Below are 130,245 nucleotides of genomic sequence, written 5' to 3' on the forward strand. Positions count from 1 at the left end.
CACTCTCACAACCTGGTCAATATGTGTTTCATTAATTGGACAGATAGCCAAGATGTATAAATCATTAGCCAAAACAATTTCAAAGTATTCCAATAGGCCCAACTGTCTCCCTACGCCACTAAAACTGATGTTATTTTTGTGTTAACGGCGATGTTTACAGTCATTTAATTGTAATTCACGTTTAATGAATTAACAAATTAACATTTTGATATAGGCTAAGCGTTATAAGTTCATATAAAGAAACCAGTCAATTTAAATAAATAAATTAGGCCCTAATCTATGGATTTCACATGACTGGGCATAGGCCCACCCACTGGGGAGCCAGGCCCAGCCAATCAGAATGAGTTTTCCCCCACAAAGGGGCTTTATCAAAGGCTGTCCTGGTGGCTGGTCTCAGACGATCCCACAGGTGAAGAAGTCAGATGTGGAGGTCCTGGGCTGGCGTGGTTACACGTGGTCTGCGTTTGTGAGGCCGATTGGACGTACTGCCAAATTCTCTAAAACGACGTTGGAGGTGGCTTATGGTAGATACATTTACATTCAATTATCTGGCAACAGCTCTAGTGGACATTCCTGCAGTCAGCATGCCAATTACACACTCCCTCAACTTGAGACATCTGAGGTATTTTGTTGTGTGACAAATTGGAGAGAAATATGCTTTTTGTGCGTATGGAAAATGTCTGGGATCTTTAATTTCAGCTCATGAAACATGGGACCAACACTTTACATGTTGCTCTAATATTTTTGTTCAGTACACTGTACATGTCTCTCTGCTGTGTTACAATACTGTAATGTGAAGCAGTGACAACCAGAAGGGTGAGTGTTATACGCTGTTATAACTCTAAAACACACTATTATCATGGACATAACAAATTGATACCCCCATACAAACCAATGAGACATTTTGACAAAACTGTTTTTATTCCACACTGCTTATTACATGCTTGTCTTCTTCATTGGTCCTTTTTCCATGAGCTGGTTTCCGGTAAAAGGCAGCTGTAATGAGTGATCAAGATGACACCGGATCAAAACCTGTCAGCAGCATCAATATCAACAGTGCACAAACAGCTTAATGTTGGTGTTTATCACTAATGTCTAATGTAGGAAAAAGGGCACAATTGTATTATGACTGAATAGTGTTCTGGAGCAGCTGTGATGCCCTTTTGATTGTATATTACTTGTATGATTGTATATTACTTGTATATATTAAAAGGATTAATTTGACATTGACTGACAGTTTAGTAGCCTATAATACTGAACAGTCTCTCACCCCAATGTGCTCCCAGCCCCTGATCTCTGAGTAGAGTGCGTCTCCTGGACAGGAGGTGTCCACCATTTGCCGGTGCACATGGAGGGTGAAGTTGGCCTGCAGGCGCCCGGCATCCACTGCACACTTGGCCAGGTCTTGGCGTACCAGATCCAGGGCATGGCGTGAGGGCAGAGAGGAGGAGTAGTTGCCAATGAAGGCCACGTCGTAACCATAAGAGTTCTGCCCCCTGGTGTGGGTGCCAAGGTGATGCCAGCCGCGCCCCTCATAGATGTACCTGTCAGAACCCACCACAAAGCTGAGGGGAACATACATTTAGGAGTTGGAGTGATAAAACAAATTGCATTATCTCACAACCCTGATTCCTGTTATAGCATCTTGTCATTATATATTGCTATACTGTGTAACATCATGTCAAGATTTGCTATAACATGACTTCTTCAGTAATTGTTGTTGACACAGCACACTTGTCTCCATCTATGAAGCTTAGTAGCCCAAGCCCAGCAGGGCTTGGGCAATCTCTCGACGCTTGGGGCTGATGTGGCTGGATACAACCCCCAGATCTTGCCTCTCCAGGACATGGTTGTAGTAACCCTTCAGAACCTTGCTGAGTTTACCAGGCTGTTCAGAGGGGGCCAGGGTGGCAAGATCCATGCCCAAGATGGACCCATCCATTCCCCCGTTGACGAGGGCATCGGTGGCCAGGGTGGGCACCCACGACAGCTGGAACACCCTGGGGTGGGTTACGTTGTCCCAGCAGCCATCCGGCTCCAGACGCTGAGCGGGTGGAAAGTCCTGGAGGCTAAGGAACGACAACCCTATGTTTTTTGGCCAAAGTGAGGGGAAACATGCCCAGAGGAGGGGTGCCCTCCAGCTTAGCTTTCAGACACACCTCAATGCCTAGTAGCATTGGAGCGATGGCCACTGTGGTGCCATATTGGATCAGTATGACCCCTCACTCCTCACCACGGTCCGTCACAAAAAGGTGGATGGCTGTGTCGAAGTAGCCTAAGAGAGTGGTGCTGAACACAGAGGTGTGGGTGTGGATGATGTTGTTTGAGGCCCCCAGGAAGTGCAGGATTAGTGGGTCCTCGTGTCTTGCCATCCTGCGTAGCCTCCTCATTGAGACATCTGATCTGATGCTATCATAATAATGGGAAGCTGAGACATCCATTTCACAACTCTGTCTAGGGGCCTGTCCCATTCACCAGTTCTGTCAACTATTTGGATCAAACCTGAAATTCATACATTAACGACAGCAATATGTAGAATATTTATTGAATGACATTTAATAGAACATCATCACCATCTGTGGGTCGTCTGACACAGATACATGTGGTTGTTTGTGCTCAGTGGCTTTTGGGCTCAGTTTCCTGTCTAAACCAGCTGCACTTCCTACCATGTGTGTTTCATGAGATTGTGACCATGAGTTTGAATTGGACCGGCAGTCAAGAATTCTGATCCAACACCATTGGATAGGTGAAAACAGGGTTCCACAAAACAGTTCTCTCTGATCAGTGCCAGACCAGAGAACCATTTTCAAAGTACTCTCCTTTGAGTTGTGGATTCTCTTTTGAAATGTCTCCTTATGCAACCTAAAACTGACTTAGTTAGAAGACATACTAGCAACTTCCAATAGCTTTGTCAAAGCCCCACCACTAGAACCATCATTTATCTAAACCTTTACTCAGAAACACTGGAGGGCACTATTACACCAATATAACTGAACTGTCATCAGGAGATACAATTGAACATACTGTAACACCTATTTTAAAGTCCCTGTGTTGGTTGCCTGTAGTTTAATAATGGATTTCAAAAGCACTACGTGGCCCTGCACCTGAATACATGTCTGACATGCTTTTAGGATACTGTATGTGCCCGGTCGGTCCCTCAGATCTTCTGGCACGGGTCTTTTAGTTGTTTCAAAGGTGAGAACCAAAACGTTTGGTGGGGCTGCCTTCAGCCACTATGGTCCTGGCCTTTGGAACAGCCTGCCGGAGGATCTGAGGGCCTCAGAAACTGTAGACATTTTGAAGAGCTACTTTTTAGCCGTGCTTTTGCTTAGTCCTACTATCTATTTTATCCCATTGTATTGATCTTATTTATTTTCATTTATTTTAGTGAATTAGTCTCTCATGTCCACTGTGGTTATTTTACTATTTTAATTTCTCATTTTAATATTTCTAACCTTTTATTATTTTATTTTCGCTGCACTTTGAAATGCATCATCTGTAAGAAATGTGCTATGCAAATAAAGTTGTGATTTGGTTTTGATTAGGAAAATAGCCCACAGTAGAGCCATTCAACCACAAAATTACACTAATATGCAAAGTTTCTCAAATGATTTCATACATATTTACTAGTGTGTAATGCAGTAATACTGTGACTAATGCATACTTAAGTACTTCTCAAACAGCTTAATAGTCTGGATAATGAATTAGTAAGTGTTCTTTAAAGCATTCTTCATACTATAGTGAGTTATATGAAAAACACTCATGAAAACAGTTTTGTTGTGGTTCAGATCCCCTTTATTTTTATTATTACAAAAAGGCAGTTGGAAGGAAAGGGGGAGATGGTGGAGAAATTCAGTCACCGAGGCAAAGTGTGGCCCAGAGTTGTGTGTGCTTGAGTCACTGCTCTTTGGGGAGGCTGTTGGTGCATGTGAAGAACTTCCACACACGTCGGAAGAATCGTAGAACGCCATTTTTCTTCTGCTTCTTTGTGTCACTGCGCACCACTTCCGCTGCGTTCGACACCTCGGGCACTCCGCTGCACACCTCAGGAAGGCTCTCGTTGGATGCAAAATAGGACTAAACAGACAATGCAGAGCAGTGCGAGAGTCAGAACAACACATATGTCCTTTAGCTGTTTCACAAAACATACCACAGACATCCAAAGTCAAACATTATAGTAGCTCATTTATAATATTGTCCAGTTTCACACAACCCTGATGCACCCCACTTAGAAAGACAGTTGACCTTTCATTCACGAAACAGGCTTCTTGTTCCTTACCTTTGGGAGTCTTGCAATCATATCATTGAAGTCTTTGGTCAGCTGATCTTCCCAGCCCTCCTTCAGCCACCCTTTGGATCTCACCACCTTGCTGAGGACATTTTCAGTGTCCCGAAGGTCTTCAGCAGCCTCTGTCTTTGTATCACTGGACACCTCTTCCACTGCGTTTGGTGCCTCAGGCACCTCACTGAACATCTCAGGACATTCCCTGCACACCTCAGAATCTCCACTGTACACTTCAGGCATTTCACTGCATACCTCTGGATCTCCACAGAACACCTCAGGCACTCTAATGCACACCTCAGGACGGCTCTCAGTGGATAGGAGCACCACCTTGCTTAGGCCATTTCCAGTTTTCAGAAGATTTCCAGTAGCCTCTATCTTCATTGTGTCACTGCACACCTCTTCCACTGCGTTTGACGCCTCAGGACCTCTGCTGCACACCTCAGGAAGGCTCTCGGTGGATCCGAAATAGGACTAAACAGACAGTGCAGTAATGAAACAGTAAGGAAAACACATTTGTCATTTAAAACAAAAACTAGGTCAAAGATTATAGTAGCTAATTTATAATATTGTCCAGTTTCAAACAACCCTGATACACCCCACTTACAAAGACGATTGACCTTTCATTTACAAAACAGGATTCTTGTTCCTTACCTTTGGGACTTTTGCAATCATATCATTGAAGTCTCTGGTCAGCTGATCTTCCCAGTCCTGCTTCATCCACCCTTTGGGGTTCACCACCTTGCTGAGGACTTTTCCAGTGTCCAGAAGGTCTTCAGCAGCCTCTGTCGTCTTTGTGTCATTGGACACCTCTTCCACTGCGTTTGACACCTCAGGCACTCCACTGCACACCATAGGCACTCCACTGCAACCCCCAGGCCCTCCACTGCTCACCCCAGGCACTCCACTGCACACCTCAGGACCGCTGCACAGCTCAGCCTCTCCATTGCACACCTCAGGATGGCTCTGGGTGGATAGCTGCACCGCCTTACTCAGGACATTTCCAGTGTCCAGAAGGTCGTCAGCAGCTTCTGTCGTCTTTGTGTCACTGGACACCTCTCCCACTGCATTTGACACCTCAGGCACTCCACTGCACACCTTTGGACCTCTGCTACACATCTCAGGAAGGCTCTCAGTGGATCCGAAATAGGACTAAGCAGACAATGCAGAGCAATGAAAGAGTAAGAACAAAACAGATATCTGTCCTGTTTCACAAAACATACCACAGACATCCAAAGTCAAAGATTATAGCAGCTTATTTGTATTATTGTCCCGCTTGAGACATCTCTGATACACCCAACTTCCAAAGACATTTGACCTTTCATTCACAAAACAGGCTTCTTGGTCCTTACCTTTGGTAGTTCCGTAATCATATCATAGATTGTTGGGGTTAGCTGATCTTTGCAGCTCTCCTTCAGACACCCTTTGGGCTTCACCACCTTGCTGAGGACCTTTCCATCTCCAGCAGCCCCTTTCTCCACACTGACCAGGGCCAGCAGCTCATCCTGAACGTCCACCACATCGTTATTAGGAGACTCCTCTGAAGCCTCCTCATTGGTGTTGTGAATGTCAGCAGCCCCAGCGACACTGGCCGGGCACTTGGTCTTTGGACTTTTCTCTTCAATTAGAGTTTCCTTTGAAGAGGTCTCAGAATGTCCATACAGCTCAGTGAGCTGTAAATGGACAGAGACATACAGAACTATCCTATAGCTACTTCACAAATACAACAAACCAAAGACATCCAAAGTTGACTGTAATTCCAATGTAATATTGACCAACGTTGAACACCATATTATACACAGAAATGACAAAGATGCTTGACATTCTTTTCAAAGAAACAATATTGGCATTGCAGATGGCTCTTATGTCTTACCTCAGTGGCCTGGCATGTCTCATCCTTTAGATACAAGAAGTTCAACTTCCAACACTCCTCTTTCAGAAGCTGGATGGCTCCGTTGGGCGCCGTGTCCACGATGACATCGGACATCCTTAATTCATCCTGAACTCTCTGGCAACTGACCAGGAGAACTCTCTCTGTCTCCTGTAATTCCAGGCCCCTCTTTGTATCCCAAGTCTATGTAACAACATAATATGTAATTAACAGACCGTTGATGTATCAGGTGAGACTGGACACTGGTCCATCATTGAAATGTTGGGAAAAATTACAACTGTTTCTCTCTTTGGGTACAAAAATGAGCTAGCTGATATCTTAAGTGCTTTACAGTGGGTGTACTGTTTGCTCTACATAGTCCTCACCAATTCAGCTACACAGACCTTCCTCCATCTCTTCCATGTCTCTGTCTCACGCCTTCATGTGAATATGGAAATGTATCAGACTATGTCTGTCTACACTATCTATCAAACTATTGCTGTCATCTGATATATTTTGATACATTCGGGTTATCATTTACACTTGTCTAATGATGTGATAAACTCAAGTTACCTTGAAGTATAACGTTTTGTACAATTCAAAAATAGTCTGAGAACACTGCACTCACTCCAAGAAGACTCTTTTCCCTGCCAGGAGCCAGGCCTTCATTGGTCTCAGAGGGAGGTCCAGTGGGATCCTTCCCTGGGCTTTCAGTGTACAGAATTGCCTCGAGCATTTTCTGCAATAGAGTCTTCAATTAGTTACTAAACCAGTTAGAATGTGGCAAGCAGAGAGTGATATGAATTGGTTCATGGCACAAACTAACGGCTCCTCCATGGAGAATGATGAGGCCTTTTTTGATTATTTGTTTTTGTTGCCCAAAGCTCTGCAGAAAGAGCAAGGGTTACTGAGCACAGAACCCAAGACCAGATGTCTACAGCAGTACATCTGTCTTTTTCAAATGAATGCTGGAAAAGGTTATTTTAATGGGAAGAATATACATTATACCTTACATAGAACAACAACATGCAATATAAACAATGAAAGTGCATATGAGATTAATGAGACCTTAATTATGATGAGGAAGTCATCTTAGATGATCGATAAATTGGTTGTATAGCTAACAGATTCGATATGATTCAAGTAACGTGTTTTTCGAAAATGTCGAATGCGTACAATATCGGTCCTTCTCATTAAGGGAAGACCTACTTACCTTACTGAGAACAGGAAAAAATATACGATTTTTTGATTGACTTGAATGAAGAATTCGCGTTTGCTATCGATTTACTGTAGGTTGGTTGTGATTGTGAATAAATTAAAGTCTGAGTAATACACATAGAATTTGGAATTCAAATGTATGTTATAGGACATTGTGACGAGCATGGAATTCTAATATAGATTCTATTTCTATGGTGACACGTTCCTTATTGCGCACATGGTCGTACATTTCTGAGCACATTTATTTATCCTGTTGTAACATTTGCCCCTGGCCAATCCTATTTCTCCCTAATGAATACAGATCCTGTAACATTTTTACGCTATGTCACTGGGGAAAAAAACGTAATTTATGATGGTTTATTGGCATTGGCAATTCGCATACAAAAGGGTTAGAGAAATATATAAAACATGCAATACAATATTAAAATGTGTTGGTTTAAAAATCGCTTCAAAATTGAAGACAACAGGCTATTTAAAGTAGGCTATATGGAATGAATTACAGAATCAATCAATACGATTTACAGTATGCTTAGGTATCAACATTTTTCAAAATACAAAATGGATAAGAATATTCCAAATAATGTTCAATGCTTTGAGTTAACAATCATTTGATTGAAATCGAGGATTTAGGCCTCTTAAATACATGTTTAATTAATATTAACTTACACACCTGTTATACATTTCACTCTCACAACCTGGTCAATATGTGTTTCATTAATTGGACAGATAGCCAAGATGTATAAATCATTAGCCAAAACAATTTCAAAGTATTCCAATAGGCCCAACTGTCTCCCTACGCCACTAAAACTGATGTTATTTTTGTGTTAACGGCGATGTTTACAGTAATTTATTGCTATTTACTTTTTAATGAATTAACAATTAATTTAACATTTTGATATAGGCTCAGAGGAGTGGAACCCAGACATTGAGAGGAACACATCTATACTGGATCCTCTGGTAGCCTTGGTGCCAGTAGTCATTCCTATATCACTGGGTGTCACTGTCTCTCTCTCTCGACAGATGCAGCTATACTGATCAAAAACATAAATGCAACATGCTACAACTTCAACGATGTTACCGAGATATAAGTTAATTTAAGGCAACCAGTCAATTTAAATAAATAAATTAGGCCCTAATCTATGGATTTCACATGACTGGGCATAGGCCCACCCACTGGGGAGCCAGGCCCAGCCAATCAGAATGAGGGCTTTATTACAGACAGAAATACTCCCCAATTTAATCAGCTGTCCTGGTGGCTGGTCTCAGATGATCCCACAGGTGAAGAAGTCACATGTGGAGGTCCTGGGCTGGCGCGGTTACACGTGGTCCGCAGTTGTGAGGCCGATTGGACGTACTGCCAAATTCTCTAAAACAACGTTGGAGGTGGCTTATGGTAGATACATTTACATTCAATGATCTGGCAACAGCTCTAGTGGACATTCCTGCAGTCAGCATGCCAATTACACACTCCCTCAACTTGAGACATCTGAGGTATTTTGTTGTGTGACAAAATTGCACATTTTAGAGTGGCTCTATATTCTCACCAGGACAAGGTGCACCTGTGTAATGATCATGCTGTTTAATCAGCTTCTTGAAATGGCACACCTGTCAGGTGGATGGATCTCAGCAAAGGAGAAATGCTCACTAACAGGAATGTAAATACATTTCAGCACAAAATCGGAGAGAAATATGCTTTTTGTGCGTATGGACAATGTCTGGGATCTTTAATTTCAGCTCATGAAACATGGGACCAACACTTTACATGTTGCTCTAATATTTTTGTTCAGTACACTGTACATGTCTCTCTGTTGTGTTACAATACTGTAATGTGAAGCAGTGACAACCAGAAGGGTGAGTGTTATACGCTGTTCTAACTCTAAAACACACTATTATCATGGACATAACAAATTGATACCCCCATACAAACCAATGAGACATTTTGACAAAACTGGTTTTATTCCACACTGCTTTTTACATGCTTGTCTTCTTCATTGGTCCTTTTTCCATGAGCTGGTTTCCTGTAAAAGGTTGCTGTAATGAGTGATCAAGATGACACCGGATCAAAACCTGTCAGCAGCATCAATATCAACAGTGCACAAACAGCTTAATGTTGGTGTTTATCACTAATGTCTAATGTAGGAAAAAGGGCACAATTGTATTATGACTGAATAGTGTTCTGGAGCAACTGTGATGCCTTTTTGATTGTGTATGAATTAAATGGATTAATTTGACATTGACTGACAGTTTAGTAGCCTATAATACTGAACAGTCTCTCACCCCAAAGTTCTCCCAGCCCCTGATCTCTGTGCGTCTCCTGGACAGGAGGTGTCCACCAGCTGCTGGTGCCCGTGGAGGGTGAAGTTGGCCTGCAGGCGCCCGGCATCCACAGCACACTTGGCCAGGTGTTGGCGTACCAGATCCAGGGCATGGCGTGAGGGCAGAGAGGAGCAGTAGTTGCCAATGAAGGCCACGCCGTAACCGTAAGAGTTCTGCCCCCTGGTGTGGGTGCCAAGGTGATGCCAGCCGCGCCCCTCGTAGATGTACCTGTCAGAACCCACCACAAAGCTGAGGGGAACATACATTTAGGAGTTGGAGTGATAAAACAAATTGCATTATCTCACAACCCTGATTCCTGTTATAGCATCTTGTCATTTTATATTGCACAGTTATACAGTGTAATAAATATCATGTCACGTTCTTTCAAAATTGAACCCAGAAGCAGACCAGGACAAGGAGCGTAGGAAGAAGGTGAGTATTTATTTACAAGTAAATGTGAATGGGTAGATATATCCAGGTGGCGTAGCGGGAAGCGGTGGTGAATTGATGGGAGTAAATAGGTGAATCCAATGGAGTAGCGGAATCCTCCGTCGACCAGGCGTGAATGGGGTGAATGATCCGGGTGAGTAACTGAAGGCAAAACAAACGGAGGTAAGTTCAAGGCAAGCAATACGTAAACAAAAATAACAAAACAAATACTATCCAACGGGAGTCTGATACTATGGCACAACATACTGTTCATGGCTAACGATCCGGCAGGGAATGGAAGTCAGGTCAGAGCTTTTGAAGGGGAGAGATGATGATCAGGACAGGTGTGCAGATTACTGATGGGACACAGGTGCGGGTGAACATCAATCTCCCAACAAGCTAATTCGCCCGGCAACCAGACAGGGTGCGTTCCAGGACACCTGAAACACACTCCAGGACAGACACACAGGCAAACCCAGACTCAGGAAGCGGGATTCGTGACAGTACCCCCCCTCCGACGAACGCCACCGGGCGGACTACCTGGAGCGCCAGGGTGGAGGCGGTAGAAGTCACGAAGCAGGTCGTCATCCAGGATCTGACGCCGAGGAATCCAACTCCTCTCCTCTGGACCATATCCTTCCCAATCCACTAAATACTGGTACCCTCGACCCCGCCGTCTGGAGTCCATGATGCGGCGCACCGTGTAGACAGGACCACCTCCGATCATCCGAGGAGGAGGAGGACGAGGAGGAGGGGGCAACAGAGGACTGAGGTGAACCGGCTTGAGGCAGGAGACATGAAAGGTGGGATGTACTCTAAGAGTTGCAGGCAACTTGAGTCGAACCACAACAGGATTAATGATTCTCTCCACTACAAACGGACCAATGAACTTCGGTGACAACTTTCTCGACTCAGTCCGTAAAGGAAGATCCCGTGTAGCCAACCAAACCTTATCTCCGACCGTATAAGCTGGGGCAGGAATACGGCGACGATTCGCCTGGATCTGATACCGGTCAGACACTCTAAGGAGAGCCTTCCTGGCCCGATGCCAGGTCCGGTGGCAACGACGAATGTGGGTCTGGACAGAGGGAACCGAGAGATCCCTTTCCTGAGAAGGAAACAAAGGAGGTTGGTAACCGTACAGGCATTGGAAGGGGGACATCCCAGTGGCAGATGACGGAAGGGTATTATGGGCATACTCGACCCAGGGTAATTGAGATGACCAAGAGGTAGGATCAGAGGAGACAAGACAACGCAGCGTGGACTCCATCTTCTGGTTGGCTCTCTCCGCCTGACCATTAGATTGTGGATGAAATCCAGAAGTGAGACTGACTGTAGCTCCAATGGCCAAACAGAAAGATCTCCAGACAGCAGAGGTAAACTGAGGACCACGGTCAGAAACAATGTCACTGGGCAATCCGTGGACCCTGAAAACCTCCCTAACCAAGATCTCAGACGTCTCCGTAGCCGATGGAAGCTTGGAGAGAGGGACAAAATGAGCAAACTTGCTGAATCTGTCCACAATGGTCAGAATGACCGTGTTCCCAACAGAAGGGGGCAATCCTGTGACAAAATCCAGGGCCAGATGCGACCAAGGTCGCCGAGGAATAGGTAGGGGGTGAAGAAGCCCAGAGCTGGGCCGATTGGTACTTTTGTTCTGAGCACAAACAGGACATGCGGCAACAAACCTCCGGGTATCTTCTCCCATGGCAGGCCACCAAAATCGTCTGCGCAGTAGCGACATAGTCCGAGCAACGCCAGGGTGACAAGCTATCTTGCTGGCGTGGGACCACTGAAGAACAGCAGAACGGACCGACTCAGGCACGAACAACCGACCGGGTGGACCGTTACCAGGGCCGGGCTGCGTCCGAAGGGCCGCCATCACATCCTCCTCAATCCTCATGTAACGGTTCCCACGACAACATTCTGGGGAAGAATCGTCTCAGTCTTGGCCCCACTCTCCTCCGTCTTAGAGAACATCCGGGACAGGGCGTCCGCCTTCCCGTTCTTCGACCCAGGTCGGAACGTCAGGGAAAAATTGAAGCGTCCAAAAAACAACGCCCACCTGGCCTGACGGGCGTTGAGACGTTTAGCCGATTGCACGTAAGCCAGATTCTTGTGGTCAGTCCAGACCACAAACGGTTGCTCCGCTCCCTCCAACCAGTGACGCCACTCCTCCAAGGCAAGCTTCACAGCGAGAAGCTCCCGGTTACCCACATCGTAGTTTCTTTCAGCTGGAGAAAGACGACAAGAGTAGAAAGCACAGGGATGGAGTTTACCGTCAGTGGAGCTACGCTGGGACAGGATGGCGCCCACCCCCACATCAGACGCGTCCACTTCAACAACAAACTGACGGGAAGTGTCAGGTTGAGAGAGAATCGGGGCGTTGGTGAATCGGCTCTTCAAGTCCAGAAATGCTCGGTCTGCCTCAGGAGTCCAACAGAAATTTCTGGTGCAAGACGTCAGGGCAGTTAAAGGGGCGGCCACCCGGCTGTAATCACGGATAAACCTCCGATAGAAGTTCGCAAACCCCAGAAATCTCTGGAGCTGCAATCTCGTACCGGGCTGGACCCAATCCCGAACCGCCCGAACCTTCTCTTGGTCCATCTTGATCTCTCCCCTGGATATGATGTACCCGAGAAATGACGTCGTGTGGGCGTGAAAATCACACTTCTCAGCCTTCACGAACAGACGGTTCTCCAATAACCGCTGCAGGACCTGCTTGACATGCAGAACGTGGCTAGAAAGCTCCTTCGAGAAGATGAGGATATCATCCAGGTAAACGAACACAAAAATTCCAATCATATCTCTCAGAACGTCATTTACCATACTTTGGAACACAGCCGGAGCGTTGGTCAGTCCAAACGGCATCACTTGGTACTCAAAATGTCCCATCGGAGTATTGAACCCAGTCAACCACTCGTCCCCCTCTTTGATCCGAACCAAATGATACGCATTACGTAAATCAAGCTTCGTAAAAACCGTAGCACCCTGTAAGGAATCGAAAGCCGAGCTCATCAAGGGAAGGGGATACTTGTTCTTGACCGTAATATCATTCAACCCCCGATAATCAATACACGGTCGAAGAGAGCCATCCTTCTTGCTCACAAAAAAAAATCCTGCTCCCAGAGGTGATGACGAGGGCCGAATGAGACCTGCAGCTAGAGACTCCTTGATGTAGGTCTCCAAGGCCTCACGTTCAGGTCGAGAGATACTGTATAACCGTCCCTTGGGAAAGGCAGCTCCAGGAAACAGATTAATCGCACAGTCATAAGGTCGGTGGGGAGGAAGGGACAGAGCCTTCTGTTTACTGAATACTTCACCCAACTCGTGATATGTTTCTGGAACCAGAGACAAATCAGGAGGAGCAGAGTCACTGACCTGACTGGAAACAGCAGGAGAACAGGCAGTCCTAAGGCAGTTAGCATGACACTCAATGCTCCAACTAGTTACCTTACCCGTCACCCAATCAAACGAGGGATTGTGTTCCTTCAGCCAGGGGTAACCAAGAACCAGAGGAACATGGGGCGAGGACAGAATGAGGAAGGAGATCAACTCTGAATGATTCCCCGACACCAACATCTTAACCGGTTCAGTCCTCATAGTGATCCGTGCCAGACTACTCCCGTTCAGAGTGGTTGCTTCAATGGCTTCCGGCAATTGCTCCTTGGAAAGCCCCAGCTGTTCCACCAAGTCGGCATCAATAAAGCTGCCATCGGCACCTGAATCGATAAGAGCGTTCATCTCTAATCTCTGATCCTTATTCATAAGGGTCGCAGGAAAACGGGGTCTGACAGGATCCTTGAGAGATTGAAACTGGCTCGCTAAAATTCCTCCCAAAACTAGTGAGCCGGGCAGTTTAACGGGCGCTGTGGACAAGCGGAGATGTAATGTCCCGAGCTACCACAGTAGAAACAGCTGTTGGTCTTACGTCTACGTTGGCGCTCCTCCTTAGTTAGCCCGTGTCGCCCCACTTGCATTGGTTCAGAATCTGGTGGCAAGACCCCTCCACTAATACCGTGTGGGGAATAACGATCAATACTTTCTGGTTCACTTCCTGAACCGAATGGTAACCGAGTGGCTGATTGATTGGATGGGCCCCACTGCTTCTCCCTCCTTCTCTCTCTGACTCTATTATCTACCCGAATAGATAAAGTGACCAAGCTGTCTAGGTCACTAGGCTCTGGATAAGATATCAGCTCGTCCTTAAGTTCCTCCGACAACCCCTTGTAAAAAACCGCTTGTAGTGACTCCTCATTCCAACCACTCTCCACCGCCAATGTCCTGAACTCGATCATAAAATCTGCCACACTGCGAGCTCCTTGGCGAAGAGAGAACAAACGTTTAGCTGCGTCCTTACCTCGGACTGGATGATCAAAAAGCTTTCTCATCTCTCCCGTGAACTCCTGATATGAAGCCGTGCAGGTTCCCTGTCGTTCCCAAATGGCTGAAGCCCATTCCAGAGCTCTTCCACGCAGCAGTTCAATAACAAAGGCTATCCTAGCCTTGTCCGTGGCGTAAGAATGGGGCTGCAGATCAAACACTAACCCACACTGCATAAGAAACGAACGGCATCTTCCCAAATCCCCTTCATATTTATCAGGCGTCGGTACCTTGGGTTCACGGAAGGAAACCGCTCCAGACCCGGCAGGTGAGATGGGTGAAACAGGTGGTGAATGAATCGCCGGCAAACTGAGCTGATCCTGGATTTGTGTCAAGCTAGCAGATAAGTTCTGGATTGAACTCGCTATCTCCTGTAGCGCCGTATTGTGTTGTCCCAATGTCTTCCCCTGCTGGGTAATGGCATGGCAAACGGAGTCCAGGTCCGCTGGGTTCATCCTTGGCCGGATCGTTCTGTCACGTTCTTTCAAAATTGAACCCAGAAGCAGACCAGGACAAGGAGCGTAGGAAGAAGGTGAGTATTTATTTACAAGTAAATGTGAATGGGTAGATATATCCAGGTGGCGTAGCGGGCAGCGGTGGTGAATTGATGGGAGTAAATAGGTGAATCCAATGGAGTAGCGGAATCCTCCGTCGACCAGGCGTGAATGGGGTGAATGATCCGGGTGAGTAACTGAAGGCAAAACAAACGGAGGTAAGTTCAAGGCAAGCAATACGTAAACAAAAATAACAAAACAAATACTATCCAACGGGAGTCTGATACTATGGCACAACATACTGTTCATGGCTAACGATCCGGCAGGGAATGGAAGTCAGGTCAGAGCTTTTGAAGGGGAGAGATGATGATCAGGACAGGTGTGCAGATTACTGATGGGACACAGGTGCGGGTGAACATCAATCTCCCAACAAGCTAATTCGCCCGGCAACCAGACAGGGTGCGTTCCAGGACACCTGAAACACACTCCAGGACAGACACACAGGCAAACCCAGACTCAGGAAGCGGGATTCGTGACATATCATGTCAAGATTTGCTATAATATGACTGCTTCAGTAATTGTAGGCTGACACAGCACACTTGTCTCCATTTATGAAGCTTAGTATAAAGGGTTTGTTAATATCTGCGAATGGATGAGGGGGTTTAAAGGTCACCTATATCCGATGTCGGTCCAGCCGCGATCTTCTTGGTGGAAGCGCTGCATGGCCCTCATGCTCCTGGAGCACTGCCAGAAGGAGTGACAGGTCCTGTCTGGCTCGAAGGTGTGGTGGATATACAGGAAGGGGAGAGGCAGGGCAAGAGGGAAGGGAGACCCTTGGTAAGGTGCCGCCACTGACACCGTGGGATGATGGGAGGGCAGTCTGGAGAAGAGAGGTTGAACCAGAGTAGAACAGGTTCAATTACTCTTCATATTTACAGACCAATTTTCTGTAGACTTCAAATGAATGGCCACCTCCCGGGTGGCGCAGTGGTCTAGGGCACTGCATCGCAGTGCTAACTGCGCCACCAGAGTCTCTGGGTTTACGCCCAGGCTCTGTCGCAGCCGGCCGCAACCGGGAGGTCCGTGGGGCGACGCACAATTGGCATAGCGTCGTCCGGGTTAGGGAGGGTTTGGCCGGTAGGGATATCCTTGTCTCAGTATGTAAATGTAATAAAATGTAATAAAATGTATGCACTCTACTGTAAGTCGCTCTGGATAAGAGCGTCTGCTAAATGACTAAAATGTAAATGTAAAAATGTATCACCTACAATTTCATAATTACAGGGGTAAATTATTCTCTCACCCTGAGACTCACCCCAGTATCTGTGGACAAATTCCAGAATTCCGTTTCTCAATGCTTTTTCCACCCCTGTATCCTTGGCTATCCACTGAGCGTCCTCCAGCCTCCACACCAGGTATAGGGTCTCCATCACCTGCCTCTGATTGTCCAAGGTGCCCAGCAGGGCTTGGGAAATCTCTCGACGCTTGGGGCCGATGTGGCTGGATACAACCCCAAGGTCTTGCCCCTCCAGGACATGGTTGTAGTAACCTTTCAGCACCCCGCTGAGTTTACCAGGCTGTTCAGAGGGGGCCAGGGTGGCAAGATCCATGCTCAAGATGGACCCATCCATTCCCCCGTTGACGAGGGCATCGGTGGCCAGGGTGGGCATCCGCGACATCTGGAACACTCTGGGGTGGGTCACGTTGTCCAATCAGCCGTCTGGCTCCAGACGCTGAGCGATTGGAAAGTCCTGGAGGCTAAGGAATGACAACCCTAGGTTTTTGGCTAAGGTGAGGGGAAACATGCCCAGAGGAGGGGTGCCCTCCAGCTTAGCTTTCAGACCCACCTCAATGCCTAGAAGCATGGGAGCGATGGCCACTGTGGTGCCATCTTGGGTCAGAACGACCCCTCTCTCCTCACCATGGTCCGTCTCAAAATGGTGGATGGCTTTGTCGAATATGCCAAAGAGAGTGGTGCTGAACACAGAGGTGTGGGTGTGGATGATGTTGTTGGAGGCCCCCTGGAAGTGCAGGGTGAGTGGGTCCTCGTGTCTTGCCGTCCTGCGTAGCCTCCTCATTGAGACATCTGATCTGATGCTATGATAATAATGGGAAGCTGAGACATCCATTTTACAACTCTGTCTAGAGGCCTGTCCCATTCACCAGTTCTATCAACTATTCGGATCAAACTTGAAATTGATACATTAGCGACAGCCATATGTAGAATATTTATTGAATGACATTTAATAGAACATCATCACCATCTGTGGGTCGTCTGACCCAGATACATGTGGTTGTTTGTGCTCAGTGGCTTTTGGGCTCAGTTTCCTGTCTAAACCAGCTGCACTTCCTACCATGTGTGTTTCATGAGATTGTGACTGTGCGTTTGAATTGGACCGGCAGCCAAGAATTCTGATCCAACACCATTGGATAGGTGAAAACAGGGTTCCACAAAGCAGTTCTCTCTGATCAGTGCCATACCAGAGAACCATTTTCAAAGTACTCTCCTTTGAGTTGTGGATTCTCTTTTGAAATGTCTCCTTATGCAACCTAAAACTGACTTAGTTAGAAGACATACTAGCAACTTCTAATAGCTTTGTCAATACCCCACCACTAGAACCATCATTTATCTAAACCTTTACTCAGAAACACTGGAGGGCACTATTACACCAATATAACTGAACTGTCATCAGGAGATACAATTGAACATACTCTACACCTATTTTAAAGTCCCTGTGTTGGTTGCCTGTAGTTTAATAATTGATTTTAAAAGCACTACGTGGCCCTGCACCTGAATACATGTCTGACATGTTTTTAAGATACTGTATGTGCCCGGTCGGTCCCTCAGATCCTCTGGCACGGGTCTTTTAGTTGTTTCAAAGGTGAGAACCAAAACGTTTGGTGGGGCTGCCTTCAGCCACTATGTTCCTGGCCTTTGGAACAGCCTGCCGGAGGATCTGAGGCCCTCAGAAGCTGTAGACATTTTGAAGAGCTACTTTTTAGCCGTGCTTTTGTTTAGTCCTACTATCTATTTTATCCCATTGTATTGATCTTATTTATTTTCATTTATTTTAGTGAATTAGTCTCTCATGTCCACTGTGGTTGTTTTACTATTTTTTTTATTCTAACCTTTTATTATTTTATTTTCTATGCACTTTGAAATGCATCATCTGTAAGAAATGTGCTATGCAAATAAAGTTGTGATTTGGTTTTGATGAGGAAAATAGCCCACAGTAGAGCCATTCAACCACAAACTTACATTAATATGCAAAGTGTCTCAAATGATTTCATACATATTTACTAGTGTGTAATACAGTAATACTGTGATTAATGCATACTTAAGTACTTCTCAAACAGCTTAATAGTCTGGATAATTAATTAGTAAGTGTTCTTTAAAGCATTCTTCATACTATAGTGAGTTATATGAAAAACACTAATGAAAACAGTTTTTTTGTTGTGGTTCAGATCCCCTTTATTTGTATTATTAAAAATAGGCAGTTGGAAGGAAAGGGGGAGATGGTGGAGAAAGTTTGGCCCAGAGTTGTGTGTGCTTGAGTCACTCCTCTTTGGGGAGGCTGTTGGAGCATGTGAAGAACTTCCACACACGTCGGAAGAATCGTAGAACGGCATTTTTCTTCTGCTTCTTTGTGTCACTGCGCACCACTTTCGCTGCGTTCGACACCTCGGGCACTCCGCTGCACACCTCAGGAAGGCTCTCGTTGGATGCAAAATAGGACTAAACAGACAATGCAGAGCAGTGCGAGAGTCAGAACAACACATATGTCCTTTAGCTGTTTCACAAAACATACCACAGACATCCAAAGTCAAAGATTATAGTAGCTCATTTATAATATTGTCCAGTTTCAGACAACCCTGATGCACCCCACTTAGAAAGACAGTTGACCATTAATTTACAAAACAGGCTTCTTGTTCCTCACCTTTGGGAGTCTTGCAATCATATCATTGAAGTCTTTGGTCAGCTGATCTTCCCAGCCCTCCTTCAGCCACCCTTTGGATCTTACCACCTTGCTGAGGACATTTTCAGTGTCCCGAAGGTCTTCAGCAGCCTCTGTCTTTGTATCACTGGACACCTCTTCCACTGTGTTTGGTGCCTCAGGCACCTCACTGAACATCTCAGGACATTCCCTGCACACCTCAGAATCTCCACTGCATACCTCTGGACCTCCACTGAACACCTCAGGCACTCTAATGCACACCTCAGGACGGCTCTCAGTGGATAGGAGCACCACCTTGCTTAGGCCATTTCCAGTTTTCAGAAGATTTCCAGTAGCCTCTATCTTCATTGTGTCACTGCACACCTCTTCCACTGCGTTTGACGCCTCGGGACCTCTGCTGCACACCTCAGGAAGGCTCTCGGTGGATCCGAAATAGGACTAAACAGACAGTGCAGTAATGAAACAGTAAGGAAAACACATTTGTCATTTAAAACAAAAACTAGGTCAAAGATTATAGTAGCTAATTTATAATATTGTCCAGTTTCAGACAACCCTGATACACCCCACTTACAAAGACGATTGACCTTTCATTTACAAAACAGGATTCTTGTTCCTTACCTTTGGGACTTTTGCAATCATATCATTGAAGTCTCTGGTCAGCTGATCTTCCCAGTCCTGCTTCATCCACCCTTTGGGGTTCACCACCTTGCTGAGGACTTTTCCAGTGTCCAGAAGGTCTTCAGCAGCCTCTGTCGTCTTTGTGTCATTGGACACCTCTTCCACTGCGTTTGACACCTCAGGCACTCCACTGCACACCATAGGCACTCCACTGCAACCCCCAGGCCCTCCACTGCTCACCCCAGGCACTCCACTGCACACCTCAGGACCGCTGCACAGCTCAGCCTCTCCATTGCACACCTCAGGATGGCTCTGGGTGGATAGCTGCACCGCCTTACTCAGGACATTTCCAGTGTCCAGAAGGTCGTCAGCAGCTTCTGTCGTCTTTGTGTCACTGGACATCTCTCCCACTGCATTTGACACCTCAGGCACTCCACTGCACACCTTTGGACCTCTGCTACACATCTCAGGAAGGCTCTCAGTGGATCCGAAATAGGACTAAGCAAACAATGCAGAGCAATGAAAGAGTAAGAACAAAACAGATATCTGTCCTGTTTCATAAAACATACCACAGACATCCAAAGTCAAAGATTATAGCAGCTTATTTGTATTATTGTCCCGCTTGAGACATCTCTGATACACCCAACTTCCAAAGACATTTGACCTTTCATTCACAAAACAGGCTTCTTGGTCCTTACCTTTGGTAGTTCCGTAATCATATCATAGATTTTTGGGGTTAGCTGATCTTTGCAGCTCTCCTTCAGACACCCTTTGGGCTTCACCACCTTGCTGAGGACCTTTCCATCTCCAGCAGCCCCTTTCTCCACACTGACCAGGGCCAGCAGCTCATCCTGAACGTCCACCACATCGTTATTAGGAGACTCCTCTGAAGCCTCCTCATTGGTGTTGTGAATGTCAGCAGCCCCAGCGACACTGGCCGGGCACTTGGTCTTTGGACTTTTCTCTTCAATTAGAGTTTCCTTTGAAGAGGTCTCAGAATGTCCATACAGCTCAGTGAGCTGTAAATGGACAGAGACATACAGAACTATCCTATAGCTACTTCACAAATACAACAAACCAAAGACATCCAAAGTTGACTGTAATTCCAATGTAATATTGACCAACGTTGAACACCATATTATACACAGAAATGACAAAGATGCTTGACATTCTTTTCAAAGAAACAATATTGGCATTGCAGATGGCTCTTATGTCTTACCTCAGTGGCCTGGCATGTCTCATCCTTTAGATGCAAGAAGTTCAACTTCCAACACTCCTCTTTCAGAAGCTGGATGGCTCCGTTGGGCGCCGTGTCCACGATGACATCGGACATCCTTAATTCATCCTGAACTCTCTGGCAACTGACCAGGAGAACTCTCTCTGTCTCCTGTAATTCCATGCCCCTCTTTGTATCCCAAGTCTATGTAACAACATAATATGTAATTAACAGACCGTTGATGTATCAGGTGAGACTGGACACTGGTCCATCATTGAAATGTTGGGAAAAATTACAACTGTTTCTCTCTTTGGGTACAAAAATGAGCTAGCTGATATCTTAAGTGCTTTACAGTGGGTGTACTGTTTGCTCTACATAGTCCTCACCAATTCAGCTACACAGACCTTCCTCCATCTCTTCCATGTCTCTGTCTCACGCCTTCATGTGAATATGGAAATGTATCAGACTATGTCTGTCTACACTATCTATCAAACTATTGCTGTCATCTGATATATTTTGATACATTCGGGTTATCATTTACACTTGTCTAATGATGTGATAAACTCAAGTTACCTTGAAGTATAACGTTTTGTACAATTCAAAAATAGTCTGAGAACACTGCACTCACTCCAAGAAGACTCTTTTCCCTGCCAGGAGCCAGGCCTTCATTGGTCTCAGAGGGAGGTCCAGTGGGATCCTTCCCTGGGCTTTCAGTGTACAGAATTGCCTCTTGAGCATTTTCTGCAATAGAGTCTTCAATTAGTTACTAAACCAGTTAGAATGTGGCAAGCAGAGAGTTATATGAATTGGTTCATGGCACAAACTAACGGCTCCTCCATGGAGAATGATGAGGCCTTTTTTGATTATTTGTTTTTGTTGCCCAAAGCTCTGCAGAAAGAGCAAGGGTTACTGAGCACAGAACCCAAGACCAGATGTCTACAGCAGTACATCTGTCTTTTTCAAATGAATGCTGGAAAACGTTATCTAAATGGGAAGAATATACATTATACCTTACATAGAACAACAACATGCAATATAAACAATGAAAGTGCAGATGAGATTAATGAGACCTTAATTATGATGAGGAAGTCATCTTAGATGATCGATAAATTGGTTGTATAGCTAACAGATTCGATATGATCCAAAGTAACGTGTTTTTCGAAAATGTCGAATGCGTGCAATATCGGTCCTTTTCATTATCGGAAGACCTACTTACCTTACTGAGAACAGGAAAAAATATACGATTTTTTGATTGACTTGAATGAAGAATTCGCGTTTGCTATCGATTTACTGTAGGTTGGTTGTGATTGTGAATAAATTAACCTCTGAGTAATACACATAGAATTTGGAATTCAAATGTATGTTATTGGACATTGTGACGAGCATGGAATTCTAATATAGATTCTATTTCTATGGTGACACGTTCCTTATTGCGCACAGCGTCGTACATTTCTGAGCACATTTATTTATCCTGTTGTATCATTTGCCCCTGGCCAATCCTATTTCTTCCTAATGAATACAGATCCTGTAACATTTTTACTCGATGTCACTGGAAAAAAACGTCAATTATGATGTTTTATTGGCATTGGCAATTCGCATACAAAAGGGTTAGAGAAATATATAAAACATGCAATACAGTATTAAAATGTGTTGGTTTAAAAATCGCTTCAAAATTGAAGACAACAGGCTATTTAAAGTAGGCTATATGGAATGAATTACAGAATCAATCAATACGATTTACAGTATGCTTAGGTATCAAGTGGTTAGTGGTGGATATTTAACATTATACTGTACTTTTAATACATTGAAAGTGTATGAAAATAGAAAAATCAGTGTTGATTGAACAAATATGCCATGATTGTTAATCCATGCTGATGAAGCAAATAAATATGACAACATTTTTCAAAATACAAAATGGATAAGAATATTCCAAATAATGTTCAATGCTTTGAGTTAACAATCATTTGATTGAAATCGAGGATTTAGGCCTCTTAAATACATGTTTAATTAATATTAACTTACACACCTGTTATACATTTCACTCTCACAACCTGGTCAATATGTGTTTCATTAATTGGACAGATAGCCAAGATGTATAAATCATTAGCCAAAACAATTTCAAAGTATTCCAATAGGCCCAACTGTCTCCCTACGCCACTAAAACTGATGTTATTTTTGTGTTAACGGCGATGTTTACAGTAATTTATTGCTATTTACTTTTTAATGAATTAACAATTAATTTAACATTTTGATATAGACCCAGTCATTGAGAGGAACACATCTATACTGAATCCTCTGGTAGCCTTGGTGCCAGTAGTCATTCCTATGCCACTGGGTGTCACTGTCTCTCTCTCTCTCGACAGATGCAGATATACTGATCAAAAACATAAATGCAACATGCTACAACTTCAACGATTTTACTGAGTTATAAGTTCATATAAGGAAACCAGTCAATTTAAATAAATAAATTAGGCCCTAATCTATGGATTTCACATGACTGGGCATAGGCCCACCCACTGGGGAGCCAGGCCCAGCCAATCAGAATGAGTTTTTCCCCACAAAGGGGCTTTATCAAAGGCTGTCCTGGTGGCTGGTCTCAGACGATCCCACAGGTGAAGAAGTCAGATGTGGAGGTCCTGGGCTGGCGTGGTTACACGTGGTCTGCGTTTGTGAGGCCGATTGGACACACTGCCAAATTCTCTAAAACGACGTTGGAGGTGGCTTATGGTAGATACATTTACATTCAATTATCTGGCAACAGCAGTGGACATTCCTGCAGTCAGTATGCCAATTACACACTCCCTCAACTTGAGACATCTGAGGTATTTTGTTGTGTGACAAAATTGCACATTTAAGAGTGGCTCTTTATTGTCCCCAGGACAAGGTGCACCGGTGTAATGATCATGCTGTTTAATCAGCTTCTTGAAATGCCACACCTGTCAGGTGGATAGATTATCTCGGCAAAGGAGAAATGCTCACTAACAGGAATGTAAATACATTTCAGCACAAAATTGGAGAGAAATATGCTTTTTGTGCATATGGAAAATGTCTGGGATCTTTCATTTCAGCTCATGAAACATGGGACCAACACTTTACATGTTGCTCTAATATTTTTGTTCAGTACACTGTACATGTCTCTCTGTTGTGTTACAATACTGTAATGTGAAGCAGTGACAGCCAGAAGGGTGAGTGTTATACGCTGTTATAACTCTAAAACACACTATTATCATGGACATAACAAATTGATACCCCCATACAAACCAATGAGACATTTTGACCAAACTGGTTTTATTCCACACTGCTTTTTACATGCTTGTCTTCTTCATTGGTCCTTTTTCCATGAGCTGGTTTCCTGTAAAAGGTTGCTGTAATGAGTGATCAAGATGACACCGAATCAAAACCTGTCAGCAGCATCAATATCAACAGTGCACAAACAGCTTAATGTTGGTGTTTATCACTAATGTCTAATGTAGGAAAAAGGGCACAATTGTATTATGACTGAATAGTGTTCTGGAGCAACTGTGATGCCTTTTTGATTGTGTATGTATTAAATGGATTAATTTGACATTGACTGACAGTTTAGTAGCCTATAATACTGAACAGTCTCTCACCCCAAAGTGTTCCCAGCCCCTGATCTCTGAGCAGAGTGCGTCTCCTGGACAGGAGGTGTCCACCATTTGCCGGTGCACGTGGAGGGTGAAGTTGGCCTGCAGGCGCCTGGCATCCACAGCACACTTGGCCAGGTGTTGGCGTACCAGATCCAGGACATGGCGTGAGGGCAGAGAGGAGGAGTAGTTGCCAATGAAGACCACGCCGTAACCGTAAGAGTTCTGCCCCCTGGTGTGGGTGCCAAGGTGATGCCAGCCGCGCCCCTCGTAGATGTACCCATCAGAACCCACCACAAAGCTGAGGGGAACATACATTTAGGAGTTGGAGTGACAAAACAAATTGCATTATCTCACAACCCTGATTCCTGTTATAGCATCTTGTCATTATATATTGCTATACTGTGTAACATCATGTCAAGATTTGCTATAATATGACTGCTTCAGTAATTGTAGGCTGACACAGCACACTTGTCTCCATTTATGAAGCTTAGTATAAAGGGTTTGTTAATATCTGCGAATGGATGAGGGGGTCAAAGGTCACCTATATCCGATGTCGGTCCAGCCGCGGTCTTCTTGGTGGAAGCTCTGCATGGCCCTCATGCTCCTGGAGCACTGCCAGAAGGAGTGACAGGTCCTGTCTGGCTCGAAGGTGTGGTGGATATACAGGAAGGGGAGAGGCAGGGCAAAAGGGAAGGGAAACCCTCGGTAGGCTGCCGCCCCCCACTGACACCGTGGGATGATGGGAGGGCAGTCTGGAGAAGAAAGGTTGAACCAGAGTAGAACAGGTTCAATTACTCTTCATATTTACAGACCAATTTTCTGTAGACTTCAAATGAATGGCCATTTATCACCTACAATTTCATAATTATAGGGGTAAATGATTCCCTCTCTCCCACCCTGAGATTCACCCCAGTATCTGTGGACAAATTCCAGCATTCCGTCTCTAACTGCTTTTTCCACCCCTGTATCTTTGGCTATCCACCGAGTGTCCTCCAGCCTCCACACCAGGTATAGGGTCTCCATCACCTGCCTCTGGGTGTTAGAAGACATACTAGCAACTTCCAATAGCTTTGTCAAAGCCCCACCACTAGAACCATCATTTATCTAAACCTTTACTCAGAAACACTGGAGGGCACTATTACACCAATATAACTGAACTGTCATCAGGAGATACAATTGAACATACTGTAACACCTATTTTAGTCCCTGTGTTGGTTGCCTGTAGTTTAATAATTGATTTTAAAAGCACTACGTGGCCCTGCACCTGAATACATGTCTGACATGTTTTTAAGATACTGTATGTGCCCGGTCGGTCCCTCAGATCCTCTGGCACGGGTCTTTTAGTTGTTCCAAAGGTGAGAACCAAAACGTTTGGTGGGGCTGCCTTCAGCCACTATGTTCCTGGCCTTTGGAACAGCCTGACGGAGGATCTGAGGGCCTCAGAAACTGTAGACATTTTGAAGAGCTACTTTTTAGCCGTGCTTTTGCTTAGTCCTACTATCTATTTTATCCCATTGTATTGATCTTATTTATTTTCATTTATTTTAGTGCATTAGTCTCTCATGTCCACTGTGGTTGTTTTACTATTTTAATTTCTCATTTTAATATTTCTAACCTTTTATTATTTTATTTTCGCTGCACTTTGAAATGCATCATCTGTAAGAAATGTGCTATGCAAATAAAGTTGTGATTTGGTTTTGATGAGGAAAATAGCCCACAGTAGAGCCATTCCACCACAAACTTACACTAATATGCAAAGTGTCTCAAATGATTTCGTGCATATTTACTAGTGTGTAATGCAGTAATACTTTGATTAATGCATACTTAAGTACTTCTCAAACAGCTTAATAGTCTGGATAATTAATTAGTAAGTGTTCTTTTAAAGCATTCTTCATACTATAGTGAGTTATATGAAAAACACTCATGGAAACAGTTGTGGTTCAGATCCCCTTTATTTTTATTATTACAAATAGGCAGTTGGAAGGAAAGGGGGAGATGGTGGAGAAATTCAGTCGCCGAGGCAAAGTGTGGCCCAGAGTTGTGTGTGCTTGAGTCACTCCTCTTTGGGGAGGCTGTTGGTGCATGTGAAGAACTTCCACACACGTCGGAAGAATCGTAGAACGCCATTTTTCATCTGCTTCTTTGTGTCACTGTGCACCACTTCCGCTGCGTTCGACACCTCGGACACTCCGCTGCACACCTCAGGAAGGCTCTCGTTGGATGCAAAATAGGACTGAACAGACAATGCAGAGCAGTGCGAGAGTAAGAACAACACATATGTCCTTTAGCTGTTTCACAAAACATACCACAGACATCCAAAGTCAAAGATTATAGTAGCTCATTTATAATATTGTCCAGTTTCAGACAACCCTGATGCACCCCACTTAGAAAGACAGTTGACCTTTCATTCACGAAACAGGCTTCTTGTTCCTCACCTTTGGGAGTCTTGCAATCATATCATTGAAGTCTTTGGTCAGCTGATCTTCCCAGCCCTCCTTCAGCCACCCTTTGGATCTCACCACCTTGCTGAGGACATTTTCAGTGTCCCGAAGGTCTTCAGCAGCCTCTGTCTTTGTATCACTGGACACCTCTTCCACTGCGTTTGACACCTCAGGCACTCCACTGCACACCATAGGCACTCCACTGCAACCCCCAGGCCCTCCGCTGCTCACCCCAGGCACTCCACTGCACACCTCAGGACCGCTGCATAGCTCAGCCTCTCCATTGCACACCTCAGGATGGCTCTGGGTGGATAGCTGCACCACCTTACTCAGGAAATTTCCAGTGTCCAGAAGGTCGTCAGCAGCTTCTGTCGTATTTGTGTCACTGGACACCTCTCCCACTGCATTTGACACCTCAGGCACTCCACTGCACACCTTTGGACCTCTGCTACACATCTCAGGAAGGCTCTCAGTGGATCCGAAATAGGACTAAGCAGACAATGCAGAGCAATGAAAGAGTAAGAACAAAACAGATATCTGTCCTGTTTCACAAGATATACCACAGACATCCAAAGTCAAAGATTATAGCAGCTTATTTGTATTATTGTCCCGTTTGAGACATCTCTGATACACCCAACTTCCAAAGACATTTGACCTTTCATTCACGAAACAGGCTTCTTGGTCCTTACCTTTGGTAGTTCCGTAATCATATCATAGATTTTTGGGGTTAGCTGATCTTTGCAGCTCTCCTTCAGACACCCTTTGGGCTTCACCACCTTGCTGAGGACCTTTCCATCTCCAGCAGCCTCTTTCTCCACACTGACCAGGGCCAGCAGCTCATCCTGAACGTCCACCACATCGTTATTCGGAGACTCCTCTGAAGCCTCCTCATTGGTGTTGTGAATGTCAGCAGCCCCAGCGACACTGGCCGGGCACTTGGTCTTTGGACTTTTCTCTTCAATTAGAGTTTCCTTTGAAGAGGTCTCAGAATGTCCATACAGCTCAGTGAGTTGTAAATGGAGAGAGACATACATAACTATCCTATAGCTACTTCACAAATACAACAAACCAAAGACATCCAAAGTTGACTGTAATTCCAATGTAATATTGACCAACGTTGAACACCATATTATACACAGAAATGACAAAGATGCTTGACATTCTATTCAAAGAAACAATATTGGCATTGCAGATGGCTCTTATGTCTTACCTCAGTGGCCTGGCATGTCTCATCCTTTAGGTGCAAGAAGTTCAACTTCCAACACTCCTCTTTCAGAAGCTGGATGGCTCCGTTGGGCGCCGTGTCCACGATGACATCGGACATCCTTAATTCATCCTGAACTGTCTGGCAACTGACCAGGAGAACTCTCTCTGTCTCCTGTAATTCCAGGCCCCTCTTTGTATCCCAAGTCTATGTAACAACATAATATGTAATTAACAGACCGTTGATGTATCAGGTGAGACTGGACACTGGTCCATCATTGAAATGTTGGAAAAAATTACAACTGTTTCTCTCTTTGAGTACAAAAATGAGCTAGCTGATATCTTAAGTGCTTTACAGTGGGTGTACTGTTTGCTCTACATAGTCCTCACCAATTCAGCTACACAGATCTTCCTCCATCTCTTCCATGTCTCTGTCTCACGCCTTCATGTGAATATGGAAATGTATCAGACTATGTCTGTCTACACTATCTATCAAACTTTTGCTGTCATCTGATATATTTTGATACATTCGGGTTATCATTTACACTTGTCTAATGATGTGATAAACTCAAGTTACCTTGAAGTATAACGTTTTGTACAATTCAAAAATAGTCTGAGAACACTGCACTCACTCCAAGAAGACTCTTTTCCCTGCCAGGAGCCAGGCCTTCATTGGTCTCAGAGGGAGGTCCAGTGGGATCCTTCCCTGGGCTTTCAGTGTACAGAATTGCCTCTTGAGCATTTTCTGCAATAGAGTCTTCAATTAGTTACTAAACCAGTTAGAATGTGGCAAGCAGAGAGTGATATGAATTGGTTCATGGCACAAACTAACGGCTCCTCCATGGAGAATGATGAGGCCTTTTTTGATTATTTGTTTTTGTTGCCCAAAGCTCTGCAGAAAGAGCAAGGGTTACTGAGCACAGAACCCAAGACCAGATGTCTACAGCAGTACATCTGTCTTTTTCAAATTAATGCTGGAAAAAGTTATCTAAATGGGAAGAATATACATTATACCTTACATAGAACAACAACATGCAATATAAACAATGAAAGTGCAGATGAGATTATTGAGACCTTAATTATGATGAGGAAGTCATCTTAGATGATCGATAAATTGGTTGTATAGCTAACAGATTCGATATGATTCAAGTAACGTGTTTTTCGAAAATGTCGAATGCGTACAATATCGGTCCTTCTCATTATGGGAAGACCTACTTACCTTACTGAGAACAGGAAAAAATATACGATTTTTTGATTGACTTGAATGAAGAATTCGCGTTTGCTATCGATTTACTGTAGGTTGGTTGTGATTGTGAATAAATTAACCTCTGAGTAATACACATAGAATTTGGAATTCAAATGTATGTTATTGGACATTGTGACGAGCATGGAATTCTAATATAGATTCTATTTCTATGGTGACACGTTCCTTATTGCGCACAGCGTCGTACATTTCTGAGCACATTTATTTATCCTGTTGTATCATTTGCCCTGGCCAATCCTATTTCTTCCTAATGAATACAGATCCTGTAACATTTTTACTCGATGTCACTGGAAAAAACGTAATTTATGATGGTTTATTGGCATTGGCAATTCGCATACAAAAGGGTTAGAGAAATATATAAAACATGCAATACAATATTAAAATGTGTTGGTTTAAAAATCGCTTCAACATTGAAGACAACAGGCTAGTTAAAGTAGGCTATATGGAATGAATTACAGAATCAATCAATACGATTTACAGTATGCTTAGGTATCAAGTGGTTGGTGGTGGATATTTAACATTATACTGTACTTTTAATACATTGAAAGTGTATGAAAATAGCAAAATCAGTGTTGATTGAACAAATATGTCATGATTGTTAATCCATGCTGATGAAGCAAATAAATATGACAAAACTTTACAAAATACAAAATGGATAAGAATATTTGGATGATTCAGAATCCATTGAAGAGCTTGAACGATTCATTGCCGAGAGATACTTACGAACTCAAAGAAACATGTCGCTGGTTTCGGAGGATTCAAGCATTGTTAAGGACAACCAACCCAATCAACAAAACAAACCAAAACCAAGTTGGCCAATAGGTATCAACGATGGAACCAAACCATCCCCTAGTAAGAGGGCGCGCGTGTGGCGAGTGGGGAGAGGTTTACTGATATGGATGTTGACTTGTTAAAATCCATCAATGAAAGGCTTGCCAAACTTGATATATTGGAAAAATTACGAGAGGACATGAATGTATTATGTGCTAGTCTAGAATTCAGCCAACGTCAGATTGATGATCTAAGGAAAGAGAACACGGCGCTGAAAGGTACTGTAGACTGTATTCATGGCAAGGTGGAGGTGGTGCAAAGGGAGAACAAACAACTTAAAGAAACCTTGCTTGATGTACAGTGTCGATCAATGCGGGACAATCTAATGTTTTCAGGGATACCGGAGAATGACAACAGCAGAGGCTGTGAGGACACAGTCCGAGACTTTATGTCAACTCAACTAAAACTGCCCACTGATGTTGTGCGTAATGTCACTTTCTCTAGAGTCCATAGAATAGGTAATGCCTCTGGAAATAGGCCATGGGCTATCTTTGCATGTTTTGACAAATTTAAGCAAAAGGAAATGACGAAGAACATCGGCAGAGAACTCAGAAACACTGATTTTGGAATGAATGATCACTTTCCCACCGAGATCAATGAAAGGAGAGAAAAAAAAATCCCATGACCGAAACGCATTTACATGCGTCTGTAAATGATGGGCAAATGAACATTCTTGGATATAGTCTACTGAGAAGGGATAGGAATAGGAATAGTGGGGGTGTAGCACTGTACATTCAGAATCATATACCTTTTAAGAGGAGGGATGACCTTAATGTATGTCATGTAGAAGCACTATGGGCTCAAGTACATCTGATTCACCAGGCAGCCATATTGGTGGGATGTGTGTATAGACCTCCTAGCTCTGAGGTGTCCAATTTGGATGACTTATGTACTGGGTTTGACCAGGCCACAGATAGCAACAGAGATGTATTTATCTTGGGTGATTTTAATATAAATTGGAAGGATCACAATAATTTGAATAGAACAAAATTGATGAGATATGCCGAGAACTGTGGTTTGAAACAAATGGTTAATGATACTCAATTAAGTTGGGTCATTGTTCAGACACATGCATTGACCTGATTTTCTGTAATATACCATTGCAATGCTTAAAAGCCAGAGCAATGCCAGTGGGCTGGACAGACCATAATATTGTGATCATAACCATGAACACTAAGGTTCCAAAGAATGAAGGGATGAACTAAATCACGCTACAGAATGTTTTATTGATTTGCTCACTGAGGTAATGAACCATCATGCCCCTATAAGAAAGAGTACAGTTGGTGCTCGTCCATCTCCATGGATTGATGATGAACTGGGTGAGGCTTTTTCTCAAAGAAATATGGCAAAAGTCTTAGCAGCCAAGTCAAATTTAGAAATTGATGAACAGAATTATAGAACATTATGTAATTATGCAGTTAAATCGAATCGAAAGAAAAAAAAGTTATTTTACAACAATGATTTAATTGATTCTAAAAATGATTCTAAAAAGGTATGGAACAAAGTTAAGGGCTTACTTGGTACATCTATCTCATCATGCCCATCTAGTGTGGAGGTTGACGGGAAAATAATAAGAAAACCAGTTCATATTGGCAATCCTTTTACAGATTTTTTTTACAAAGATAATGTATTTACTGAGCAACAATGTAAACATACATTCTTCCAAACAAGCTATTGTCCAATGGATTGATGATCATAATATGAGCAACAAGACCTGCTCTTTTAGTCTGCAAACGGTGTCAGTGAAGGAGGTGTTAACTTGTTTGGGATAGGGGGCAGCATTTTCACGTTTGGATGAAAAGCGTGCCCAGAGTAAACTGCCTGTTACTCAGTCCCAGTTGCTAATTTTTTGTTTGAATGATGTCTGTGAGTATAACAGAACTCATATGGCAGGTGAAAACCTGAGGAAAATCCAACCAGGAAGTGGGAAATCTGAGGTTTGTAGTTTTTCAACTCTTGGCCTATCGAATACACAGTGTCTATGGGGTCATATTGCACTTCCTAAGGCTTCCACTAGATGTCAACAGTCTTTAGAACCTTGTTTGATGCTTCTACTGTGAAGTGGGGGCGAATGAGAGGGGATTGAGTAAGGTCTCTCCCAGAGTGCCATGAGTTGACCATGCGTTTTCACGTGAGAGTTAGCTTGAGTTCCATTGCATTTCTGAAGACAAAGGAATTCTCCGGTTGGAAAATTATTGAAGATTTATGTTAAAAACATCCTAAAGATTGATTCTATACTTCGTTTGACATGTTTCTACGGACTGTAATGGAACTTTTTGACTTTTCGTCTGCTCCTAGTGATCGCGCGTCATGAATTTGGAATACTGGGCTAAATGCGCAAACAAAAGGAGGTATTTGGACATAAAGATTAACTTTATCGAACAAATCAAACATTTATTGTGGAACTGGGATTCCTGGGAGTGCATTCTGGTGAAGATCATCAAAGGTAAGTGAATATTTATAATGCTATTTCTGACTTCTGTTGACTCCAACATGGCGGATATCTGTTTGGCTTGATTTGTTGTCTGAGCGCCGTACTCAGATTATTGCATGGTTTGCTTTTCCGTAAATTAACTTAGCATACCAGAAACCTTCAATATTGAGGCAGACCACGGGGTTTGGTCAAGACGTTTACCCAGATCAGACACGGACAGAGAAGGATTAGCTCAGATTCAAGGGTGTTTATTTAAATAATAGATCAAAAAGAAAAGGATAGGTCTCCCCCATGAGACCCTCTCCGGGATGCCGTCTTTGGGGTTCCGGATCTGGCTGTATCCTGTCGGGCACAAAACTGAACTCCGTCTTGTTACCTCTGCAACCGTCAACTATATATATTACATTGGTACCCCAGGTAATCTTAGGTTTTATTACATACAGTCGGGAGGAACTACTGGATATAAGAGCAACATCATCTCACCATCATTTCCGACCAGGAATACGACTTTCCCGAAGCGGATCCTGTGTTTTGCCCACCACCCGGGACAATTGATCGGATCCCAGCCGGTGAACCAATACAACGACGCCGTAAAAGGGGCAGACGAAGCGGTCTTCTGGTCAGGCTCCTGGAGACGTGCACATCGTGCACCGCTCCCGAGCATACTACTCGCCAATGTCCAGTCTCTTGACAACAAGGTTGATGAAATCCGAGCAAGGGTAGCATTCCAGAGAGACATCAGAGACTGTAACGTTCTTTGCTTCACGGAAACATGGCTCACTCGAGACACGCTATCGGAGTCGGTACAGCCAGCTGGTTTCTTCACGCATCGCGCGGACTGAAACAAACATCTTTCTGGTAAGAAGAGGGGCGGGGGGGGGGGGGGGGGGGTATGCCTTATGATTAACGAGACGTGGTGTGATCATAACAACATACAGGAACTCAAGTCCTTCTGTTCAACTGACTTAGAATTCCTCACAATCAAATGTCGACCGCATTATCTACCAAGAGAATTCTCTTAGATTATAATCACAGCCGCATATATTGCCCCCCAAGCAGACACATCGATGGCCCTGAACGAAATGTATTTGACTCTATGTAAACTGGAAACCACATATCCTGAGGCTGCATTCATTGTAGCTGGGGATTTTAACAAGGCTAATCTGAAAACAAGACTCCCTAAATTCTATCAGCATATCGATTGTGCTACCAGGGCTGGTAAAACCCTGGATCATTGACACGGAAGACAACCACCCACAACAAACAGTGTGAAAACACCTACCTTAATATGACTCTCAATCAGAGGAAATGAAAACCACCTGCCTCTAATTGAGAGCCATATTAGGTCACCCTTAAACAAACATAGAAACAGAAAACATAGACTGCCCACCCAAACTCACGCCCTGACCAATTAAACACATACTAAACAACAGAAAACAGGTCAGGAACGTGACAATTTGACTCTATGTAAACTGGAAACCACATATCCTGAGGCTGCATTCATTGTAGCTGGGGATTTTAACAAGGCTAATCTGAAAACAAGACTCCCTAAATTCTATCAGCATATCGATTGTGCTACCAGGGCTGGTAAAACCCTGGATCATTGTTATTCTAACTTCCGCTACGCTTTTAAGGCCCTCCCCGCCCTCCTTTCGGAAAAGCTGACCACGACTCCATTTTGTTGCTTCCAGCATATAGACAGAAACTAAAACAGGAAGCTCCCGCTCTCAGGTCTGTTCAACGCTGGTCCGACCAATCTGATTCGACGCTTCAAGATTGCTTCGATCACGTGGATTGGGATATGTTCCGCATTGCGTCAAACAACAACATTGACGAATACGCTGATTCGGTGAGCGAGTTCATTAGCAAGTGCATTGGCAATGTCGTACCCACAGCAACTATTAAAACATTCCCCAACCAGAAACCGTGGATTGATGGCAGCATTCGTGCGAAACTGAAAGCGCGAACCACTGCTTTTAACCAGGGCAAGGTGACCGGAAACATGACCGAATAGAAAAAGTGTAGCTATTCCCTCCAAGGCAATCAAACAAGCTAAGTGTCAGTATAGAGACAAAGTAGAGTCGCAATTCATCGGCTCAGACACGAGGTATGTGGTAGGGTCTACAGTCAATCACGGATTACAAAAAGAAAACCAGCCCCGTCGCAGAACAGGATGTCTTGCTCCCAGACAGACTAAACAACTTCTTTGCTCGCTTTGAGGACAATACAGTGCCACTGACACGGCCCGCTACCAAAACCTGCGGACTCTCCTTCCCTGCAGCCGACGTGAGTAAAACATTTAAACGTGTTAACCCTCACAAGGCTGCAGGCCCAGACGGCATCGCCAGCCGCATCCTCAGAGCATGCGCAGACCAGCTGGCTGGTGTGTTTACGGACATATTCAATCAATCCCAGTCTGCTGTTCCCACATGCTTCAAGAGGGCCACCATTGTTCCTGTTCCCAAGAAAGCTAAGGTAACTGAGCTAAACGACTACCGCCCCGTAGCACTCACTTCCGTCACCATGAAGTGCTTTGAGAGACTAGTCAAGGACCACATCACCTCCACCCTACCTGACACCCTAGACCCACTCCAATTTGCTTACCGCCCCAATAGGTCCACAGACGATGCAATCACAACCACACTGCACACTGCCCTAACCCATCTGGGCAAGAGGAATACCTATGTGAGAATGCTGTTCATCGACTACAGCTCAGCATTTACATTTACATTTACATTTAAGTCATTTAGCAGACGCTCTTATCCAGAGCGACTTACAAATTGGTGCATTCACCTTATGATATCCAGTGGAACAACCACTTTACAATAGTGCATCTAAATCTTTTAAGGGGGGGGGGGGTTAGAAGGAGTACTTTATCCTATCCTAGGTATTCCTTAAAGAGGTGGGGTTTCAGGTGTCTCCGGAAGGTGGTGATTGACTCCGCTGACCTGGCGTCGTGAGGGAGTTTGTTCCACCATTGGGGTGCCAGAGCAGCGAACAGTTTTGACTGGGCTGAGCGGAAACTGTACTTCCTCAGAGGTAGGGAGGCGAGCAGGCCAGAGGTGGATGAACGCAGTGCCCTTGTTTGGGTGTAGGGCCTGATCAGAGCCTGATGGTACGGAGGTGCCGTTCCCCTCACAGCTCCGTAGGCAAGCACTATGGTCTTGTAGCGGATGCGAGCTTCAACTGGAAGCCAGTGGAGAGAGCGGAGGAGCGGGGTGACGTGAGAGAACTTGGGAAGGTTGAACACCAGACGGGCTGCGGCGTTCTGGATGAGTTGTAGGGGTTTAATGGCACAGGCAGGGAGCCCAGCCAACAGCGAGTTGCAGTAATCCAGACGGGAGATGACAAGTGCCTGGATTAGGACCTGCGCCGCTTCCTGTCTGAGGCAGGGTCGTACTCTGCGAATGTTGTAGAGCATGAACCTACAGGAACAGGCCACCGCCTTGATGTTAGTTGAGAACGACAGGGTGTTGTCCAGGATCACGCCAAGGTTCTTAGCGCTCTGGGAGGAGGACACAATGGAGTTGTCAACCGTGATGGCGAGATCATGGAACGGGCAGTCCTTCCCCGGGAGGAAGAGCAGCTCCGTCTTGCCGAGGTTCAGCTTGAGGTGGTGATCCGTCATCCACACTGATATGTCTGCCAGACATGCAGAGATGCGATTCGCCACCTGGTTATCAGAAGGGGGAAAGGAGAAGATTAATTGTGTGTCGTCTGCATAGCAATGATAGGAGAGACCATGTGAGGATATGACAGAGCCAAGTGACTTGGTGTATAGCGAGAATAGGAGAGGGCCTAGAACAGAGCCCTGGGGGACACCAGTGGTGAGAGCACGTGGTGCGGAGACAGATTCTCGCCACGCCACCTGGTAGGAGCGACCTGTCAGGTAGGACGCAATCCAAGCGTGGGCCGCGCCGGAGATGCCCAACTCGGAGAGGGTGGAGAGGAGGATCTGATGGTTTACAGTATCAAAGGCAGCCGATAGGTCTAGAAGGATGAGAGCAGAGGAGAGAGAGTTAGCTTTAGCAGTGCGGAGCGCCTCCGTGACACAGAGAAGAGCAGTCTCAGTTGAATGACTAGTCTTGAAACCTGACTGATTTGGATCAAGAAGGTCATTCTGAGAGAGATAGCAGGAGAGCTGGCCAAGGACGGCACGTTCAAGAGTTTTGGAGAGAAAAGAAAGAAGGGATACTGGTCTGTAGTTGTTGACATCGGAGGGATCGAGTGTAGGTTTTTTCAGAAGGGGTGCAACTCTCGCTCTCTTGAAGACGGAAGGGACGTAGCCAGCGGTCAAGGATGAGTTGATGAGCGAGGTGAGGTAAGGGAGAAGGTCTCCGGAAATGGTCTGGAGAAGAGAGGAGGGGATAGGGTCAAGCGGGCAGGTTGTTGGGCGGCCGGCCGTCACAAGACGCGAGATTTCATCTGGGGAGAGAGGGGAGAAAGAGGTCAAAGCACAGGGTAGGGCAGTGTGAGCAGAACCAGCGGTGTCGTTTGACTTAGCAAACGAGGATCGGATGTCGTCGACCTTCTTTTCAAAATGGTTGACGAAGTCATCCGCAGAGAGGGAGGAGGGGGGGGGAGGGGGAGGAGGATTCAGGAGGGAGGAGAAGGTGGCAAAGAGCTTCCTAGGGTTAGAGGCAGATGCTTGGAATTTAGAGTGGTAGAAAGTGGCTTTAGCAGCAGAGACAGAAGAGGAAAATGTAGAGAAGAGGGAGTGAAAGGATGCCAGGTCCGCAGGGAGGCGAGTTCTCCTCCATTTCCGCTCGGCTGCCCGGAGCCCTGTTCATTTAACACCATAGTACCCTCCAAACTCGTCATCAAGCTCGAGACCCTGGGTCTCGACCCCGCCATGTGCAACTGGGTACTGGACTTCCTGCGGGCCGCCCCCAGGTGGTGAGGGTAGGTAACAACATCTCCACCCCGCTGATCCTCAACACTGGGGCCCCACAAGGGTGCGTTCTGAGCCATCTCCTGTAATCCCTGTTCACCCACGACTGCGTCGTCTGCAATCATCAAGTTTGCAGACGACACTACAGTGGTAGGCTTGATTACCAACAACGACGAGACGGCCTACAGGGAGGAGGTGAGGGCCCTCGGAGTGTGGTGTCAGGAAAATAACCTCACACTCAACGTCAACAAATCAAAGGAGATGATCGTGGAATTCAGGAAACAGCAGAGGGAGCACCCCCCTATCCACACCGATGGGACAGTAGTGGAGAGGGTAGAAAGTTTTAAGTTCCTCGGCGTACACATCACAGACAAACTGAATTGGTCCACCCACACAGACAGCGTGGTGAAGAAGGCGCAGCAGCGCCTCTTCAACCTCAGGAGGCTGAAGAAATTTGGCTTGTCACCAAAAGCACTCACAAACTTTTACAGATGCACAATCGAGAGCATCCTGTCGGACTGTATCACCGCCTGGTACGGCAACTGCTCTGCCCACAACAGTAAGGCTCTCCAGAGGGTAGTGAGGTCTGCACAACGCATCACCGGGGGCAAACTACCTGCCCTCCAGGACACCTACACCACCCGATGTCACAGGAAGGCCATAAAGATCATCAAGGACAACAACCACCCGAGCCACTGCCTATTCACCCCGCTATCATCCAGAAGGCGAGGTCAGTACAGGTGCATCAAAGCAGGGACCGAGAGACTGTTAAACAGCCACCACTAACATTGAGTGGCTGCTGCCATACATGTAAAAAATGTATCACTAGCCACTTTAAACAATGCCACTTAATATAATGTCTACATACCCTACATTACGCATATCATATGTATATACTGTACTCTATACCATCTGCTGCATCTTGCCATCTTTATGTAATACATGTATCACTAGCCACTTTAAACAATGGCACTTAATATAATGTTTACATACCCTACATTACTCATCTCATATGTATATACTGTACTTGATACCATCTACTGCATCTTGCCTATGCCGTTCTGTACCATCACTCATTTATATATCTTTATGTACATATTCTTCATCCCTTTACACTTGTGTGTATAAGGTAGCTGTTGTGAAATTGTTAGGTTAGATTGCTCGTTGGTTACTAATGCATTGTCAGAACTAGAAGCACAAGCATTTTGCTACCCTCGCATTAACATCTGCTAACCATGTGTATGTGACAAATACATTTCATTTGATTTGATATAACACGGGAATCCTTTCTTCCCCCTCCCTTCCTGTATACTGCCCTTCTGGCAGCTTTATGGGCCTCGCACAGCTGGTGAGCAATCCGCCCTTGATTACTCACCAGCTCCCAATCAGCCCCCAATTAGTCCTGGCTGGAGAGCCCGTCGAGACCTGGCACGTCCAGCAGATGGAGCCATCGCTTCGTGATGTATACTCCATCTGTTACCAGGCCTCGAGGAGTCTACCCATGGTGGTTGACTTGCTGTACGCCACAATATATACATTTAAACATTATTTTAAAACCGATTAAATATAATACATAGAAATGTTGTGGGACTATAGTAGATGAAGAATCAGTATTTTTTAGATTGAGTATTTATTGGGTCATTATGTTAGTATATAATGTATGTTTGTATTATATGTAAAAATGTGTTTGTATTATAAATTGTATTTTAATGTTTAAGGACTCTTGGAAGATTAGTCCAAATGGGGACTAAAAGAGATCCAAATAAAATAAAATTAATATTAATTTACACACCTGTTAAACATTTCACTCTCACAACCTGGTCAATATGTGTTTCATGAATTGGACAGATAGCCAAGATGTATAAATCATTAGCCAAAACAATTTAAAAGTCTTCCAATAGGCCCAACTGTCTCCCTACGCCACTAAAACTGATGTTATTTTTGTGTTAATGGCGATGTTTACAGTCATTTAATTGTAATTCACGTTTAATGAATTAACAAATTAACATTTTGATATAGGCTAAGCGTTATAAGTTCATATAAAGAAACCAGTCAATTTAAATAAATAAATTAGGCCCTAATCTATGGATTTCACATGACTGGGCATAGGCCCACCCACTGGGGAGCCAGGCCCAGCCAATCAGAATGAGTTTCCCCCACAAAGGGGCTTTATCAAAGGCTGTCCTGGTGGCTGGTCTCAGACGATCCCACAGGTGAAGAAGTCAGATGTGGAGGTCCTGGGCTGGCGTGGTTACACGTGGTCTGCGTTTGTGAGGCCGATTGGACGTACTGCCAAATTCTCTAAAACGACGTTGGAGGTGGCTTATAGTAGATACATTTACATTCAATTATCTGGCAACAGCTCTAGTGGACATTCCTGCAGTCAGCATGCCAATTACACACTCCCTCAACTTGAGACATCTGAGGTATTTTGTTGTGTGACAAAATTGCACATTTAAGAGTGTCTCTTTTATTGTCCCCAGGACAAGGTGCACCAGTGTAATGATCATGCTGTTTAATCAGCTTCTTGAAATGCCACACCTGTCAGGTGGATAGATTATCTCGGCAAAGGAGAAATGCTCACTAACAGGAATGTAAATACATTTCAGCACAAAATTGGAGAGAAATATGCTTTTTGTGCGTATGGAAAATGTCTGGGATCTTTAATTTCAGCTCATGAAACATGGGACCAACACTTTACATGTTGCTCTAATATTTTTGTTCAGTACACTGTACATGTCTCTCTGTTGTGTTACAATACTGTAATGTGAAGCAGTGACAACCAGAAGGGTGAGTGTTATACGCTGTTATAACTCTAAAACACACTATTATCATGGACATAACAAATTGATACCCCCATACAAACCAATGAGACATTTTGACAAAACTGGTTTTATTCCTCACTGCTTTTTACATGCTTGTCTTCTTCATTGGTCCTTTTTCCATGAGCTGGTTTCCTGTAAAAGGTTGCTGTAATGAGTGATCAAGATGACACCGGATCAAAACCTGTCAGCAGCATCAATATCAACAGTGCACAAACAGCTTAATGTTGGTGTTTATCACTAATGTCTAATGTAGGAAAAAGGGCACAATTGTATTATGACTGAATAGTGTTTTATTTGACAGTAGAGTAGCCAAAAATACTGAACAGTCTCTCACCTTAAAGTGCTCCCAGCCCCTGATCTCTGAGTAGAGTGCGTCTCCTGGACAGGAGGTGTCCACCAGCTGCCGGTGCCCGTGGAGGGTGAAGTTGGCCTGCAGGCGCCCGGCATCCACAGCACACTTGGCCAGGTGTTGGCGTACCAGATCCAGGGCATGGCGTGAGGGCAGAGAGGAGGAGTAGTTGCCAATGAAGGCCACGCCGTAACCATAAGAGTTCTGCCCCCTGGTGTGGGTGCCAAGGTGATGCCAGCCGCGCCCCTCGTAGATGTACCCGTCAGAACCAACCACAAAGCTGAGGGGAACATACATTTAGGAGTTGGAGTGATAAAACAAGTTGCATTATCTCACAACCCTGATTCCTGTTATAGCATCTTGTCATTTTATATTGCACAGTTATACAGTGTAATAAATATCATGTCAAGATTTGTTATAATATGACTGCTTCAGTAATTGTAGGCTGACACAGCACACTTGTCTCCATTTATGAAGCTTAGTATAAAGGGTTTGTTAATATCTGCGAATGGATGAGGGGGTCAAAGGTCACCTATATCCGATGTCGGCCCAGCCGCGGTCTTCTTGGTGGAAGTGCTGCATGGCCCTCATGCTCCTGGAGCACTGCCGGAAGGAGTGACAGGGCCTGTTTGGCTCGTAGGTGTGGTGGATATACAGGAAGGGGAGGGGCAGGGCAAGAGGGAAGGGAGACCCTCGGTAGGGTGCCGCTCCCCACTGACACCGTGGGATGATGGGAGGGCAGTCTGGAGAGGAGAAGTTGAACCAGAGTAGAACAGGTTTAGTTAATCTTCATATTTGCAGACTTCAAATTAATAGCCTTTAATGACCTACAATGTCATAACTACAGGGGTAAATTATTCCCTCTCCCCCACCCTGAGACTCACCCCAGTATCTGTGGACAAATTCCAGCATTCCGTCTCTCACTGCTTTTTCCACCCCTGTATCCTTGGCTATCCACTGAGTGTTCTCCAGCCTCCATACCAGGTATAGGGTCTCCATCACCTGCCTCTGGGTGTCCAAGGTGCCCAGCAGGGCTTGGGCAATCTCTCTGCGCTTGGGGCTGATGTGGCTGGATACAACCCCCAGATCTTGCCCCTCCAAGACATGGTTGTAGTAACCCTTCAGAACCTTGCTGAGTTTACCAGGCTGTTCAGAGGGGGCCAGGGTGGCAAGATCCATGCCCAAAATGGACCCATCCATTCCCCCGTTGACGAGGGCATCGGTGGCCAGGGTGGGCACCCGCGACAGCTTGAACACCCTGGGGTGGGTCACGTTGTCCCAGCAGCCGTCCGGCCCCAGACGCTGAGCAGGTGGAAAGTCCTGAAGGCTAAGGAACGACAACCCTAGGTTTTTGGCCAAGGTGAGGGGAAACATGCCCAGAGGAGGGGTGCCCTCCAGCTTAGCTTTCAGACCCACCTCAATGCCTAGAAGCATGGGAGCGATGGCCACTGTGGTGCCATCTTGGGTCAGAACGACCCCTCTCTCCTCACCACGGTCCGTCACAAAATGGTGGATGGCTTTGTCGAAGAAGCCAAAGAGAGTGGTGTTGAACACGGAGGTGTGGGTGTGGCTGATGTTGTTGGAGGCCCCCAGGAAGTGCAGGGTGAGTGGGTCCTCGTGTCCGGCCGTCCTGCGGAGCCTCCTCACAAGGGCTAGTGGGGACAGGTCTGGGTTAGACTCCTCAGCCTGCTCTACGGCACTTATGAAACTGTCCATGTCCCGCAGGTGGTCCTCTGAAACCAAAACAAATGTTTTCGTTCGTGTTACTACAGACTCAGTGCAAACAGTCACCTGGGGCTTCATTCATACTATCTTGGGGTATTTAATGTATTGTTCACCAGCTATATACTAGTGACTTTTTGTGTTTAATTGAGCTCTCAGTATAACAATAGAAGCATATGTTGCCAATGAAGATGTGCACGGACAATGCAGTATGGCGGCCGTACCTTTAGACATATGAACCCAAATAAACACATAATTACAGTCCATTAACACAGGTTACCTGAACAGAGAACGCCGTAGCACGTTCCAGCCACAATGAAGAGCCATAGAACCACTGTAGTCATTCTGAGTGCAGCTGTATCACACCAGATCCAGAGGCTAAACTAAACCCACAAACAATCCCCAGACAAGGTCAACCCAGGCTGCCGATGAGAGTTGTAATCTTCTTATCTCTTACAGTCCAACACTCTGTTATGACAAACCACAACCACTCGTGACAAACCCCAAGCAGAATGTCCAGGTGCTCAATAAGGCTTGGTTTCAAGTACCTAAAGCTGGTTTCACTTCCCACTTCGGGGAATCAATGTGTTTGTAATGCAGTGTCCCAATAGATGAAATAACTCTTTATACACAGACGCCTCCAAATATTGATTGGTTCCTACCCAAAGTCAAAGTTTGTCATCGGAAAACAAATAAGGCCCTTTCAAGCTTGTGACGAGATCAGGCTTAAAGGGACAAGTGCTGAAGATATACTGGTTTGTATTAGTCATCACAGTATTTTTTCCATGATATACATCTATTACATCCAACTTTCACACATATGGATGTAATTACACACACATATACACAGACACACACAGATAGTGAAGTCTGGTAAATGTGTTCCACGATGCATAAAGGAGAGGGGCGGTCTGTTTATCGTCAGTATCAGGGAAGCCCAGTAACCTTACTGGAAAGGACACTTAACAAATTCCCCGAAAACAACCCAATGTAGTAGGCATACACTATAATCAGTGCATGTATGCTTTTTCAGATGACAGAAACGTTCCTGACTCATGACATTAGTGTCCCATGGCAGGTGGTGTTCATTGGCTTATGGTGGTTGGGAGTAAAGGGGAACAAAGTCTATTACATTTGAGTGACTGCTGCATTGAGAATTGCAGCCAGTGTCTGTTTGTTTTTGTGTTTTTTTCCATCCCCAACCCTCTTGTTCTCAATGTATGAGGTGAATTTTGTCCCTTATGTTTATTTTCCCTTTGTGTCATTTTAACTTCTAATTGGTCCCAATCCCGGATCCGGGAGCACCCTCATCAGTAAAAAAGCTGACTAGCATAGCCTAGCATAGCGCCACAAGTAAATACTAGCATCTAAATATCATGAAATCACAAGTCCAAGACACCAGATGAAAGATACACATCTTGTGAATCCAGCCATCATTTCTGATTTTTAAAATGTTTTACAGGGAAGACACAATATGTATTTCTATTAGCTAACCACGATAGCAAAAGACACAACTTTTTTTTCCCACCATTTTTTTACTGCATAGGTAGCAAATCACAAATTCGACCAAATAAAGATATAAAGTCACTAACCAAGAAACAACTTCATCAGATGACAGTCTGATAACATATTTATTGTATAGCATATGTTTTGTTCGAAAAATGTGCATATTTCAGGTATAAATCATAGTTTTACATTGCAGCCACCATCACAACTCTCACCAAAGCAACTAGAATAACTACAGAGAGCAACGTGAATTACCTAAATACTCATCACAAAACATTTATGAAAAATACACAGTGTACAGCAAATGAAAGACAAAGATCTTGTGAATCCAGCCAATATTTCTGATTTTTTAAGTGTTTTACAGCGAAAACACAATATAGCATTATATTAGCTTACTACAATAGTCAACCACACAACAGCATTGATTCAAGCCAACAGTAGCGATAACAAATAAACCATCAAAAGATATAAATTTTTTCACTAACCTTCTCAAACTTCTTCAGATGACAGTCCTATAACATCAAATTACACAATACATATATGGTTTGTTCAAAAATGTGCATATTTAGCGGCACAAATCGTGGTTATACAATATGAATAGTAGCCAAAATGCAAACAAAATGTCGGGAGAAATCTTGGGAGAGGCACCTAATCTAATCAATAACTAATCATAAACTTGACTAAAAAATACAGGTTGGACAGCAAATGAAAGATACATTAGTTCTTAATGCAACCGCTGTGTTAGATTTTTTAAATGAACGTTACTACGACATACAGGTGCGTTAAAGCGAGACCGCACCGAAATTAATGGCGGAATAATAGTTTGACATTTTTCAACAGAACAACGAATGAACATCATAAATAGTTCTTACTATTTGATGAGCTTCCATCAGAATCTTGTGCAAGTTGTCCTTTGTCCAAAATAATCGTTGCTCGGTTGTAGATTGTCGTCTTCAACTTTGGAATTAGCAGCAAACATTAGCCATGTGGCGAAAACGTGTCCAACTCACCATAACGCAGCACAAACAAAATACCGAAAATCGCAATATATTGATATAAACTGATATAACTTGGTTTAAATTAACTACATTATGATGTTTTTAACACCTATATCGAATAAAATCAGAGCCGGATAAATCTAACTCCTATAACGAGAGCTTTTCAGAATGCATTCCTGAGGTCTGTCTTGCGTCATGACGAACGTTGAAAAGAGTGCACCCCGGTTCCAAGAGCCTTTATACGGCCTCAGATCTACCTAGCAACCCCATTCCAATTCTCACTGCTTACTGACATCTAGGGGAAATCGTATGCAGTGCATGTCGACTCATAGATTACATGCAAATTAATAAACTGACCCTGGAACAGAGTGCCCGATTTCAGATTTCTCACTTCCTGACAGGAAGTTTGCTGCAACTTGAGTTCTGTTTTACTCACAGATATAATTCAAACGGTTTTAGAAACTAGAGAGTGTTTTCTATCCAATAGTAATAATAATATGCATATTGTACGAGCAAGAATTGAGTACGAGGCAGTTTAATTTGGGAACGAATTTTTACAAAGTGAAAACAGCGCCCCCCTATTGATAAAAGGTTTTAAGCAAACATCCATTACCAGTTGATAAATGGGACTCTACTGGATGATAATTAGATACTTTTTTATTATTTGTGTAGGTTTTTAAAAATATTTTTATTTCTTCTCCGTGCATGTTTTAGAGTCAACTTTCCACCATGTGTGCTCATTGAATTAAATATTCCTTGTTATTATTCATATTCTGTTCAAGAGTATCTAACCGTAGTAGCACGTTTCCTGATGTGTTGAAACAGACGGATGGTTGTCAGAACAGTCATTGAGTGATGTTCGGTACTAATGTCGCATTCAAAATAACTGGGAACTGGGAAAACTCCGACTTCAGTGCGTTCAAGACAACTGGGACCTCGGGGAAAAAACTAGCTCCCACTGGGAAAAATCATTTGAACTGTCATCCAACTCGGGCATCCTTCTGGAGTTACGACCTTGTCACGCCCTGACCATAGAGAGCTGTTTATTCTCTATGTTGGTTAGGTCGGGGTGTGATTAAGGGTGGGTTATTCAGGGGAATTGTATGTCTATGTTGGCCTGGTGTGGTTCCCAATCGGAGGCAGCTGTTTATCGTTGTCTCTGATTGGGGATCATATTTAGGTAGCCATTTCCCCATTGTGCTTTGTGGGATCTTGTCTATGTATAGTTGCCTGTGTGCACTAGTTTGAGCTTCACGTTTCGTTTGTTCGCTTTATTATTTTTTCCCTTTGAGTTTTCTATTCCAAAATAAAGGATGGAAACATACCACGCTGCATCTTGGTCCACTCCTTATGACGATCGTGACAGACCTAAAGATCACTTACGTCATGATTTGACCTTGTTTCTTTCCAGAGTTCCCGGTTGTCTTGAACGCACCAACAGTCATGCGCTGATATTTTATTATACACCAACATTCTGCTGTTGTTGACAGTCACTCACTCTCCTCACCTTCCCCTCTCCCTGTAGAAAATGGAGACTCGCTTCACCAGGGGCAAGTCTGCGATTCTAGAGCGTTCGCTCGCCAGACCCAAGACTGAGGTCAGCATGAGCGCATGCTCGCCCTGCTCTTCTCTGAAATGGTGCAGTACTGCCAGAGTTGGGTGTACTCTGTGTCCGAGCTGCAGGCACGCTTGGCAGACTTGGGTCAAGACTTGGGTCAAGGCGTGGGGGCCAGCCTGCTGGATGTGCTGGTGTTGAGAGAAGAATGGAAAAAGAGAAACCAACGTGTTGAACATACTGCTCTTCATCAAAGCATGACCAAGAGAACTTTGCACATTGTGTGTGATTCACACACTAGACTTTTTCATTAGTGTAATAACAACCAATGTATGACATTATACTAACATTCACATAACATTAGGCTATAACGTGATACAAATATAGCCTAGGTATACATGGCTCTTGGCTGTAGCAGCGACTTGACCTCCACTTCAAGAGACCTGGCCTCAGACATAAGCGTAAACACAAACAAACCTTCACCTTTCTCTGCCTTCCGTTCCCCCTCGATTCCCCAGGTGTCGGTGTGGAGGGCCCTGTTCGGCAAGGAAGCGGACAAGCTGGAGCAGGCCAACGACGACGACAAGGCCTACTATATCATTGAGAAAGAGCCCCTGATCAACACCTTCACCTCGGTGCCCAAAGAGAACAGCACGCTCAACTGTGCCGCTTTCACCGGGGGCGCGGTGGAGGCCATTCTCACACACAGCGGCTTCCCCGCCAAGGTCACGGTGCACTGGCACAAGGGCACCACTCTCGTGGTCAAGTTTGATGAGGCCGTCATCGCCCGAGACAAGGCACTGGAGGGCAGATAGGATAGAGAGAGTTCAGAGGTAGTAGGAAGTGTGGACTGAGATGTAAAAAGGATGTACTGTATATCCTATTGGCTGTATAATGTATAGTACTTCCTTTCCTATTCCCTATTCATTTTATTGTCCTGACAGATGTGGGAGATCGGAGAAAGTACTCACTTTAACTTCCCTATCTGTTGGCAAGGTCAACGTGTGTACTTGAATATTGCTACATGGGTGGAGCCAGTTTTTACAACAACGCATCAATTTGTGTACGTGCAGTAGTTACAGAACTTCCCTACTATGACTAACCCACTATAACTACGACATGATACTTCTTGCACTGCCGTAAATGAACTTCATGGCATTTTCAGAAAGTAAACAGATTTGATTCAGAAACGTTAGCTTTACTAGTTACTTTACCTATTCGGTGCATTTGAATCAGTGAGGAGAATGACATAGAACAAGGAAAGGAAGCTAGTTGAAAGTACAGTATTCATTCATTCATTCAAAGGACCTACTCTAGAGGCAGATGAAAGGGAGGAGTGACAGTATGGAAAGAGAGGAGTGGGGATTGAGCAGCTCAGTGATGTGCTAGTAGTTCACTGATGAAAAAACAGAAATGGTCACAAATGAATGCACTTTATCCGGGACTGTTCAACAAGATGCAAAATGGTATCCCCTGATTGAACAGAATTATATAGCACTGTACAATGATATGCACTTCAGTCTTATTTTTAATATCTAATGGGTGGGACATTTTACAATGCTCCCCATTTAGACATGACACATTGTGTCATTGTAAATATACATGTGGCTGCTTTAATGTCCACAACTTATTTGGTGCTTGTATATTGCTTTGTCAAAATTGAAATACATACTGTAATACCTGAAATAATACCTTTGTATTTCATTGAAATGACCAAGAAGTGTAGTGTTTAAATTTGCCATATGGACCAGAAATTCCATGAGAATAAATCATTGTGTTAATAACATAGCTCTCAAGTTATACATAATTAGATGTTGTGCTTGGTATGTGTTTTACTATTGTCTGAAATTAAATGTTGGCCAGAGGCTGCAAAGAGACGGTAAAGTTGAGGGAGAAAGACGCCTACAGAGAGATGAACCTGGAGAAGAGTCCCCTAAGCAAGCTGGTCCTGTGGCTCTGTTCACAAACACAAACAGAGCCCCAGGGCAGCAACACAATTAGACCCAACCAAATCATGAGAAAACAAAAAGATAACTTGACAAATTGAAAGAATTAACAAAAAACTGAGCAAACTAGAATGCTATTTGGCCCTAAACAGAGAGTACACAGTGCAGAATACCTGACCACTGTGACTGACCCAAAATGAAGGAGCTCTGTAAAGACTCAGTGAACATAGCCTTACTATTGAGAAAGGCTGTTGTAGGCAGACCTGGCTTTCAAGAGAAGACAGGCTATGTTCACCTGCCTGCAAAATGAGGTGGAAACTGAGTTGCACTTCCTAACCTCCTGCCAAATGTATGACCATATTAGAGACACATATTTCCTTCAGATTGCACAGACCAACAAAGAATTTGAAAACAAATCAAAATTTGATAAACTCCCATATCTATTTGGTAAAATACCACAGTGTGCAATCACTGCAGCAAGATTTGTGACCTGTTGCCACAAGAAAAGGGCAACCGGTGAAGAACAAAGACCATTGTAAATACAACCCATAATTATGTTCATTTATTTCCCCACTTGTACTTAAACTAATTGCACATCGTTACAACACTGTATATAGACATAATGTGACATTTGAAATGTCTTTATTATTTTTGAACTTTTGTAAGTAATGTTTACTGTTCATTTTTTATCGTTTATTTCACTTTTGTTTATTATCTATTTCACTTGCTTTGCCACTGTAAACATATGTTTCCAATGCCAATAAAGTCCTTTGACTTGAATTGAAATAGATGAGAACAAGCGCCACCTTGTGTAGTCACATGATGGCACATTAGTCATGTGATCTCGTCTGAGGAAGCGAGTTATGTCTCGTCCCGATGCTGAACCTATACTGTAATTGTAGAACACAGAAAAACGTCGTCCTCATGGTTATCTTCTCAGACAGTTAATTTCACGCCAACAATATACTCGCGTTTTAGAACAGCTTTTATTTGCCTTATTTATTCTGAGAGAGTTCAGATTTTATGTCAAATATTTATTTATAGTTTCAAAACGTTTACATGGCTACAGCAAGCGGCAATTGTAACCACGGCAGCGCCCGTTCAGGTATGTTGAGTTTCAATAATTTTCTGCCATGTAACTTTGGGTGTTTTAAGTGGTTTGTTACATTGTTGCATGCCTTCCATTGAAAGGAGGGCCCTGTGTATATTATGATTGTTGTGTAACCTAGCTCCACAGTGTGGGCTGTCATGTCTTGCCAATCATCTCCATAAAACATACATCTCATTCTAGGTACAAAATCAATGGTGATTAATCGTGAATAAATGCATTAGTAACATTGTATAACACAGTAACACACACAATAACATTGTATAACACAGTAACATTGTATAACAGAGTAACATTGTATGAGGCAGCAGCATCAACAATGTTTTGTTACAATGTTTCCAAACACTGACTGGAAGAAGCGTTATTGCATAAATGTGTACAAAACCATCCACCCTCTAGTCCGTTATCCCCAAGATGTTTTGTTTTTGAATCATGTGATCGCTGTTGCTGGGGTTGTCATGCAGCTTTGATGTGTGCAATATGAGTCTTTGTGTGGGTGCTATTCCGGAATGATGCCGTGTTTCCCATAGAAACCATCAGGCTATCCATTCACAGGGTAAGTTGAGAACGCCTACATAGTATCACTATCTTTTTAAAACCATGTCTATATTTCCCAAACACAATGCAAAACAATCCCAATCGCTTTTTTGTCTTTTAATGATTTTACGCATTTTCTTTAACGCAGTGTTATCACATAACAAACACTTTGTATATTTTAAACAGTTAATATAAACCAGGCCCTGGTGTTACCTCATATCCCAGCAATAATGTCTTGCATTACGCCTGGGAAGAAAACACTTCAATTTGCTTAACTTGCCATTGGCTCAACTTACCCCAAGGCAAACACAACTACAAGGATGCTCTTTCATGCTAGGTTTAGGGCCTCATATTGACGCTTATAGAGACCCCAAATTATGTATAGAAAAAATGTCAAATGATCTGCTTTGGTTTATATGCAAGCATCACGAAACCTCTTCCCTAAATATTTGGTCAAATTATACATTTTGTGTATGGTTTCCTAGAAACAAGGGGTGGCTCAACTTACCCTTTGGCTCAACATACCCGATTCTCCCCTACTGACATTCTGGATGAAACAGGCAAAGATAGTTCGCTTTATGTTGACCTGATGCTGACAGAATTTTCCAATAACAGTTTACACTTGTCAACTCTGGGGTAGGTAATTATACCTGATGGCCACTTTCAGCAAGGAAAATTGTAGCCTTGAAATTGTTCTATTCTATCCCACCATTGCAGTCAACGCTGTACTTCAATGCTCATGAGTCTTGATTTAAGCAATTATTCCTCAATTCCGAGGTTAGTGCTATTGTAACGGTCGTCATATTTTCCCTCGGATGAGGAGAGGCGAGAAGGATTGGACCAAAATGCAGCGTAGGTGGAATACATGATGATTTTAATAATAATAACGAAGACGAAAAATTACTTGAACAAACTACAAAACAATAAACGAAGTCAACAGACCTGAACAAACGAACTTACATAATAACACGAAGAACGCACGAACAGACTACATACACGAACGAAAACGAAACAGTCCCGTGTGGTGCGACAGACACGGAAGACAATCACCCACAAACAAACAGTGAGAACAGCCTACCTTAATATGGTTCTCAATCAGAGGAAACGTCAAACACCTGCCTCTAATTGAGAACCATATCAGGCAACACATTAAACCCAACATAGAAACACAACACATAGAATGCCCACCCCAACTCACGCCCTGACCAACTAAACACATACAAAAACAATGGAAAACAGGTCAGGAACGTGACAGCTATCTGGAATCCCTGGGACGTCCCTACCCTAAACACTTACCCCTAGCGTTTTAAATGATTAGTTGGACGTCCCAAGGATTCTGTTAAAGTTCTAGAGCGTTGGAAGCTGAAAGAAACTATTGTTTCATGAGCCCCCTCCTGGACCCCCAAGACCCTGACTACTCTTGCTCCCTCTCACCACCATAGCATGTCTGCTACATTTTAAACCAGACTGACCCAGTTTTTTACATTTATTGAATTTTTATTTCACCTTTATTTAACCAGGTAGGCCAGTTGAGAATAAGTTCTCATTTACGACTGCGACCTGGCCAAGATAAAGCAAAGCAGTGCGACAAAAACAACAACACAGAGTTACGCATAAACAAACGTACAGTCAATAACACAAAAGAAAAATAGAAAAATCAATGTATATTGCGTGCAAATGTAGAAGAGTAGGGAGGTAGGCAATAAATAGGCCATAGAGGCGAAAATAATTACAATTTAGCATTAATACTGGAGTGATAGGTTCTCCATCTATCATACACTGTGATAACCTCCCACCACCCAGTTTCTTAACTTCCTCTCACGTGTCCTAGTCTACGGTGCCCATATGACCGTGGACATGGGCTTTCATTTCTGCACTGGACTGTGTGTGGGTCAGGGGTTTAGAAATGGTCTTGTCAGCAGTCAAGCAGTTATCAAGCATTTTTTCCCTCATGGCATAGTATACCTTTGACTCATTGTTTACAGTACTTCATTTGTGATCTCATACATATTATAATGAAATTATTCACCACAAGTGCACACTGTGGGACCACACTTGCGAACATTCGAAACAGTTTCAATTAAAACTGTTTCTCCGTCTCATAATCGGCATCAGCCAATTAATTAATAAAACGCTACTAGTTCGCTTTTCCCATCAGATAACCTAGCGTACTTAGCCCAATGCTAACAACACCAGCTGGACGTGATTATGTCCCTGTAACAAAATATGTATCAGCCAATTACAAATGTTGACGTTGTTGGACGTGACTGGAGATACTGGGATACGTTGTCCACAGAGGGGAAAGGCGGGCTTTCAAGCTCCTGCCTATTCATCTCTTTGGATTGGTGGATACATCTCGTTATTTGAATACTTTTTGGAATATTCAATGAGTTGTGTTGACGTCAAAAGCCTGTATTCGATGGAGAGTGAGATGCTATGCCATCTTCAAGAATATGCATTGGCTGTCTCGGATTTTAACAGGGACAACTCCGATATAAAGTGTTTTTTCTCAAAGTTGCCGGGATGTCACGTGCATCACATTTCTATTTCTACCTGTAACAACCGAAGCGTTATGAAACTTCTATTTGATCAAATAAGTCTCATGTATCTAAATAGCAATTAAAAAAAAAAAAATGATTGACTAAATTCAACATTCCCTAATTTCCCCCCATACAAAAACTTCTCACTTGCTTAAATATTAATGATCTGCTTATGCGGACAGATTTTGTGCGGAGTAAACCCTCTCGCTTCGCCTCTTCCTCTCTGACGTGACCGAAAACTTTTTCATGAGAGCGTCCTTAATAGAAGTCACACGGCACCATTTGCTAATCAAAGTTACTAAAACACGTACAAAAGTCCAATTGGACAGATAGCTCACAGTGTTGAGAGGCAGGTTTTCTGGTCTTTTTCGCAGTTTGCGATGTTCAAATCCCAGTTCAGATATAGATATTTCCTTTGAAAATTCCTGGAGAATCACATGTATTTATTTTTACATTTTGTGTTGCGAAGGGTTCGGCGAAAACCTTAGAAATGAAGATTATAAATATATTTAATGAGGAGCTTCTTGGAGTCCCCCTTGCAGACTGACATATACAAGGGTGTAGATCTGCTGGAGCGCACCAGAGCCATACTTTGCCAATTCTCAGAATGTTACTTGTTTAAAAAAAAGTTTCGATAAAAGCTAAAACAATGTCTCGCAAGATCACTCAATGACTCATTAGTATTCTACAAAGGCCTAACTATAATAGCACACAGTGCATTTGGAAAGTGTTCAGACCCCTTGAACTTTTAACCACATTTTGTTACGTTACAGCTCAAATTGATTAAATAATATTTTTTCCCCATCAATCTACACACAATATCCCATAATGACAAAGTGAAAACAGAGGCCAGCTGTGGTAAATATAATTGATTGGACATGATTTAGCAAAAACTAAGCCATGAGGTCGAAGGAATTGTCCATAGAGCTCCGAGACAGGATTGTATCGAGGCACAGATCTGGGAAAGGGTACCAAAAAATGTCTGCTGCATTGAAGGTCCCCAAGAACACAGTGGCCTCTATCATTCTTAAATGGAAGAAGTTTGGAAACACCAAGACTCTTCCTAGAGCTGGCCGCCCGGCCAAACTGAGGAATTGGGGGAGGTGACCAAGAACCTGATGGTCACTCTGACAGAGCTCCAGAGTTCCTCTGTGGAGATGGGAGAACCTTCCAGAAGAACAACCATCTCTGCAGCACTCCACCAATCAGGCCTTTATGGTAGAGTGGCCAGACGGAATCCACTCCTCAGTAACAGGCACATGACAGCCCGCTTGGAGTTTGCCAAAAGGTACCTCAGCCCATGAGAAACAAGATTCTCTGGTCTGATGAAACAAGATTGAACTCTTTGGCCTGAATGCCAAGCGTCACGTCTGGAGGAAGACTGGCACCATCCCTACGGTGAAGCTTGGTGGTGGCAACATCATGCTGTGGGGATGTTTTTCAGCGGCACGGACTGGGAGACCAGTCAGGATCGAGGGAAAGAGTAACAGAGCAAAGTACAGAGAGAACCTGCTCCAGAGCGCTCAGGACCTCAGACTGGGGCGAAGTTTCACCTTCCAACAGGACAATGTCTTAAGCACACAGCCAAGACAACACAGGAGTGGCTCCGGGACAAGTCCCTGAATGTCATTGAGTGACCCAGCCAGAGCCCGGACTTGAACCCGATCTAACATCTTTGGAGGGGCCTTGAAAATAGCTGTGCAACGACGCTCCCCTGACAGAGCTTGAGAGGATCTGCAGAGAAGAATGGGAGAAACTCCTCAAATACAGGTGTGCCAAGCTTGTAGCGTCATACCCAAGAAGACTCGAGGCTGTAATCGCTGTCAAAGGTGCTTCAAAAAAAGTACTGAGTAAAGGGTCTGAATACTTGTGTAAATTTGATATTTCAGTTTTTTATTTAATACATTTTTTTTTTTTAATTCTAAAAACCTGCTTTTGCTTTGTCATTATGGGGTATTGTGTGTCGATTGATGAGGGGGAAAAAACATTTAAATCCAGTTTAGAATTAGGCTGTAACTTAACAAAATGTGTAAAAAGTCAAGGGGTCTGAATACTTTCCGAATACACTGTAGTTTAACGTTGCTGTTAGATAAAAAAAAAAAACACCACTTAATTTCTTCTGTAGGCTACACTTACATGTACAACGTTTTGTATGCATTACTATTAGGGCTGACCCCATTTAGTCGACTGGTCGATTGTTTGGTCGACTGGGATTTCTTTGGTTGAGCAGTGGCAAATATATAAAAACAAATTATTGCACAAGAGATACATGTCTGATTCAAGCCAATCTGAGCGGACTAATCCAATGCGGGGACAGACCAGTATCACCAGTAGTACATTTACCGTTAATTCACATATTTTCTAGTCTACAATATTTGTTTGGTTATGGTCATTTCTGTTAATGCATTCAATATATTATTATTATTATTACCGTTGTCATTCTCGTAGTGGACACGTTGTTTGCAGAGCGCACATGTAACGGTTGTTCTCCTCCTTTTCAACCGAAAAGGAGGAGTAGTGATGGAACCAAGGCGCAGCGGGTTGTGAACACATAATTTATTTAAAGACAAGACGAAAAAACACGAACTTCACTATAACTAACAAAACAACAAACGGAGTAGACAGACCTGGACGACGAACTTACATAAACACGAAGAACGCACGAACAGGGAAAATAGACTACACAAAATGACGATGTACAAAAACAAACCGAACAGTCCCGTATGGTGCGACAAACACTGACACAGGAGACAACCACCCACAACGAACACTGTGAAACAACCTACCTAAATATGACTCTCAATTAGAGGAACGCCAAACACCTGCCTCTAATTAAGAGCCATACCAGGCAACCCTTAAACCAACATAGAAACAGACGAACATAGAATGCCCACCCAAACTCACGTCCTGACCAACTAACACATACAACAAACTAACAGAAATAGGTCAGGAACGTGACAGCACAACCTATGCTACACTTGTGAGAAAGGTTTGGTTTATTTCATTCCATTTACGAGTTGTCAATTCTGTTTGTCTTTACTCGCCGTCACTGTGGAGCTTCTCAGAGTAATTTTTTCTTTGCCTCAAACAGCAAGTAAACAAAGTCTGTTTTTACATCCATTGAGAATGACAATAGTTCCTCAACGTAGCCTATTTCAAAAATCTTTCCAGCTCTCTCCCTTTCGATTATTCTACCACTCAGCATGAAAGGGGGAAAAAATGTAATGCTCTGATCCGGTGGAAACGTCATAAAATAGGTCTATCTGATTTAGTTCTTATCCCTTTCGCAAAATAGCCTACAGCTGTGTCTGTCTGTGTGGAGCTCACTGGCAGGAAACTCTGAGGACACAGAATATTTTATACACTGTTGCAAGCTTCGGGCTGGACCAAGTTAATACAATAGTTGATACAATGTTTCATGTCCCTTGCAGACAGGCCATGTGTAGCCAATGTGATTTATAGGATATTTACTTCCGTCAGGATATTTTCTACCTGCGGGCTGCAATGTTTTAATTCTTGGCTTTATGTAGGCTATTTTTACATATTGGCGATGGCAATTTAAGTTACTTTTAGATTTGTATCATTTTCATTTCGAATTTTGATTAACCACATGACATTGATTTTGAGATATGCGACTTTATTATAAATTAAATTAGACTGTTCCACGAAAATGTGCAAATGAAAATCATAACTTGGCACTCCAAATGGAAAAGGTTGCTGGCCACTAGTGTAGCCTATTACCAGTAACTTCAGGAGCATAATGGCAGAATCTGTGAAGGCCAGCAGCAGCGGGAGGAGGGGGGACAGGAACAGTTTTTTCCCCTTCTGGTTAGGCTATATTGATCTCTGGCTCCCTCTTTAGTAATTTGTGTGTTTTAATTTTTAATTGCAGTGCTTAAAGCATCATACAAGCTCAGTAGCGTACATAAAGTTGATTTTATTCAAATATATGGAAAAATACACGTTTAAAAAGTTCAGCCAATCAATTGGTCGAAAGAACAGATTACTCTTGGTCAACCAATATTTTTTTTAGTCGGGGACAGGAGGAGGGCTCGAACCCATGGTGAAAGTGCACTATTGATTTTGAGTCAACCGCTTTAGCAGTGTGTGCCACATGGAAGCAATGGTAATAACAGTACATGATTTATTTTTTTAACGATGTGTGATAAACGTACATGTGTAAGGACTTAATTTATCTTTTTTCCATTAATGCACATGGATGTGTGTGAAACAGATTAGCAAAAACTGGATTTTGTCTCATATGCGAAAACGTGAACATTTTGTCTAATGTTAGTACTAGTAGCCTAGTTAAAGATGCACCAATGCAATATTGGAACACGACATTGTTACACACCGATGGAACAAATGTAAATCTTGAATTTATAGGTTTAAAATATCCCTCTAGTGTCCAGGGTTGACCTATTTTTAAAATATATTTTTTTTACAAATACCATTGGTTGGTGGATATAAAGTCTAAGATCTTTTATAGGCTGATGCAGAATTTTTCACAGGAAATAATCACTGTCAGCTGGTGAGGCTAGCATAGGGCTAACGTGCCAGGTTATCTGACTGGACCAGCTACAATGTAGCGTTCAATAACGTGGTAGTAAATCAACGATTTTAATTGGCCTTTGTGCATTTTGAGACTGAGAAACAGTTTAAAGTTAAATAATAACAATAACAAAAAGTCCACCTCATAACCATGTCCTCTCGCCACAGGAGGAAATAGAAACAGGAAACAGGAAATAGAGTCCAAGAAACCACCCAGAGTTAAGAGTTGACAGAGACGAGGAGCAGCTTTGCTTGTTTACTGGTTCCAGTGAGGTTGCATAGTGTAGCCTGCTCTCCCTGGGTGGCCCAGTGCAGACTGATAGCTTCTGATCCATTGTAGCGATACAGAGATGCTGGCAGACTGATGGTCACAGTGCTGACTATGACTGACGGACAAGGTGCAGAGTTGTCTATTAAGCCTTCTCTAACACACCATTGACTGGCCTGAACCGGAAGAGCAGGATTTTTCAGCGGATTTATTCCGTTTGATTGACTCTATCTGTTAGTGCGGCTCAGCAACAAGCCCTCGTCATCTGCACTTTTGTTTTGACGATTGCTATCGGCCTTGATGGCCAAAATGCCCCATCAAGATATGTCAATTTCTTGGCTCGGGCTGCTATTGCTGGCACGAAATGTTACAAAGTGAAATTCTTTCAGCACAGGTCTGAATTGCTTTTGACAGGGAGAGTCACGCAACTGCTGTCATGTCTGTGAGTGTTTGTGACCTTGCAAGGTTCTGTGTGTGCAAGTCGATATATTGTAGTTAGGTCACTCCCCGCTAGATAGGCTTCTCTCATTCACTTGGCCGAACTAAAGATTGTTAGATATGCAGGTGATTATTGTGGATGGCTTTCTATAGGTAAACATTGAGACGTCACCGTTGCCTCACACAATCCTACACGCACACATCGGTGATTCTCTCTTCTACGTCCGTCAGACCAGATTTTGGGTCTTCTGTCTGGTCTTCGAGTTCTGTTTACCAGAGGTGAGGTGACCCAATTCATGACAGCAGTTCATTTCAAGTTCCACTTCCTTTTTCTTCCATTACTGCTGAACTAGCTCTTTTACCCACTAACTATATGGTCCACATTTCCCTTCCAAGTCTGTTATTGTCACATGTTTGTTTGGGTGACTCAGGGGTTGAATTCAGCTTTCACCAGCGGTCTCTCCACTGAAGGTGCAGTGATTTAGGTTTTTACTACACCTTTATGCTTTATGTTATCGACGACGACAATCCAAATGTGTAGCATCGCACCTCGAAGCTCTGCTCCTTCGACAAACGACTACCAAGTCAGACAACAGCCCGACCATCCCTGGAGTCTTTCTGTGTCTTCCAGCCATCTCCAGGGGTGTGTTTCTGTCAGCCTTGAGTGGCAGAGCCGCCAGCTACAGCACACCAGTCACCCGCATCTCTTCCTCCAGGGAGGCTGTCTGTCTCGACCGGCCCAGCCCAGAGCATCTGATCTGGGTGTTGTTTTAATAAGATGGCCTGTGTCACCTCGATAGAGACGTGATGATGGATGACTATATGAGGCGAGGGAGATTAGGAAATGTAATTCATGAAATCTGCCCGAACTAGTACGAGAGCTGTCACTCACTGAAGGGTAACTTTACGACACGTAGCCTATTCATCAGTACGCAACAGTGTACTGTTGGTGTTGGTGCTCACAAAGGAAATAGCACTAATATGGAGTGACGTTGCGGTGCGCTATTTCAGGTAACATTGGTGTTTTGCTCAGATATCCACTCCACATTCTTTGATAGGCCTGACTGTTCGTATTAGTCACTCTCGCTATCCTTCTATCGCTGCTAACATGTTTTTTTTCTTCCTTTTTTTCCCCTCGCTCTCTATCTGTCCGTCTCTCAGAGAAGGACAGGTTGGTTTCCTCTGTGTCTCCTCACGGCTACGGCTCCAGCGACAGCAGCGGCAAGCATGTTCACCACAGAGACAGCCATGGCAACCCCCGGTTGCCCACGGCGACGGCGGGTGGTTGGCTGGGGGCGGAGCAGGGAGAGGAGGCCCTGCGCAGGAAGATCAAGTACTTCTTCATGAGCCCCTGTGACAAGTTCCACGCCAAGGGCCGCAAGCCCTTCAAACTGGGCCTGCAGCTGCTCAAGATTGTCATTGTCACCGTGCAGGTAACTACACACATTTAGTTTGATATGCACTTTGAGTGTATGAACAGTACATTCGCCCTCTTGGGAAAGCTCAGGTTTTATGGCGGGACCAACAATCCTGAAGTCCATAACAACTGACACCTTGTTCCATATGCACCGTTCCTATTGGTGGATAGGATGTCTGTGCATTTGACGTTTTGAAATATGGACCGACAATCTTTACAACAATAACTTCTAAAATGTCCCAAAGATCAGTAAGGGTTACGTTATAGTTGGTCACTTTCCTTCAATAAAACACCTGAATCGCTACTTCCCTCCATCAGCTGGTGTTGTTTGGCCTCAGCAACCAGATGGTGGTGACGTTCAAGGAGGAGAACACCATGTCCTTTAAGCACATCTTCCTGAAGGACTATGACGAGGGCTCCGACGACACGTTGGCCGTGTACACACAGAGCGATGTCTACAAACACATCTTCCACGCCGTAGACCAGGTAACAGTCACTAACGACACCCGGGTCATGTTCATTAGGGCATGCAAAGGACCTTTTTTTTTTTAAAGGAAAATGTTAATGAGAGTTTCAGGAAATCTCTCCGTTCGGTGCCTAATGAACACGACCCGGCATACAGACTGAGATGTAAACATGTCCATGCAGAGCAAAGAAGGACCACATCGCGTCCCCTTCATAATTTCATCCTCTACTTTCACCCTAAAAGTCTCCAACTCTTTAGGCCCTGTTTGAATATTTAGAATGTATCCTTTCCTTCCTGCATCATTTTGAAGTAATCACAGATCTCAGTGAGTTTGATTGGTGAAAGCGGTAGTGTGGAATCGTTCACTAATCGTCTACGGATCCGCATACAGATCAGTGATTACCTCAAATTAGGACGGAAAGAGGGATGAATTATTTTTAAATATTAGAGCAGGGCCTTATTCTCCATTCTCGTACCCTTCCTTCTCCCTCACAGTATGTGGTGCTACACGAGACCACGGTGGGACACTATGCGTACGTCTATGGGGTCGGGGTGAACGGGAGTGCCCTCTCGCTCTGCCAGCAGTACTACAAGAAGGGCAGCATCGATCCCACCAATGATACCTTCAACATTGACCCTCGTGTTATCACAGGTACATAGATCTACTTTCTTGCATTATGCCAGAGGTCACCAACCCTGGTACTAGAGCTACACAGTGTTGGTGCTTCCCAAATGGCACCCGATGGAGTGGGAATGTAGTGCCATTTGGGACTCAGCTTAAATGTAGTTCTGTTCCAACATGCTTTTGATGATTAGTTGACTAATTGAAAAAGGATGAGTTTTGTGCCAGATTTGAACAAAATCCTGCACGCCTTGTGGCTTTCCAGGGCCAGGTTTGGTGGATTGATCAATGCTTTATGCCTTAGCCTTGTCTAGCCTGAAGTGAAGTTATTTCATTTTACCCGATGTTTCATTTACCCGACAATGGGGACTATCCAAAGAGTTGCTAAGCTGCTTATTTCCAGTACCACGTCATCTTTTCAGTAACAATTCATCGTAACATCATTTTCTTCTTGACTAAACGTGTGTAAGTACTGTATTGTTCCCCGACCCCAACCATGTGAAAGTAGTAGGAAGCCCCACTTCCTTATATGAGCTGACACTTGGGACAATACTACTGACTAAAGGGGAAACACATTGAGCAATGGAAATTCTATTCTATTCTATAATTCTAGGAAAAACATTGACAGCCCCTGAAATGACTAACCTCTCTCTCTCTCTCTCTCTCTCTCTCTCTCACTAGATTGTGTGGGAGTTAACCCTCTGTCAGTCCCTCGAGCGCCTTTAGGCAGTGACTACAAGAACTTTACCCTCAAGTTCCACAAGTAAGGTTTCATTTTTCAAATGTCTTTTCAAATGACTTCGGTCTCTCGTGTTTGCTGTCGGTCTGAAACTAAGATAGATGGGACATCCATCTTTGTAGTATCTGACTGTTGATTTTTAGCGCCACAAACTGTTTACACACTCCCTATAGCCCTGGGTTATGTTCATTAGACGCCAAACGGAAAACTAACAAAAAACAGGGAAGGTCTACCTGGACTTGTCCAATAAGAAGAAAAAAAATGTTGCATTTGTTTTGAAAATGTTTCAAAATGTTTGAAAACGTTTCTCTTTGCTTTCACTTTGACATAACCCTGATATCCCTCTGCATTTTCTATTTCCACTCCATATTGTCTAGACTCATAAACGTGACGATACAGTTCCAACTAAAGGCCATCAACATTCAGACCATCATCAACAACGAGATTCCTGACTGTTACACCTTCTTCATAACGGTGAGTCCCACCCCCCCTTCCGTCCCCCACCACTTCCTACAAATGGTCCTACCCAGTCTGTGGCTCATTGTAACCTGTTTAGTGTGTAGTAGTTGCTGTGGAAACCGTTTCATTGCCTGTATATTATAGGTAACCTATAACCCATCTGTTATATTATCCCTTGAAGAGTCTGCCACTTTTTTATGTTTCATTTTATTGCCAAAGTTTACAGCAAGTACGACTGGTATGAATGTCTGATCTGTTGTTCTTTCCATCTGTTTCTACAGATAGTCCTGGACAACAAGGCTCACAGTGGTAAAGTGAGGATCAGTCTGGAAAACCAGGCTTTTATAAAGGAGTGTAAAGACCCCAGTGTGTCTGGCCACGGTGAGATAGACGTTTTGTTTTTATTAAACATTTATTTCCCCAGGTTAATACTAATTAGACACCAAACGAGAGAAGCGGACTGAAACGTAGGGACTACATGAACTTCTGCCGTTGCTAAATATTTTTCTACGCTGTGCCCTAATTATTACGACCCAGGAGAATCTCATGAGGTTGAAAACCAGTTTTTCCGAGCGAGAGAGACCTGGTAAGAGATTCGTCAAAAAAAAATGTTTTAAATACATTTAGCGTGTGCATAGGTCAATACGAAACTACACACAGAATGACCAGACAGAAATGTACCGGTACAACTTGTACCACAAACAAACGGCAAGACAAACACTATGTACACTCTAAGCAATCTCCCCTATGGCCGTCTTCATTTGACCTCATAAGACATTAGAGATGCCTCATAGGAATTTTCACTTAGTCATGCATTGGTGTCAACGTGAAATTTGGACTTGTGGAAGTAAGGATTCGCCCCCTATGCTTCTACTTGATGAAAGCCACAAACTCCTCCCTTTCCTTCCCTCCCTCTATGTCAGCGGAGAACTACACACGGCTAGCGCTTGACGTGGTGGTGGCGATCGTTTGTATGCTGTCCCTGCTGCTGTGTGGCCGCTCCATACTCCGCGGCATCATACTACAGGCCGTAAGTCACTGGGAGGTGGAGGGCAGGAAGAGAGGAAGTGGTTAAAAGGAGGGACATCCAATCTGGTGGTCATCTATAGCTCAGTTGGTAGAGCATGGCTCTTGCACCGCCAGGATAGTGGGTTTGATTCCCCGGGACCACCCATATGTAAAATGTATGCATGACTCTAAGTCATTTTGGATAAAAGCGTCTGCTAAATAGTGTATGATATAATAATAATAATAATAATGTATTATCTGAGAACATACTGTAGATGCATTTGTTTGCTTGTTAAAGGGTTGGGGATTGGGGTGGAAGGAAGGAAGAGAGATGTTTGTTGTTGTTGATGGTAGTGGATTGGTATTCTGTGAATTGATTCCATTTTTAGAGTAATGCTCTGCGACACGAAAACCGAGAAGGTGTGAATACTCGTCTTTCCAGTATGGTCACCCAACTCCTCTCTGTGTCTCTCTCTCTCTCTCTGTCTCTCTCTCTCTGTGTCTCTCTCTCGCTCTGTGTCTCTCTCTTTTTCTGTGTGTCTCTCTCTCTCTCTGTCTCTCTCTCTCTCGCTCTCTCTGTGTCTCTCTCTCTTTCTCTGTGTGTGTCTCTCTCTCTTTCTCTGTGTGTGTGTCTCTCTCTCTCTCTTCCTGTGTGTGTCTCTCTCTCTCTCTTCCTGTGTGTGTGTCTCTCTCTCTCTCTCTCTCTCTCTCTCTCTCTCTCTCTCTCTCTGCGTAACAGGAGTTTGTCGAGTTCTTCAAGACTAACCTGGGCCGGAAAGTAAGTTGGGATGAAAGGATGGAATTCATCAATGGCTGGTACATCCTGCTCATCATCAGTGACGTCCTCACCATCATCGGCAGCGCCATTAAGATCGGCATCGAGTCCAAGGTCAGAGGGGACTTTTTCCTCTACTGCTCAGAGTAGAATAGAATACCTTTATTTTTCCCAGAGGAAAATGCAAAATAATTATTTGAAATCGCCAGCCAAAAAAATTATCTCAGTTTGGGTAAAGACCGTTGTGCTAAACTCATGAGGCATTTATGAGTTGAATATCTCTCCATACAGAATATGTCATCGTATGATGAGTGTGGCATCCTGTTGGGGACCTCCACCTTGTTGGTGTGGGTCGGAGTCATTCGCTACCTCAGCTTCTTCCAGAAGTACAATGTAAGTTGCCTACACACACAGACACAGACAAGCACTAACGATGACAGGGATTCACCCACTCTCCTGGCTCTCTCCCTCTCAGATCCTGATCGTGACCTTGCGAGCTGCGTTCCCCAACGTGATCCGGTTCTGCTGCTGTGTGGCTGTCATCTACCTGGGCTACTGCTTCTGTGGCTGGATCGTGCTGGGGCCCTATCACGTCAAGGTACAGACAGCCACCATTTTGAAGCACAGACAGACATGCTAACAGAAGAAGGCCAATGACAGAGTGGGCCGGCAAATAGATTGAAAAGGAAACAGTGAATCTGGAGGGGGACACCCTATATGGTTCAGTGATGAATGCACAATGGTGCATTGTGGGATTTTGCACAATAATGACGTACTGTGATATTAACATGTGATTTGTCTATTATTATAATTACATTTTACTGGCCCTTGCCAGTAAGATGGCCATAATGGATTTTCTTTGATTTATTTTGTTTAAAAAAATGTGTGTACTGAATCCTCAATCATTTTGAACCGATTCACTGTTTATATCATACAGTGAGAATGGTCATGGTAATTCATGGTTGTTTGTGTAATTTAACAGTCTCTCTCTCCCTATCGTATTCAATTCATTAAGCTGTATTGCTATGAAATACATGAAATGTAATTGAACTGTTTCCCTCTCCCTCTCTCTCTCCCTCCGTCAGTTCCGCTCTCTCTCCATGGTGTCGGAGTGCCTGTTCTCGCTGATCAACGGCGACGACATGTTTGTGACCTTCTCGGAGATGCAGGAGAGCAGCACGCTGGTGTGGGTGTTCAGCCAGGTCTACCTGTACACCTTCATCTCCCTCTTCATCTACATGGTACTGTCGCTCTTCATCGCCCTCATCACCGGCGCCTACGAAACCATCAAGGTAACAACAGCGGGCAACATTTTCGTCAGGCAAAAGAGCACAGATCTGTGTCAAAAATACAGTAATCCCATTATAATCTGCAGTGTGATTTAATTTGAAAATGTCTTCAACGGTGTGCGTTTTCAGAGACCATGGTACAGCCAAGAGTCATGAGACTTTAAAGCCCTTTGTCTATGTGAAGGAAGTTAGAGGTCATTTCTCAAGCCATTGCTAGCGTTACCGCAATATGATTGGAAGACTATAGTATCTACTAGCATGCTTGCAGTTACCCATAGACTTCCAGTCATTGCTCTAACGCTATTTAGCAATTGCGCTAACTCTAGTTAGCAACTTCCTTCAAACTGCACGCAGAGACATAAAAACGGTATCCGCGAGTTCATCTGATAAAGGGCTTCATTGCCAAAATCCCGAAGTATCCCTTTAAACGGACTTGAATCCAAATGAATGTAGAAGAGCTGCTTATTTGCTGCTTGTCTTTTACATTCATTTGGAGTTGAGGCGTATAGCTGGGTTTACACAAATTCTGTGGGATGTGGATTCATATTTAGAGTTGCATTCCTCATAAAGAACATTCATGTTCACAGCTCATAGCGGTACAAACAGAAGCCAATTACAAACAACAACACCTAATGAAAGCCATCCGATCACAATACACACTGTGGCTGCTTCCCAGATGGCTCCCTATTCCCTATATAGTGCACTACTGCCTTGGTCAAAAGTAGTGGGAATAGGGAATAGGGTGCCATTTGAGATGCAGAGAGTGAGCAACCTAAACATGGATGCCTGTCTCCTCTCCTGTCCCTCCAGCATCAAACCCAGGAGCCCTACCACATTACGGACCTGCACGCCTTCATCGCAGAGTGCACTGACACGCCCAGCTCGGGGATGTTCCGGGGCCTAGAGACCTCGCCATGCTCTTTCTTCTGCTGTTGTGACAGGTGGGTCAAAGGGCACAGGTCAAGACTGAAGGTAGAGTTCAAGGCCGGGTTTAGAAACCACTCTCCAGCTCCTAACCTCTTCAGTATTTGCCAATCTGAAGGCGTCAGACGGGTGTAAGTTGATGGTGATGGCTCCACCTAGCCTTGATGGGGATGGATGTTCCTCTGTAGAATGATCAGCAGTAGATGCCACTTCAATGACCAGACAATAACAGATGCATTCACTGTTATCCTTTCTATCATGGTTGAGAGACGTTTATGTTTTTCTACATGTGTATGCGCGACCGTGTTAAGTGTTTGTTTCTTCCCTCAGAACGACAACATACGAGGATGTCCTTTTGGTGAACTGACTGGGCTGGGGTGTCTGGACCTACAGCGCTCTCTGCTGGCCGGAGTACCACACTGCATCCAGATTTTAATTGTCATTACCATCAAATCTGGGTCAGGCATGAGCACTTACTTGAATGAGGGGCCTCAGTTCAACCATATACAGACAGAGGACTGTGAGCTGAAAGCCTAATCTTTTTTTGATTGGATTCATTGGCCAGACCTCCTGCATTGTGTGAATGTTATAGGGATGTTGCCTGGATGTGACATAGTAACATACAGCTCAACACAGCATTCCCCACACAGAAAGAGAACAACAGTATTTTACCAAAAATCTGGATATATGCACAATCCATACTTGCTGAGGGCCATAGTGCAATGTGAAATGTCTTGTTAGCATTAATGCTAATGTTTAGCTGCTTTTAATTGTTTTACATGGGTTTTTAGGTGTTCAGTAAGCTGCAAAATGGACAAGAACTGGACAAAGCATGTTATTAATATCAGAAGTTCTGGTTATATATGAAGGGGATGACAATGACATGCATACTTCATACTAGGTCAGAGACTGCTCTGGAGTAGCATTTCCACTGTCCCTAAAAGGAGAGGGCACTTAAGCCCAAGTCATATGACTCACCCAAGAACATCATTGCCCTGTCATGAGGCGCAAGCCCAGCAAGAACTGCTGAGAGCAAGGCTGGCTTCGCCACAGTGCTTCGTGGTCGCCACCGCTGCACTCAAGTGTACAAGTAAATTGAACTTAAACCCTGCACTGCATCTGGACCCAATGGCTCACTCAATAGCCTTAATCTTTGCTCAGATGTACAAATCTCCTGCCTAATAGGCTGAGTTTAGACAGGCAGTCCAATTCTGCTCTTCTTTTGACCAATCACATCAGATCTTTTTCAGAGTTGATCCGTTTTGGTAAAAAAAAATACAGATTAGTAGATATAAGATAAGATTTGAGCTTCCTGTCTAAACGCAGCCATAGTATTTCAGAGTTTAAGACCGATCCATTAACAAAACTGTACTTACACCAAGGTGCTGGTTCTGGTCTCCAGGAACAATATCCATAGAATTGTCCTGTAGTTTAAGTTGGACAGAGAAAGAGATGCAGTGCATCATCTCAAGCACACCTACAGTACCAGTAGTTTCAGTAGGTGTCCATCCGATGACACAGCACACAGGGTAAATGTCAGTGCTATTGTTGATTTGTACGTGTCAAGTTGTACACTGTACATGTCCTGTTCACGACGCACAAATGATGCTGCTTCCTCAGAGGTCATTTGAAAGGGGACCCGTAGTGAAGTAGTCAAATCCACTCCGAGTCTCACAAAGACCCACTAACACAATACCCACCATGGCACAGCATTCCGGTCGCAATGGTAATGTGACTTTCCAATTTTGCCTGACCTGAATGTAACTTCTTTAAATGAGGAAACTACATGATTGGAAAATGGAGGGTTCATCTTTTTTTGGGGGTGGGGGGGGTGAATTTTTAAAAGGCCTAAGCTCCAGTCATGGACAATATGGATGGAGAACTGCAGATTGTATCCGACTGGTCTACAGAACAAAGACTGCCTGCGAGTAACGAGGAGAGGATAACGAGCAGGCAGGACAGCTAAACGAGGCCAGAGGGATGGGGTATTTGCGAGCACTGCAGTAATGCCTGTGATGTTGACCCAGAACAATGCTCTTACATATGTTTCGTTCCCATTCTGTTTTATGCCTCATAATGATGCCTAGTTTAAAACTAGCCAATTACTTTGTCCTAGTGAAAGTTTAAATTATTTCGTGTTTTTTTTTTATGTTGGGTTGTTTCGGTATCTAGAGAGGAACGCCTAAGGGGAGTGTGGTCTTCCGGTTCAGACTCCAGAAAGTGGTCATGCCTTGAGTTTTGTACTCCAATCACTATTGAAGAAGAAAAAATCATATATTTTTTAATAGGTTATAGGCCTGCTTCCATTACGGTCCCTAGCTACTTCTTCTAAAAGTGAACCTTTTGGCGTTTTGATAGATTCCAAAGAACCAAGGTGTAGGCAAAGTTCTATGGGAATATAACCTCCCAAATAGGCTAAAAGCAGAGCTTTCACCATATCCGTTCTTTAGGATCTGAGAACACCAAAGGGCTGGAGGCTACGAGAAGTGGCTAGGGGCCGAAATGGTACAGGGCCATAGCCTGTCTGCCGGTTAGTGAGGAGTCATGTAGCTCTTATTTTAATGGTCATATAGTACATTTAAATTAAATGTATGTTCTTAACTAAGCAGTACACAAACAGGATTTGTTTTTGGCCTTGCGATTGTATATTGTAGTATTAGACACTTAGATGTCCTGTCCAAGCAGTCTGTAGACATGTAAACAGTTCATTGTGTAATCTTTTTTTTAATGTTGATCTTACTTGAACATTGTTTTGAGTATGTTGGATATCTGTGCCACACTCAGTACGAAGCAAAACCACTGATGATTAAATGCCTGTTTGTTCACCTGGCTGGAAATACTTTGGAGAAGGAGGAGGTGGCAAATGCTTTGGGCTGCATCCCGATTCTCCACCCTTCTCGCGAAGTCTGCACTTGCACGCATCAATGGATTTAAAAGCAATGGATTGGTGTAATCGTTGGCTAGAGGGAATTTCCTCTTGTTGAGTCTACGACGGGAAGTGTGCAAATGCAAAAAAAAAATGAAAAAGGGTGAAGAATCAGGACGCAGCAATACTTTGGTTTCTTCACCACTTGATTTAGATCCAAACAAAGCCGGTCAAATTGTCTGCTTTGTTCGTGTTTGAGTTATATATTATTTGCATGAAACTCAACTCTAGGCCCATAGTCAAGCTTACAGTATAAAGTGTGTGACGGAAAATCCTGAGTTTACCACAGGATGTAATTACCTCAAGTTACCAGATGGGGGAATACGCTCTTTTGCACCCCTCAGACTTGGACAATAACATCCTAAAGGAGGAGAATAGACCACCTTACATCCAAGTTCTGTTTATTAGGTAGACAGAGACAATAGGGATCTAATACAACCGAAGACTAAATTATTGTATTATAGTGCAACAAATACCATAGATACATTTACACAATTCATGTAACATTCAATATGCACAAATTCGGCACAGTCCAGATATAAAAACGGCGATGGTAGATCTCCTTACATAGAAAACATGTTCCCATATCCTGGTAACACAGGAAGTTGGTGGCACCTTAATTGGGGGGAACGTGGCTCGTGGTAATGTTTGGAGCGGACTTAGTGGAATGGTATCAAACACATGTTTTTGATGCAATTCCATTTGCTCCGTTCCCGGCCGTTATTATGAGGCATCCTCCCCTCAGCAGCCTCCACTGCTAATGTACCTTTCCTAAGCAGCCTTTGGCAGCTGATGCAGCACATCATTCCTTCCAGTCCACTAAACCTAATATCATCATCCATTATGTACTGTCCTGGCTGCCTATCCTTTAGCTGAGCTCTTGGCCCATGTCCATCTCAGTGACTCACTCTTTGTTCTTGCACTCTAATAGTCTACAGGGTGTGTCCACTATGTATGTGCACACCACTTGATGCTGGCGATGAGTTTTTATTATTTTTCTCCACACCAAATACAAACACACACATACGAACAACGACTTACAGACGCACACAAACGACGACTACTATCTCCTCTGCCAGATCCGCGTGGTCTCGCCTCCATCCCTAGTGCCTGCATTATTGTTTGCCACTTGGCCTTAAATTGTAGCAATTAGATTTTGTTTCTCAATATTTCAATAATAAATCATTCGATTTTTCCCTTGTGTTAATGATGGCGGATTGATTGATTTCCACATTTTTATGTATACGTTTTTTTCAAGACGAGAAGAGAATCGTCCAGCCCATTGGGGATCTCACTACACCCCCATATTGTTTTTCCATTTAACCTTTATTCATACAGGTTACTTTCATTGAAATATGCCTTTTGCACTAGAGACCTGTAATGACCTGTGGATATGCTTGTAGTTGTTACATGGTGCCCTCAATACATGATGACTACTCTGAGGTAATGGTCTACAATCTAAAGTTTCAATGGGTCGGTAAGGTTTGGTGTTTGGTGTCTGTGGCGTTGTTATTTCTATAGTATTTCGTTTGTCGTTTGATAATGTGATCCAGTGTGTCAAAGGTGGCCTCACGTTTCCAGACTGCCGAACGACGATGACGAGAGAAGTTACTGTAGTAAAGGGGTGACGTGCTAGGCTTCCATGATATTTTCAGATGAGGTTCCCTCTAATTGTTGTCTTGGTGGACCAAATACTTCGTAACCAGGCCAGAAATGTACCACCATAACACTTTTCTTCAGCATGAGTGTACATGTGTGTGCGTGTGTGTGTGTGTGTGTGTGTGTGTGTGTGTGTGTGTGCTGGTCTGTTTGTCTATCTGTATATCTGCCGGTCTCTGTCTGTCTGTTAGCCTCTCTGTATGTGTGTGGGCTTGCATGGTTGTTTGCACTGTGCCATGGGCAGCGTATGCAGCTGTACCTGGAGCTGCATACACAAAGTATGTCCGGGGTTAGTGTTGTTTTGGCAAAGTATGTCCGGGGTTAGTGTTGTTATGGGTAAAACAACAAGACCACACTGGAAGACTGGGCCAATAAGACAAACAGGGGGATGAAAGAAACCGCTTTGGTTTAACAATTAATCCCTGTTCCATTGCCACAGGCTTTCCCATAGAGACCAATACAGAGCCACACCCTTATAGGACAACATTACAGAGCATTGAGGTGGGTGGGCAGAACCAGGAAGTGACTGGATTTAGTGGTTTTACTAACAACCCAATTAAGGATCTTAGTTTGCGGCCGAATACACACACACACACACATACTATAAAAGCTGCGGCGTCAGGGAGAGGCTCTCGATTCCCCATTCTCTGCAATAGGCCCTATACGAGGCTGACAGGCTGCAGATGTAATAATTAGCAAAGCCCTGTGATTAGCTGAGACAGACAGAGGGGTTAGACAAACGGAACCGTATGAGTCACCCGCTTCCACACACACTATAATGAGGCGAGGTAAACACACACACACACACATTAGGGAGCACACACACACACTGTAAGAAAGGCAGTTTGAATGGTGAGAATCCTTATGTCTACAACTTTCACATCACTCTAGTCCAGAGTGAATGCATCATGTCTGTTTCCAGTCTAACCCTCTCCTCTCCTGGCACTGTGAGTTGGGACTTTTCTTTGACCCAAAGCCTCCTCTTTCATTCGTTCTTCTTTGTCGTCTTGCTGTATAACAAACTAGTTGATGTCCGATTTCTTGGCCCGATTCAGTCTTTCAATCTCCTTCTGTCAATCTCATAGTCTTTGTATGTTCCTTGTCTTTTCATTGATTCCTATTGTAAAGCCAGCAGCTGCAACTGAGGGAACAAAAACAAGCTGCCACTCCCAGTGTCTTCATAAGTGCCATAAACAGATGCACCTTATCGTCGCTGTCTGATGAAAACATCTCCAGAACAGAAACTTTTCAGGAAATGTATTAAATTACCATATTTTCCCATTAACGAACATACCAATTATTAAACTTCAGAAGCTATTTTGAATAAATGTCGATGGTCGTAGAGTTAGGAAATGTTCAGAGCACATTGAGTTACTGCTTTGCAAAAACTGAGTAACAAGGTTTTCATCAGACAGTGACATTATGCTAATAAATAAGACATAACCAGGACTGTGAACAATGCCATTCTCAGTTGAATAAATATGCCTATTCTTCATTGATATCAAGAAACTATCAATTGCATTCAAATCGATTTTTGAACCAACTGAAACTGGAACCTTTACAGACTATTGTGTGTACATACTTATGTAGCCTAGCCTATTTGTTTGGCCTTACAGGCATCCAGTGTAGACCTGCAGTAGTTTAAATATTAGCCATGCAGCTGGATTTTGGAAGTTCATACACAGAGTATGAGTGGGGGGGTGAGGGATGGGGCAAGGCACTCTCGCACACAGAAAATAAAAGGAGTGGCAGTGGTTTAGCATATGACATCATCCCTATTTTAAATAAACCTCAGGCCATGTTCTTCATTGGTTCCTAGCTGGAGAAATCGATTTTTTGGGGGGGGCATGCTTCTCCTTCAATTTCACCCTCGCTCGACTATGTGGTAACTCCACTCATTCGATTCTTCATCTTGAGAGTGGTCTGCTTCTGTGGTCCAAAGAACGTTACTAAAGGAGGGATGCACGTCGTTTGAACAAGTCAATTGAATCTACAGCTTCATTGTGAAGCTTGACAGTAAAGGGAGTCAGCTGCACGTTTGATTGTTTGTCCTCTAAATTTATAACGTCTGCGTCGACATATTTGGTCTGTTTTTTGTCCAGCCAGCGAGGAAGTAGCCTTAAAAAGGAGTAGCCTACGACGGTCCCTGAAAGAATTTGGGGAAACGCTGCGAAGCGTGCCTCGACATTCTTACGGTGAGTGAGAATTGATACATTGTAGCACTAGCCAGCAAACGTCTTGCAAAAAGCAATTTCTGGGCTACATTGTTGCCATTTAGGCGTATTTGATAATTTTCTGCTAATTCATGCTGGCTTCGCGTTAAACAATGGCTACTACTTTATCCAAACAAAGCTCATGAAATTACACAGATCAAGCGTTCGTTGTTGAAAGCCCATGTTTTCTAACTGGATTTGATGTGATGCCTACAACGTCGGTGGAGTTTGGGCGGTGGTTTCCTTTCCCTAAAACAGCCTTGTCAAGGCGCATTAGGTGACTGGACACAACTGTATATGTAGCCTATATGTTAATTTAATCAATAATTTATTGACTAACCTCGGCACCAAACTTCCCCCTATTATGCCCCAGCTCCGACTCTCATTGTTCTGAGAATGAGGGCCCCAAATGGCTCCTGCAAAACCGGGGTTAATTTACCGTTAATGATTTGGGCTTCGCTAAATTCTGTGGCTCGCGGGTAAACTCTGCTATGAAACTGCGTTTTCTAATGGAGAGCAGGTGGAGCGCGAGCCCATTATCGATTGATAGCCCAATCGAAAGTGCATCCTTAACTGTTATTTTATTTATATATGTGTGTGTGTATATATATGTGTGTGTATGTAGTCTAAATGTCTTTGTTGGTTACATTGCTGAATCAATATCACATTATACACACCATTAACATCCAGCTGAAAATCTAATGTGCGCAAAATTGATAGAGAAGCATATAGGCCTGCGCCTGCCCATCACAATTTCCCTATCACAAGAAGATGTTGAGTTACTTTTTACACCAACAGCACGTCAGTGAAAACGGGAGTGTCTGTCTGGCGTATCTCCAAGTCTGGAGATGGCTGGCTGCTAGATTATACTGCTCACCAAGATTCACATCGCTGTCTGTTTTCATACTCACACCTACACATCCAGAGATATCACCCATGACAACAGTCTGGGCAGCGCTAGAGGGAGAGTTCAGAAGCATCAGATGGCTATGTCAGATCCCAGTGATACTGTCATCTGGGTTTTGGCTCCAAATACATATTACGTCATCCGTAATGGGGCACATGCATTCCACATGCCAACGAATGCTATCCCACCTGCCCCATCTCAATGTCACTGATTGGGTGTCAACAGAAGTCCATCAAATGACAGATTCTTGATCAGATTTCGAACGTCTATCGAACAGCATCAGTCTGGTCGTGTCTGCTGTTGTCATCAATTGTTCTGTTTCGGATAACAGGCCTCTTATCAGTGATCAAGTGTTTAATTTCAATCTGAAAGAGTTAATTGTGTTAAATTGTCATTTGATTTCTTAAAGGAGACATGACTGTTTTCCTTTTTGCTAATGTGGTGAATGTGATCTTGTTTGGTTTTCGGGTTTTGTTGTAGGGGTGTGTTATATATCCGTTTCAGGGTGTCGCATTGACTGAGAGGTTACGTTGCTGCAGGGGTTTGACAGTGACACCCTCTCGCCGCCCTGAGTGGGGAGTGTATGTCCTCGCTCAGCAGTGACCTCTCAGGCAACCCTCTGAGTGTGAATTATCACTGCAGGGGTGTGAAACCATCTCTCTCACTGATGCCTATGGCAGCCTGAGCTCCTAACAAGTTCACAAGATCAGGGGTGTCAAACATGCAGTCCGGGAGGGGGGTCCAATCTGGCCCGCGGATGCTCTTATTATTATTATTATATACTTTAAAATGACTAAAACCAAATCAACTGTCAATTATAATGGACCTACATTCAAACAGTTTCTTGAATGTGTCCAGCTCACTAATAATCACCTACATGTCAGGGCGCATTGAAAATTCCAGAAACGATAGATGGACTATATTTAGCAATTTTTTTAATATAACAAATTCTGTGCGGCCTGCCAGACCTCGTTGAAGACCAAATGTGGCCCCCGGGGGGAAATTACTTTGACACCCCGGTTTAAGATAATAACACTTCCCCTGTATGGTCGCCACTTCCTCTGTCCTCATCCTAAACCTCTGCAGTGTCAGATCTAAATAGAATAGAGGTTGGTAGTCAGTGACTAGAGTCTTTGTTTCAATTATGGGCTCTTTTGGCATAGAGGAACTATATCACACTACGTCAATAAGGGGGGAAAATTCAAGGGACTCTCCCAACAAATTACGGGGCGGACATAACAGAACGTTGCAATTCAAAACCAAAGTTTTCAGTGGTTTTGCAGGAAGTTGATGCGTTGGACTAGGAACCGAAAGGTTGCTAGATCGATTCCCAGAGCTGACGAGGTAAAAATCTGCCGTTCTGCCCCTGAACAAGGCAGTTAACCCACTGTTCCTGTGCCGTCATTGAAAATAAGAATTTGTTCTTAACTGACTTGCTTAGTTAAATAAAATAAAAATGTAAAATAGCCACTAGTGAAATGCACTCGTTAAAAATAACCTCTGTGATCTCCATCTTGCTAGCCAGTATTTTTTTAAAGCGGATAAAGTAGTGATGTAGGCAGTGACGTAGTTTGCCTATGCCAAAAAATAACCCAGTCACTGCTTTTGTCTATGGTTGGGTTGACGAGACTACCCTACGTGCAGGTTTAGGATCAGTATTACCAACCCTAAAATCATCCTTATCGCTGTAGTTATTGAAAGAAAACTGACCTTAGATCAGCCTCGTAGAACTAACGTTCTTTCTACGAGAGTCATGTAACATGATTAGCACCCAACTAGTCTTGGAATGTAAATGCACTGGTGCACTTCAAATGGTTCCTCTCCTGTAGTCTGGACTCCCTTGTTTAGTCAGCATGGTGCCTTTTGGGGCAGCTGCAGTTGTCTATTTTAGTTAAGACTCACATAAATACAAGTGGTTGTCATTGCATTGTTTCCGATCGCGTGACCGGACCGCTGCTTAAATTGGATACAGCTGTAAAACTCTGGTCAGTATCTTAGTTATTTCGTTGGGTGCCTTCAACAAATTCACTTAAATAATAGTATTGGGAGTGCGGGTGTCACAAAGGTGTGCTGTTGACTCATGGCTTTCCACTTGTATGGTTGCTAATGCGCCCTTATTTGCTCTGGTTATTGTTGGGGCCATGTGAAAGCATCAATGCAACATCTGAGATATTACGCAATGCATGTCAAGGTCACTGGGCTCAAATCCATTTTCTTTGCCCTGCAGTGAGCAGATGATATAATACCTAATTACACACACCCTGACGGGACTAGCTATTATCTACCCTATCAACTGCCATAAAATCCCTCAATTTGCTGTATTACGTATGGCACACATCTGCTGTGAAATACAATTACAGTAGGTTTCATCATGCATTCTCTCACTGGTTTCTATGGTGTCTCAGTAAGTCGGACCCAAATATAGGCAGTAGGGTGCTATTTGGGACGCAGAAACACGGTCTCCAGTCTGGAAGGGTTGCTGCCGGCTGTCCCGTGGGAAGCTGTGGTTGGTTGTGCTGCTGTAGCGCTTGCCACTGTGGTGGTCTGTGCCTTGGCATTCAGCGTTCTCTTTATTAGCCACGAAGCAATGGACACACACTGCTTTTAGACTCTGTGGCTGCCTGGCATTATGAAATGTGGCTCTGTGCTCTGCTATGAGCCAAAGTGTTCAGCACATTCAGGAATCTGGTTTGGTCAGATCCTGTGTGTTCTGGTCTGACCTTTCTGCTCAAAGAACTATTAAGTCCACTTAGGAAAAATATTAAATATGAGGCTTCATTCAAATCTATTCGCACTGTATCCCTCCCGATAGGCTTTAGCCATATATGGTTTGTTTTAATGGGGTGCTTTGGGACAAGGTTTGATTTGTGGTTAGGCGTTGACCCCCAGGTTTGAGGTGTGTGTATGACAGCCCTTGCTGTCTGTGTGTTGTGGCTGGTTACACACATCCTGTTTTGCTCTGGTCTGCCTCTCGACCCATGAGTAACCTAGGTCTGTGTGTTCAGTAATAGAGTCATGGTGTGTGTGCCCCCAAGTGCCTGGCAGCCAGGCAGGAGCGATGGGATCAGTCCATCTGGCCTGGGCTCACCCTGGCTGCTCATAGCCCTGGTAACTGATCTGGCCCTGAGGCGGCAGCACCACAGAGCACAGCTACTTTCCACTATTGACTTTCTTCCTGATCCCCAGAGAGGAGCGGCCCTGTAGCCGTCCCACTATCAGCCTCACCCTCCCCATCCCTCCAAAGCCTGGTGTCCCTGGTCTGTCATGGCTTTAACTCAATTAGTCTTTCAGTGATTCCCTGCAACTTATCCCCTTGTCTCCTTCGCAAACCCCTCAGACCTTCTCCAATGGGGGTTGAGAAGATGTGAATTTAGAGCCCTGGTGTCCCAGGTCTGGTTGTTCTTGTGGGATTTTGGCCAAAACCAAGCGTGCCAGCTGCTACCCCTGTCCCCCTGCCCTGGCTAAACTAATCCACACGCCCCTCTATGCCCCAGGACAAAGGGGGCTCAGTGGGCACAGGGGCAGACAATGGGCCCTGTCTGTTACCTTTTAATCCTCAGATTACTCACTGACAACCAGCACACACACCTCCCCTCTGCCATCTCCCACCCTGCGAGAACATTCAGCCCCATTCGCGCCTTGTCCTGATGAGACCCCCAGACCAAACCTGGCTCAGTGCTGCTTTGAACCTGGTCCAGTTTAACCAGATTGTGCTAGCCTCGAGTCTATTTCCTTATTCCCCCCAGGCTAAATGACTAGGTTACCCCATTGTCTTATGATTTCCCTTAACACTACCTTGTTAGGCTATCCCATCTGACTCCCCAAGGCTAATTGGCTACACTAACTATCCACTTAGCCTGTAGCGTGACTCGCCACAGTCTTATCCTCCTCATCCCGTTATCGAGTGCTTTAAAGTCACTTAGCACATCTCCATGCCCCCCTATGGAATTAATTAACATTAACGTGTGGTTTAAGTACACAGTCCAGCTAATGAATTGTTTAGCATGGCTAAGCCAATGCTTCGTGTCCATCCTATATGTCAGGGACAGCAGCTCTAATCCTGGAGGGCTGTAGCACTTGCAGGACACATATACTTCAGCCAAGCAATCAACTAATTATGGTCTTTCATTAGACCAGGATAGGGTTTATTCATAGGAGCTGGACTGGAACAGGAGCATGCACACACTGCAGTCCTCCATGACTTGGAGATGTCCACTACTGATCCATAGAATAGCTTAGAAGCATCTTTGTTCTCTCCGTATATCTGTGGTCTACCCAAGTTGGCAAAGGGGCCTTGTGCCCCGGTGTCTCCAACGGGGTCTGCCCTAGCCTCATCAGTCATCCAGGAAGTGGGACTGTGCAGACACATCATACAGGTCTTTGTCTAGAGTTAACAAGCTTTGTAGTGCGCCAACTATACATGGGGCGGGGCTTCCAGAAGACCCCTAGTGCAGAGGACACCCAGTGAGGGGTGGGGTGATGCAAGAAAGGGGCGCTTGGTGGGGTAGAGCTCCGCTACCCGACCTGAGCTCGACGGACCCCGACATTATACATCGGGTTAGGGCCTGTTTATTCATCAGTAACTAGGGTGTGGGCAGGGTGTCACTAAATTGACCTCTAACATTTTGAAGCTGAGCCAGTTGCTTGTGCTCTGCTGCGCAGTACAGTCATATCTGACTAGGATCATAACGATGTTCCTTGCGTTTTGTCGGAGTTTACAGCTAACTGCTTCATGTCTCTTCATTGAGCAGAGCAGCCCAAGTGGAGCCCTTGCTATGGTTACTCACTGACTCGGAGTGCAGGGAGCTTGTGTCAGATGGAGAGTAGCAGCTAAAGGGTTTACTAATGGAGGAAGTCTTTTCTGATTTTGGGCCAGGCCTTAAACTTGGCAGAAACAATAGGGCCTGAATGTCTTGGGCATGGTTAGGGTTTGGGGGGCTTAAAATACATGCCCGTGTAGGGCTCCAGTAGGGGGTCCCATGTTTTGGATTGTACCCTAAGACATTTAATGCTGGCTGGCTTGGGGAACCTGTGTGTTTTGTTTTTGATTAGCCATAGAGGGATTTGATAGGTCATTTTTGCGATTTGATTTGTCATTGACATGGGTTTTAGGCTTCAATTCTGTCTCCAACTGAAATGAGCACTACCTCTTCAGTGTACTGCCACTGCCAGATGAGATGCCATGGGCTTCAGTTAGTAGCGATGGCTTTTCAGGTCGGCATGAGCTCATATTCCCACTGAGTAATTCCATTCCACTCTGAGTCCATTGTGCCAGTGGATCTGGTTAAATGGAAGGGTAAAGGTCAGTAAGCTATCCTCCATGGGAGAGTTTCTCCTGTTGAGATGCCTCATAGGAGATCAGCACCCTGCCCTCACCCTCAGGTCACTGTGAAGAGCCTGCCACCATAGGGTGTGCATGGGAAGGCAGCGGTGCGTAGCGGTGCATAGCTTCATTGGGAGAGCCCACAGTAGTGTGTGTGCGTTGTCCAACATGGCCTGTTTTTGTTACGGAGTGGCTGCGGATCTGGCTTTTTCAGGATCTTCAGTCTACAGCACTAAAATATTCTGTGCTTGTATATATTCTCTACGCTTGGAGAAGAGGCTACTCGGGCGACGCATATGTAACAATTGCTTAACGCTATGGGCTACTGTATGTTTAAGCTTAAACTCTATTGGACCAGTTAGGTTCACTACTGGAGCAGTAGTGAGAAATTAAAACCACACAACTAATAATACAACTAATAATTTAGGAAAAGAATGCCGGCTTGTATTTTGTAAATAAAAACACTTACAAAATAAATGAATCACTGAGTAAATATTTTTATGTGACATTTGTACAATGAGCTCAATATCAATGAAATGCATCAACTTTACAACACACTTAGATATCGGCCATATATTCTGCCTATAGGTTACTAGGGTGCACCCAACTCTGAGGGTGTCTCAGATTTCAAAGTTGAAATGGCAATACAATAAACATGAATCCACATAAAACACAAACCAATTCACAAATATTGACATGAACCACTATGAGATGGAATCAAATGTGAGTGACTGTGCTGATCAATTAACACTGTAAGGCATTTAAGTGTAGCATGTGCTTATAACAATCCCACTGCAATGTATGATGCAATGATGTCTTGCAAGAAAAATCCTACCACACCTTAGTATGGCAGTGTAAATTCACTGTTCTCCAAGGAAAATAAATCTTCACATGCAAATCCTCTTGTTGTCCTGGGTTCGGGCTGCTCGCCATCGTTGGTGGAACTGAATCCATACTCAGAAAACCTGACCTGTTTTACAAACAGGATCACACTATATGTGTGTGTATATATATATATATATATATCTCATGAGTACCTTCTTATATAACCATTAATATAGTGCTTAGCTTCATTCTCTTACAGGAATAAGAAGATAAAACTTACTCAAAATGCTTTACACTTTAACTACAGCACCAGACTCATGTGGACTGAACAATAGACTAACTAGCCCGGGCAAATAAAGTACTAGTGCTTACACCTACATGCAATTTCTTATAAAGTCATCTAAAACATAAGTGTACCAAAATGGATATTGATACTAGTTAATCACTTATGAAAGTATGAAAACTAAAATAGTTCGCCATGCATGATCACTAACGTTTGCTATTTCAATTGATCGATAACTGAGCTAGCCTAACACGGAACCCAAACCGGCTGCGCGTGTGTGCCATCGTGCATACATTTATTTTGTCCCCCCACACGAAACGCGATCACGACACACAGGTTAAAATATCAAAACAAACTCTGAACCAATAGTAACTAGTAACGTTAAGTATTATTCAACATTAGTTGGCCTGCGTTACACATAGTCATTGGGCAATTGGCCATGGTGCTCGTTTAATAAAGTTGGATCGATATCTGCAAGATCATATAATCAGTGTTCACCATAACCAAATATAATGGCATAGTAGTTTAAAATGACTGTCAACAGCGCTTGCCACTAGGCAAAATACGCAGGTAGGCTATGCTACAGTTTAACACCATCTGCTCTAAAATTAGTTAGCTCCATCATTCTAAACAACACCGTAGGCTACTTCTAAACAACACTGTATAACTGAAGAAAATCTGAATGCATATCCCCCATTAAACTGATTGAGATCAAATGGTTACTATATAGAATCATTCTGCAATGGATGTTTCACAGGTAAAACTTGAAGAATTATCATGTTGAATGCGTGGTGTTTTTGTCTGACAGTAGTTTTATGCTATTATATTTGGTTATGTAGAATACTGTGATCTTGCAGACACTGATTCAGCTTTGATCTAACTTTATTAAACGAGCACCATTCCACGGAGTAGCTTGTTCTCTGCACCTAAAGAGAATATACACGTATGCAGAAGCTCTGGATCTTTGAGAGCAGCAGACTAAAGATCCTGAAAAAGTCGGCTCGGCAACCATCGCCTTTTTGTTATCAGACGCCAGCAGGGACTGTGAAGGAAATGCTAGTGCCTCTCCCTCCCTCACTGTGTCCCAGAATGAATTCTTTGGAGTAGAGCTGTGTTTTGTGTGTGTGGTTTCCTGCCTCTTTTGCAGTGTGTGGAAGAAGGCGGCAGTTGTGGTTAGAGTGCGTTGGGATGTGAACAACCCGCCCCCCAGTTGGGTCTGCCGAGGACATCACTCACTCACACGCTTTGGCACTTACGACCCCTACCCTTCTTAAACCCTGCCTACTAGCCTATATGGAGCCCACTGCAGCCTCCATATAGGATCTTATCATAATCTCATGCTGCACTTGGCACAACTGTGCCCAAGGTAATTTAGGCCTATTAAAGGTACAATGCTACCATTATTTTTATCTCTATATCAAATCATTTCTGGGTAACAATTAAGTTTTCAAAAATATATACTTTTTTTTTAACAGGTGGCTTCTTAACAAAGCACTATTGGTCTATTAACTCATTTTCTGATGTCACCAGGCAGGCCAAAACTCCATCCCAGGGCATGATCATAATTTTTCACAATTTCGCAGTATTATTACAAGCTCATAGTGTGTGGGGGGGGGGGGATATATACACACACACACGCAGTTGAAGTCGGAGGTTTACATACACTTAGGTTGGAGTCATTATAACTTGTTTTTCAACCATTCCACACATTTCTTGTTAACAAACTATAGTTTTGGCAAGTCGGTTAGGACATCTACTTTGTGCATGACACAAGTCATTTTTCCAACAATTGTTTACAGACAGATTATTTCACTTATAATTCACTATCACAATTCTAGTGGGTCAGAAGTTTGCATACACTAAGTTGACTGTGCCTTTAAACAGCTTGGAAAATTCCAGAAAATGTCATGGCTTTAGAAGGTTCTGATAGGCTAATTGACATCATTTGAGTCAATTGGAGGTGTACCTGTGGATGTATTTCAAGGCCTACCTTCAAACTCAGTGCCTCTTTGCTTGACATCATGGGAAAATCAAAAGAAATCAGCCCAAAAAATTGTAGACCTCCACAAGTCTGGATCATCCTTGGGAGCAATTTCCAAACGCCTGAAGGTACCACGTTCATCTGTACAAACCATAGTAAGCTAGTATAAACACCATGGGATCACGCAGCCGTCATACCGCTCAGAAAAGAGACACGTTCTGGCTCCTAGAGATGGTGCAAATCAATCCCAGAACAACAGCAAAGGACCTTGTGAAGATGCTGGAGGAAACGGGTACAAAAGTATCTATATCCACAGTAAAACGAGTCCTATATTGACATAACCTGAAAGGCCGCTCAGCAAGGAAGAAGCCACTGCTCCAAAACCGCCATTAAAAAAGCCAGACTAGGGTTTGCAACTGCACATGGCGACAAAGATCGTATTTTTTGGAGAAATGTCCTCTGGTCTGATGAAACAAAAATAGAACTGTTTGGCCATAATGACCATTGTTAGATTTGGAGGAAAAAGAGGCTTGCAAGCCTGAGAAGACCATCCCACCTGAAGCATGGGGGTGGCAGCATCATGTTGGGGTGCTTTGCTGCAGGAGGGACTGGTGCACTTCACAAAATAGTCAGTCAGGAAGTTAAAGCTTGGTCGCAAATGGGTCTTCCAAATGGACAATGACCCCAAGCATACTTCCAAAGTTGTGGCAAAATGGCTTAAGGACAACAAGTCAAGGTATTGGAGTGGCCATCACAAAGCCCTGACCTCAATCCCATAGAACATTTGTGGGCAGAACTGAAAAAGCGTGTACGAGCAAGGAGGCCTACAGACCTTACTCGGTTACACCAGCTCTGTCAGGCGGAATGGGCCAATATTCACCCAACTTATTGTGGGAAGCTTGTGGAAGGCTACCCAAAACATTTGACCCAAGTTAAACCATTTAAAGGCAATGCTACCAAATACTAATTGAGTGTATGTAAACTTCTGACCCACTGGGAATGTGATGAAAGAAATAAAAGCTGAAATAAATAGTTCTCTCTACTCTTATTCTGACATTTCACATTCTTAAATTAGTGGTGATCCTAACTGACCTAAGACAGGGAATTTTTACTAGGATTAAATGTCAGGAATTGTGAAACTGAGTTTAAATGTATTTGGCTATGGTGTATGTAAACTTCCGACTTCAACTGTATATATAACACAGATGCTTACACCCATCCGCCATCCCCGTCCACAACCAAAGCCTCCTTGAAGGTAACATTGCTCACTGTTGCCCCTAGTGGCCGGTTTCCACGTCATCTCCTGACGTCCTCAGACATGGATGGACGTCGAATACCGACTTGCATCACTAGTGACCTGCCTGGTGTGCTTTTGTTGATTTGCTGTATTTTCAAAATTGAGAGCAGGGACTCCCATGTCTATGACAACAGCATCTTTCATTTAGTTGAGAAGGACTGAGACAGCCATGCAACTGGGTTGAGAACAGAGCTGGGCTCATATGCTCAGCAGAGCCTCTCCTGTCATTACGCTGTGAGTAATGACTATCTTGTGTTGGTGGATTTCATCAGGAGATTGGATCTCTCTGCGTGCCATGTTTTCTGAGTGTTCTGTGGTGATGCAGCAGAACTCTGCAACACTGCCTTATATGGGCAGAAGAAGCAACAGTCTTACGCTCTCTCCACACCCCACACACACTTCACCCCATCCTTCGCCCTTCCACCACCAATCCTAAGAGTTCATTCAACTTCCCCTTCTTACTAAATATATTGGCTCCCTCTTTGGACAGGCTGGCAGTCTAGATAGGCCAGTTCTGGCTTTCCCTGCTCAACTATTTTTTTCCCCCCTCGGTGGATAGGAAGTATTTAGGAGGCTGTGTTCTCATGCTGTTGGTAGGTTAATGACTTGGGTCATTCATTAGGCACTCAACGGAAGAAAATGGACTGACAAGGGGAAGGATTACCTGAACCAGCATTTCTTATTGGTCAAGTTTTCGTTTTCCATTGCAAAATGCTTTGCTACGATTTTCCCTAATGAAGATGACCCTGGTGTGTGTGTGTATATCTGCTTTGGTCAAAATGCGTTGTAACTTCTGGTGAACTTGGTCAGTTGTTGACTTTGACTAGTGACTGCCCCTTTCCTGTCTGCAGGGAACTGGTCCAATAATGAAGTTCTATGTAGGAAACCCCCTTCCCTAATAAACCCCTCCTTCTCCAATACTCTTTTCTCCCTACAAAACTCCTGTCTTTCTAAAGCCTCTCCACTCTCCCTTATCCACCCTCCTTTCCTGTCATACCCCTTTATATATACACACACACACACACACACACACACACACCCACACACTGAATGAAGCCTGTGTTTCCTTTGGCCAGAGCCCCAGTACTTCGGAGGCCTCCACATAGCAAGGCCTCACTCAGTCAGACAGCAGTCCATTAATGAATAACCAGAGACTGAGGCCCCTGTTTGTCGAACACCCATGGTGCTATACAGCTCAGTTACACCATAGTCTCTACCATCCAGGCCCAGTTTAGCTAGCAGACGCTGTGTTAAATGCTCAATTGGGTTGTCTCTGTCAGGCACAGGGGCAGTCAGGGAAGGTTGGTCACAGACACAGGGTTTGCTTTGGCAGTGCAGTCTAAAATGGAGGTCTATTGTTCACAGTCTTGTAGTCAAAGATGATGCAAGTACTTTGTATAGCACAGTGGAATCAGAAGAATGCTTAATCTGACCGTCCCCTGCGCTCACTCTAACACAGTTTATATACTGAACAAAAATATAAATGCAAAAATGTCAAAGATTTGACGAAGTCACAGTTCATATAAGGAAGTCATTCAATTTAAATGAATAAATTAGGCCCTAATCTATGGATTTTACAGGACTGGGAATACAGATATGCATCTGTTGGTCTCAGATAAAGTAGTGGCGTGAATCAGAAAACCAGTTGGTATCTGGTGTCACCACCATTTGCCTCATGCAGTGTGACACCTCTCCTTCGCATAGTTGATCAGGCTGTTGATTGTGGCCTGTGGAATGTTGTCCCACTCCCCTTCAATGGCTGTGCCAAGTTGCTGGATATCGGCGGGAACTGGAATACACTGTTGATCCAAAGCATCCCAAACAAAACTCTGGTAACACCTGTGGTGGACATTCCTGCATTCAACATGCCAATTGCACACTCCCTAAAAACTGGAGACATCTGTGGCGTTGTGTAACACAACTGCACATTTTAGGGGCTTTTTATCACCCCCAGCACAAGGTGCACCTGTGTAATGATCATGCTGTTTAATCAGCCTCTTTATATGCCACACCTGTCAGGTGGATGGATAATCTTGGCAAAGGAGAAATGCTCACTAACAGGGATGTAAACAAATATGTGCTCAATTTTATAGAAATAAGCTTCTTGTGCATATGGAAAATGTCTGGGTTCTTTTATTTCAGCTCATGAAACATGGGACCAACTATTCAGTGTATATATTCGTACACACCCTTCCTGTGACAGCTGTTTATAGGCTGCTACCCTGAGGAGCCTGACAGGCAGAGCTGGAATGTGGACGGGGTGGCTCGGCTCACCGACAGACGCCCTGGCCCGAGCTCTCCCCAGGCATTCCAGCACATGTGCACACGACACTGGGCCTCAACCTCAAACCTTTAGGGCAGATTTATCATTGAAACACCCCTCATATTTCCCTCCGCACTCTCCCCGTTCACCTCCCTCTGTGAGCTAGCAGAGAGAATAATCTATTTTTCACCTGTGGTTAAGACTGTTATGACACTAAACTGACATCAGTAACACCCCCAGCATCCATCCCAACCCTTGCTCTTTTTCTCTTTCGTTCTCCCTGTAGTCCGACTGCATTTCCAACCCACTCTCAACACCGCTAAATCCCCCTCTGTTTGTATTAAAGGAGTATTATAAGTGACCCATTTTGCTGTGCGGCTAAAACATGGCTGGCACTGTAGGATGATTGCAGACAGCTGTAATTAAACTGCAAGAAAAAAAGAGGGGGCGAGAGAGGGGGGGGGGGTGAGTTAGAAGATGCAACGCAGCAAAGATGAGACAGAGACAGGGGCACCGAGTTTCTTCCGTCTAGACAGCCCACCCCACAGGCTTACGATGGCAGCGTTAACCACACACCCAGAGAATAACAGACAACTTGCAGAGTTTGTTTTCCTGGACACTAGTTATTATCCAGTCACTGTTGTCAGACTGCAGCCCGGGAGCAATTTCCAACCGGCTTATGAATTTGCAAACTTCCAACACATGGTAATTGTTGCCAGGGGCATTGAGCTAATTGTGATATTAGCTGCAGCGCTAGCTGGAAAGTAAGCATGCTGTGTCCTGAATATGGTATTAGCCTTTTTTTTTTTTTTTACTGGTATTTGTTATGCAAATGAATGGAGGGGAGCACAATGGCTCATTATTTCATAAAAATGCATGACGTCTTTCATATCTATCAACCGTGCAGTTTATTCTATCGTTTTTTTTTGGTGAGCGTTCCCCTTTTAATCATTCCAATTGCAAATCTATGCTAAGACTTGGCCAGGGATATGGAAAGCAGCTCAGAAATTCCCAGAGAATTTGTCACGAGGACATTTTGGTGATGAGGGGTTTTAAGAAAGATGCCGTGCAATAGTTTCAAATAGGACAAACTACAGCTAGCTTCTCTGACGCAGAGGAGTCTCTAACACCCTCACTAATCGCCTTGCTACAGTTCAACAAAGCCCTTGATATGCATGTGTAGGGTTTTAGTGACGCCATCATGCCACCTACCACTACCCAGAGGTCGGCTCAGTTCATGGTAAGGAATGCGATACAGGCTGCACTTTGGTAAGCCCCTGGCATTAGTGGTTAAGTCAGCAGCCACTGGCATTTGCTGGACCTGCGATGGGCACAAGTAAAGCCAGGCCAGTGCCCATTCTGCCCAAGGCCAAAACATCCCCCTTTTATCCTGCTGCTGTCCACCGAACGCGGATACAGCGACGGCGCGTTAAATCCGACTCCTGCCCGGCCCACTGGCGCTGCCCGCTGGATTTACTTAGCTGGCAGTCGTCCCTCTCTGACGTCCCTCATCCCGCTATTTCCCTAATGCATCGCTACATTGGTGTCAGAGCCCATCCAAATGCGGTAGCCGCATTGTTTGAAACACTGAGTATTGAGTTGAACTTGTGATATTGTGAAGAGATGACAAATTAGTAAATTAAGTTTAGCCATGTTTCCTCCCCAAATTAGATTGATGATAATGCTCAATGTACTAGGTCCTGGTGAAACTCTGCTGGCCTCTAACTCATGGACAATAATCCAAACTTGATTCAGCCAAGTCATTGATAACAAATTCTGTTTCACAAAAACCTCTTGGGCATCAAGAGTTGAAGTATGCTATAATATATATATATATATATATATATATATATATATATATATAGCATTGAATAATGTAGAGATCTGTAAGAATAGCTAGCAGCTCTGGTGTAGGCCTGCTCAGTTGACTGAAGGCTGCGAACTTGGCCCCTCTCCTCATGGTGCCTTTATCCTCCCTGGCCCCTCTCTTGCTCTGTGCTGGAGATATGTAACAGAAGAGGAGAAAAGGGAGGTGGCGGCGAACAGCCTTTCTGCCTGCAGTTAGAGCCAGAAGGACGAGGAGAGGAAAAGCACTGAAGGCTTTTTGTTTGTCCTCTCTGGTTGAAGTAGGGGTCAGACCATTGGTTTGGAGGGAGAGATTGAGGGGTGCATGTGTTTCGGGGGAGGGGTGTTGGTATTAGTTCTATTGGCTGTCTGCTATCAAACTGGCCCAGCGAGTTCCACAGGATCCTGTTAATTTGCCTTTTAGTCCAGTCATTTGCCAATTGACCGGACTAAAAGGCTGTTAGGCCTCATGTGTCACTCAAACAGGCCAAGGCCAAACGGTATTGAAGGAAAGAAATTCCTCTGTAAACATAAAAATGTGTGAATAAGTAGCAAACTGAGGTTTGTGTGGAGAGTTGGGGACAAGGTGTTCCACTCTATGGTATGTGTCAATGTTAATACAGTTGAAGTCGGAAGTTTACATATACCTTAGCCAAATACATTTCAACTCAGTTTTTCACAATTCCTGACATTTAATCCTAGTAAAAAGTCCCTGTCTTAGATCAGTTTATTTTTAAGAATGTGAAATGTCAGAATAATAGTAGAGAGAATGAATTATTTCAGCTTTTATTTCTTTCATCACATTCCCAGTGGGTCAGAAGTTTACATACACTCAATTGGTATTTGGTAGCATTGCCTTTAAATTGTTTAACTTGGGTCAAATGTTTCAGGTAGCCTTCCGCAAGCTTCCCACAATAAGTTGGGTGAATATTGGCCCATTCCGCCTGACAGAGCTGGTGTAACCGAGTAAGGTCTGTAGGCCTCCTTGCTCGTACACGCTTTTTCAGTTCTGCCCACAAATGTTCTATGGGATTGAGGTCAGGGCTTTGTGATGGCCACTCCAATACCTTGACTTGTTGTCCTTAAGCCATTTTGCCACAACTTTGGAAGTATGCTTGGGGTCATTGTCCATTTGGAAGACCCATTTGCGACCAAGCTTTAACTTCCTGACTGACGTCTTGAGATGTTGCTTCAATATATCCACATTTTCCTCCCTCATAATGCCACCTATTTTGTGAAGTGCACCAGTCTCTCCTGCAGCAAAGCACCCCCACAACATGAAGCTGCCACCCCCGTGCTTCACGGTTGGGATTGTGGTGTTCGGCTTGCGAGCCTCCCCCTTTTTCCTCCAAACATAACGATGGTCATTATGGCCAAACAGTTCTATTTTTGTTTCATCAGACCAGAGGACATTTCTCCAAAAAGTACGATCTTTGTCCCCATGTGCAGTTGCAGACTGTAGTCTGGCATTTTTATGGTGGTTTTGAAGCAGTGACTTATTCCTTGCTGAGCGGCCTTTCAGGTTATATCGATATAGGACTCGTTTTACTGTGGATATAGATACTTTCGTACCTGTTTCCTCCAGCATCTTCACAAGGTCCTTTGCTGTTGTTCTGGGATTGATTTGCACTTTTTGCACCACAGTACGTTCATCTCTAGGAGACAGAACACGTCTCCTTCCTGAGCGGTATGACGGCTGCGTGGTCCCATGGTGTGTATACTTGCGTACTATTGTTTGTACAGATGAACGCGGTACCTTCAGGTGTTCGGAAATTGCTCCCAAGGATGAACCAGACTTGTGGAGGTCTACAATTTATTTTCTGAGGTCTTGGCTGATTTTCTTTTGAAACGGGAAACCATGATGTCAAGCAAAGAGGCACTGAGTTTGAAGGTAGGCCTTGAAATACATCCACAGGTACACCTCCAGTTGACTCAAATGATGTCAATGATGTCAATTAGCCTATCAGAAGCTTCTAAAGCAATGACATCATTTTCTGGTCTTTTCCAAGCTGTTTAAAGGCAGTCAACTTAGTGTATGTAAACTTCTGACCCACTGGAATTGTGATACAGTGAATTGTAAGTGAAATAATCTCTGTAAACAGTTGTTGGAAAAATGATTTGGCCTAACCGACTTGCCAAAACTAGTTTGTTAACAAGAAATTTGTGGAGTGGTTGAAAATGAGTTTTAATGACGCCAACCTAAGTGTATGTTAACTTCCGACTTCAACTGTAAGTAACTGAATAGAGTTGCTGCTTGGCCTCTATAGGTTTCTCCATCTGCTCCACTGAAGTTTCAGTCAAAAACTATTAATGATGACATCAGTCAGATGTCTTCTGCGTAAATGTTACTGCTCTCCCAGTCCCTTCCTCTTCCATTCCTCTCTCCCTTCCCCCTCTTGCTCTCCCTTCCTTTTCTTCCGTTGCTCCCTTAACTTACCCTCTCTTTGTTACGCTCTCCCTCTTTTCTTCTTCCCCTCCTTCCTTTTCCATCTCTTGCACCCCCCCCCCCCTCTCACTCTTGCTCTCTTCTGCGTGTGCTCCTCTCTCGCGCGCTCTCTTCCTCCTCTCTTGCCAAGCCTGTTTGTTGAGCTCCAAACACAGATTTCTGCCCAGACCATCTGTTGACTGAACATATCTTAGAGCGTATCGAGGGGGTAGAGTAGTGGAAAGAGGAACAAGTGGCTAAGAAAAAAAGGAGTGAGGGAATGGGGGGGATACTGAAGAAAAATTAACTATTGTTGTTGGTGCTGGGGTAGAAGGGCAGTTGGACAGGGGGAGCTTGGAGGAGTGGGTGGGAGGGCTTGTAATAGGAAGGGGTGGTGGAAAGTAGAGTATATGAGAAAAAGCAGCAATGGGGAGAGGAGGCCACGTTGGCTTGGGAAAGCAGCCTGCCAGGGTTCGAGGTGCTCCAGCAAGGCTAATGAGCTCCAGATCCTGCTCATCCACCCCCCCCCCCCCCCCCCCCCCCCCCAAAAAAAAATTCCATCCACGCTCTACATTTGTTTCGCACAGTGTTGTCCATTGAGGCCTCCCAGAACCAGCGTTTGACTTTTCTTAGTAATCGCTGGCTGTCATTGTGGTCAGTATCTGGGCAGCAGAATCACAAACAAATGGGACATGTGGTCCTGGTTTTCCTGTCTCCGTCTCGGTCTGTCAATTGCAAGGCCTTACGGTCTCTCCCTCACTCTCGATATATGCTGGAGGACATTTTGTTTTCTCTTATTGCATGTCAAACTTTTAATAGTACTCTGACAATACCAGTTTTAATCATGCGTTGTTCTTAGTCTCTGTGATGCTCACATTGTATTACTATCAGACAGTGTGAGTGACTGTGCAATTTAGAAACAAATCTTCATGTTGGCTTCCCTGGCTGCTCCTGTTTTTCCAGTAATTTCAAATTCCTCGGTGAGACCATGTGCCTCATGGTATTTCCGTTGGTTCTAAAGTTTTTTAAATGCTACTTGTCTACGACTGCATGGTTTCATGTGTGGCTATTCTGATAATATACTTGAGTTCTGCTACCAGTATTTGTAGTTCTATGATAAACAAACATGAAATGTCAACATTTCGGAATCTCTCTTCTCCCCATTCAGATCTGTGAGGTTGTTGACAGGACGTTGGTTCCACTCCGGTTTCAGTGTGTTTGTGAGCCGCTGGATCCGGTGAGTGAGACCGTTGCCGGGCCTACAAGGGATGAAACCGGATGGGGTTGCCATGGAGCCCACAGAAGCTGTAGGAGCCGAGCCCTCGGCCCAGGGGATGGCCACTGACGAGATGCCCGCCCAGCCAGCCCCTTCAACTTCCCCGTCCCCTCCATCACAGCCCGAAGACACCCAAAACACCACAGTGCAGCCTGAAAGCCATACAGCACCCCCTGCGTCCAAGGAGGCCAATGGCAAGGCAGCAGCTGATCCCAAACCCAAGGCTAAGACCGTGGGCTTGGCTAAACCACGGCCAGGCACAGCTGGCACCAAGGCCACAACGGGTCCGGCATCAGGACCCAGCACTTCTCGTCCGGGCACGGCCCCAAGTCACATGGCCAATGGAATAAAGTCCTCAGCCAGTGACCTGGCCAAGAAAGCAGCTTTGGACAAAAAGAAGACCACAGCCGGAGCACCGGCGTCAGCTGCAGCCACGAAGAGGTCCGTGGGGCCGGCCGCCGCTTCCACTGTCAGGACCCAAACTAAGGTGGCTGACAGGAAGGCTGTCGGAGTCCCCAGGTCCACCTCTGCTACCAGGCCAACCAACGCTACATGGACTGCGGCGATGGGTCCTGGCACTCCAACGAGGAGACCTCCTGCTGCTGGTCCCATTAATGGGGCCGGGGCCAGACCCAAAACCACAGGTGAGGACTATGCACACACAAACATACTGCCGAGTATTTAGTCTTGTTAATCATGTTTTGGTTAGACAGCTTTTTGTTTTCCTTTGTCCCGTGTTGAGTCTAGTTAGTTACTGTCCTATGTATTTTAGAGCTCACACAAACCCACCTGTGCTTGGCTGCAGACACATTTGCTCTCAACTCCTACTACACCAATCCTTCATCCCAGTCCTGATCCCAGTCCTGTCCTCACTCCCACCCCTCATCTTCATTCCACCTTTTTCCTCCCCCATCTCTCTCTTCATGCACTTTCTCATTCGCTCTCCCTCTCCTCTAGCTTCCAGACTTGCTGCCCCCAAGCCTTCCAGCACTTCAGCCACGGCCAAACCCGATAGGACGACGGTTTCCAAGACAACCAGGTAAGGCAGCCTATCCCGTGACTGCACCACCGCCGGGAATGCAAAGTGATTTACGGGCCAGTGACATTTGTGAACAGCACCGGGCATGCAAAGTGATTTACCGGGCAGTGACATTTGTGGCTGGCAGATGCTCATTTGAATGAACTCGAGGGGGGAAAACCCAAGCACTGTTTATAGTTTAAAAAACCTCTCCCCTCACATACACAACACATAATGCATTCACCCAAGATCTGAGGAGCCGCTTCGCACAAAAGGCATCACTCGACAAATCAGATCAGTGAACGACTTGTTTTGCGAGGAGCTTAAATTGAGTATCGATGTAAAGTGGCCATTGTGGGTCCTGTCGGTCTGTTATTGGATTAGGTTTCCCACTGTTTCAAATGGCATTCCATATTATAATTTGCACTACTGTTGACCAGAGAATTATGGGTCCTGGTCAATGTAGTACGGTGCCATTTCGGACGCAGCCCTAGTCTACTGAGTCACACTAACAGAAATAAATAAATAGACAGAAGAGAACTCTCTCACACTGCTCCAGTCAGCACCACAGTGTTACTGAATAACATGGGTTATTGCCCCTAGGGCAGGAGTTATTCACTTTGGCTCTGGTCGCGCTCTCGCTGGGATGTTCCAGCAACTCTACGGGTGTGTCTCAGTAATGGTCTAAAGTGGCTACCATATCCCTTGATGGAGACAAGGTTGTTTTAGACCAGGTATTCCCAAACTGGGGTACGCGCAATGCCAATGGTGGTACGCCAAATAAAAATGTGATTCACATTTAAATATATATATATATAATTTGTTTTTTTCTTCAGAAAGTTGTCTTGCACATTCTAATTTTATATTTTTTTAACGGAGCTATACATTTGAGTGAGGTTTTTTTGTCTCCTGAGTAGCCTTGTTTCACTGACAAAAATAAAATTAAACCATCTAGTGTTCAGCAAAATAACACAATGTCAAATACAGGTAGCCTAGTCAAATAATTAACATCCAATCACATTAACAGTTACACTCGAGGGAAACTTCACTCTTGCGCAGACATTTAGAAACAAAACATGACAATTTGAAAAATAAGCCACGGGAGATTTTTGAGCGAGAATAAAGACGGCTTTCGAGTAGTAAGACATGTATAAAAGCAACAGATACCATTAATAAGAAGGGGCTAGACGAGTCTTATATGGTGACCTACCGAGTGGCTAGGACAGGCAAGCCCCATACTATTGTGGAGGACTTTATTCTTCCTGCTGCCGCAGATCTGTCTAGGACAATGCTGGGGGAAAGGCCCCAAAAAAATATACAGACAATTCCTTCATCAAACAATACTGTTTCACGATGCATCAGTGACATGGCAGGAGATGTTTTGAAACAATTACTGCTTAGCATACAAACCAGTAAATTATATGCGTTACAGCTGGATGAGTCAACAGACCCAGCGGGCCTGGCACAGCTCCTGGTATGTCTGTTACGTTTATGGGGGGTCAATTAAGGAAGACATCCTCTTCTGCAAACCACTGGAAATCAGGACATGAGAGGATATTTGTAAAGTACTGAACAGCTTTGTGACAAATGGACTTCAGTGGTCAAGATGTATTAGTAACTGTACTGATGGCGCAAAAGCCATGACAGAGAGACCTAGTGGAGTGGTAACGCGCGTGCAAGCAGTTGCTCCCGACGCCACTTGGGTACATTGCAGCATCCACCGAGAGGCTCTTGCTGCCAAGAGAATGCCTGACAGCTTGAAAGACGTTTTGGACACTACAGTGAAAATGGTTAACTTTGTTAAAGCAAGGCCCCTGAACTGTAGTGTATCTTCTGCGTGATGCAATGATATGGGCAGCGACCATGTAACGCTTTTACAACATACAGACGTGCGCTGGTTATCAAGGGGCAAAGTATTGACACGTTTTTTTTAAAATTGAGAGACGAGCTTAAAGTTCTCTTTAATTTTCCAAGGTGTTTAAAGGCACTGTCAACTTAGTGTGTATGTAAACTTCTGACCCACTGGAATTGTGATACAGTGAATTATAAGTGAAATATTCTGTCTGTAAACAATTACTCGTGTCATGCACAAAATTAGACGTTCTAACCGACTTGCCAAAACTATAGTTTGTTAACAAGAAATTTGTGGAGTGGTTGAAAAACGAGTTTTAATGACCCCCAACCTAAGTGTATGTAAACTTCCGAATTCAACTGTACATTTGTAGTAGTGGTATCTAGCACTAACATTCATATTATTATCAAATGCTATTAATAACCTCTACTTCATCACCCTCCCGGATCTGGGATCCTCCTCATCAGAAAAGCTGACTAGCATAGCATAGCCTAACGGGACAGGGATATCATATAATATAATTTTCATGAAATCACAAGTCCAATACAGCAAATGAAAGATAAACATCTTGTGAATCCAGCCATCATTTCCGATTTTTAAAATGTTTTACAGCGAAAACACTATGTATTTCTATTAGCTAACCACAATAGCCAAACACACAACCGCATATTTTCACCATGTTTCCACCGCATAGGTAGCTTTCACAAAACCGACAAAATAGAGATAAAATTAATCACTAACCTTGAACAACTTCATCAGATGACAGTCTTATAACATGTTATACAATACATTTATGTTTTGTTCGAAAATGTGCATATTTGAGGTATAAATCATAGTTTTACATTGCAGCCACCATCAAAAATAGCACCAAAGCAGCAGCCAGAATAATTACAGAGAGCAACGTGAAATACATAAATACTCATCATAAAACATTTATGAAAAATACATGGTGTACAGTAAATGAAAGATAAACATCTTGTGAATCCAGCCAATATTTCCGATTTTTTTTAAAAGTGTTTTACAGCGAAAACACAATATAGAATTATATTAGCTTACCACAATAGCCAAACACACAAAGGCATTTATTCACCGCAAAGGTAGCTTTCGCAAAAACCAGCAATAGATATAAAATGAATCACTAACCTTTGGACAACTTCATCAGATGACAGTCTTATAACATCATGTTATACAATACATTTATGTTTTGTTTGAAAATGTGCATATTTAGAGCTGCAAATCTTGGTTATACATTGTGAATACGTAGCAACAATTGCCCAGAATGTCCGGAGATATTTTGGACACTCACCTAATCTGACCAAAGAACTCATCATAAACTTTACATAAAAATACTTGTATGGCAAATGAAAGATACACTGGTTCTTAATGCAACCGCTGTGTTAGATTTTTAAAAATAACTTTACCACAACATACAGCTTGGGTTATTGTGAGACAGCGCTCACCAACACGGCGGAGAATAGGCATCAACATATTACACAGAAATACGAAATAACATCATAAATGTTTTCTTACTTTTGCTGAGCTTCCATCAGAATGTTGTACAAGGAGTCCTATTTCCAGAATAAATCGTTGTTTGGTTTTAGAATGTCCATTTCTTCTGTCGAATTAGCAACCTTGGCTAGCATTGTGGCGCGAACATTCCCATCTCTTGGCGCAAAGAACGGAAAATTCCAAAAGTCCCATTAAACGTTGAATAAACTTATAAAACTCGGTTGAAAAAACCTACTTTATGATGTTTTTCTCATATGTATCAAATAAAATCAGAGCCGGAGATATTCGCCGTGTATACCGAACGGTTTTCAGAAGACAATGTCGAGGTCCCCCGCGCGCCGTCGAAGACAAAGAAAATACCGGACCTGTCACTCCAAAAGCTCTTATTCGGCCTCAGATCAAGCTAGACACCCCATTAAACCTTCCACTGCCTGTTGACATCTAGTGGAAGGCGTATGAAGTGCATACATATCGATAAACAAAAGCCAGTTGAATAGGCAGGCCCTGAAACAGAGCCTTGTTTTCAGATTTTTCACTTCCTGTATGGAAGTTTGCTGCCAAATGAATTCTGTTTTACTCACAGATATAATTCAAACAGTTTTAGAAACTTCAGAGTGTTTTCTATCCAATTGTAATAATAATATGCATATTGTATGATCTAGAACAGAGTACGAGGCCGTTTAATTTGGGCACGATTTTTTCCAAAGTGAAAACAGCGCCCCCCTATTGACAAGAAGTTTTAAAGTTCTCTTTACTGACCATCATTTTCACTTGTCTGACCGCTTGCATGATGACGAGTTTCTCACTCGACTGGCCTATCTGGGTGATGTTTTTTCTCACCTGAATGATCTGAATCTAGGATTACAGGGACTCTCCACAACTATATTCAATGTGCAGGACAAAATTAAGGCTATGATTTAAGAAGTTGGAGCTCTTTTCTGTCTGCATTAACAAGGACATCACACAGGTCTTTCCATCATTATATTATTTATTTTTTTGCGTGCAAATGAACTCACGCTTATGGACAATGTCAAATGTGATATAGCAAAGCACCTTAGTGAGCTGGGTGAGCAATTACGCAGGTACTTTCCCGAAACGGACGACACAAACAACTGGATTCGTTATCCCTTTCATGTCCTGCCTCCAGTCCACTTACCGATATCTGAACAAGAGCTTCATCGAAATTGCAACGAGGTTCTGTGAAAATGTAATTTAATCAAAAGCCACTGCCAGATTTCTGGATAGGACTGCGCTGTTAAGACACTGATTCCCTTTGCAACCACGTACCTATGTGAGAGTGGATTCTCGGCCCTCACTAGCATGAAAGCTATATACAGGCACAGACTGTGTGGGAAATGATTTAAGACTGAGACTCTCTCCCAATACAACCCAACATTGCAAAGTTGTGTGCATCCTTTCAAGCACACCCTTCTCATTAACATGTGATGAGTTATTCACAATAAATGTAAGATGGCTAAATAAGGAGCAAAATTATTGATATTAATATTTGTGCCCTAGTCCTATAAGAGCTCTTTGTCACTTCCCACAAGCCGGGTTGTGGACAACTCACACTCATTCTTATGTTTTGTGTGTGTGGCAGGCTTAAAATGATGGCAAAAAAACATTTGAGTGTGCTGACCCTGGTGCTAGAGGGGGTATGCAGCTGGAGGTTGAATGTTTGAAGGGGTACGGGACTATAACAAGTTTGGGAACCACTGTTTTAGACTATTGGGATACACCCGCTATACAGTATGGCTCCACACCTAATCTCTGGTGGACAGACTACATGAATGGTACCGTAGATCTGTCATGAGACAACGGCGCGTGAGATGATGAGCAGCGTTCTAGTGCTTTGGACAAATCAAGATTTCGCAGGTGTTTGCATCTTTTGAATTTTGGGGGTGATATTTGGCCCATAGACTTGCCTGTAAAGAGAGGGTGGAGCTCTGTTAGAACGAAGACCGAAACCGATCTTCTCTCTTCTCTGCGTATGGACCCAGAACTTAGTCGAGCATCTGACCAATTGCGGAAGACTTTGGTACTGGGTTAATCGCGATTACTCCACACTCAGGTCTCCACAGGACATACTGTTCAGCTCTTAGCTTCAATTTGATCTCTCTTCTCCCACTTCCTCCCTAATACTCTGCTTTTATTATGAGGTGAAATGTTGAACTGACTCAAACCAGTTTAATCTGTTCTTCCTGAAACTGGGAACACACACCACCACCCCTTTAGTTAGACTAAAGACAAGTACGAGTTGTTTCTTTCAGCTGGTGTTTTGACAGGTCTGTGTTGGACTTTAAACTGGCACTACTTAAACTTGTGGAGTAGAGAGCTAGTTTTGCCTCGGTTGGTACTTAATCTCAGCCCATTTTATTAATGCATGTGTCCTTATCCTTTGAATTATGCAGATGTGGGATGATTACAGGACTTTCCCCTGAGGGAATGACACTTGTTTGGGAACATTATGACGTCGGGCTTCTTTCCTGTGTGTGATGACTTGTCAGGTGTGTGGGGGGGGTGATTTTGTTGGATTTGTTTTAACGACATGGGGAAGTATGTCACTGTGTGTGAGTATACAGTGCGTGTTTGACAATTAGGAGCTGTGTGTGAGATCATGCTGCTTGTGTTTGACGACAGGAGAAGCAGGTTGTGTGTGTGTGACAGCCAGACTGTCTCTCTATCCATGCTGGGCCCTGTTCCTGCCTCCCTGGGTGAGCCAGGGCTAGTGAACAGGCCTCTCCCACCCATAGCTGTGACTGCTGCTGCCCTTCCATGAGTCTATGAGCAGGGCAGGCGGCACGGGGCTCATATATTAAATGTAGCATAACATTACTGTTCTGTTTCCCCACCTGCAAAAAAAACGTCAGACGGCCCATAATGCAAACGAGATGAAAGAATGGCCTATAGTACGTTGCCCTAGTTACACATTGGCAGAGAAATAGTGTTTCCTTAAACTATTAACTTAATTGCCCTAAGTGGTGAAATAATCAATTGTACTGGATAAGAAGCAGATATCAATATATTACAGACAAACGGGTTGCAACAAAACAGAGTGAGATTGGATGGGAGCCTCAGAACAAGGGGATTGGGTAGTTTGGCAACTGGCAAGGTGAGTTATGATATTGGATTAAAGGGAAAAGGTTGTCAACTAAGTTAGCAGATGTGCTGGTAGCTTGAGGCGTCGCAGAGCTGTTTTAACACCTGGCCTCGCGTGCCATGCTTCTAGCACACACACTGCTGGGTTGTGTTCAGTAGGGCAAAAACATTTTGAAACTGTGAAAGAGGAATGTTCTACCTGAACTTGTCCCGTAACAAACGCTAAGTTTCTTTCTGTTCCAAAAATGTTTTGCTACTGTGTTCCCTACTGAACATACCCCAGGTGAATGAGTCCACCAATCCCCTAATGCAGTGGTTCACCAGCTTTTTATAGTCCCGTAGCCCTTCAAACATTCAACCTACAGCTGCGTACCCCTTCTAGCACCAGGGTCAGCGTGCACCCAAATGTTGTTTTTTGCTTTCATTGTAAGCCTGCCACACACACACTATACGATACATTTATTAAACCATGAGTGTGAGTTTTTGTCACCCAGATAGGCCAGTCGCGTGAGAAACTCGTCCTAATGCAAGCGGTCAGACAAGTGAAAATGATGGTCAGTAAAGAGAACTTTAAGCTCGTCTCTCAGTTCAAAAATGTTTGTCAATACTTTGCCCCTTGATAACCAGCGCACTTCTGTATGTTGTAAAAGCGTTACATGGTCGCTGCCCATATCATTGTATAATGCAGAAGATACACGAGAGTTCAGGGGCCTTGCTTTAACAAAGTTAACCATTTTCACTGTGTGTCCAAAACGTCTTTCAAGCTGTCAGGCATTCTCTTGGCAGCAAGAGCCTCTCGGTGGATGCTGCAATGTACCCAAGTGGCGTCGGGAGCAACTGCTTGCACGCGCGTTACCATTCCACTAGGTCTCCCTGTCATGGCTTTTGTGCCATCAGTACAGATACCAACACATCTTGGCCACCAAAGTCCATTTGACATAAAGCTGCCGAGTACTTCACAAATATCCTATCCTGTTGTCGTCGCCCCCCCCCCCCCCATAAACGTAACGGACATGTGCCAGGCCTGCCATGTCTGTTGACGCATCCAGCTTTAACGGATGGAATTCACTGGCTTGTATGCAAAGCAGTGGTTTCAAAACATCTCCTGCCATGTCACTGATGCGTTGTGAAACAGTGTTGTTTGATGAAGGCATTGACTGTATAGTTTTTTTGGCCTTTTCCCCCAGCATTGTCCCAGACATATCCGCGGCAGCAGGAAGAATTAAGTCCTCCACAGTAGTATGGGGCTTGCCTGTCCTAGCCACTCGGTAGGTCACCATATAAGACTCTTCCAGCCCCTTCTTATTAATGGTATCTGTTGCTTTTATACATGTCTTACTACTCAAAAGTCATCTTAATTCTCGCTCAAACTCACGTGGCTTATTTTTCAAATTGGCATGTTTTGTTTCTAAATGTCTGCCCAAGAGTGACGGTTTCATCGAGTTGTGAGATGGTACTTTTGCACATATCACACACTGTGGCTGAGGAAAGGCACTACTCCAATATAAGTGAACCCCAAATCAATTTATTTCTCATCATATTTGCGCTTCTTCGATGGTCCAACGTCCCTGTCTGTTCGGTGCTTTCCCGGGTAAGGGGGCAGTAGCTCTTCGGCTGCATCAGATTCACAACTGTCAGTGTCCATACTAGCTGGGCTAACAACAAATGTAGAATTCCTGATGCTAGCATTGGATGTGCTCGTGGAAGCAGGACAACTTGTCGTCGACAGGTGCAGGTGGTAGTAGTAGTTCTACCAGTAGACCTGGTATGTGTGTCTAAGGACGTGGGCCTTACTTTTTTAACCATTTATAAATTTTTGAGCAAATGGAATGAGCAGCAGCTACGTTTGGCCACATACGGACAGTTAGTGGATTTCTGCAAGAGTGTAACGGTTAATGTGATTTGGATGTTAATTATTTGACTAAGCCAGCTGTATTTGACATTGTTATTTCGCTGAACACCTAGGTGGTTTCATTATATATTTGGCAGTGAAACTAGGCTTCTTTTTTTTACACATTTAAAACAAAAATCATTTAAAAATGTGAATCATCATACCCCAGTTTGGGAATACCTGCCCTAATGCATCTCTCGTCAGAAGTGATGGAGATTGAGCCCCCCACAACCAGTCACTAGCCTGTCTGACAGACAGCTGGATGGCTTGATTATCTGGCTGGCCACAGTCGGGGGGGGGGGGGGGTGCCATGGAGGGGGGTTTAATTCCCTGTATCTGTATTCTCTCCTTTTCTCTCTATCTGGAGACAGTTCCCTTGTCCTGTTTAAGCAGTTTGTCTGCCCAACCCCCATCCCTCCATCCCTCCATCTCTCCTTCTGTTTATTTACAGTACCAGGAATTTAGCCAGCACCCTCTCAACCCTCCTGCTGCTCCCCTCCCTCCCCCGTGAAGGCATCTGTCATTTTGGTGGGCCTTAAGACTCCCTCTGAGAATGGGAGGAATCTAGGGTGTTGTATAAGATGAGGTCATGTGTGTTGAGAGCCATCCATATCGGAATTTCTGTCAAAATGGTCACTGTAATGAAATGGCAGTTACACCTCATGTGATCTATTAGATGACAATCTATGCAGGTCAGATACCTTTTCACTTGCAGTCTGACTCAAACGTGCAGTATAACAGAGTTGTTGAATAACTAAAAGGAGACAATTGACTGTCACTCTAGCTCTTGTGCAATGCAGTCACACAATGTTCCTGTCCCAGCTTCTCTCTCCCCCTTTGGGGATGAAACCATGCAGTTTTGGCCCCAGCCTTGGCAGGGCATAGTTACTGTTTAGCGCAGATGCCTTCTACACATTATGATAGTATAGTAACCAAGTCCTCAGTAAATGGATTGTCTCTGGATCAGTTGCTAACCCAACAGATATTACAGCCTATTGTATTATTGATGTCATCAGTGTATAAATAATTTAATTGCCATTGGATTCCTTGGCGACATCTTGAATACACCTGTCGGTTGTTGTATCCTCACACCGGCTGTGAATCTATTGCACCACTAAGGCATATCAACCAAGTATTGGCTTTGAATCCCTTGTTGACACTAACCATTCCCTTGTAGCCACAACAAATATACCAAAGCCGCTGAACTACAGTGCCACCCAAGCGATTAATACTGTATGGACTCCACTGAGCTTTGACTCGCATCCCTCCTTGACTCCCTCCGTGAGGATCAGGCAGTTCTGAGTGTCTCTGTGAAGACGAGATGGAGGGTTATGTGAGGTTAACGCTGTACGCACAGATGACTGGCCTCCCCTCCCTTCCAGCTCTCCCTCCCAATCAGAAGAAATCTCTCGCTCTCCATTCCCCCACCTTAATTTAGTGCTCTTGTCGTTTCGCGTTCCCTACGTGGAACTCACCCAGATAGGAAGGCAATATGCTTCCATGTGCTTTTAGTCATCTGTCCATTCTCTCCCTCTATCTTCCATCATGTTGTTCATTCTGTCGCTCGCTCATTTCATCACTGCGTGCCTCAGTTAGTCATTTTCTTTCCCTCAATCTCTTATTTTCTTCCTTTCCTCCCTCGTTTAATGCCATCTCGTCTAACGCGGCTCACCCCGCCGGTCTTCAACTAATTCCCCCATGTCATCTGAAGGTACAGCATGCCCGCTTTCTTATTTCACTGCTCTTTACCATACAATCAAGGTCCTGCTCCCTCTGTCCCATCGACTCACCCTATTACAGTATAATAATGGCGCAACCTGAAGGCCTTTGAGTCTCTGCAGCCTTCTTTTTGATCCTGCTAACAAATGGAAACAAATGGCCATTGTTTGACTGAGTCGCTGTGGGAGAGGCGTTTGAGTGGCCAGGCATGTACGGCCGGACCACTTCCGGCCCCTCGTACGACCGTACGTTTGTCATTATGAATTCATCTATGTTGTCAGCTGTGTCCAAACCATGGCGAACCAATCAAAAGAACAGCAGAACAGCATGGCGGATATTGGTGTAATTGACTGAATCGCAACAATGCCCTAACACGCTCGGTTCCTCTGACGTTTCCTATCCCTTTTTGTTTTAGACGCTGTGTACGTATGAATCTGTTCTATAGAAATGATATGCAAAGCATCGATTTTGCACAAATACAGCGCTGCCTTTGTTTCATTACACCTGGTTCTTAAGCAACTGTTTTGAATGTAGGTTACTGTAGCGCTTTGTAGCATGGGCTACAACTCATCGCACAAGCCTGTCAATGTGAACGCCTCACCAGTCTGTACATGTAGATTGCACACACCAGTATCACACACATGTATCCAAGCATAGCTCTAGATGTTACTATTCCCTGCTCCGCTGTTGCATAGCCTAAGGATAATCGGTCAAGTGTGCTTATGAATGCAAGGGCACTAGGGCATACAAACACGCACACTTGACATTCAGTCCACTCAGCAGTATGCAGGGGGATGGGCACTGCCTTGCTCTGGAAAAGGTCGCGTCTAGATCCTGTGGCTTCTCCACAGCTGTCTGGCACCTGTTTTAAAGTGAACGAATGGCAGATCTAGGCTCAGCTTACCCTCTCCAAATCCATAACCTCAACCAGGAGAGGGGTAATTTCGAAACTGACCTCGAATCTGTTAGGGGCTGATTAAGCGTATGGCTATACAGTCACCTGCCACAACAAGACCACTTCAGGTCAGGAGGTCAAACAGTAGACTAGCGGGATAAAGGAAGAGGAGGGCAAGAGATTAAGTATTGCCCAGGGTCATGTTCATTACATGTTCGCAATGGAAAAGGTTTTGCAACACAAGGAAAATGTGTTTATTACTATTAGACAAGTATATTACCTACTGTTCAGTTTTGTACCTACTGAACACAACCCAGGAGTCTTGGGAAGGTTGAGTTCCACTGTTAAGAAGAGGGAGTGTTTAATGGATCAGGGGCTCACATCCGCTGCCTCTAACCCCCTAAAATTTGCCTGGGAGCTTAATAGCCCATCGATTTAGTCTCCTCTCTGTCCTTGGAGTAGTACTACTCTCAACCCTCAGTGAGTGCGACCCTCACCCACATCCTGTTCATTTTCCACAATCACGCTTTCCCACTCCATCATTCCCTGCATGCTTTCCTCTTCCCCCACTAGGCTGGGATTAGAAAATTACTAAGCGATGCGTTACAGGCAGACAGTGAATGGGCCTTGTTAATGGTTTTCTGTTACCTCTCGAAATTGCTTTTATGTAGTGCAGGACGGCCCTTGACTCTTCTAGCTTACTGTATGGGGAGCACTGAGCAGGTGAATAACCACTACTGATTTTTTCAGGTTTAGAGTGAATTGATCATAGAAAAGTCCCAAGCCTATTAGCCTACATTAGGCAGCTGATCGAATGGTACTGAACCAAAGTCATACACCAAACATTAGGAACACCTGCTCTTTCCATGAGACTGACCAGGTGAAAGGTATTATCCCCTATTGATGTCTCTTGTTAAATCAACTTCAGTCAGTGTAGATGAAGGGCAGGAGACAGGTTAAAGAAGGATTTTTAAGCATTGAGACATGGATTCTGTATGTGTGCCATTCAATGGGTAAAACAAAATATTTAACTGTCTTTGAACGGGGTATGGTAGTAGGTGCGAGGCGCACCGGTTTGAGTGTGTCAAGAACTGCAACACTGCTGTGTTTTTCACACAACAGTTTACTGTGTGTATCCAGAATGGTCCACCGAAAGGACATCGAGCCAACTTGACACAACTGTGGGAAGGATTGGAGTCAACATGGGCCAGCATCCCTGTAAAAAAGCTTCCAACACCTTGTAGAGTCGATGCCCCTACGAATTGAGGCTGTTCTGAGGACAAAAGCGGGTACAGCTCAAAATGTAGTGTTTTGTACACGATGTACAATCAGTCAGTAGGTATTCATTCTTGTGAACAGCAGATGGTGTCCATTTTGCCCTTGAGGGTCTTCTCTGAACTAATTTTTCATTAAAGCAAACAGGTCTGTTTTTATTGTTTAGTCTTGCCATACAGCATACTCTTAAATCCCATGTCTGCTATTGTCCGCTAACATTACATCTCTGCCATTGTCAAAATCAAATTGTATTGTATATTTTGCATGTTATCATGGGTGTAGCGAAATGCTTGTTTCTAGCTCCAACAGTGCAGTAATGCCTAACAATACACGCAAATCCTCAAAATAAAAAGAAAGGAATTAAGATAGATATTAGAATGTCAGTCTGTAATGTATACGATGGTGTGTGTAGAGATTATGAATAGAGGTGTGTACAGCAGTTATAGAGGATGATCCTGGACTAGAATACAGTAAATACATATGAAGTGGGTGAAACGGTATGTAAACATTATTAAAGTGACCAGTGTTCAATGACTATGTACATGGGGCAGCAGTCTCTAAGGTGCAGGGTTCAGTACCTGGTGGTTGCCGGCTGGTAACAGTGATTAAAGTTCAGGGTACTGGACGGAGAACGGCTAGTGGTGACTATTTAATTCTGATGGCCTGGAAATGGAAGCTGTTATTAGTTTATTTGAATTTTTTTAAACTAGGCTAAGAACAAATTATTATTGCTTTGAGGTGGCTGTACTGTCTCCGCCTTCTAGTTGGTAGCGGGGTGAACAGGCTGTGACTCGGGTGGCTGAGGTCCTTCATGTGATCTTGGCCTTGATGTGACACCAGGTGCTGTAGATGTCCTGGAGGGTAGACAGTGTGCCCCCGGTGATGTGTTGGGCGGATCGCACCACCCTCTGGAGAGCCCTGCAGTTGCGGATGGTGCTGTTGCCGTACCAGGCAACGATACAGCCCGACAGGATGCTCTCAATGGTGCATCAGTAGATGTTCGTGAGGGTCTTAGGGGCCAAGCCAAATTTATGTTGCGCCTTCTTCAGCACTGTCTTTGTGGATGGTCCATTTCAGGTTGTGAAGTGATGTACACACAGAGGAACTTTAAGCTTTTCACACTCTACTGCGGCCCCTTCGTTTTGTTGAGGGAGGTGATTTTCCTGGCACCTCTCCGCCAGGGCCCTAATCTCACTGTAGACTATCATCATTGTTGGTAATCAGGCTTACCACTGTTGTCGTCTGCAAACTTGATGATTTGAGTATGAGACGTGTGTGTGGCCACGCAGTCATGGGTGAACAAGGGAGTACACGAGGGGGCTGAGCACGCACTCTTGTGGGGCCCCCGTTTTGTGGATCAGGGTAGCGGAGGTGGTGTTGCCTACCTTCACCGCCTGGGGTCGACCTGTCAAGAAGTCCAGGACCCAGTTGCACAGGGCTTGGTTCAGACCCAGGGCCCCAAACTTAGTGATGAGCTTGGAGGGCGCTATGGTGTTGAAGACTGAGCTGTAGTCAATGAACAGCATTCTTACATGGGTGTTCCTCTAGTCCAGATGGGATAGGGCTGTGCGACGATGTTTGCTTTAGCCATGGATCTGTTGGGGCGGTATGCAAGTTATAGTGGGTGTGGGGTAAGATGGATGTGATATGATCCTTGATTAGTCAAAGCACTTCATGATGACAGAAGGGAGCGCTACGAGGCGATAGTCATTTAGTTCAGTTACCTTGGGTACAGGAACAATGGTGGCCATCTTGAAGCATGTGGGGACAGCAGACTGGGATAGAGAGCGATTGAATATGTCTGTAAACACACCAGCCAGCTGGTCTGCACATGCTCTGAGGACGCAGCTAGAGATACCGTCTGGGCTGGCAGCTTTGCGAGGGTTAACGCGCTTAAATGTCTTGCTCACGTCGACCATGGAGAAGGAGAGCCTGCAGTCTTTGGTAGTGGGCCTCGTCGGTGGCACTGTGTTCTCCTCAAAGCGGACGAAGAAGGTGTTTAGCTTGTCCGGGAGCAAGAAGTCGGGTGTCCGCGACGTGACTGGTTTTCCTTTTGTAGTCCGTGATTGTCTGTAGACCCTGCCACATACGTCTCGTGTCTGAGCCGTTGAATTGCGACTCCACTTTGCCTCTATACTGACGTTTTGCCTGTTTGATTGCCTTGCGGCGGGAATAACTACAAGTCACCTTGCCATGGTTAAATGCAGTGGTTTGCGCTTTCAGTTTTGCGCGAATGCTGCCATCTATCCATGGTTTCTGGTTAGGGTAGGTTTTAATAGTCACAGTGGGTACAACATCTCCTATACACTTCCTGATTAACCCAGTCACTCTATCAGTATATTCGTCTATTATTCTCGGAAGCTACCCGAAACATATCCCAGTCCATGTGATCAAAGCAATCTTGAAGCGTGGGTTCCGATTGGTCAGATCAGCGTTGAATAGTCCTTAGCACCTGTACTTCCTGTTTGAGTTTCTGCCTATAGGAAGGGAGGAACAAAATGGAGTCGTGGTCAGATTTGCCGAAAGGAGCGCGGGGGAGGGCCTTGTAGGCTTCCTGGATGTTGGAGTAACTGGTCGAGTTTTAGCAGCGCTAAAAGTACTACAGTCGATATATTCAAAGAACTTCGGCAGACGTTTCCTAAAATTTGCTTTAATATCCCAGCTACAATAAATGCAGCCTCAGGATATGTGGTTTCCAGTTTGCATAAAGTCCATTGAAGTTCTTTGAGGGCCGTCGTGGTATCGGCTTGAGGGGGGATATACACGGCCGTGACTCAACCGAAGAAAATTCTCTTGGAAGATAATACGGTCGGCATTTGATTGATTGAGGTATTCTAGGTCAGGTGAACAAAAGGACTTGAGTTCCTGTATGTTATCACAATTACACCATGAGTCATTAATCATGACACATACTCCCCCGACCTTCTTCCTGGAGAGATATGTATTCCTGTCTGCGTGATGAACTGAGAACCCAACTGGCTGGACCGACTCAAGTGTCTGTCAAATTTAAGGAAGTATCTGCGTTAATTGTGCTAACATCAGTGTAGTAGGACATTGCTAGGACATTCATACATACAGTGTAGAGTCGGTCCAGCCAGTTGGGTTCTCAGTTCAAGAGAGCCATGGTTGTATGTTAGTCCCTGATGTCTCTCTGGAAAGAAGCCCTAAGCTCGTCAACTTTATTATCCAGAGACTGAACATTCGCTAGTAATACACTCGGAAGAGGTGGGTGGTGTGCGTGCCTCCTAAGTCAGACTAGAAGACCGCTCCGAGTACCTCTCCTCCGCCGATGTTGTTTTGGGTCAGCCTCTGGAATCATTTCAATTGCCCTTGGGGGTTCGAACGAATTTTCCGCTTCAGGGAAGTCGTATTCCTGGTCGTAATGCTGGTGGTGTTGGTGAGTTACCACCTCTGATATCCAATAGTTCTTCCCGGCTGTATGTAAGACACACATTTTTCTGGGCTAACAATGTAAAAAAATAATACATTAAAAAAACGAAATACTGCAAAGTTTCCTAGGAGCTAGAAGCGAGCCAGCCATCTGTCGGCATTATTTTATCATTTTAATTAAAACATTTATTTGACCTTCATTTAACAAGGCAAGTCAGTTAAGAACAAATTCTTATTTACAATGACGGCCTACCCTGATCAAACCCTAACCTGGGTGACGCTGGGCCAATTGTGCGCTGACCTATGGTACTCCCAATCACGGCCAGTTGTGATACAGCCTGGAATCGAAGCAGGGTCTGTAGTGACGCCTCTAGCACTGAGATGCAGTGCCTTAGACCGCTGCGCCACTCGGGAGCCCATCATTGCGTCCTCTTGGTCAGGTTATTGTGACATGAATGTGTTCTCCATAACCTACCTGGTTTAAATAAATAAAATGTGTTCTTCCCCAGGCCTGCCACTGGTCACACTGGCCTGTTGATGGGCACATCCAAGCCAGGCTCCAGCAGACCTGCAGCTTCCAGAGTTGGCATAGCAGCCCCCTCTACTGGCAGGAATACCACAGTGCAGGCACCCAAACCTACAGGCCCTGCCAAGAAAGGTGCACATGCCTTACAAGTTGTTTTGTACCATGAATGTAACCCACTTGATTCTATTAGGATTGGTCTTGAGCATCACCTGTATGTATCTCAATCAACTTGAGAAGGTACCATTTTATATTTTTAGTTGCGAAGAGATATTCATGTTTAAATTATTTCTGCTCAGTTACAGATGTCAGCAGACCAGCAACCACTGCCGCAGCCAGAAAGCCGGCAACATCCGCCACTACCAAAACGACCAAACCTGACCCCCCTAAAGCGACTGCAGCCTCCAGACCCGAGCCTGCCTCCAAAAGGCCCCATCCCACCAAGGCGACAGACACCAAGCCAGCCCGCCCTAAATCACAGGACCCCAAGCCCCTGCCCACACGTAAAGCCCCTCCCACCACACGGCCCCCTGCCACCCGACAGCCCCAGGGCAAGACCCCCCCTGCCTCCCCCAGCAACAAGCCCGTGGGCAGCACCATCCCCCAGTCGGTCAAACAAGCCTCCAAACCAACCCAGTCTGTCCTGCCCTTCACTGCCAGACCTGGAGCTCCCAAGTCTGCAGCCACACCAGCTGCAGCAGTGGCTGCTACAGCAGCAGCTGCCGTGGCAACAGTCGCCGTGAGAGCCGCAGCAGAGCCAGAAGTGGCAGCTTCAGAAGTCCCAGCACCAGTGTCTGTGTTTTCACCAGCAGTGGCCCTGGAGCCCAGAGAAGAGGTTTCAGCCCCAACTCCTCAGGATACTACTTCTCCATCTCCACAACAGAGCCCACTCAGGCTGGCTCCTGCTCCACCACAGGGCTCACTAGTCACTGTTGCCAGGGATGAGATATCTGAACAACCAGAGACCGTCCCAGCAGCCCCGACACAGCCAGCACCAGACCAGACCTTACCCCAGGACATCCCCACAGCAGTTGCTAGGGCTACACCCAGCCCTCCGGATGCCTCAGAGAAAGCTCAGCTCAACATGGATGAAGAAGAGGATGAGGAGAGGGAGGGCAGCCAGCAGGTGTCCGTGTCAGAAATGAGCGGCACCCAGCCCACAGAAGAGTCCAGGCCTGGCTCAGCCGGCCCTGCGGGCTCGGGGTGGCGCGCAGGCGGCGCTCTGCTATCGGAGCTGGACTCTGAGGAGGTGAGCTGCAGCCAGCAAGGGGTATCGGAGCTGAGCGCCCCAGGCGTACTGGAGGGCACGGAGAGCATGGATGACCTAGGAGACGCCAGTCTGAAGGGTGCCATCGACATGGAGGGCATGTCTGCCTCGGCCGGCTCGCCTGACTTTGAGAAGGTGCCCGACATCCCGACCAATGATTTTGATGACTACGATGAAGACGGAGACCGGGTGTGCGACATGGAGGTGGGTTCGGAACGGGCGGATGACCCGAGAAGAGTGAGGCATGACGAGGATGAGGATGATGATGTGGAGATGGCTAGTGAGGGGGTGACTGAGAGCGGGCTGGAGAGCTACGGGAATGCAGACGAGGATGACTTTGCGGAGGATGAGAGACTGGACAACCTGAACCGAGCCCCGCCTGCCCCACTACTGCCCTCTGCCCTGGCCGCCCAGTGGGACCAACCCAACCCTAGCTCCTTTTGTGACCCCTGGGCCCAGCCGCACCCCCAGTCTGCCTCAGCCGCCCCCCTGCAGACCCCTACCAGCCCCTCTTCAGACCCAAGGCAGGCTGATATGGAGACACCCACCCTGTACTCCGCTCAGCCCTGGCTGCAGCTGGCTGCCACACCATTTGTTCCAGCCCTGCACGAGCCCTCACACCAGCCTGCCCCCGCATCTCCACTTGAAAAAGAGACCCTTGCCCCGTTGCAGTCCCTGTCCCTCATAGCTGCCTCCGGACGCGGCATGTCACACTCCAGCACCCTAAGCGCTACGGAGCTGGCTGTCCACAGCAGCAGCGAGACCAGCACCCCAGAGGAGCTCTATGACTACAACAGCAGCTCCGGGGTGGAGTCCCGCTCTGAGGGGGGGAAACTCCACACCCTGCCTGCCGCCCTGGTCCCCGTGCTCTCCCTTCAGCCTGAATTGGAGAACCAGGACCTGGGAATCCACCTGGAGAGAGAGGACGGAGAGGGGGAGGAGGCAGAGACGCTGCCAGCCAACGAGGTTCCAGGGGACCCCGCCACAGCACCTATGTCCAACCCCTCGTCCTCCACCACAGAGGATGAGGCCAGCGACACGGAGGGCGAGGCCCAGCTGGATGAGCTGGGCCAGGGCATCCACAACACCACCTTCGACAGCAAGCCCGGCGCCCAGCGCTGCCTGTCTGCCCTGGAGGAAGGGGAGGAGACCAGCGGCGGTGCAGAAGAGGGTGGAGACACACCCCAGTCTGCCAACTCGGCGGCATCCTACGCCTACGACATGACGGCGTCCAACTCCAATACCCACTCCACGGCTGAGAGCTGCGCCAAGAGCCCCGGCATCTTCTCTCTGGAGGAGCTGCCTGAGGAGGCCAAGGACCCGTCGCTCATCCAGGAGCTGACCCTGCAACCGCCCCAACAGGCTGCCTCGGCAGACTCCCTTCTAGTCTCCAACCCAGAGGAGCAGCAGTACATGTTGTGTGGGACGCTTGAGGCAGAGCTGGGGGACACGGGGGATCTGAAACCCCTGGACCCCACGCTGTTTGCGGCCCCCCAGCAGCTCGGGGAGGGCCCCCGTGTCACCCAACCGCCCTACTACTCCACTATCTGTGAAAACACTGAGAACTCTCTCACAGGTAACGTATAGTCCCCCCCCCCACTTCCCTACATACTCAGTAACGCAGCTTTACCCCCCCACACCTTTCACCCACCCCTCCCCAGAACCCTCTTTGCTGTGTTAGTCGTCATCATTGTTTGTCCCCAACCTCTCCAACTGGGGTGGATGTGATCAAAATGTAAAAATAGGGAAGGGAAGAAATAAAGACTTTAAATACAGCAGTGCCACTTCCCTCGTATGATATTACCTTATGAGTATATGGCTTAACTCCTGTATGTGCAATAGCTACAACTATTACTATTAGAATGTGTTTTTTTCTTTACTTTTTAATTAACATATCCGAAACATGAACTGGCATGGTTTGATTTGGATTGACTGGGCTGTTGTGAAGCAGCTCTTAAGGAAGAAACATAACAAAAGAAAATGTGGAATGAAATGTTAAACTTTGTGTATTTATCCGACCCTTTTTACTGAACAAGAAAATGCTGGTGAATATTGATTGTATGTTCTTGCTGTTTCCCATCATTAAGAAACAGATACCTGTCCTCCTCCCCCGAGCACTCCCCCTTTCCTCCTGCACTTTAAGGTTAGACTGCCCCCCCCCCCCCCTTCTTACATTTGTCCTTTTGGAGTATTTACCATTACCAAGCTTTAAATAAAGATTAGATATTTAACATGACTCCTCTCTCCCGGACAGTTTTATTCAAGTGGGGATTGGGGAGTTGGATGGCACATTTTGTACTTATCAGAGATATTAAGTCCTGTAACATGGGAGTCAAGGTTGTGTCGAAACCTGATGTGGGAGACATTATATACATGTGGGGCATATGGATTTAAAAGCACTAATGGTCTCCCAGCATGGAAGCATTCATACCTACATCCTCACATACACTACTCCCATCATCCAGAATAGGGCTCAACAGAGACATTATGAAGGATGTCAAACTCCCACCTCCCCTCAGCTGCTCCTCCCCCTTCTGTACTGTGACCCCCCCCCCCCCGGGTGACCCTTCCTTGGTCCGCTGGATTCCTTCTCCTCCACCAGACTAACTGAGAAACGACATCAAGAAGGTTCCCCATCATCCAAACAGTAGAGGACACCCACCAGTGTTTATTTTCTTCGAGTAATGTGTGCTTTGCCTTTTCGTTTCCGTTCTGCCTGGCCTCTGCATTGTTTGAGATATCTCTGTTATGTCTACAAGTGCATGTCCACTGCACACCATTTAACCGCGCTGTTTAACTACTTTACCCTTGGGACGCCTTGTTTGCATGTCACTGACTGACACTCATTGGCTTTGGTTTGAGGGCTTGGTCCGAAATGGCACCCTATTCCCTAAATAATGCACGGGCCCTGGTCAAAAGTAGTGCACTATATAGGCAATATGGTGGCATTTCAGACGCAGTCCAGTTCACGTGTGGTGCTGCTGTCTATGTACTGATGCATGGTTGAAAGGTCTTGCATGTTTCACTTACTCACCAGCTCCCCACAGGGACTGAAGGAAATGGTTGGTTGCTCACAAGCTTTTCTTTATTTTTTATTTCACAAGACTATCGTTGGTAGTTACTGCATATACAGGAAGCCGCTTTTATTGCACAACTTTTGCACCCAAAAAATACTATCAGAATATTTTGTTTGGGAAGTCATATTTTGAAAAGGTTAACGAAATGGATTGCTATATTTTCTCTCTGCTTTAACTTCCCCCAGCCAATGCCCCGCCCCTCCCACCATCTCCCTGCTGTCACCATTGCTGTCACCATTTCTCCTGTGCCCCCATTGCTTCACTTCACCCCTGTCCCCACCTCTTTTTACACGCTTTGCTTTTCAGGCTGTCAATGTTGCACATCTTGCCGATGATATCATATGAGTGAGGAGGTAGTTCCTGGGTTCAGTAGTCGTATATTGACACACGTTGGCTATCCTAAACCATTAGGCCCAGCTACAATTGTCAATTTGGCGTTCAAACAGCCACTATGCCAGAAATGTATGAAAATCTACAGGTAACTGCCAAAATAATGGAAACACTTGAGTAAATGAGGGTTGCAAAGTATATTAAAGCAGGTGCTTACACACAGGTGTGGTTCCTGAGTTAATTAAAACATTAACATCCCATCATGCTTAGGCCATATTTAAATATGCTGGGTTGGCCATTATTTTGGCTACCATGGCTATGCCCCCATAGGACACTGCCCCCCACAGGGCACGAGTGGTCACTGAATGGTTTGATGAGCATAAATGTCAACCATATGCCATGGCAGTCTGTCACCAGATCTCAACCCAGTTGAACACTTACGGGAGATTCTGGAGCGGCGCCAGAGATTTTCCACCGCCATCAACAAAATTGTATTTCTCGTTGAAGAATGGTGTTGCATTCCTCCAATAGAGTTGCAGACACTTGTAGAATATATGCCAAGTTGCATTGAAGCTGTTCTGGCTCGTGGTGGCCCAACACCCTATTAAGACATTGGCGTTTCCTTTATTTTGGCAGTTACCTGTACAATATAATAGTAATACATCCCTTTTTCAAGCCACAAACACACATTACAATCTCTCGAAGCTACATTTTTACTGGGTGTAGAATACCAGGACACTACATCACTCAGTCTTATACTCCTCCCACTAACGTCTCCTTGGTAGACTACAATACCCACAGTCTCAGTTATCTGCTCTGACCTGCACTGCTCCCTCTCACTTGTACGTCTTTCTTTCTAACACGCTTCCCACCGGGTGATCTCCACTTCTTCCTCGCAGGGCTCAACGCGCTCCCCCAGCCACACTACCGCCGCGACCACCACCCCAACCCCCATTGTGACCTCTTGACCCCACCCAGGCTGACCTGTGCTGACCTACGCCCCCGGAGCCCTCGCCTGCAGGCCAGCCCCCAGCTCCGCAGACTGGAACAGCACCAGCAACAACTACTAGAGCTGCAGCAACGCAGAGAACAGCAGGGTAAACCCAAAGAAGAAAATGACGAAGAGGCGAGGAAGAAGAGCGAGCAGGAGAAGGAAATTAAGAAAAGGGAGGCGGAGGAGGTGGAGCAGAGACAGCAGATCATGCAGTGGCAGCAGGAGCTGGAGGAGCAGGCACAGCAGACATCACCGCAACAGCCCCAAAAAGGTCAGGCAACAGTGCTGCTTTCGCCTTCCTCTGGTCTCCATACCATTTATGAAGCCCTGGAGAGTGATGAAGAGGAGGGGAAGGAAATTGAGGTTAATGTCCAGCTCGAACAACGCGAAGAAGCCCCGCTGGAGAAAGAGGTTGACAGTAACAGTGACCGTCGAGAGGTATTGGATGAAGCCGATAGCAACTCCACTTCCACTCTCAGTCCCTCTCCAGACTCCCCCGAGCAGGAAGAGTCCCGGGACGCCTCCCCACCCACCGTCTCCCCAGAATGCCCCCCTCCCCTGGACCTGGACTGGGGGAAGAAAGTTGACATTGTCCAGCAGCTGATCAACCAGACCCTGCTGCTGACGGGCGACGGCTGCTCCTCCCTGCTCTTGCTGCCCGGGGGCAGAGGAGGCACCTTGAGCCCCCTGGAGGCCAGCCTGTGGCCCAACCTGCTGCCCCCCCTCACCCCTCCCTCAGCCACGGTCACGTCGGTCAGCAGCTTCTCCCCGGAGGCCCCCGGCCAGTCCCCCCAGGGCGAGTGGACAGTGGTGGAGCTGGAGACACACCACTGAGGGACGTGTGTGTGTGTGTGTGTGTACACGCACACAGTGAAGACTCACCACTAATGGTCGCACACAATGTTATTCAAGGTCTGTCAGTCACATCACTGCTGTAACACCACCTTTTACCTCTCCTGCAAATACAACACTACTGTTTGATACACTGAACTTATACCACTGTATCCTCTAACATGATACCTTTTTGAATGGGTGGCAAAGGACACTGACACCCCAGTCATATCAATCACAGACTGACTCACACTGGAATTCTACACCTCTCTCGTGCCAAAACAATCATGTTAGGTTACACACCAACAGTCCCAGAAGGCTACTACCTTGATTAGGCTGGTTGACTGAAGCTTCTGGACTAGCTATTTGGGTAGAATAGTGACAACTTGTTAGCCATGGACCATTTTACTGAAGCCAAAATGACTGGATTCATCTCAGACGCAATATGTTCAGGTGGGGTCCTAGGTGGTTTAGTTTCCACTGAAGATATTGATTAGTATAGATGTTTAACTGACTATTGGTCTGAATTACTGATGACAAACTGCACTTGACTAGACCAGCATCCTATAATGATGAACCTGTCACTCAATGCATGCTTTGCTTTGTGCTTCAAACGGTTTTGATTTACTCTAGAGCAACAAATCATAGAAATAGAATCCCTAGAACGGTCATGGGATCCCCATTCAAATTGCTGAGGGCCTTTATCCTGTCTAGGGATTCTACTTCTATGGGCCAAGTAACTGTTTCTCTGACATCAAACCAGAGGCCTTCCACCAGCTGAGGTAAAACACTGGTTGGCCGAATGTGTTAGAATAAGGTTATTTATCGACTATGATGAATGCCACCATTTTTCAGGGTGGTATTTCACTACGCAGGATCTAGTTTGTGATCCAGCTTAGTGAAATACACCTGGGTGCTAATAAAATGGACTGTTTCTGTTGCATGCTACTGCTGACTCTGATGAAGGTCGCTGGAAATATCGGTTTATTTTTGTTTTCAGAAGCACCGTCTCATGTCCTTGTTCTGAAGACTTGGCCCCATATCCTGGGCGGTTTTCCTCATGTTTGGTGTTTCTGTGGTTACAGATGTCATAATGGGGGTGGGAGTGGTCATGACATTGATATGAGGTAATGGAGGAATTAATAGGTAATTGAAGAGGGTCAGAGTGTAAGAAAACACAGACTCTATTGAGTAGATTACTCTGGGGATATAACCGGTTCTTCTGTGAGGCTGCTGGGTCCTAGCCTGGTCCCAGATCTGTTTGTGCCGACCATCTGCCCAACTCCTATGGTAGTTTGGTGTGACGAAGACCATAGGAGTTGCCAAGACGAGACAAACAGATTTGGGACCAGTCATGGGTTTTTGGGGGGGTTAGTCATGAACTATATTTTACTGATGGTGGTACAGAGTTAACCTTGTGGACATGTATGTTATGTGTGTGTCTGGATGGAAAGGTACTGCATATGAAGAAAACAATTTGAATTACCTCAGTGGATTGTGAATATAGTAAATGAGTATGTCCATTAAGCCTATAATATGGATTATAGAGCCTTTGAAAATAGTTGATTTATTGCTCCATGTCAGATCAGGTTTCAAACTGAAGGTACGTGGGTCAAACACCGTCTTTACTACTAGGGTACTTGTGTTCAAATGTGACCTTGCATTGAGCCTCACTGAAGTAGATTTTTTTCCAACGGGAGTGTCATCTATTCAGCAGAAACAAATCCAACAGGATTTGTGGTTGAACTTCGAGCCCTAAGGACAGTCCACTGTGTGTGGGGCAATGACCCTGGATGGACAGAAACAGGTGGTTGTCCCAACAGGGTTTGAGATGAAGATCTGTGAACGCTGAGACACACTCTTTCATATACCATAGGGATGGACTCGACAGTTGATACAACCACACACTGCTGTGAGGCCAGGGCTAGTAGATACTATATGCATCTGGAAATCAAACCCTTTTCCACCACAGGCACAGCAAGCAAGGGCCCTTTTTTTATAGAAATGGTAGCTAGATTCTCCACAGTGTCTTTTTCAAGCTGTTTCCATGTGTAGCCAAGTGGCTGCCATTTTCTAAGGCAGTTTGGTACATTCCAATTTGAGGGCTCTGCCATTTCTACTCAAATCGCAAAGGGACGCGCACAATGCATCGGTCAAAGCTGGACTTGATCTTGTGTATTTTAAATGTCTCCTCACTGTAGTGTTTTGTATACTGTTAGTGTATATTATTACTGAAAGGGGAGACTCAGGCCATTTATTGCAATGAAGGGAACCCACTGGATTTTTATTTTGTACTGTAGAGAATATTTTAAAGTATGGTAAATGAAAACTTGGGGACATTATTTATAGATTTAAAGCAGATATTGTTTTAGAGAATGAAGGTTAATGGTTGTAAATGGTAGATGTAATGGTTTATTTAAATTCCCCCAATATGTGACAGTTGAACTTCTGTGGGCACTATACTTGTAGACCTTTTGTAGGATGTTTTGCCTGCATTTCTTAAAGATCTTTTCAATAGTTATCAGGGGATATGAAGTGAATAGACTGTTCAGTGCCAGTGCTTCCATGAACACGCTTGGTACATTTTGTATTTTACGTAACTGATCAAACCATCTACAAAACATTCACATCTAGCTGGTGTAGAAATTACACTGTAGCAAATTACAATATCATGCAAGTTACAGAACTCACACTCAATGGAGCATGTCTGGGAATCACTAGTACTTAAAGATGTGGAATCTAACCCCTTTGTAAAGTTCTGTCATTTATTTTTAAATGGACACCCCCTTGTAATTAATGTCAATATTTTTGTTGAAATGAGGTTGGCATTTTGACGTTGTGGAGTTCAAATTACGGCAGCTTGTTTAAATACGTAATAATTCCTTAAAGTTCTGTGACTTTGTGAAGGACTAATGTGTTTGTCAATGTTTCAATGCAATAAAAAAAAAATAATCATTAACACTTCCAACTCATTACCTATTAAAACGGTGGCCTGCTGCCCTCCCATGGTAAGTGTTGACTGTAGAAAGAAGTCAGCTCTCCTTTCCAAATACCACCTTGGTGCTAGATTCAATCCATAGCGCAGAAGCTCTGCGGAGACTGCATTCATGGTCAATGCTATATATGTCAGCTTAAACGGGGATCGCGCTATAGCGTAGATCTTCCATGCAACGGATTGAATTAGTTATGGTCTTGTTACATTACTTAGAGATTTACATTCAAGAAATGGCAAGAGGGGGATAATGCTTTATTTTTTTAATTGAACCTTTATCTCGGCAAGTCAGTTAAGAACAAATTCTTATTTACAATGACGGCCTACCCTGGCCAAAACCGGACGACCCTGGACCAATTGTGCGCCACCCTATGGGACTCCCAATCACGTCTGGATTCGAACCAGGGACGGTAGTGACGCCGCTTGCACTGGAATGGTGCGCCACTCGGGAGCCCAGAATGTTTTTGGTCTTTGGTAGTCTTGCTTGCCAGTCATACCTGAGGCTAGGTTTGAGAGGTTTTTCCCTGGGCTAGAGGATAGATGTTCCACCATTCTGAATTATCAATGTGCAGATCGTCTCACTAGTTCTCCCTTTCAAACATCTAAACACAATTTAGCACAGACTTGTGCTATGTTTGGTGATTTAGTGGTTCAAGAGGAACTGACAGGGGGGGGTGTATGTCCACAGTCCTGTGCCATAAAGGTCCAGGATCAGTTTACCCTCCACAAATCCTACTCGTAACCATGAGGGGAACCACATTTGACCATAGATCAGTTTATAGATTTGACGAATGCAAGGACAAATTCTTGGGACTATTCTCGAGACGTTCCAAAACAAACTACCAGGAATTCCCGTTTATAATGACGTGAATACATCAAGAGACTTTGAACAGCAGACCATGAATTTAATTACTCTACTGTTGGATCAAACTTTTACATAAAATGTTTTGCAAAAGTAAATTCATGACATCGATTTATCTGAAACCCACAGAATGAATGATCCAGAGTTGCTTTGCTTTTCCAAAGAGTGTTGTCCATCTTCTAACAAGATGTCTTTGTCCTAATTCATTTGTTTCTTTGGTAACTTTCTTTCCTGTGTAACTCAGTATGTGCAAGTCCGTATATGTTCAGTTAGGTTCCCCTTCCGATTGAAGCTTTTCCCACAGTTTTTACAGCTAAATGGTTTCTCTCCTGTGTGAGTAAGTATGTGTCTCATTAAGTCCCCCTTCTGAATGAAGCTCTTCCCACAGTCACCACAGCCAAATGGTTTCTCTCCTGTGTGAATCCTCATATGCCTGGAAAGATGTCCTTTGAGTTTGAAGGTCTTTCCACAAAAGGGGCAGGTGCAGGGTCTCTCCACATGACAGAATCTGACATGGGCCTTTAATTTACAGGTGGAGTTGTAGCGTTTCTTGCAGAGGTGGCATTCGCTGGGTCTCTTCTTGGTGAGAGTCACATGCTCCTGCAGGTCAGCTGTCAGAGCAAACGTTTCACCACAGTCAAAGCAGCAGTGAGTTTTTCTAGACGTGGTGCTGGGTTTGGAACAGTGTTCCCCCATTGATAGGTTGGGATCCAGTGGTGGGCTGTGATGGAATGGTGACAGCAGCCTAAGTCCTACTGGGTCACCGCTTACAGTTGAGCTGTGGCTATAGTTTTGATTATCTGGAGGGTCACTGGGAATGTCGAGACCCTCTAGGTGGGTAACGGTGACAAAATGTGGGAGATCTACTGGTTTAGAGTTACTGTCTCTGTTCTCCACTGTCTGGGTTTGGGGAAGAGAAAAGGACTGTGGGTTTTCCTGATCACATTTACTTTTCACACAAGGAGGTAATTTGAACACACTATCTTCCTCCTGACAGGTCCAGAGTTCCTCCTGTTCCTCTTTAATCTGTGTGGGTTCTAGGTCCTCCTGCTGCAGACTGGTTCTCCACTCCTGCTCACAGTGCTGCTGCTCAGGGGGAACCTCGTCTTCAGAGACAGCAACAGATAATCGAAGGGACTCTGGAGGGAAGGCGAGGAGGAGCAGAGGTTATCTATACCATATAAATAAAAACCCTTCATCTCTATAGAAGATACACAGTACTAGTCAAAAGTTTGGGGACACCTACTCATTCCATGGTTTTTATTTTTACTATTTTCTACATTGTAGAATAATAGTGAAGACAAAACTATGAAATAACACATATGTAACCAAAAAAGTATTAAACAAATCAAAATATTTTATATTTGAGATTCTTTTAAATAGCCACCCTTTGCCTTGACAGCTTTGCACACACTCGGCATTCTCTCAACCAGATTCATGAGGTAGTCACCTGGAATGCATTTCAATTAACAGGTGTGCCTTGTTAAAAGTTCATTTGTGGAATTTCTTTCCTTAATGTGTTTGAGCCAATCAGTTGTGTTGTGACAAGGTAGGGGTGGTATACAGAAGATAACCCTATTTGGTAATTGATCAAGTCCATAATATGGCAAGAACAGCTCGAATAAGCAAAGAGAAACGACAGTCCATAATTACTTTAAGACATGAAGGTCAGGTCAATATGGAATATTTCAGGAACTTTTCTTCGAGTGCCATGATGAAACTGTCTCTCATGAGGACTGCTACAGGAAAGGAAGACCCAGAGTTCTCTCTGCTGCAGAGGATACGTTCATTAGAGCCTCAGAATTTGCAGCCCAAATAAATATCTCAATGTCAACTGTTCAGAGGAGACTGTGTGAATCAGGCCTTCATGATCGAATTGCTTCAAAGAAACCACTACTAAAGGCCACCAATAAGAAGAAAAGACTTGCTTGTGCCAAGAAACACAAGCAATGGACATTAGACCGGTGGAAATCTGCCCTTTGGTCTGAGTCCAAATTTGAGGTTCCAACCGCCGTGTCTTTGTGAGACGCATAATAGGTGAACGGATGATCTCCGCATGTGTGGTTCCCACCATGAAGCATGGAGGAGGAGGTGTGATGGTGTGGGGGTGCTTTGCTGGTGACACTGATTTATTTAGAATTCAAGGCACACTTAACCACCACGGCTACCACAGCATTCTGAAGAGATACACCATCCCATCTGGTTTGCGCTTAGTGGGATTATCATTTGTTTTTCAACAGGACAATGACCCAACACCCCTTCAGGCTGTCTAAGGACAATTTTACCAAGAAGGAGAGTGATGGAGTGCTGCATCAGATGACCTGGCTTCCACAATCCCCCGACCTCAGCCAAATTGAGATGGTTTGGGATGAGTTGGACCGCAGATTTTTATTTAACTAGGCAAGTCAGTTAAAAACAAATTATTATTTTCAATGACGGCCTAGGAACAGTGGGTTAACTGCCTTGTTCAGGGGCAGAACGACAGCTCGAGGATTTGATCTTGCAACCTTCCGGTTACTAGTCCAACGCTCTAACCACTAGGCTATCTGCCACCCAGATTGAAGGAAAAGCAGCCAACAAGTGCCCAGCATATGTGGGAACTCCTTCAAGACTGTTGGAAAAGCATTCCAGGTGAAGCTGGTTGAGAGAATGCCAAGAGTGTGCAAAGCTGTCATCAAAGCAAAGTGTAGCTACTTTGAAGAATCTCAAATCTATTTTTGGTTACTACATGATTCCATGTGCTATTTCATAGTTTTGACGTCTTCACTATTATTCTACAATGTAGAAAATAGTAAACATAGATTAAAACCCTTGAATGAGTAGGTGTGTTCAAACTTTTGACTGGTACTGTATATAGATAGATATACACACCGCTTTTAGACATGCCTGAGTGCGCATACCTATATTCTATTTCAATAAAATGTTCGTGAAACTTCAACATGCACGGTTTTTTAAATATATATATATAAAATGGTGATCACTGTTAGCCTAAACAACTTAGCTGTTAATAAAACATTATTGTAGCTAGATATTTGTAGATCTACATACAAACCTTTTCTACATTGGTTTATGTCCGGAGTTATCCGCAGCAGTCTCCGCAGATTATCATTCTCCTCCTGGTACTCGACTACCGTTTTCTCAACTGCCCCGAAAATCTCCACAGCAGCTGCAGTTAAACGCTCATTTAAGAACACGCGCAACATCTGTAATGTACACATTCTCAGACGACTGAAAGGTGGGTATTAAGCTAGTATGGCCAAATATACTGATAACTAACCCCTTTTGTCTGTGGTATGGCTTCGTCCACGAGGAAAAATGGTAGCCACTAGCCACAAACAAAACAAACCCTCTCCCAGTTTTACGTCCGTATTGTCTTCTTCTGTTTGTATCAGTCATTGGTGAGCCCCTAAACACATCACAGCACCCCCATGTGGATGGATGCTTACTAGAGAATAAAATGTTTCTAAACCAGCCAGGTCACCTGTGATACAAGTCAGTATCGGCGTCAACTCATGTCTGAGGACGTCGGGAGATGACGTGGAACCCGACCACGTGGGGCAACAGTGAGCTGTTACCTTCAAGTTGGTTTCAGTTCTGCTAGGGTGTTGAGAACGGGGATGGCGGATGGGCGTAAGCAACTGCCTCTGGTGCCAATGGTTCCATTAACTCTGAAATCTTAAGGTTAGGCATTAACTCTAAATGGTTAACGTTTGGAATAGGCTTAAATCAAAAATCTCAGAAACAATTTAGCTGGATTCCAACATTTTGGCACCAGTGGCAGACTCTTCGGTAAGGTTTTCTGCTTCTGGTGCCAAAGGTTGCTGGTTCGAATCCAGCAAAGTTGTTTTTGAGATTTTCATTTTAAGTCTATCCCAAACCTTAACCCATATATACTATGATACCACCCCACAGTAACAGATATTCTATAATACCATCCCACAGTATCAGATATACTATGGTACCACCCCACAGTAACATATATACTATGATACCACCCCATATTAACATATATACATTCAGAGTTAATGCCTAACCTTAAAGAATTGGAATTAATGTCTATGCTTAACCTTAAACACTATGACATTTGACGTTTGGAACAACTTCAAAATGTGACATTTGAGAAACATGGATGAACATCTAATTCTAAAGTGAGACTAAGAACTTGTTCCTCTAAACACTTCTCCGTTCATGTGGATGCTACCATGATTCATCCTGAATGAATCCGTGAATAATGTTACAGAAGTTACAGAAGCACACATAGCATACCCCCCCCCCCCCCCAAATAAATGCTTACCTCCCCTGTTATTGTAATGGTGAGAGGTTAGTATGTCTTGGGGGTATGATATTTGTTCATCTAACTTTCTCACTCATCATTATTCAGGATTCATTCAGGACTATCCATAATCATGGTCGCATCCACATGAATGTAGAAGTGTTTAGAAACATATTATATTGTTATTTACAATAAAAGTGACTCTAAAATGGCACAATTCATTATTTACTATTCATTTCTATTGGGCACAAAATATTCAGAAACACAAACAAACAGCAAATGCATCCAACTTGTTTGTAGAGTCTCAAGCTTGATTTAATCATTGCGTGCTAGGAATATGGGGCCAAATACTCAACTTTTGACTACTTTAATACACATGTAAGTGAATTTGTCCCAATACTTTTGGTCCCCTAAAATGGGGGGAACTATGTACAACAAGTGCTGCCATTTCAAAACGGTTCACCTGATATGGATGAAAATACACTCAAATTAAAGCTGACAGTCTGCACGTTAATCCCATAGGCATTGTATCACTTCAAATCCAAAGTTCTGGAGTACAGATCTAAAACAATAAAGATTGTGTCACTGTCTCGATACTTTTGGAGCTCACTGTAGGTCAGATCAGCCTTACAGCCTTATTCTAAAATTGATTAGATTATTTTTTTCCATCAATCAACACGCATTACCCCATAATGACAAAGCAAAACCAGGTTTAGACATTTTTGCTAATATATATATATATATAAAATGAAATATCACATTTATATATATTCACAAGTATTCAGACCCTTTACTCAGTACTTTGCTGATGCACCTTTGGCAGCGATTACTGCCTCGAGTCTTCTTAGGAATTATGCTACAAGCTTGGCACAGCTGTATTTGGGGATTTTTTCCCATTCTTCTCTGCAGATCGTTTCCTCCAGACATGACGCTTGTCATTCGAGGCCAAGGAGTTCAATCTTAGTTTCATCAGACCAGAGAATCTTGTTTCTCATGGTCTGAGAGTCTTTAGATGCCTTTTGGCAAACTCCAAGTGGCCTGTCATGTGCCTTTTACTGAGGAGTGGCTTCCATCTGGCCACTCTACCATAAAGGCCTGATTGGTGGAGTGCTGCAGAGATGGTTGCCCTTCCCCAGATCTGTGCCTCAACACAATCCTGTCTCGGAGCTCTAGGGACAATTCCTTCGACCTCATGGCTTGATTTTTGCTCTGACATGCACTGTCAACTGTGGGACCTTATATAGACAGGTGTGTGCCTTTCCAAATCATGTCCAATCATTTGAAATTACCACAGGTGGACACCAATCAAGTTGTAGAAACATCTCAAGGATGATCAATGGAAACAGGAAGCACCTGAGCTCAATTTCTAAACTCATAGCAAAGGGTCTGAATACTAATGTAAATAAGGTATTTCTGTTTTGCAAAATTAAAATGTTTTCACTTTGTCATTATGGGGTATTGTGCGTAGATTGCTGATGATAATTTTTTTAATCCATTTTAGAATAAGGCTGTAACGTAACAAAATGTTGAAAAAGTCAAGGAGTTTGACGTTGTATTGTATTGTAGGCATTGTACATCAGTGCATTATCACTTATCTACCTACAACATATTTTGCTTGACAGTAACAACAAAAAACCTGAAAGACATTTTTCTCAGTTTCACTGTTTGCGTAGTTACTGCTCTTTGCCTTTGTAGGGCAGTATACATATCTAGCCAAAACTCGACTTGACGTTCAGTATCTTCTCTCTCAAGTTGAAACGCAGTTTGCCCATAATGTTAGCACCGCAGTGATGAACCAGGGATTTAGCTTGAAAATATACCTCAATCCAGGGATGGTAGGTGACGCTCAATGGAGGCTGCTGAGGGGAGAACGGGTCATAATAATGGCTGGAACAGAGCAAATGGAATGGCATCAAACACATGGTTTCCAGACCATTGGATTCCACAACACTTACAGCAGCTACTCTCCCCAACGCTGGACATTAATGGAATCCAATGTGCTGCTTTAGCATTAGCTAGCCTTTATAGAACAGTTTTTAATGTAACTTTTACTGTGAAGGATTAAAAAGTTGTCTGTCATGAAAAGCTTATTGAAATAGCATATTGCTCGTAATGTGCACTCAGGCATGTCTAAAGGCTGCAGGTCTATATAACATAGATATCTAGAATTCAGTTGTATCATTCAATTGTTCTATTTAATTCTGTGGTATACAGATAACCACTGCTCCTACTCGGCTTCTCTCCAGACTCCCTGTAGCTGTCTCTGAAGAGAATGTTTCCCTTGAGCAGCAGGACCTTGCGCAGGAGTGGAGCCACAGTCTGGGGAAAGAGGCCCCAGAGCCCACACAGATTAAACAGGAACTGGAGGAAGTCAGGACCAGTCAGGAGGAAGAGCAGAATCAAGGGCAGGAGGCTAGATGTCAGAGTTCAAATTCCCTCATCCCTGGGTGAAAAATGAATATGATCAGGAGAACCCATTTCATAATTCCCAAACTCAGACTGTGGAGAACAAAGAGACCTCACACCTTTTGTCACTGTTACTCACCCAAAGGGTCTTGACATTCCCTGTGACCCTACAGATAATCAAAAGAATGCCCCCAGCAACAGCTCGGCTGAAAGCAGCGACCCAGTAGGACTTGACAGCAGCCCACCATTGGATCCCAACCTATCAATTGGGGAATACTGTTCCAAACCCAGCATCACTTCTAGAAAAACTCACAGCTGCTGTGATTATCGTGAAACATTTGCTCGAGAGCTGACTTGCAGGGGCTTTTTTATTTTACCAGGTAAGTTAACTGAGAACACTCTCATTTACAGCAACAACCTGGGGCAGAGTTACAGGGGAGAGGAGGGGGATGCATGAGCCAATTGTAAGCTGGGGATGATTAGGTGGCCATGATGGTTTGAGGGCCAGATTGGGAATTTATCCAGGAAACCAGGGTTAACACCCCTACTCTTATGATAAGTGCCATGGGATCTTTAGTGACCACAGAGTCTCAGGACACCCATTTAACATCCCATCCAAAAGACTGCACCCTACACAGGGCAATATCCCAAATCACTACCCTGGTGTATTGGTATATTATTTTAGACCAGAGGAAAGACTGCCTCCTACTGGCCCTCCACCACTTCCAGCAGCATCTGGTCTCCCATCCAGGAAATGACCAGGACCAACCCTGCTTAGCTTCAGAAGTAAGCCAGCAGTGGGATGCAGGGTGGTATGCTGAAATTGCATGTTACTCTCGCCAAGAAGAGACCCAGCGAATGCCACATCTGCAAAAAACACTACAAATCCACCTGTAAATTGAAGGCCCATGTCAGACTCTGTCACGTGGAGAAACCCTGCACCTGCCCCTTTTGTGGAAATACCTTCAAACACAAAGGACATCTGTCCAGACATATGAGGATTCACAGGAGAGAAACCATTTAGCTGTGTTGACTGTGGGAACAGCTTAAATCGGAAAGGGAACCTGAACTTACACATACTGACTCACATAGGAGCGAAGAAAGAAACAAATGAAGAAAACACAATGAAAACACAAAGAAGAAACTAATTAGGACAAAGACATCTTGTTAGAAGATGGAAAACACTCTTTGGAAAAGCAAAGCAACTCTGGATCATTCATTCTGTGGGTTTCAGATAAATAGATGTCATGAATTTACTTTTGTAAAACGTTCTATGTAAATAAAGTTTGATTTGATCTAAGAGTACAGAGTACTTCAACTCACAGGTCTGCTGTTCAGTCTCTTGATGTTTTCACATCATTATAAACAGGAATTCCTGCTAGTTTGTCTCCAGAATAGTCTGACTGATGTTATTGATACATAAAAATATATGTTCTCTAAGAAAATGTGTCCTTGCATTTGTCCAATAATATTTTTTATACATTTTGTCTTAATGTTGCTAATTTATGATATTGATGTAATCTTGTATATTACATTTTTAAATACTGTTAATGTTGACACAATGTATTTGGTAGGCAACTACAGACTGATCTATGGTCCATTTTGTGTTTCCCCTTCTCATGGTTTTGAGTAGGATTTGTGGAGCCAGTGGAGGGTAAGCTGATCCTAGACCTGTATGTCTAAGGGCAATGTCTGGACCTTTATGGCCAAGGACTGTGGCCATAGCCCTCTTTGTTGTCTGTTCCCCCAGAATCACTACATCACCAAACATAGCACAATCTGCAGCACTAACTGGAGAAACTGTCCTCAGACATTGTAAATCTAGGGCTCGATTCAATCCATATCGCAGAGCATCTACGGTATAGCGCAATTGATATTTAAAGGTCATTTCCTATTGAGTCGACATACTGTACGCAATGTTTACTGTGACTGCAATCGCCGCGAAGGCAGGAACAGTGCCTTTAAATTTCAATCTGACTATGCCACGAATCTCCCGCGATAAGGATTGAATCAAGACCCTAATTGCATAGGCCTATACCAAGATTCTGATGACACAGCACCTCCATGTGGATGGAGTTTTACTTCAAGCTCCAGAAATAGATAACTTCATGTGGGGAAACATGAACTGAAAGACAATACATTTTAACACAGGCGACTCCTGACAACTGCAACGGCTTGGGACTGCATTTAAAAACGAGAATGCGCTTATCAGAACAATTACAAAGAATGTCACTGAAATGGGACTGGACAAACACTGTTGTGCACTTAGAGTTTTCACTCATACAAAGTGCACTTATCAGGAATCGACTTTAAATCATTACTTCCATAAAGACTCAAAGAATATCATGAATGAGCAGCATTAGGTCAATTTATGACAAAAAGACATATGGAAGGAGATATTTTCAATGCGTCAATAACACCCGCCAGACCATTCTCTCATCATCCGAAGAGACATTCCAAAACAAACAACCAGATATTCCTGTTGGTAATAATGTGAAAAATTCAACAGACTTTCTACAGCAGACCTGTGAGATTCACATAATACTGCATACTACTGTTTGATCATTACCTCACCCTTCAAATACAATGAAACCTTGTTTACATAGAATGTTCTGTAAAAGTAAATTCATCACACATCCATTTATCTTAAGACAACGGCATGAATGGTCCAGAGGTGCTTTGCTAAGACTGTTGTCCACGTCTTGCTTTTTTATTACATTTACATTACATTTAAGTCATTTAGCAGACGCTCTTATCCAGAGCGACTTACAAATTGGTGCATTCACCTTATGATATCCTGTGGAACAACCACTTTACAATAGTGCATCTAACTCTTTTAAGGGGGGGGAGGGGGGGGTTAGAAGGATTACTTTATCCTATCCTAGGTATTCCTTAAAGAGGTGGGGTTTCAGGTGTCTCCGGAAGGTGGTGATTGACTCCGCTGACCTGGCGTCGTGAGGGAGTTTGTTCCACCATTGGGGTGCCAGAGCAGCGAACAGTTTTGACTGGGCTGAGCGGGAACTGTACTTCCTCAGAGGTAGGGAGGCGAGCAGGCCAGAGGTGGATGAACGCAGTGCCCTTGTTTGGGTGTAGGGCCTGATCAGAGCCTGAAGGTACGGAGGTGCCGTTCCCCTCACAGCTCCGTAGGCAAGCACCATGGTCTTGTAGCGGATGCGAGCTTCAACTGGAAGCCAGTGGAGAGAGCGGAGGAGCGGGGTGACGTGAGAGAACTTGGGAAAGTTGAACACCAGACGGGCTGCGGCGTTCTGGATGAGTTGTAGGGGTTTAATGGCACAGGCAGGGAGCCCAGCCAACAGCGAGTTGCAGTAATCCAGACGGGAGATGACAAGTGCCTGGATTAGGACCTGCGCCGCTTCCTGCGTGAGGCAGGGTCGTACTCTGCGAATGTTGTAGAGCATGAACCTACAGGAACGGGTCACCGCCTTGATGTTAGTTGAGAACGACAGGGTGTTGTCCAGGATCACGCCAAGGTTCTTAGCACTCGGAGGAGGAGGACACAATGGAGTTGTCAACCGTGATGGCGAGATCATGGAACGGGCAGTCCTTCCCCGGGAGGAAGAGCAGCTCCGTCTTGCCGAGGTTCAGCTTGAGGTGGTGATCCGTCATCCACACTGATATGTCTGCCAGACATGCAGAGATGCGATTCACCACCTGGTTATCAGAGGGGGGAAAGGAGAAGATTAATTGTGTGTCGTCTGCATAGCAATGATAGGAGAGACCATGTGAGGATATGACAGAGCCAAGTGACTTGGTGTATAGCGAGAATAGGAGAGGGCCTAGAACAGAGCCCTGGGGGACACCAGTGGTGAGAGCACGTGGTGCGGAGACAGATTCTCGCCACGCCACCTGGTAGGAGCGACCTGTCAGGTAGGACGCAATCCAAGCGTGGACCTTGCCGGAGATGCCCAGCTCGGAGAGGGTGGAGAGGAGGATCTGATGGTTCACAGTATCAAAGGCAGCCGATAGGTCTAGAAGGATGAGAGCAGAGGAGAGAGAGTTAGCTTTAGCAGTGCGGAGCGCCTCCGTGACACAGAGAAGAGCAGTCTCAGTTGAATGACTAGTCTTGAAACCTGACTGATTTGGATCAAGAAGGTCATTCTGAGAGAGATAGCAGGAGAGCTGGCCAAGGACGGCACGTTCAAGAGTTTTGGAGAGAAAAGAAAGAAGGGATACTGGTCTGTAGTTATTGACATCAGAGGGATCGAGTGTAGGTTTTTTCAGAAGGGGTGCAACTCTCGCTCTCTTGAAGACGGAAGGGACGTAGCCAGCGGTCAAGGATGAGTTGATGAGCGAGGTGAGGTAAGGGAGAAGGTCTCCGGAAATGGTCTGGAGAAGAGAGGAGGGGATAGGGTCAAGCGGGCAGGTTGTTGGGCGGCCGGCCGTCACAAGACGCGAGATTTCATCTGGAGAGAGAGGGGAGAAAGAGGTCAAAGCACAGGGTAGGGCAGTGTGAGCAGAACCAGCGGTGTCGTTTGACTTAGCAAACGAGGATCGGATGTCGTCGACCTTCTTTTCAAAATGGTTGACGAAGTCATCCGCAGAGAGGGAGGAGGGGGGAGGAGGGGGAGGAGGATTCAGGAGGGAGGAGAAGGTGGCAAAGAGCTTCCTAGGGTTAGAGGCAGATGCTTGGAATTTAGAGTGGTAGAAATTGGCTTTAGCAGCAGAGACAGAAGAGGAGAATGTAGAGAGGAGGGAGTGAAAGGATGCCAGGTCCGCAGGGAGGCGAGTTTTCCTCCATTTCCGCTCGGCTGCCCGGAGCCCTGTTCTGTGAGCTCGCAATGAGTCGTCGAGCCACGGAGCAGGAGGGGAGGACCGAGCCGGCCTGGAGGATAGGGGACATAGAGAGTCAAAGGATGCAGAAAGGGAGGAGAGGAGGGTTGAGGAGGCAGAATCAGGAGATAGGTTGGAGAAGGTTTGAGCAGAGGGAAGAGATGATAGGATGGAAGAGGAGAGAGTAGCGGGGGAGAGAGAGCGAAGGTTGGGACGGCGCGATACCATCCGAGTAGGGGCAGTGTGGGAAGTGTTGGATTATTCCCACCTGTTGATAGAATATATTTGTCCTATTTCACTTTCTTTCAGTTTTCCTCCTGTTTTCTTTCTTTCTTCCTTTGTGGACCTTATCCACATGCTTCCCTAGATAAACCTTATGAGTGAATCTTTTACCACAGACTAAGCAGCCATGTTGTTTCTCTCCTGTGTGAGTCTGTATGTGCACCTTAAGCTGCCCCCTCCGATTGAAGCTTTTCCCACAGTCACCACAGCTATATAACGGTATATACAGTATGTTGAGGGTTTGGACACA

General features: G+C 44.5%; 8 protein-coding genes and 3 pseudogenes across 10 annotated transcripts; 3 read left to right on the top strand and 8 right to left on the bottom strand.

Annotated features, from left to right (window-relative positions):
* Positions 1-739: 739 nt before the first annotated feature.
* LOC120022657 lies at positions 740-2,441 on the bottom strand (annotated as a pseudogene).
* Positions 2,442-3,830: 1,389 nt separating this feature from the next.
* LOC120022668 lies at positions 3,831-6,269 on the bottom strand. The gene is made up of 5 exons (XM_038966654.1): positions 6,156-6,269; positions 5,635-5,955; positions 4,937-5,434; positions 4,280-4,756; positions 3,831-4,077 (listed from the first exon to the last, which is right to left on the bottom strand). The coding sequence occupies exons 1-5, from the start codon at positions 6,267-6,269 to the stop codon at positions 3,898-3,900; spliced, it is 1,590 nt and encodes a 529-aa protein (XP_038822582.1). The 3' UTR covers positions 3,831-3,897.
* A 2,735-nt stretch (positions 6,270-9,004) lies between these two features.
* LOC120022678 lies at positions 9,005-17,121 on the bottom strand (annotated as a pseudogene).
* Positions 17,122-19,010: 1,889 nt separating this feature from the next.
* On the bottom strand, positions 19,011-19,968 carry LOC120022688. Its single transcript, XM_038966673.1, has 3 exons — positions 19,567-19,968; positions 19,119-19,386; positions 19,011-19,021 (listed from the first exon to the last, which is right to left on the bottom strand). The coding sequence occupies exons 1-3, from the start codon at positions 19,966-19,968 to the stop codon at positions 19,011-19,013; spliced, it is 681 nt and encodes a 226-aa protein (XP_038822601.1).
* Positions 19,969-21,406: 1,438 nt separating this feature from the next.
* LOC120022697 (N-acetylmuramoyl-L-alanine amidase-like) lies at positions 21,407-25,368 on the bottom strand. The gene is made up of 4 exons (XM_038966685.1): positions 25,299-25,368; positions 24,932-25,142; positions 24,394-24,688; positions 21,407-21,523 (listed from the first exon to the last, which is right to left on the bottom strand). The coding sequence occupies exons 1-4, from the start codon at positions 25,324-25,326 to the stop codon at positions 21,407-21,409; spliced, it is 651 nt and encodes a 216-aa protein (XP_038822613.1). The 5' UTR covers positions 25,327-25,368.
* A 1,075-nt stretch (positions 25,369-26,443) lies between these two features.
* LOC120022707 lies at positions 26,444-28,155 on the bottom strand. Its single transcript, XM_038966695.1, has 4 exons — positions 28,042-28,155; positions 27,521-27,802; positions 26,826-27,320; positions 26,444-26,623 (listed from the first exon to the last, which is right to left on the bottom strand). The coding sequence occupies exons 1-4, from the start codon at positions 28,153-28,155 to the stop codon at positions 26,444-26,446; spliced, it is 1,071 nt and encodes a 356-aa protein (XP_038822623.1).
* An 11,945-nt stretch (positions 28,156-40,100) lies between these two features.
* LOC120065756 (N-acetylmuramoyl-L-alanine amidase-like) lies at positions 40,101-42,958 on the bottom strand. Of its 2 annotated transcripts, none has more exons than XM_039016833.1 (5): positions 42,631-42,958; positions 41,513-42,361; positions 41,161-41,371; positions 40,614-40,908; positions 40,101-40,424 (listed from the first exon to the last, which is right to left on the bottom strand). In XM_039016833.1, the coding sequence occupies exons 1-5, from the start codon at positions 42,692-42,694 to the stop codon at positions 40,365-40,367; spliced, it is 1,479 nt and encodes a 492-aa protein (XP_038872761.1). In that variant the 5' UTR covers positions 42,695-42,958; the 3' UTR covers positions 40,101-40,364. The 2 variants fall into 2 exon arrangements, with proteins under 2 accessions (XP_038872761.1, XP_038872762.1); XM_039016834.1 differs by having other exon boundaries at positions 40,101-40,411; positions 42,631-42,957.
* A 3,424-nt stretch (positions 42,959-46,382) lies between these two features.
* LOC120027319 lies at positions 46,383-47,438 on the top strand (annotated as a pseudogene).
* A 1,786-nt stretch (positions 47,439-49,224) lies between these two features.
* LOC120065782 (mucolipin-1-like) lies at positions 49,225-68,325 on the top strand. Its single transcript, XM_039016839.1, has 14 exons — positions 49,225-49,460; positions 58,959-59,230; positions 59,533-59,700; positions 60,176-60,332; positions 60,984-61,065; positions 61,419-61,515; positions 61,782-61,881; positions 62,424-62,530; positions 63,248-63,397; positions 63,575-63,676; positions 63,759-63,881; positions 64,369-64,575; positions 65,383-65,513; positions 65,827-68,325. Exons 1-14 carry the CDS (start codon positions 49,415-49,417, stop codon positions 65,861-65,863), a joined length of 1,779 nt encoding a protein of 592 aa, XP_038872767.1. The 5' UTR covers positions 49,225-49,414; the 3' UTR covers positions 65,864-68,325.
* A 3,584-nt stretch (positions 68,326-71,909) lies between these two features.
* LOC120065793 (histone-lysine N-methyltransferase 2D-like) lies at positions 71,910-117,338 on the top strand. Of its 2 annotated transcripts, none has more exons than XM_039016849.1 (6): positions 71,910-72,276; positions 90,612-91,363; positions 91,677-91,758; positions 107,877-108,025; positions 108,190-110,733; positions 113,464-117,338. In XM_039016849.1, the coding sequence occupies exons 2-6, from the start codon at positions 90,712-90,714 to the stop codon at positions 114,390-114,392; spliced, it is 4,356 nt and encodes a 1,451-aa protein (XP_038872777.1). In that variant the 5' UTR covers positions 71,910-72,276; positions 90,612-90,711; the 3' UTR covers positions 114,393-117,338. The 2 variants fall into 2 exon arrangements, with proteins under 2 accessions (XP_038872777.1, XP_038872784.1); XM_039016856.1 differs by having other exon boundaries at positions 108,196-110,733.
* A 375-nt stretch (positions 117,339-117,713) lies between these two features.
* Positions 117,714-121,604, bottom strand: LOC120027330 (zinc finger protein 200-like). Its single transcript, XM_038972252.1, has 2 exons — positions 121,296-121,604; positions 117,714-119,382 (listed from the first exon to the last, which is right to left on the bottom strand). The coding sequence occupies exons 1-2, from the start codon at positions 121,459-121,461 to the stop codon at positions 118,484-118,486; spliced, it is 1,065 nt and encodes a 354-aa protein (XP_038828180.1). The 5' UTR covers positions 121,462-121,604; the 3' UTR covers positions 117,714-118,483.
* Positions 121,605-130,245: the final 8,641 nt, after the last annotated feature.

The sequence above is a fragment of the Salvelinus namaycush genome, chromosome 2, assembly GCF_016432855.1.
Source record: "Salvelinus namaycush isolate Seneca chromosome 2, SaNama_1.0, whole genome shotgun sequence".
Lineage (NCBI taxonomy): Eukaryota > Metazoa > Chordata > Actinopteri > Salmoniformes > Salmonidae > Salvelinus > Salvelinus namaycush.

Excerpts from the sequence above, each read along its gene's own strand:
- LOC120022668 (XM_038966654.1), bottom strand. The coding sequence starts at position 6,269 with ATGTCCGATGTCATCGTGGACACGGCGCCCAACGGAGCCATCCAGCTT. Across the intron at positions 5,956-6,155 it reads AGACATGCCAGGCCACTGAG|CTCACTGAGCTGTATGGACA; the intron begins GTAAGACATAAG and ends GTCCATTTACAG. Across the intron at positions 5,435-5,634 it reads TGATTACGGAACTACCAAAG|TCCTATTTCGGATCCACTGA; the intron begins GTAAGGACCAAG and ends TTGTCTGCTTAG.
- LOC120022688 (XM_038966673.1), bottom strand. The coding sequence starts at position 19,968 with ATGTCCAGTGACACAAAGACGACAGAAGCTGCTGACGACCTTCTGGAC. Across the intron at positions 19,387-19,566 it reads TGATTGCAAAAGTCCCAAAG|TCCTATTTCGGATCCACCGA; the intron begins GTAAGGAACAAG and ends CTGTCTGTTTAG.
- LOC120022697 (XM_038966685.1), bottom strand. The coding sequence starts at position 25,326 with ATGCTGGAATTTGTCCACAGATACTGGG. Across the intron at positions 24,689-24,931 it reads TGGACCGACATCGGATATAG|CTTTGTGGTGGGTTCTGATG; the intron begins GTGACCTTTGAC and ends TGTTCCCCTCAG. Across the intron at positions 21,524-24,393 it reads GGGGCTGGGAACACTTTGGG|AAAATGCTCAAGAGGCAATT; the intron begins GTGAGAGACTGT and ends ACTCTATTGCAG.
- LOC120022707 (XM_038966695.1), bottom strand. The coding sequence starts at position 28,155 with ATGTCCGATGTCATCGTGGACACGGCGCCCAACGGAGCCATCCAGCTT. Across the intron at positions 27,803-28,041 it reads AGACATGCCAGGCCACTGAG|GAAACTCTAATTGAAGAGAA; the intron begins GTAAGACATAAG and ends ACCTCTTCAAAG. Across the intron at positions 27,321-27,520 it reads TGATTACGGAACTACCAAAG|TCCTATTTCGGATCCACTGA; the intron begins GTAAGGACCAAG and ends TTGTCTGCTTAG.
- LOC120065756 (XM_039016833.1), bottom strand. The coding sequence starts at position 42,694 with ATGACTACAGTGGTTCTATGGCTCTTCATTGTGGCTGGAACGTGCTAC. Across the intron at positions 41,372-41,512 it reads ATTTGTCCACAGATACTGGG|ACTGCCCTCCCATCATCCCA; the intron begins GTGAGTCTCAGG and ends TCTCCTCTCCAG. Across the intron at positions 40,909-41,160 it reads TGGGCCGACATCGGATATAG|CTTTGTGGTTGGTTCTGACG; the intron begins GTGACCTTTGAC and ends TGTTCCCCTCAG.
- LOC120065782 (XM_039016839.1), top strand. The coding sequence starts at position 49,415 with ATGGCTACAGCAAGCGGCAATTGTAACCACGGCAGCGCCCGTTCAG. Across the intron at positions 59,701-60,175 it reads TCTTCCACGCCGTAGACCAG|TATGTGGTGCTACACGAGAC; the intron begins GTAACAGTCACT and ends TCTCCCTCACAG. Across the intron at positions 63,677-63,758 it reads GCTTCTTCCAGAAGTACAAT|ATCCTGATCGTGACCTTGCG; the intron begins GTAAGTTGCCTA and ends TCTCCCTCTCAG.
- LOC120065793 (XM_039016849.1), top strand. The coding sequence starts at position 90,712 with ATGAAACCGGATGGGGTTGCCATGGAGCCCACAGAAGCTGTAGGAGCC. Across the intron at positions 91,364-91,676 it reads GGCCAGACCCAAAACCACAG|CTTCCAGACTTGCTGCCCCC; the intron begins GTGAGGACTATG and ends CCTCTCCTCTAG. Across the intron at positions 110,734-113,463 it reads CACTGAGAACTCTCTCACAG|GGCTCAACGCGCTCCCCCAG; the intron begins GTAACGTATAGT and ends TCTTCCTCGCAG.
- LOC120027330 (XM_038972252.1), bottom strand. The coding sequence starts at position 121,461 with ATGTGTACATTACAGATGTTGCGCGTGTTCTTAAATGAGCGTTTAACT. Across the intron at positions 119,383-121,295 it reads CATAAACCAATGTAGAAAAG|AGTCCCTTCGATTATCTGTT; the intron begins GTTTGTATGTAG and ends CCTTCCCTCCAG.